At 42.2% G+C, this 143,439-nt stretch overlaps 8 protein-coding genes and 2 long non-coding RNA genes across 12 annotated transcripts; 2 read left to right on the forward strand and 8 right to left on the reverse strand.

Annotated features, from left to right (window-relative positions):
* Positions 1-2,753: 2,753 nt before the first annotated feature.
* On the reverse strand, positions 2,754-4,261 carry LOC115373947 (protein rapunzel-like). The gene is made up of 2 exons (XM_030072596.1): positions 3,763-4,261; positions 2,754-3,519 (listed from the first exon to the last, which is right to left on the reverse strand). The coding sequence occupies exons 1-2, from the start codon at positions 4,254-4,256 to the stop codon at positions 2,829-2,831; spliced, it is 1,185 nt and encodes a 394-aa protein (XP_029928456.1). The 5' UTR covers positions 4,257-4,261; the 3' UTR covers positions 2,754-2,828.
* Positions 4,262-5,590: 1,329 nt separating this feature from the next.
* On the forward strand, positions 5,591-17,017 carry LOC115373794 (uncharacterized). The gene is made up of 3 exons (XR_003929564.1): positions 5,591-5,859; positions 6,476-6,614; positions 16,976-17,017. It is a non-coding gene; the product is annotated as an uncharacterized LOC115373794 (long non-coding RNA).
* rpz2 (rapunzel 2) lies at positions 8,667-9,800 on the reverse strand. Its single transcript, XM_030072366.1, has 2 exons — positions 9,625-9,800; positions 8,667-9,465 (listed from the first exon to the last, which is right to left on the reverse strand). The coding sequence occupies exon 2, from the start codon at positions 9,427-9,429 to the stop codon at positions 8,803-8,805; it is 627 nt and encodes a 208-aa protein (XP_029928226.1). The 5' UTR covers positions 9,430-9,465; positions 9,625-9,800; the 3' UTR covers positions 8,667-8,802.
* Positions 12,511-18,369, reverse strand: LOC115373791 (protein rapunzel-like). Its single transcript, XM_030072365.1, has 3 exons — positions 18,305-18,369; positions 15,369-15,456; positions 12,511-14,195 (listed from the first exon to the last, which is right to left on the reverse strand). The coding sequence occupies exon 3, from the start codon at positions 14,138-14,140 to the stop codon at positions 13,457-13,459; it is 684 nt and encodes a 227-aa protein (XP_029928225.1). The 5' UTR covers positions 14,141-14,195; positions 15,369-15,456; positions 18,305-18,369; the 3' UTR covers positions 12,511-13,456.
* A 146-nt stretch (positions 18,370-18,515) lies between these two features.
* On the forward strand, positions 18,516-20,643 carry LOC115373793 (uncharacterized). Its single transcript, XR_003929563.1, has 3 exons — positions 18,516-18,963; positions 19,473-19,596; positions 20,585-20,643. It is a non-coding gene; the product is annotated as an uncharacterized LOC115373793 (long non-coding RNA).
* Positions 20,644-21,197: 554 nt separating this feature from the next.
* On the reverse strand, positions 21,198-24,188 carry LOC115373201 (uncharacterized). Its single transcript, XM_030071471.1, has 4 exons — positions 23,513-24,188; positions 23,065-23,364; positions 22,832-22,928; positions 21,198-22,089 (listed from the first exon to the last, which is right to left on the reverse strand). The coding sequence occupies exons 1-4, from the start codon at positions 23,895-23,897 to the stop codon at positions 21,660-21,662; spliced, it is 1,212 nt and encodes a 403-aa protein (XP_029927331.1). The 5' UTR covers positions 23,898-24,188; the 3' UTR covers positions 21,198-21,659.
* A 6,811-nt stretch (positions 24,189-30,999) lies between these two features.
* Positions 31,000-36,057, reverse strand: LOC115373950 (interleukin-21 receptor-like). Its single transcript, XM_030072598.1, has 9 exons — positions 35,952-36,057; positions 35,536-35,619; positions 34,873-34,999; positions 34,595-34,776; positions 34,168-34,316; positions 33,578-33,746; positions 33,081-33,177; positions 32,880-32,964; positions 31,000-31,944 (listed from the first exon to the last, which is right to left on the reverse strand). The coding sequence occupies exons 2-9, from the start codon at positions 35,603-35,605 to the stop codon at positions 31,405-31,407; spliced, it is 1,419 nt and encodes a 472-aa protein (XP_029928458.1). The 5' UTR covers positions 35,606-35,619; positions 35,952-36,057; the 3' UTR covers positions 31,000-31,404.
* Positions 36,058-36,545: 488 nt separating this feature from the next.
* Positions 36,546-50,919, reverse strand: il21r.1 (interleukin 21 receptor, tandem duplicate 1). Of its 2 annotated transcripts, XM_030072751.1 has the most exons (10): positions 50,823-50,919; positions 49,244-49,486; positions 48,746-48,864; positions 48,344-48,452; positions 47,260-47,447; positions 46,610-46,746; positions 46,296-46,473; positions 45,882-45,975; positions 43,632-43,725; positions 36,546-38,577 (listed from the first exon to the last, which is right to left on the reverse strand). In XM_030072751.1, exons 3-10 carry the CDS (start codon positions 48,804-48,806, stop codon positions 37,810-37,812), a joined length of 1,629 nt encoding a protein of 542 aa, XP_029928611.1. In that variant the 5' UTR covers positions 48,807-48,864; positions 49,244-49,486; positions 50,823-50,919; the 3' UTR covers positions 36,546-37,809. The 2 variants fall into 2 exon arrangements, with proteins under 2 accessions (XP_029928611.1, XP_029928612.1); XM_030072752.1 differs by lacking the exon at positions 49,244-49,486.
* A 108-nt stretch (positions 50,920-51,027) lies between these two features.
* On the reverse strand, positions 51,028-54,601 carry LOC115374041 (uncharacterized). 2 transcript variants are annotated; one of them, XM_030072754.1, is made up of 4 exons: positions 54,034-54,601; positions 53,165-53,431; positions 52,418-52,514; positions 51,028-51,793 (listed from the first exon to the last, which is right to left on the reverse strand). In XM_030072754.1, exons 1-4 carry the CDS (start codon positions 54,374-54,376, stop codon positions 51,586-51,588), a joined length of 915 nt encoding a protein of 304 aa, XP_029928614.1. In that variant the 5' UTR covers positions 54,377-54,601; the 3' UTR covers positions 51,028-51,585. The 2 variants fall into 2 exon arrangements, with proteins under 2 accessions (XP_029928614.1, XP_029928613.1); XM_030072753.1 differs by having other exon boundaries at positions 52,415-52,514.
* A 43,251-nt stretch (positions 54,602-97,852) lies between these two features.
* Positions 97,853-120,858, reverse strand: nr2f5 (nuclear receptor subfamily 2, group F, member 5). The gene is made up of 4 exons (XM_030072940.1): positions 119,627-120,858; positions 107,478-107,758; positions 105,322-105,568; positions 97,853-100,133 (listed from the first exon to the last, which is right to left on the reverse strand). The coding sequence occupies exons 1-4, from the start codon at positions 119,991-119,993 to the stop codon at positions 99,814-99,816; spliced, it is 1,215 nt and encodes a 404-aa protein (XP_029928800.1). The 5' UTR covers positions 119,994-120,858; the 3' UTR covers positions 97,853-99,813.
* Positions 120,859-143,439: the final 22,581 nt, after the last annotated feature.

Raw genomic sequence — 143,439 nt, forward strand, 5'->3', positions numbered from 1 at the left:
CTAATGAATCCACTGGCTTACAGTACAGGCTGCCACTGCTATCCATATCTACATGATAAAATTCATTATTGTTACAGATAAACCTGCAAAAATGTTTAACTCACTGGTGATAACGTAAAAATTAACATTCAAATACATCTGCTACATTTCAAAATTCAAAATTCAAAATTCAAATTTGCAGTGATCAAAGCTATGCATGACCAAGTTTAAGTCTGCATGACCTCAGATATAAAAGTAGCATAAAAGATGAATAAAACAAGAGGTGGCCGGCAGCGGGTGCCTCTGTCCTGTCACACCGGGGTGAGGTTTAGGTTTATATGGATTTTTAGCATTGTTGTTCCTGTTGAGTTGCAACATCTCAGTGGGACTGGCTCTGTGCTGTGTTTCAAGACAAGGGTTTCATTCTTTACTTATTGTCTGGCACACCCATGTCTACCTACATTTCTTGTGTTTTCAGCATGGGATTAGACTGCTAAGATATCAAAGGTGGTAAACATGTTAGTCACCTGTCTGGGATTTCTAATAATAAAAAGATGTTATGCTTGTGTAGCAGGTGCAGCGCTGTGTTATATTACATAATGTAGGTTTTACTGAGACAGTCACGTATCATGACAATTAATTTGTATTGTGCTTAAGCTCATGTCCTTATGTGGAGTGCAACACCTACTACAGGATGCAAATACTGTCCTGTGGCCTCATTTGTAATCATATGATATGATATATATATGATGATTGTAGTCATATGATTATATCTTTGTAAATAACAGATCAAAATTAGGTTTAGATTTGGTTATGTTAGAGAAAGCTGACCAAAAACAATAGACATGATTCAGTCAAAAAATTAATTATCTGGCTTTATAACATTCACCATTTGCACAGCATGCATGGCAACAACCTCACAACAGCTTCATCTTGCCAACACATCCCTCACATACAGCAGCTTTTTTCCCCGCTGCACACAGAGAAGTCTCCAGAGGATTCAACAAAGTCCATTTCCTCCTGCACTGTGTTTTGGAGATAATGCTTGATAGATTCTGACAGGCTTGATTTATGACGCAGAAGCCCGGCAGCTAAAGACTCTCCAGATAGAGCTATGAAATGATGGCCGTCTCCACTCGCGCTGCACCTGCACTGGGCATAATGACTGAGTCCATGCCGCTGAGCAAAGCACTTTGCAGCTCGTCTGCAGGATATTAGCTCTGCCAAAGGTTATTCATAGACTATCAAACTGGAGCTGTGGTCAGGAAATGCTGACTTATGTGCAAAATATCAATTAAATTAGTCAGGGTCCCTGTTGCTGAGAGTGCTCTGCCTTGTTTTAATGGGTACAGACACCAACAGAGCCTCCTAAATCTCATTTGTACCAGAAAATAGAGACAGATATTAGATTGCATTTGTTTACACATCTAATAACTGTGTGTGGTCGTAAAGCATAACAATTATGCTGAACATTAAGCATTTATTGTTTTTATTCAGACTTACAGGCATTAAGAGGCTTGATGTGCTGAAAATAAAAATCCATGCCATTTTTGTATAGATAAGTTTACTGATAATATGTCACTAGTACAGTAGCAATTCAATTTATATTTGGTTAATACAAGTTTTTTTTTTTTTTAGTTGCTGTGTTGGGTGTGTCTTTTCAGTGATAAATCTTCTGGTGTGCAAGAAACTGTACATTTCACTTTTCCAGCAGCGACAGTGTTTTGTTTGAGATGAGCAGAAGAACTGTTGGCATTAGCAGAGCCACTGAATAGGCAGGAAAGAGAGTGCCATCTATTGAAACTAAAACTGTAATAGAAGAGAAAAAATAGAAGTGAAAAGGTCCAGCACTGGCCACACTGCTTGACTCACAAGTGAAACAAAATTATAACTGTAACTATTACCAAAGATGCTGCTAAGATTAAGATACATATCTATCTATGTATAGATAGATAGATAGATAGACAGATATAGATATGTAGCTATATGTGTGTGTATAAAATGATGATGATGATAAGAAGAAGAAGAAGAAGAAGAAGAAGAAGAAATTTGTGGAATATCACTTTAAATCACTAAACACCAGTGCTGAAACAACTGATGCAACTCATTTGCACGGTTTTAGGCACATTAACAGTCGGCTCAAGCTGTTTTGGCGTTCTTGGGGTTTGAGTGTGTTTAGAACACAAGGCACATTGTACTGTTACCGGTGCCAAGTCCTCGCCTCTTGTTTTCACGGTTGAAAAAGTAGCCTCCATGCTCCCTGACAGTGTTATGTAGGCCAGCCGGCCACACAGACACAAAATGGGAGCATGGCTCAGTAGATGCAGCCTCAGCAAAACCATCTCTTTGGAGCTGTGCAGTCATTTCTCATGAGATCGTGGAATATTACTGGACCCAGTTGAAATGAAAAGCATTTTCATTTTGCTCAAGCTAAATTTGTTAGTACACTAATAAATAAGATGGTTAGTAATCTCACAAATTACAAACAGATAAATATGTAGTTCATAATGTCAATTAAATAATCCAACAGCTACTACATGTAAATTCAAATTTAGACCATATTTAGATGTCTATAATTCAAATGCCCCCCAAAGGGTTGGCAAAATCTTGAACACTGTCAAAAGTGCATTAGGCATTAACAAATGGCTTTGCCCAAAAAAGAGCTGAGATGAAATGCTTTTAAGATGCAGTATAATTTCAATTTAAATGTTTTTTGATAAACTTTTATATTGATATCCTCAGCTCAATCTTGCTAAATAAGAGGTCAGAACAAATCTGTCATCTTGAATACACCTTCCTACAGCATTACTTGTTCCCAAATAATCCTATATGTTGAGTTTATATCAGCTTTACTCTGAGTGCACGCACACTGCCACGTTCTTGTGTCTCTCCCAGTAGTGGCAATCTTCTGGAAAGCTCCACGCAGCTGCGCTCTCCTTGTGCCGACTGACAGCATGGACGACAAACCCGCAGAGCTGCTTCTCCAACACATCAACCACCGCCTGGGCGTTTCCCTTCTTCGCCTGGTTCTCCATCACCTGCTGAATGCAGTCGCGGGGCACCGGCTGGGGTTTGATGCTGTATGACACCACCAGGTTAATGTTGTTCACCTGGAGAACCTCAAACCAGTTCTGCCCGGCCACATGGTGGAAGTGTTCTCCAGCTCGCCAGTTCCGATAGGTGCTTCCTGAATGGTTAATCAGCCGCACTGACCAGCTGACCCAATCATACTTCCTTTTCAAGAATTCAAGAAGTTCCTGGGTGGTATCTTGGAGATTCTGGTTTTCCTTCTCTTGGAGGAGGCGCTGCGAGTCTAATTTTGCTTGTTCTGGGAAGGCTGCTATGCAGGACTCGATCATTGTCTTCATCCTGGACTCTACTTCTTCAATTTTGCTGCTCCAGTCTTGGATTTTCTCCTGTTCTTCTTCTGGCCCTTGGGTTAGGGCACAGTGGCCCAGCAGAGCGATCAAGCCCAGGCAGAAGAGCTCCTTCATCCGAACACAGAAGTCTTCCAGAAGGCGTCGATTCCTTGCCACATATCTACAAAACAAAGGAACCATTTTACATTACATTCAAATTTCAGACATTTATCTGGTGGCTCTTTCCAGAACAATTTGCTATTAGAAAAACTTTAAAATGAATCCAAAGTCCCTGATTGCCAGTATTAAAGCTCAACAATAAGAAATGTAAGTGTCAAGTCGCTGCACAAAAAACAGACATCCAACTGGTATGGACAAGGATTGTACAGAAATATAAAGTGGTGTTTAATATGGTAACTTTTACCTTTCCACCACTTCTAAAACAGACTCTCCAAAGCTGTTGGTCCCCATCAGAGCATCATACAGCACGTACAAGTTTTTTTCTCCTCCAGTTTTGGCAAAATGCTCCAGAAAAAGCCTTGTCTTCACCTCCCGGAACTGTTGTTTTGCTTCCAAGATGTCCATGTACTTCCGGAACTGGTTCCTTATGTTCTCTTCCACATCAAAATAGTGGGAATCCAGTCTGCCCTTTTTGATCTCACTGTCGATGTCCTCCAGTTGGGTGGAGAGCACATCGAGCCTGTTCCTCACAGTCAGGAACTGCTCCTTGACGTAGAAGACCTCTTTGCTCTGAACGTTATCTAAGGCCAGTCGTAGAACAGGGGCAGCAGCCTCACAGAGGGGGAAGAGCTCCCCCACAGCACTGGCCAACACCTCAGCCCCCCTCTCAAACATATCCATCACTGCCTCGATGGCCTCCTTCTTCTGGGCCACAACCCTCTCCAGTGGACTGGACATCTTCTGAAAAACACAGACAAATTCTGGGACAGTGAATAGATCAAGAACTTTTATTCTATTCAGAAATTCATTATGAGAAGCTGAAAAGCTGTGCCCAATGTGTTTCGTCCCATGACCCTCTTCAAGGAATCAAAGTGCTTCTGGGAGGTGAAGCCTGATGTCCTCTCACCGTGATGAATGCCACAGCGCTGAATCACAGATCACCCAACCCACTACCTTTAATATCATAAGCTTAGTTCCTTTCCAAGCTCTTATCTCTGTATAAAACACCATTTAAAATAATATTTACAGTGCTTGCCAGAATATAACCAGATTTGTTCATATGTAAAATTAAAATGAAAGCAATTTTCTTCTTTGTTTTTGTGACAATGAGATGTCAGACTTGCATGCATAAAATGTTAGACTTTGTGTGACATAAGACACATTTTATTACCCTGAATTGATATTGTAATTGTATCCTTGGGACAAAGGCTGTAACCTCTGTAATTGTGGTTCTGCCTAAAAGGAGAGGTAATGACGTCACATGGGGGTCTGGGATACCTGAATGAGAAAATTACACAAATGTCCTTGGGTCTGTTTGTGATTCATTTCAGAGCAGAGCAGACCAAGGCCAAACCATGTTTAAAAATCCCCTTTCATCACTGCCCGCTACGTGACATCAATTACCGTGTCCTTTCTGGTCAGACGTTTGCACATTTCTGTTTGGATGCTGCGTCATCCAACTTTGAAACAAATAAACAAACAATACACAGAGCATCACCATTTTTTAATGTATTTATGAAAAACCGTTTTATGCCTTTTTTTAGACTCAAATTTACTGGTCGAACAGGCAAAATTAATAACCTCATTCATATCACCTGCCTCGCTAAACTGATGAAGAAAATATTGTTATATGTCTGAAATGCACCATGCTTAACTGTCATGCGCACCCAAGAGAAATCCGCAGTGCAAGGCTATTTTACGCACAAGTGCCCTGGCAGCACCGGACACACCTCGCAGTATATTTACCGCTCACGACGGATGAGAAGACCAATATTCTTATTCCTGTGATAATAGCGTTTTTTTCTGTACCTGAAAAAAAATGGGTCGGCTTGTCCTTCACGCCAGATCAGCTCCAACAGCTGCAAACAAGTTTTTTTTCTTCCAAGTTTGAGAAAATTCCCACGGTTCTCATCCACTGAGCAGCTGAGGAGGGGTCCAAAAACAAGATCCACAGAGGAAGAGAAGATGCGCACTCAACATCTGCAATAATCCTGAGTATGTGCAAAGGAGAGAGAGAGAGAGAGAGAGAGAGAGAGAGAGAGAGAGAGAGAGAGAGAGAGAGAGAGAGAGAGAGAGCTCCGCAAGCGGTGAAGTATTTCGTTGGTTCCATGATCATCCCTGTCTTCGTGTATCATAAAAGGATGTTTCACTCTCTTTTCAACGAAAGGGACCACAATTTTTATGTTTTGCGGATGTTATTATTATTATTATTTTTTTTTTTAATTCGTTTTCGACAATATTTTGAGAGCGGCCTATTGCGCACTTTGCGCAAATATTCCCTCAACATGCCCCATCAAATGGACACGGAGTGCTTCTGACTGTGGAAGGATCCGAAATTGAAGTAAGATGTAGAGAAAACTGCTCTTGTGTTTTGTCTTTTTACTGCTGAAATATGACAACCTGATATGGGTAATGACCAAATATCGTCATTCCTCAGCCGCATCTCACGACAAAGAATTTCTGTGCAGCAGAAACATGCGCTATGTAGGCTACATACACAGAGAGCTGGTGCGCTGAAATATGCTTGCATTAGGAATTAGATCAAGATTTGGATTGCTGTAGCCTGTAGAATAAATTTGAAGGTTGCAGGGAGCAGATTTATCTGTCAGATGGTGTTTATTTAAAGTGTAGCCCATGGATTCATTTGCTCTCCAGTCAAATTTGTGATGAAGTAAAGTTGGGTTTAAACAATTCATAAACATGTAAATAAACACCTAAATGTGAGAGGTTTTCCATCAGAAGGGCTCACAAAGATTAAATTCAGTTTCACCCCCCTCCCTCGCCCCCCAGCCCTTTGCGCGCCTCCCTCCTTCACCAAAAACCATCACGCACATCATTTCTCCGAAACCACGAACGACATCTCGACATTGAGAATATCTGATTGATTTTCCTTTCATGACTAATCAAGACTTTTTGTTGGATTCTGATCTGATGAGATGATCCTTGTTTTTATTCAGGTGCGGGGAAAATAGCAACAACAAAATCAAGGTCGTCTCTCCAAAATGAGCTCATCACAGGCAGAGAAATGAGCACCATCACATGACGGGCTGCGTGCACGGACGTGGCTGATCATTGCGCATCAATCCACAGGGGCAGGTGAGGCACTTCAAACCACTGTGTGTGTGTGTGTGTGTGTGTGTGTGTGTGTGTGTGTGTGTGTGTGTGTGTGTGTGTGTGTGTGTCAGTAGGCCTGCATGTAAAAAGCAAACAACACATAGATTCCAGTTTTGGTCCAGCAACTCAGGACGGTAAGTGAAAACCTGTTTTACTAGATAATGATGCACGAGGGGCATACCAAAGGTGCTTAACTGAGGTAACATGCTCCAGGTCGACTCTGTTCACCTGCGGGGATTTTTCACGTTTGCGAAAAAATTACAGAGACTGCACGTTTTGCACGTTTTGGCACAGGAGAAGCTGTTGAATTAATGAGAACAGACTTCATCTTTGGCTCGTCAGCTAATTGGAAAAAAGCAGCTGTGATAAAGGATTGCTGTGGCCTCAGTGAAAAGTGGCGTGATGATGAAACAAGTGAAATCATCACGCCCCCTTGTGCACGTATTAGTGAACAGCACCTTCACTTGGAAATCTGGCCTGGTCGCTTGAGATATTTCTCACAGGTGGAGTTTGTCACATTAGTGTCTTGTCTTTCACTCAGTGTTACTGCTCCTTCCTGCTGCTTTCAACTCAAAGACTCTGTAACTGATTATATAAACTTATTTTTAAAATTTTAATGTAATATTTTTTTATTTAACTTCCTGTGTTACATACTGAGGCAATGTAGTGTGTGTGTGAATAGACAGTCTAACACAATCCAATACAACAGCTCTGCCATATATTCTACCTTTTAAGAACGTTTATATTGTTCAGTTTTTGTTGACATTGTGGAGAATGTTTAAGTTTAATAATATGTTTATTACTTAGGCTGTAGTCTGCAGAGGTCTTATACTGGAGTACTTTATATTGAGAAGTGTTTCTAAATTTTTGTCCATTTCTGTTTATGGGGGGAAAGAATATTGGAAACACCTCTCAATAAAATGCAGTCCAGAACATTTGTGTTGTGTTGTATTGTATTGTGTATATCTTGTATTTATCTATCTGTGTATATAGAGAGAGAGAAGAAGGAGAGAGACATAGATAGAAAAATAGATGTTTGTGTGTGTGTGAGTGAGTGAGTGAAAAAGAGAAAGAAACAGTTGTATTTGTCTATTTAATGGTAATCATGTTTTATTGAACAGCTGGTAAATGCATTAACTGTAGTCACATAAATAACAAGAGTGCAGTTTTGGAGCAGCGTCCTCTGTAAGTCATGCAAGTATTTAAAAGCAGCATAAGAATTTTTCAGGTGTATTTTATTACTATGAACAAAATAGTTTGATAATCAGTTTTACATTACAGTATAAGTATGTATAGGCTTAATCCAGTTTGACTACAAATCACTTTATATGCATTAATGGTTTACAGGCAAACTGTGTACTTCTGGGAATTCATGCACTGCAGTCCTCTTGAATTTTAGCATGTGTCGATATGTGCAAGGATATATTTGTCTCAGCCAAAAGATAGAGGTGAAGGCTTTATTGTCCTGGGTCTTGAGCATTATCCGCTTCTTTTTGATTAACTGGAAAGTTTGTGTCAGTCCTGGAATTTTTGAGACATTTGAGGAATTTGATCGGTGGCGAAGATAATTACATTCCCATCAGTTGTTGACTCTTTTTTGTGGTGATGTTGAGTTGATTTGCCACCTTCACTTGGCTTCCCAGTTGACAGTTGTCTTATCGCTGTGGTTGTCAGTGATGTGATGAAACGATAACAATACAGAGGAGCGTTGGCTAAATATTGCTGCAGCCATTAATTATCATGTAGTTCACTGCTTTTCTGCAACATTTGTTCTAACCTATGGGATAATCAACTTGCACATGGGGGGATCAGCAGAATCACACAAAACACAGAACACAGACAATAAAAGTACAGTTATACCGTCACAAGGCAGGATCGAAGAGGGGAAGATCACACATCCTAAAATGTCACTAATTCATTTAAATATCATTTGCTTCCCCAATAAAATGTATAATGACGCATCAAACTAATATAATGCCTTCATCAACATGTGTTTCTACATATCAGTGATACCCTGACACACACACACACACACACACATATACATATATATATATATATATATATATATATATATATATGGTGTGTTAGTCTTCAAACAGCCCTTTACCTTTTCATTCAAACAGTCTTACCTAAGGAGGTAAGACCCATATTTAGAAGCACCTCAGTGTCAGTTCTGGTCATACCTTGCCAGAATCTCTCTCATCCTCTGTTGTATTTCTTCTGCCCTTTCATTCCATCTCATCCTTAATTCATCTTCATCTTGCCCTGTGATGGCCACATGTGTCGTCAGCATCATGAGACCTGCGTGGAAGAGGTCAGCGAGGCCGTACAGTCTGGCTTCCATTGCTGCTCTGTTTTCCCTGTGTTGATTGTAGTACGCTTCCAGCAATGGGACTCCAAACACCTGTTCGCCAGTTATGCCCCTGTACAAAACATTAAGATTATCCCTCATGTCATCTGGATTGAAAGCCTCCAGGAACCGCCGCTGTTGGTCCTCAAACTGTTGCGGGTTCTCAGCATTCGTGATATTCTCCATTATTTCAGTGAGAGTAAGGTACTGTTGTCTGATGTATTCTTCAGACGGTCCATAGATCTCTCTCGCTTCATCTTGCATCATGCGGTCCAGGATCTCCCGAGAAATGGTGCTCTGTCGGTCACGGATGGCTATGAACTCTGGGTTATCCTCTCGGGTTTCCAGGCGTCTCCTTACCAACCTCACAACAGAAGTGATGATTGTGAGGATTGGATTGATGCTTTCAGCAAAAGAGAGAATGTTATCCATCAAACCGGCCATAGTTGATGCAGCAAGTCAATCTCACTGTCGTATTTACTGCAAAAAAAGGAAAATAGACATAGTTAGGCCTCATTTTTTCATTACCACAGTTATTTCTGCTTTATAAGCATCATGTTAACATACAACATTTTTAAAAAATCTCCAACTATTAATCGCAGATTTTGGCTTCAGATATTTTGTGCATAATTGCTTTACCTTGTATATATACAGCAGCAGAGCGTAGATGTCCTTGTGGTTCCAGTCGCTGCACTCAGCTGACTCCACCTTTAGCTCCTACCTTATACCGGCAGGACGTGGGTGTGACTCAGAATGAGCTCAATAATGATGTTGTTTTGGTCGTTGCAGAGTCTGGTTCTTTTATCTTTGCATGAGAGGTTAGTTGCTAAAGTCTTTCTCTTGTGTTGAGAAAGATGGTGATTGCGTCTGTGTGGAGGGTCATGGCAGAGAAAACAGGCTTTTCTGTTTCGCATATGGAAAACAATCGAGTGATCTCAGAGGAAGTAATTTGACACCCACTTTACCGGCCAGACTTGAACAACAAGTTGGACAGAGGAGATTGGCCGAGCAAGCGGTCACCAAGATGGAATGAACTTTAGTTGCTGATGCTTGTTTGCGTGTCTGTCCGTGTGTGTGTGTATAGTAGCATCAAATCTTTGCCCATCCCCTAATAAGAAACAAAATAACAAGGTCGGAGCCACCTGTTTACATGCAGAATGAGCAAGGAGTGTCGGGCTCGGTGCTTTCCCTCAGGCATCAACACTGCCTGAGGGAAAGCACCGCGCTCGACACTCCTTGCTTATTGTGCAGCTATATATATAGACAATCTATGCTCCCCCATTCTCATTATGGACTAGTTTGTTTTTTTGTTGTCTTTAAGCTTCAATACATACACTACTCACAAAAAGTTAGGGATATTCGGCTTTCGGGTGAAATTTCAGGATGAACCTAAAATGCATTATAACCTTTACAGGTGAACTTAATGTGACCTTCTGTAAACTTTTGAATGCACATGTCCAACTGTTCAATGTTTCAGTACTTTTTGCACAAGTTGCTGTTCTCTAACAAGGAGCTTAACGGCAAAATTCACATCAGGTGTTTGATGCTCCAGCTCATCGAGGTCGTATCATTAGGGAACGGTTGCTGGAGACTGGGTTACCTCAGATGGAGTGGCCTGCACTTTCTCAGACCTGAATCCCATAGAAAACCTATGGGATCAGCTGAGTCGCCGTGTAGAGGCTCGGAGCTCTGTACCCCAGAACCTCAATGTCCTGAGGGCCGCCCTTCAAGAAGAGTGGGATGCCATGCATCAGCAGACAATAAGTCGACTTGTGAACAGCATGAGACGTCGTTGTCAAGCTGTAATTGATGCTCAAGGGCACATGACAAGTTATTGACACTGACATTTTTTGTTGTGGTATATCCACCACTGTTGTTGGCTTTTGTTTCAAGAAATTGTTTGAGATGAGGAAATTACCAGTGTATGCTTCTACTTAAATGCCCTACTTTCATGATATAATATCACTGTAGCGTGAACTTTTTATATTTTCCATAAATTTCACCCAAAAGCCGAATATCCCTAACTTTTTGTGAGTAGTGTATTTTGATGTTGCATGTTTGGTGCTTTCTGATCTTTGTTTTGACAGCTTGTGCCACTTTGGAGGCCGTTTTCTTCCCACCATTTACTGATGTCCTAAACTGGCCACATGTATTGTTATGAGCGTTTTTCTTTATCTTCCTATTTTTCTTCATTTTCATTTGAGTGAATGAGAGTAAAATATAGTTCACTGAATATGACTGGCACTGAAGGTTTCCAGGGGACTGAAGGGGGAAGTGAAGAAAAGTAAACATCACTTTCTTTTATTGTAAATGATGGACAAAAATTTGTAGTATAATTCACTCAAGTGTTTATTTAAGTGTTTACCATTCGCTGCATAGTGTACAGACAGGCATCAAAGATCCATAACAAAACAAGGCAACATATTCACAAATATAACATTTCAGAAAGCCTGAAGACGCTCATATATTCCTCTTCCATCTCAACAGCATTATGAATACGATGTATGAATAGGAGCCTACATTTCCAGCGTAACAATATTAGAAATAGGGAGCAATGCCACAGAACCTAAAAAACATACTTTAAAAGTATCGACCTTAACAAAACACAGTGGTTAATTTTCTTTTAGTTATGATCAAGACAAAAAAAAAAAAATCCTTAGGCGAAAGTAAAACAAAACTCACGGTACAGGTTTAGGCACTGTTGGTCTAATGAGAAAATGCTTGAGAGGAGCAAGAGCAACCAAACTATACTATACTAATGCTGAGGCTTAACTTAAAAAAAAATAAAAATACAAATAAAGGAAACGGTAACATTTTGCTAAATTCCAAACCCCACAAATGACAATAAACCGAACAAACCCAATGATATATTTTATGCATACTAGAATGCCAGGTGCATCTCTAGCTTTGTTATTACACCATAGTATAAAATTAATAGAATATAAAGAATATAGTGACAGAATTGCACAAATGAATAGTAGCGAGGTTCCTCCAGTGACCGTATCACTTCTTACGGACAGAAATACCAGTTTCTTCACAACAGAGCAGGCCTAGTGTGGAGAAAGAGTTATGACTTTATTCGTAGTTTCTCTGTTGGTGATGGAAATGGAAGTACTTGTGTAAAACCATTTTTTTGATCCCTAAATGGCAAATGTTCAGCAAATAGCTATCCTGGCGTGTGCATACCTCCTGCAGTCTGGTAAAGTGTTTACAGTGCCAGATGTAGTGTTAAAATAAATCAAACTATTAGTGCTGTTATGTAACTGTCCTACTGTAGACTAAAAGGCAAACAGAATCAGTTAGGAATAAGTACAGCAGATGTCTAGGGACTTAGTGTAAAATAAGATGAAATTTAGTTTTGGGCAACACCAGTTACATAGATTGTGAGCTTGTGAACATACATGCAATGTATAAGGAGCATACAAAATATATGCTGATTTGCACGAAGCAGTAGTGTAATACTAATAATAGTGCTCCAGTTACATTCATATTTCCGAAAACTTTGGGACGTTTGCTCGTTGATTCTCTTTTGGTCACATTTAAGTTCAGGTGTTGTTGGAAAATGATCAAAACTCTGCCTGTGTTAACTCCAGCTTTTTTTTTTTTAAATTCAATATGACGCCCTCTAGTGGTTGTACATTCATATGACAGAGTAGACTAAGCTCATTTCCTATCCACCTTCTATTTGCATTTAGCTATGCCTTTAGTGTTCATGTTTAAGTCCGTCCACAGGAGAGCTGTCGTTTCCAATGTGTTGATTTCCTTGTAAAGGACTAAATGTCTTTCCCTACAACTGGGACAAATGGCAAATAGGCAACTATTTTCAAAAAGTGCATAATGTCATGGATATAAGTTGCAGCCTCAACATTTTTTGATCAGGCTCAGAAAACTGATATAGCCAATCATTTCTAAGTGTGTGTGTGTGTGTGTGTGTGTGTGTGTGTGTGTGATTGCACATTATTTTATCACACTGCTCACTCAAATTTACCTTTCAGGGAATACAAATTGTAATGATACGACTAACTAACTAGAAAAGGCCTTTATATCCTTTGAAACCATAATACATTTCTACCAGTGGCTTTATCATATATCTACACGCACTGACAATATTGGTAAGTGTGAGCCGATGGTGATGTCGATTAGGCAAATATTGACCACTAATTTTGGCATTTTGATATATCAGCCTGGCCTGAATATACGCCCCTCGGATTCACAGACCACTGTGTATGCAGATCGATCACAGAATTTTGGCTAAATCATGTTACGACTACTGTTGGATATTAAGCAGCGTCTTCCTCACTGACAGGTGGGTAGTTAGAGTCAAGCAGAGAGTGAATGAAGATGCATACACAGTGCTCACAGGGGGAGAACGTACGAGAGGATGAGGAAGAAATCTGAGATACAGAGGGAATGTGCAGTCCCAAACATGAGAGGGAAAAGCATGAAGAGGAGCTAATACTCCATCTTTTCTTCACTTGCACCTCCGCAGAGCCTCCTGCATCTTCTCCTGCACATTCTCCATCTTCTCCGCCCACTCTTCGCTCAGACCCTCCTCGTCGTCTCCGATGATGGCGGCGTAGCCCATGAGGGCGATGAGCCCGATGCAGAACAGGTAGGTGAGGCGTGTGCAGAGTCGCTCCATGGTGCGGCGGTCGCCCTGCGAGTGCTTCAGGTAGACCTCCAGGATAGGCTTGCTGAAAAGCTTCGGTTTGCCCACAACGCCATCGTAAAGCGTGTGCAGGTTCTGGTCGCCCAGGTCGTTGGCGTAGCTCTCCTCGAAGTCGTCCTTCTTGCGCTCGCGGTGCTCAGGCCGGGCCTCCACCATCTCCATGAACTTTCGGAACTGGTTGCGCAGGTTCTCCTCCACGCGGCAGTACTGGCCATCAAGTGTTTCCTTCTTGATCTGCAGAAGAGCGCTGCGATTCTGATGGGAAAGCTCGTCCAGGGCCTTGTTGACTGAGCCGAACTCACGCTTCAGGGTGCGGATGTCCTCATCGTCCACGTGGTGCAGCACCACCCGGATCAGGGAGCCGGCCACGCCAAAAATGGGGTTGACCACTGCCGCTGCCGAGGATATTGTGGCCACACACTCTAGTACCTTTACCAGGCCCTGCTTCAACTTGGCTTTGTCCTCAATGATCTCTTCTGACATCATGGCTTTCAGGAAATGAAGATGCTGAGGTCACAGGGTGTGATGTCAGTATGGACGGCTGTGTGTGTTTAAGAGACAGAGAGAGAGAGAGAGAGAGAGAGAGAGAGAGAGAGAGATGCATTCACAGAAATTATTAGATATGATCATGTTTTACAGAACAGTTGATAATATGCATGAACTGTAGTCCAGTATAATCCAGTATTAGCAGCACAGTATTCAAAGGAAGCATAAAGATGTCTCTGGCATATTGTATCAGAGTAAAGTGTATTCATGTATTTTATGATTTGTCAGATGTTTAATTTTCTAATTATTAAAGTAACAGAAAAAACAGCATAAAAAGTTCTTGTTGAGCGAGCAAGTTTTCAAATAATCGTAATTTCTTAAGCGAGCCTGTGCCAAAATCCAGCACAGAGCTGGAGAGGACTTTGATTTGTTCATTTTTCACTGTAGAGAGCTGAGATTCTTCTCTGACTCGGAGGAGGAAATATGCATGACCATAAATGATGAAAAATATTTGCAGGCTCTGACATAGTGCTACATGAGTGATTCACTAAAAACATGGCAAGCTACACTGGGGTTGTTTATTCAGGTTAGTGCCTGCAACATTAAGAGACCGTCTTGTTGTGTGTCAGCTGTATCTAACACTTTGAAGACATCTGTTTTGTAGTACTCCTCAGCAGATTTTGGTTTCTAATCTTCAGCTTTCCATGAAAAAAAAAAAAAAAAAAAAAAAAAGATTTGGTGTCTGCTTGTTCTTGGCGTTTTAGCAGATGTAAGCTCCAGTAAACGAACAAGTAAACAAACACTTTAATAACCCATTTGAATGGAAGTAGGAGGTGCTTTTGCTTGATTTTCAATTAAATTAATTTCACGATAAATGAATTCAGGATCGGACAACTGAGTCATTGTATGCAACTTAAAAAGCGATTTCTTTAAGCGAGAAAATTTCATTTTCTTAAGTATTGGGGCAGGTCCCCGGTGTCTCTCCTGATTCCTACATCCATCGTTCAGTAAAGCAGCATAAAGAGTGAGAGTAAAGCCCAGCCCACATAGTTTACTTCATTCAGCTGACACTCGTTTGCAGAGTGCCTTAAGCTCTTTTAATTTCCTTAAGTCAAGCATGTTTTTGACTGGTGTTTTAATAACCATAAATAATCAGCATTTTTGGGAATAAGCCAACATAATAAACCAATAATGGAGGTTGTAATGGAGGACGGTTGTAGCATCTTACATAAAATTTCTTGTCTTTACGCTCTCGCAGGGCCCTCGCCCTTTGTTGTTAGGCAGCCGGGAGCTCTGGTTCTGCTTCAGAATGATCACTGAAACACACAAAAAAAGAGATGGAAATTAGATACAGGAAGCTATAACAAAATGTATTTGGTGCAGCTGAATGCATTAAACTTTCACACTGAGCTGTAAGTGTATTTTACTGGGCTCACACCGACACTGAACGCTGCAATCACTTGAAACTACCCTCTGAGAAAATAAATCCAATATAGTGGATCAGTGTGCCTCTCTGTTCTTGCTAGGCTGCAGTTTCCAGCAATGAAAGGGTTAACAGCTGTCGCTCCGTGTGCCTGACAGACTCCCATTCAGCACTTGAGCCTTTCAGCACCAGGCGGCCTCCTATGTGTTTCTATGAAGGGAGCTGATAGCTCCCGAGCTGCGGCGATACTCGCACTAGCAGGCTGCATGAGAAAAGCACGCTGAGGCTGTGGAGCAGCCGAGAGCATGGAGACACGAGCAGCCACAGCGAGGCACAGACGACGCAGCAAAACAGGGAAATAAACGTAGATTGCACGAGGCTGTTTACTGAGCAAAACAAAGTACTAACCAGGAAGTGATGAGGTCTCAAGCCTCAGAGGAGAGAATTACAAGTTCCTTTTAAAACTGTGAGCTGAGTGACTGCTGGGACTGCAACAGCAAGCAGTGAGAGTCTCATGTTTACTAAACCAGGTGATTATACGGTGGTGTTTATCCCCAAAGCAGAGGCTCACTCCGGGGCAAGAGGTCTCTAAAGGCACAGAGCTAAATTTGGCTCCCAGACTGATATCTGGCAGTGCACAGGGACGAGAGAAAGAGTGTGAGAGTGTGTGTAGTGTCCCCTTGCCTCCCACGCCTCTCTGACTGTCAGAGGGATCGGCTGCACAACAAACACACACACACACACACACCACACACAGATTACAACATATTTAAACACACACTGGGAGCTCAGACAGGTCCGTGACCCACAAGGCTTTGCAAGTTTGAACAAGGCTTCCCAGGGGTGGAAGGACAACACTGCAGCGGTGTGTGTTTGTGTGTGAGTGTGTGTGTGGGCCGATGTTTTGTTAATACTTGCGTCCACCAGAGGGGGCGGTAACTACCTCTAACCTTAAAGACATCCTCACCCTCCCCCATCTGATTTCAGCACCACTGTTATGGACTGAGAGGCAGTGACTCTCAGAAAGAGGATTTAACTCTTTAGCTTCTGGTCAGTATTAGCTGGTGAGTTTAAAGTGCAGTTAATCAATAGTCATGAGCAAATTTGTTCACTAAACTGCGGTTGAAACCTCACGTAGGAGCAAAGCAAGTACCGTGAGCTCAAGAATCTTTCTTAAAAAGGACATTTTGGGAGACGGTTGAGAGGATTTTGTCCCTTTCAGTGTCACTAAATTGTGTAAACAATCTCCTCTGCTCAAGCATGCCCCCGTCTTTTGCCTTGTTCCTTTCCTTTTTTCAAACATGACGACCAATACAATTCTTTGTCTTGTACTTTGCTAATTACTAGTAAATTAGACATAATTTAAGGCTATATTTGATGTATTTCTATTGTTTGTGTTCATGCTTCCACAGATGATCCACTACAAAATGAATCCCCCCACGCCTCAGCGCAATACGGCAGGATTGTTCGATGACATGCAGGTAATTAAAGGGTTAATCGCACTTTCTTTTTTAGACAAAAAACACCTCTCTGAAACAACAAAACAACAAAAACAGAGTTTTTCTAAGTTAGTAAGAATCATCTAAGCCTTTTTTTATTCCAACCTGGAGATTTTGGTTCAAACCTGCAGCATCTGAGAGCAGTCCTCTAAGTCGTATCTGACAATTAACCCTTTGCGCAGGTTAAATTATTTTCTTGGGTTGAGATTCTACCTGCCAGACATTTAACCAGAGCTCTTCATCCCTCTTGTCCTGTTTTAAAACCTTTTGAACATAATAATAATTAATTAGGTGTACTTGTGTGTATTTAGCTGAAAAGGTTCAGTGTCAAGTGTCAACAGTTGAGGCCTATTATGGCTCCTGTGCTGATTTTTTTTTTTTTTTTTTTTTTTCTGGGGTTAACCAATCACAGTTGTGGGACAGCACGGCCTTAAGAGACCACAGCATGAACATATCTGAGTCCCCGGCCTAAGCCCTCACTCTGCTTATGCTATTATTAGTGCGCATATATACAGAAATTAGCTTTTTGCTAAGCTAAAGCTCTTCTTATGTATGGGAGGACACACATGAGCAGGTTTAGCATGTAAACACAGCAGCTCCAGGCGTCTAATCAGGAAGTGGATGGCTGCTGTCACCAGTTTTCCAGCAGTGAAGCAGCCATCTTGAATGTTTTCTCTCTATGATCCTAGCCATGCTAAGCTAATCAAAATCCACATGTTAAATTGCCCTCAAAGCTGTGCTAACATACAGAATTTAAATGTTCACGACCTATTTGAATGACTTCCTCACTGCTGCTCTTGTGCCATGACAGTTTCCTCTTGTTTCTTTGCAGAGCAGAGCCTGTCTGACAGTTGGGACACATTTCCCTATGAAGCACAACCCTGGGGCTGACAAAGTTCAAACAATGGCTAACTAATGAAGAACTAAATAGAACAATGCAGGCTCTTCCGGAGGTCTGCTGTGTTTGTGAGTACTAAATCAAGGCAACATCCCCTGTCCCAGCAGCCCAGAGCCACTCAGCTGCCTTCCTCTCAGCTATGGCTCCCCCTAGCCGTCCCTCCATATTTCCTTGTTAATGCACACCCTACTGCCCTGTCCCTCCCTGCTATGTCTCACTGTACAGACACCAAAATACACCTGAAAACCTCTCTTTTTCTGGCTAAATGTTGAATATACAGTCCCCCTCTGCCTCCTATCCATCTTTGGGCACCTTTGGCCACAGCAGAACACAGGATTCCTTACCTTTTGAGAGAGCCTCTCCCTATACCTCCCTCTTCTGAGTCCCAATCTCGACAGCCTCCTTCTTCTTCCCAGCAATCCCTGCAAAAAGGACACTTCCATTAATGTTGAATATGTAGGGGTGCTCAAATTGGACTAAGTCGTTTATAAAGACCCCAGAGGGCCCCTGAATCCCAGAAAGGGCCACATTGGACCAAGATATACACATGCTCCAATATGCCCTTTTTAAATGGCATTTCCAATGGCCTTAACAGTGTAAAGCCCCCTCCTCAGATCACTCTATACTCCCCCTTGGTTTGCAACTTATTTTGGTCCATCCAGTAGTCATACAGTTGAAACTAAGGAGCAATTGTCTGTCAGTGCCCAGCCGAGCTTTCAGAGCCTTTGCACTGGGTATTGTGCGTTTGCCAAGCCCTGGAGCATCTTTGGGTGGCCACAAATAACCCATTGGTGAGTTTTTTGACTCAAAGAGAGTCTTTTATTGTGGACTGGACCAAATACACTGGGAAGAACGTGTTTTCATAGAAATTGAATCCACGAAAGCAAAAGGAGAGCAATGATTCCAAATGGACCTATCCAAAAGTGCACAGGTGTATCCAAATTGACAGAGAGCTCTCCAAAGGCTTTTGGAGAAAAAGGAGAAGTTTCCACAGTTAAAAAAGGTAAATAAAATAATAATTATTTATAATTTTTTCCAGCTATGCACTTAGTTAAACAGTTTTGCTAAAGGAATATCAAATTTTTTGTCCATATGTATGCAAAGTGCACTGAGGAAATATCACCAAATATCACAGCCTGTTGTGCACAAACTAATGCCATACATGCCTCTGATTTAATTATATTATTTGGTTTAATATAGATGTAACTTTACTTACAGCACTCTAGAACAGTTCAAAAACAAAATCACAATCCATAGAGCCAATAACAAAAAGGTGTGAACTTGAAAGCTGCAGCTCCATCCGTCCAATAAACTACCGCATGTGCGCCACAGAAGCCCTGAGACTGCATTTCATTATTTAAAATTATAAATTCAGCTTGCAAAATATATCAGGGCATAAAAAAAAAACATCCAGGAAAGTGTAATTCGTTAAAATGGTGAGTGGAAAATGGTGAGTGTACGGTTGACGTTGTTTATCCCAAAGCAAACCCCCCTATGCAAATTGTGTTGCAGCTGCCGGCGGGACAATCCTGTTCCAAGTGAAGCCTGCAGTTATGTCGTCGTATGTTTCCACAGAAAACAGGGATAAACAGAGGGGGGTTCTTCTCCTGCGTGTCCAGACCTGAGCCTCCAGCAGGTATGACCCCAGATCCACATTCTGAAGCGCTAAAGCCTCAGGCAGCAGCCCCCACTGGAGCCCCTTCCCTTTGGTGCAATGTACCTAGTGGAAACTGGATAAAATGCTGACATAAAACACTGAAAACGACAGATATTACGCATACCTGGTCAGGAGCAATTGTCCACACCAACAATTAAACGTTTCTATTTGTAAAACACAGTTCTAGCAACCCATGTGTTGCCCACAGCAGATAAGCGCCACAGTCCACTAATAATAGCCAGGCGGAGCTGCAGCCTGACGCACGCCTGTCCTCGCACAGAGCATTTGCCGCAGCAGCTGTCAAGCAGATCACATTTCACACTGAATTCACAACGAGAGAAATAGCACAGCACACTTGTCCCTGATGATACCACAGTAACTACGCCGGCAGCCTTGCCTTGTGCACGGCTCGGTTGCGCTCAGGGCGGCGGTCAAAATGCGCAACGATGAGGCGGTGTGGCGACATCGGCTGTTGTTGCGCTGCTGGGGGGCAGGGGCGTCTTGTGGACGGCTTCACCTCCACAGCAATGGAAGCCCTCACTTGAGGAAAAACGTGTGGATTTTTCTCGGTATTAATGAGATAATCGTTTGAGAATTCTGAAATAATCGATAATTAATTTTTAAAAGGAATTGTAAGGTTTATCTCTTTGATTAAAGGTAGATTTCTTAAGGGAATGCATTACTCATCCGTGGTGAATATCCAGAAAATAAGCCTAAATAAGCTCCATCCAGCAGAGACAGGCTTCCTCAAGGTAAAGATGCGCTGCAGCAAGGCATCGAGGAAAACGTGTCATTTATTATTTATTATTTTTGTGGTTAGTTGTATTGTGTGGTAGGCAAAAACCTGATGATTACGCAATAAAGCCTCTCTTGATCTCTTAATTGCACATCACTTGACACAACACGTTACACAAGTATATTCATAATGGGTGATGATTTAGTTGTTGTTGTTGTTTTTTTTCCACAGCTCATCTGAATCCAGGAGTTGTAGTATTTGATTGTATGTGAGTTGCTGATACAATAAAATAAAATAAAATAAAGTATAAAAAATGCTTTCGTGTCTTTCATTATTTGCACAGGAATTCCACTACAGAAGGTCCTCTCTCAGTCAGCAAACGTTTTACTTTACGGTCATATTGATTAACAGTGCAGGAGCTCAAATGGCTAAGTACCTCCTGATAATATGAACTTTTCGTGGAATGACGGGAAAAAAAGTTTTAACTGAATGATTAAAGTGTACAAGGACAGGACAGAAAGGTTTAGAGAGACAAAATTCACTACAGGAATCTTTGCAACATTTACTTAAGGTGTAGGCCTGTTAAACATTTCTTAATATTTCCTTCTGAAAGATATTTAATTTAAAGGTACAAAGAAACAGGCATAGGCTTCATTCACTGGTGACTAGATGTATTTGTAATTTCGCAAAAAAGAAATAAAATAAACCACCAGCAACTGATAATATTAATTGTAATGTGTTGATTTATTTTGAGTGATGCCGTGTAATTACCTGGACTTGACCTCTAGGGGGCACCAGATTGATTAATCGGGTTCTCCAGTGAGTGATGCTGTACAATAACTTCATATTGCCTCAGATTATGTATTCGTTCAACCAAGCTTTATTTGTAACATTTGGTATATGCATGCAACGTGGTAAACAAAATAAGGTCCAAATGAACACAAGAACAGAACTAACAGTGATGAACTGGGAACAAAGTCATTCTCTAATGTGAACACACTGCTTGTGTGTCCCCAGAGACTCATTGGTCACCTCAGTGCATAATTGACCCATAAAATACACCAATGGCAGTTTTGCATCTCAAATGACTGTTTCATTGTGTCAAAAGCTAAAATCAAAGCATTGTGACCAAGTGGGGAGAGCTGAGTCAGATATCAATACCATCAGTACAAATCAGCAAAAAATATTACAAAATACAGAAGTTCACATAATCCATTCTTCATAATACAACACACAGAAATGAACCTGTTAATGTGTAAAATAGAAAACCCAGCAGGACCACAAACTCAAAATGCATTACTGTCCTTCAGCTACACAGTATTCCTCCAATCCCCCCGCTGTTGTCATGTGAGCCACCTCTGTTTGGCCCTGCGCTCTCCCCGGGCGGCGCGGTGCCGTGGAGGAGGTGGGTGAGTTGTACGGGGTCAGTTTGGAGGCGGGCCATTTTCCGGGCGTAGTACCTCCTGGATGCCGCCCGCCACGCCTCCCTCTGCAGGGTCTGTGTCTCCTGAGGTAATTCAGATATCAGCGTCTTCTTCCGTTTATCCACAAAAGACATCGGCAGGGAACAAGGAGAGTACGTGGTGTGAGGAAGGGGGCCAGAGTGCATGGGGTTGGCCTGCTGCCGGGCCACTTTTCGGGCGTAGTACCGTCTGGAAGCCGCCCTCCACGCTGCCCTCTTCTGTCTCTGGGCCTCTTCTGGCAGCTCGGACATCGGCACGCTCCTCTTACTGTTCCTGAGGAGGTCAACAAGTCAGAACGTGTCACACAGAGAAGCATGCTGGTCACCAAGCACCGGAAATTCTGATATTTGGGCTATGTGTTGATGTAGACACAAGCAAATCACAAAATCTGCTCTCAATTCAATTATCAAACTATTACAAAAACCTATAACCATCTACTTTGTATTTTTGTCTGTCATGAGGTCAGCCATGTCTGCTTTTATATGTTTTGGCTATATAAATATTAATTACAATACATCAAGTCATAATTAACATTACTGAAATTGTAACAGAGATTACAGTTGGTAAGAATTACTGTTACATTACAGTTTATTTTGTAATGGAAATGCTGTAATTAAGTGTGTGTGTGTGTGTGTGTCTCTCTAGGTTTAAGGTATAACTATGACTGTATAAGCATGCCCCTAATCAAAAACACAGCAAGCAGAATTGCATTATGGTCTATTGAAGATACTATTGAGTGGAAAAATTGGGATCTCTGTCTTTTCCAAAGTGATGAGTTGACAAAGAAGCCCATGCTCTTTGATTGTGAGGGACCGACACCACAGCCTGTTTTACGCTTGGTGTTTTGTTGACCTCTTATCCACAGGAAAAAGAAAAATACACTGCCAGACAACACAACAGGCTAAAAAAACACAACATACAATCTCCAACAGCTGTTATCTGACTGTAGTGAAGAGTTGTACAGTGGATTTTGGAAGTTATCTGCAGCCCGTGAGTGTCCAGCAGCATAACCCACCTGCGGCGCTCTCCCTCCTTGACTGCATTGTGTCTGTCTTGATCTGCATAAAGTTTCTCCCTGAACTTCTTTATTCTCTCTCTGTTTTCAAGTCTTCCTGGAGGAGTGAAAAAAGGATGAACTTGTGATGAACACGTGAGTGCAACAGAATAAGTTAACACTGACACATTACAAGCACATTGAACCACACAATGTAAAAGATGAAATGAAATGACTATTTAAAAACCCTTTACTTTTTGTGTTGGCACTGTCTTTGTCCTGGCACACGGTGCTCATGCTCTCCTGATGGTCCTCGAAATTCTGCTCGCTCATCTCCCACTTGATTAAGACTGTATCTATATCACAAGGCTCATCTTTTACTATGAGGCTGCTGGGCGATGTCGGCAGGTTTCTGGGTCCCTCTGATGCGCCTGACGCCTCTGAGGAGTGTGAAGTGCACGTCTGGTCAAGGCCCATCCTGCTGGGGGACGAAGGAGGAGCGGACTCCTGGCTTTGGGAGGAGACCTGTGAAGGAGGCCTTGCAAAGAGCCCAACTATGGAGCATGAAGACAAAAAAAAGTAAACGAAAGAGAGAACGAATGAGAATAATTCTGTTTCTGAAGGGTCACCTCACAGCTGAAAATGACACTTTTCAGTGAATGATGCTTTCTAATAAGTTGCCTTAATTTAAAGCTTACTTACATGAGATACTCATTTCACACTCTTGCTCTGCTGCCATCCCATTGTCGATGCAGCTTGGCTCGAAATTGCTTTGCCCTTCATTCTGAGATTCGCTGGAGCCTTGTGAGCTGACAAAGTTGTGCTCGTTTCCAAACAGTCCACAAGTGCATCCCTGTCGACGCAGAAGCTGCAGCTCCTGCTCGGTTTCCTTCGACCTGCACTCCAGCCGCTGGATCTCTTTGTCCCTGTCGGCCACCATCCTTTGGTATTCATGCGTCCTGGCACTGTTGACACTGTACAGCACGTTTATTATGGAGTCTATAGCCAGCCTGATGGCGTTTTCGATCACCAGCGCTTCTTCGTCGCGCAGGTGTGGATGCATGGTCCGGTTCTGCACTAAATTCATCTTTACAAAATACGCTATTTGACGTGAGGAAGCTGTGCGGAGAGCGTCAGCCTGCAAGGATGCGAGGATGCGTCGCTGGAGACGCTGCGCAACACGGAGCCGATGTCAGCCAGAGACGCACACTCGTAAAGCGCATGCAAATGAGTTCGCCTGAGTAAATTTACGCATAAACATAAGGCTTTTCGACAATGTAAACAACGAAAACATCAACGCACCGAGCAGGAGATTCTATATTATGGCTTATGGCAGGGATGCTGCTCGCTTCCTGTGTTTTTAACTTCTTCGTTTCTTCATCCTGCAGGTGGAAGTTGCTTTGGAGACGACAGCGTCACCCAGAGGTTAGAAGGACTGTGCGACTACAGATTAGAGATTTCAGCATGGGGAAACTGAGAAGCACCAGCAAAATTAATAGGGTCCAGGTGGGAGAAGAAGAAAAATATATTAATATAATTATGTGACAATATAAAAACAAAATAGAGAATAAGTAAGGCAATAGAGAGATAGGTAGTTAGATAGATGAATCAGAAAAAAAACACCATTTGTCTGAAACATAAAACAAGAAGGCCTATTGGGAAAATATGTGGATATTATAATTTACTCAGTTATTTAGGTTAAAAGAAATTACAGTGTTGTTTCTTAAAAGCTGCAGGCTATTTGCATTTAGGGGGAAAATTGACTGGATAATCATCAGCCAATATTTGAAAAACATCAGTGATTATGAAATATGCCATAAAATTTCATTGCGTGACTTCTAACTTCATTGTAAGTCAATGCTTAAAAGTACTTGATGTAAATAGTCAGTATCAAGGACATACATTTGTTCAGATAATTGTGTGTAAATATGCGTTGTAAAAATATGTGAAGCTCAGAGGCAGCCGGGCCTTTGCTGTGGCAGCTCCCAGGCTCTGGAACAAACTGCCTCTGAACATAAAACAAGCCCCTACCCTTCAGGTTAAAACACGCCTCAAGGCTCATTTTTACACTTTGGCTTTTCCAGTTACAGCTTGAGCATTTGATGTTTTAGGTGGCACTGGGTATGTTGTATATATGGTTTTGAATGATTTATGTTTATTGTCTATTGTAAGGCACTTTGGCACAACTCTGTTTGTATTTAAATGTGCTATATAAATAAATGTGGTATGGTATGGTATGGTATGGTATGGTATGGTATGGTATGGTATGGTATATATAAATACACTCACTTCATAGATGCAGATAGGGTACAATGGTGTATTAGGAACTTTGGATATGCACATGAGTAGTAAAACAAGCTGTCTTAACTGTAGTTAATGTCTTAACTTCTTGGGAAAATGTTGTATAAGTAGAACATCTTTTAATTTCAGCACAATCAGCCACATAGCAACGAAGCAATAAAACCGAAAAAAGCCCAAGAGCTGTTCATGAATCACACTTTAAAGCAGTATGCTCTTCTGTGATTCAAGTAGACATGCCCATCATATTTCCTAGCCTACCACTGTGCAACACTAAGTTCATATTTTTGTCTAATTTCACACTGTCTAATGCCTGGAAACAACCTGATTCACTGCACTACTAATCTGCTGTAGCACCAGGTGTTAGATATAAAACGACAAAAAGACTGGTGTGATGTGGCTCCATTAAGTAAAATAAAAATAAACTAATGTTAAGATTAATTTGTGCCTACTCCCTGATGTTTCTCTTGTAATAAGCTGGTAAAACTGATTCAGTGCATCAGTAGCAAAATGATCAAGTCTCAGTCAAAAGCAGGACTGATATAAAACGTGTCTATTGATTTCTGTTGAGATTGCCAAATTGCATCATATTACAACTGGGCATTCACAGCTGCACAAGCCCTGCACACATCGGACCGTTACATTTACTTGGTCATTTTTAACGTTTACTTTAACGGCTACTGTTATCTGTGGGTGGTATCAGCACTTAGTCACTTTACATGGTAATATTTTTTTTCCTGTCATGTATTCTCTCTTTATACTAATGTACAGTGTTAGATCTTGTATTTGCATATCTGCTGAAGTGACATCTCAATTTCCACCTGTAGGATGAGTAAAGCTTATCTAATCTCGAGCTGGGCATGGGGTGAAGCTGTGTGATGAGCAGAGGTACATGTGCAGCCCTGTTCTACACACATTATAACTGGCCAGAAGGGAAAGCCTGTCATAATCCTAACCTTAACCAGGCTAGCTCCATCTAACATGTAGCTCTACCTGTTTAATAGAGATCACAAATAATGGTTCAAATGAATGACACTCTGTGAACGTGGTGGCTGTGAACGTGGTGTCTCTTGGGGGATTTGTGAAGGCGTTCTTACAGCGGCACCTGATAAACAGATAAACTGGGGAAAATAGACAGTGGTTTCACCAACCACCTATGTGTGTGGGTGTGTTAAGCTGTATCTTGCCGGTGCAGTCATTTGAGATTGCACTAATTTTCCTTAATTTTTTCTCACAGAGGTACCCTACTCTGCATTCATTTCCATTTGAGTACTTCAGGGGAACTTTATTTCACACACTGGCTTTCTTAAGGTTTCATTGTCACTGCTGACAGCCTGACATTTTTTCCCAGACATTGGCTCTTTCATGTGTAATATTTTCAATCCTCTCACTTTTCTCTAACTTAGCCTACACTCAGTACTCGAGTTGAGGGGGGATGAGGGCGGATGGCATGCCCCCTGAAATAAAAATGGTCAAAATCATTCACCCTGTAAAACTGCCATCCTCCATTTCTATCCACAAGTCCTTGACTTGGTTGAAATTTGTCTTCTCCATTTGGCCCTAACTGCTTAGGAGCAATGGTAGCCACAACAGGGCAGCCTGGGGACTGACTGTAGGTGTAGCCACAAGTCTCCCCTGTGCATACATGTCCATTTTTGCTATACCTATGCAGCTTTGGGCAAAAAAACAATGCAGTTTTTATCATGCAGGAAAATGTGTTTTTTCACCTGTTGTTTTGATATATTTCTGCATAGGCTACTCGAGTGTTAGATAGTGTAGGGGATGCATAATATATCATTTAGACAGTACATCAGTAGGCTAATACACTCCTGATCAAAATCTTAAGACCAGTTGAGAAATTGCAAGAATTTACATTTTGCACTGTTGGAGCTTAAGAAGGTTCTAAGTAGAGCTTCAAAATGCAAAAAGAAGAAATGGGAGTGAGACAAAAAAAAAAAAAAAAAAAAAAAAAAAAAATGAGTAAGCAATTTATTGCAAACAACCATTAAACTGAAATAGGCTGTTCATCAGCTGATCAAAAGTTTAAGACCACAGCCTTTAAAAGCCCAAATCTTGGCAATCCACTGACGGAACTGGTGTCCATTTCTGTAAACTTCCCTTGCCATCCAATCCCAAATGTTCTCAATGGATTTAGATCAGGGGAACACGCAGGGTGGTTCAAAAGAGTGATGTCATTTCTCTGGAAGAAGTCCTCCGTCAGGCGGGCATTGTGAACTGCAGCGTTGTCCTGTTGAAAAACCCAGTCATTACCACACAGATGATGGCCTTCAGTCATGAGGGATGCCCCCTGCAACATCTCCACACAGCCAGCTGCCGTTTGACGCCTCTGCACAAACCTTGGTACATACCAGTCATGTTGTCATTTGCTGCTGTTAGTCACTTACAGTAAGACTGTAAGACGACAGCGTTGCTCTCTGGTTGGTTATAACATAATGCTGAAATAACCTCTGTTGCCTCTATTCTGTTGCAAAATTCATTCAAACATTCTTGAAATTGTGTGCACGGCTTCTGTTTCCTCTTTTGATCATGATTGCAGATGACAGGTCAAATTGTGCACTCCTGAATTTAGCTCCTGATTTTTTGCAGAACAACTCCTGGTGGTCCCATTAGGCTGCTGGTTCAAGTTGCCTACTCAAACTTCTGATGCTTAGAATTACAACAGGAACACCAAGCTTTGCCTACACTGTTTGAGAACAATCATTAATAAAAGATATACTCTAGAATCATACTCCATGGCATAAAGCGACCTAAATACTTCTGTTGCGGTTGATAACATTGTTGATGAATACTTGTGACTCACACAGACATTCATATTTAAACTTTTCAAAATGGATTTTCCAGCCCAAACTCTGCTTTGGAACAAAAACTGCTTCTGTTGGGTTTCAAGAGACCCCCCACCTCCACATCTTATAACTCAAACATGGATGATTGTGGGAAGTCGTCTTCAAATTCCCTCGCTGAAGGACAACAAAGAATCTATCTACGTGTCTACATACATATGTGTAGATAGGTTTTCTTTTTGTCACAGTAATAGAGGTGTTCATTCAATTCTATGTTTGGCATTGAGCTCATAGTTAGTGCTGCTGTTGGACTGCATTTTATTGAGAGCTGTTTCCACTATTCTGTCCCCCTCATTGTATATAAATAGGGAGAACAAAAAGTTAGAAACACCTTTCAATATAATGTAGTCCACTACAAGACCTCTGCAAACTACAACCTCAATAATAAATATTTTTAAATTAAATTTACATTTGTTGACATCTCCACGATGTCAACAAAAACGGAACATTATAAACTTTATTAAAAAGGTACAATTTATGGCTGAGCTGTTCATGCTCTGAACCGCATTAGATTGCACAGGTGGAATATACAGTGCATTCAGATTCAGATCTCCTTCACTTTTCAGTTTTCTTATGTTGCAGCCTGATGCTACAATTATTTAAATTCAGTTTTTCTCTCATTAATCTACACTCAGTACCCCATAATGACAAAGTGAAAATAAATTTTGTAAATTTATTAAAAAGAAAAAACTGAAATATCATATTGTCATAAGTATTCAGACCCTTTACTCAGTGCTTAGTTGAAGCACCTTGGCAGCAATTACCGCCTCAAGTCTTTTTGGGTATGATGCAACAAGCTTTGCACACCTGGATTAGGGGATTTTCTGCCATTCTTCTTTGCAAATCCTCTCAAGCTCGGTCAGGTTGGATGGGGCCCGTTGGTGGACAGTCATTTTCAGGTCTCTCCAGAGATGTTGGATAGGGTTCAAGTCAGGGCTCAGGCTGGGCCACTCCAGGACATTCACAGAGTTGTCCCTAAGCCACTCCTGTGTTGTCTTGGCTGTGTGCTTAGAGTCACTGTCATGGTGGAAGGTGAACCTTTGGCCCAGTCTGAGATCCTGAGCGCTGTGGAACAGGATATCTCTGTACTTTCCCTCCACCCTGACCAGTCTCCCAGTCCCTGCTGCTGAAAAACACCCCCACAACCTGATGCTGCCACCACCATGCTTATTGCTTCACTGTTGGGATGGTATTGGGCAGGTGATAAGCGGTGCCTGGTTTCCTCCAGATATCGTTTGGAATTGAGGCCAAACAGTTCAATCTTGGTTTCATCAGACCAGAGAATCTTGTTGCTCACAGTCTGAGAGTCCTTCAGCTACTTTTTTACAAACTCCAAGCAGGCTTTCGTTTCTTTTGCACTGAGAAGAAGCTTCCATCGAGCCACTCTGCCAAAAAGCCCAGCTCGGTGGCGGGCCACAGTGATGGTTGTCCCTCTGGAGCTTTGTCCCGTCTCCACACAGGATCTCTGGAGCTCAGTCAGAGTGACCCTCAGGTTCTTGGTAACCTTTCTTACTAAGACCCTTCTCCCACAATTGCTCATTTTGGCCAGGCAACCAGCTCTTGGAAGAGTCCTGGTTGTGCCAAACTTCTTCCATTTGAGAATTATGGAGGCCACTGTGCTCTTGAGATCCTTCAGTGCAGAAGAAATGTTTCTGTAGCCCTCCCAAGATCTGTGCCTTGCAATAATCCTGTCTCTGAGCTCTGCAGGCAGCTCCTTTGACCTCTTGGTTTGGTTTTTGCTCTGATATGCATTGTCAGCTGTGAGGCCCTCTATAGATAGCTGTGTGCCTTTCCAAATCACATCCAATCAATTTAATTTACCACAGGTGGACTCTAATCAAGGTGTAGAAACATCTCAGCAACCATCAAGAGAAATGAGAGCCACCTGAGCTAAATTTCAAGTGTTTTTGCAAAGAGTCTGAATACTTATGTCAATGTGATACTTCAGGTTTTCCTTTTTAATAAATTTGCAAAAAAATCTAAAATTCTGTTTTCAATTTGTCATTATGGGCTACTTAGTGTAGATTAATGAGAGGAAAAATGAATTTAAAAGATTGTAGCATCAGGCTGCAACATAACAAAAGTGAAAAAAGTGAAGGGGGTCTGAATATTTTCTGAATGCACTGTGATTTGATATGTTGTTGATCAAATTAATGAATGAAGAAAGTGCTATTTTGCCAAATGAAACACAACACAGAGATCACTGGAAATGTTTTTTTCTCTCCAATGTAAAAAAGAAACCGACCTAAAAACCACAGTACCAACTGAACTGTGGGTTTGCTGAAACGTGACACTCATAATCTTTACCTTTCTCTAGCTCTGTATCTTTATCTTTAGTCTAATAAGTCAGCTCAGTCATTTCTATTGTGAAAATGTGATTTTATTATCCATGTTAATTACAGACTGCCACATAATGGTTGCTCATAGATGTTAATAAACAAACAGAATTCTCAGTGCTCCTTTTATCAATAAATCTTTGCAACCGCAGGCATTTAAAAACAAAACAAAACAAAACATGGAAACAAGGCGAGCAGAAAAGCTAGGCTACACAAAAATGCATTTCATAGCACGCTGATCAAACACATGCACGTGATGAAGCCTCCGGCACTGACACCGAAACAAGCGCAGCGTTAACTCTCAAGCAGCAAACTGCGGTCCTGTCTTTCTCAACTTTGTCAGTTTTTCTCTGGTAAATCCATACCATTGCTTCAGGTTTCTGCCTTCATTTGGAGTGATGAGATAATGATATTTGACATGTCATTTGGGGTCATCCACAGTTCAAGTCAAAACCAACAGATTCCACCACTTGTTTCTTCTAAAACTTATCACCACTTTTTTCTTTATATATATATATATATATATATATATATCAAGTATTGCATATTCCAAAAATATGAATGAATTCTGGACATTTTGTATAAATACACTGCAATGATAATAAAATGTATATATATTCTTAATTTTTGATAAAAATAAAAATGTATGTAACATTTCTAATGTCTAAAAATATCTGTAATTTTGCTTGAGGGTTGAGTAATGGACTCCTACCTAGCTCGCAAACTAGATAGCTAGACAGATAGACAGATGTTGTGTTGTGCTGTGTTGTATTCTGTCAAGTCACATTATCTTTTGAAATACATTCAGTGAAATACATTCATCAGTCGTGGAAAAACATAAAGTTACAAGGAGCGTGAACAGTACAGCATACCTCATCTTAATTCTAGTTATAAGGACAGCACCAACTGGAATATATCCACAGCAAAGTTTGTGTGTGTGTGTGTGTGTGTGTGTGTGTGTGTGTGTGTGTGTGTGTATCACAGTGCGGATGTCTGATTTTGAACCTGTCCTATCCAGTGCCTCGCCTGCTTTCACCAGTGTTGTGAGTCTTAGGCGTTTCTCTTCCCATAAATCAGCTGACAGGATCATTTCTGATATTTAGCTCTCATCCTTCTGCAGGGACTCAGGTGCAACATTTACGCTGCTTGCCTGGCTTATCAAAATGGGAATGATGCCTGCTGCTGTTTTGTTGAGAACGCAGTAATCGGTACACAAGAACTGCGGGGGACTTGAGTGCAGAGGACTGTTTGGCTGGCTGCACTCTGGGCTTTGGCTCGGATCCTCACAGCCGCAGCCCGAGTCGGCACAGCTGATGTCCAAGACGTTTTCAGGCGGCACGCTGACAGCAACCGCCTTTCCAAAACCAAACTGCGGGCCGGAGAAGGGAAGCTGAGTGTAAGGGGTGTCCTCTAGACAATTTACATTTACATGAAGGGGGGTCCCATTCATCCCAGGTAAGCCAACATAAGAACTCTGACATTGAGTGAACATCATTTGGGTTAACAAGGAGTCCTGGAGGTCCTGGTCCTCTGCCTCGTCCTTTGTGATGGGTTTTGGCACAATGATCAAAGCATCTGCTTTGATCATCTCCTCTGTCTTGAGTTGTAATATAACACTGCCTTGAGGTGAAATCCATTCCTGTTAATACAATAATATCCACATATGCTTTGTTGAGTGACTGATTGATCAGTCAGTTGGTTGGTTCACTGATTGATTTAATTAATGTGTTACTTTAGGACCAAGAAATGCACGATAATATGTTAAAGTCCCCAAACCGACTGGCTGGCAGGCAGAACCCAGGCCAGCAGTACACATTAACAAGTGAGTGAAAACTACAAGTATGTCAAAACTAATTACTTGACTCACAGTAATTCATAAATGAGCAAATTTAATACGTTTCACCCATGCTGATCATTCCCACTGCTGACAGCTATGACAACTGTTTCTGTAATCAAGATGCTAGCTGTCAAACTTAATTATTTTCTCATGTATGTACACTACGTTGAATAATAAGGTTTCAGCCAGTACAGATGTTGAAAGATTTTATGAAGGCAAGGCATTAATTCTGTTCTACAAACAGGCGATGATCTGCCTTAATGACAATTTATGACTTTGATTTCTTGTGCTTTGTTTTATGTATTTTTGTGGCTTTGCTTTGAGGTCAAATAAAGCAATGCAAACTGACATGCAAACTGATGGCCACATTATTATGAGTCCCATAGCACTTCTTGGGAAGATACACCCACAAGCTCGGTAAACAATGTTAAAATTCATTGTAGTGGTTGCCCACTTGTGAAGGCACCCTAGGTAGGAGAGTGGGGAAACCCCTTGTCCAACCATAAGTGGGCTACCTTACCTGGAACTGCTGTGGCATTCATAATAACACAAACTGCAGTGAACTTGAATTGAACTGAGAGCGAAAAGATGTTTGAGGACTAGACTTTACTTTACTCATAGTTGCAGCCCTGACTTACCTATAATAATTCACCTTTTGGGTGTTACAGCATTGTAGTATAGTTGTGGAGTCAGCTATGTGGCAGTAAAGGCACGGGATGCAAAGGAAAACACCTCACCTGGAAATTGCCTTTATGTTCTTGAAACAGAGGCTGGAAGAAAGGGGCTGGGGACGGCGTGTGAGCCAGAGTTTTAATCCTCATTCTGTCGGACAAACCATGATTAGAAAATTACAGCTTACATTTTAAACTGTCATCCGGAGCGACTTCCAATGAGCACGGCAGCGGGATAAGGATGAAAATGAGATAAACCGGAGTTACCTTACAGCAGGGCTGTAGAACAAAAACAGCAGAACTCCAACAGCCACACACGCAAGGCCCACATACTTGATCAAGATGAGTAATATATTTTCTTGTTCTGGGTAAATGTCATACAGCGGTACAGAATTAGTGAGGCATACTACAGTTATGACACTAAGACCTTGTAGTGGTTAATGTCCTAAAGAGCAATTCTAATGTACAATGCGGGCAGTGTTAGAAAAGGGATATGGTTTATTTTAGGTGACTGCTCGTCTATCAGACTCAGAATCTCATCATATCATTAAATACAGTACTTGGGTTTTCTTGTCTCAACGGCCTAAGAGAATAAAATCACACACACACACACACACACACACACACACACACACACACACACACACATCACGTGACAGACCCATAGCACACAAATGACAAGACCTCAGACACAGTTAGAATCATAAAGCAGACAGATGGCACCCTATCACAGACATCAAGAAGAAAAAAAAAATGCTCTTTACCTTTATGGGTGTCTGCCTTCCAACATGTCAGTGGACTCCATTTGCTCCAAATTGCACCATAGCCACTTGCAGCAGGAAGAGATTTCACTTTTATGCAATAATCTTCATTACCACTATCGTGTCCAGATCTTCTAATTGAGGCAGAGTTGTTTTTAAAGTCAGTGAAAGCCTGAGAAAAAGTTGAAAAGATCCTCAAGATTATTAATGATCTTATGAGAAGAACCAAAGTAGGTCTCCTGGTGAGGATTTTCTAAGTTTTTGCGCGAGCCACCATCTGTCTCAGCAGGTCGGCCCACCAGTCGCAAATGCAACCCCAAAAACCTTTTCATCGTCTTTGACATTCAAATGAACTTCACACTTCACGCTTTTTGTACATAACACCTCAAAGACTTCAATGGCTTCTTCACCTCTTGAAACTCATTTCCAGTGGCATTTTCTCTCTCATGTAATACTTTGATGCAGCAGCTGTATTTTCTGTATGTAATGATTTGTCAAATGCCATTGGTTGTCTGTTATCCTTCTATTATTGTAAAGCACCTTGCAATTTATTATTAGTAGGAAAAATCAATATCAAAGTATTTGCAGCTCACCTTTTCGGTGCCATCAGGGTTTTGAAGTAAGAGCTCATACTGAAGACGGTTCTTAATGTACCTGTGGTTTTCATAGCCACTTTTCCAGGTTATAAAGAAAGCCTCTGGAGTCTTTTGGACCACAACATCATATGGGGGCATCAGCTGAACTGATCACAAATATGTATTTAAAAAAACAAGTGCAACAACAGTATATCTGACATGTAATATATTCAATTAGAACAAAAAAAACCCCATCAGTTTCTGTCCTATAAAAGATCTTTCTGTCAAATGACAATTAAGGTTACGTACTGCCCCTTAAAAATAAAATTAATAAAAACACACATATGTACATACATGCTTGCATGAAAATTCACTCACAACATTAAGGTACATACATTACATACACATACGATCACAATGAATCAATCAATTAATTTATACTTACTGTTCATTGCTGGCTTAAATGCCTTTGTTACAGTATGGCATAGAGACTCAAAACAAAGCTCTATGCTAAATTTATCCATATCTGAGAAGCACAGAGGGGGATTTTGTGTGTTATTTGCTGCAGCAACTGTACAGCTGTAACTATGATCCATCATCACAAGTGGACAAGTGAACGGTTTTTTTCTGTGGAGGAAAGTGGGAACATGAATTCTCCATGGGAGGTCATACAATACATTCATTGCATTCAATTTTACATTACTGTAATAAAAAAAAAGGTACCCAAAATTCCACCGGAATTTCAGCTTGTAGTCCGTCCTGTTTGGTCCAGCAGGATCTCCAGAGATGTTCAAAACACAGCTGATTGTAAGCCAATAGTCAGACACGCAGGAATAGCCATCAATTACATCTGGAAGCAGATGTGAAAAGTTTGTCTTTTTCATCACAGTCTAGTTTGGGATGCCTCTTTCCAGCATATCCTAATAAAAATGCATACTAACCCAGCACACACATTCTACATTGAAAAGTAAAGTAAAAACATGTATCATCGCACATTACACACACACATGCGCACACATCTGCTAGAAAGTGACAGCACTGTGGAAATAAGATATGATGCCGAACATTTCAGTGTATTACTCAAATGCGAAGAGTAATCAAGCAGCACAGTAATCAAAGGATGTAATTGTGTCTTGATATTTCCATATTCAAACATTTGCCTTGAGCTTTCTATGAATTTCTCCTGCACTTGATGTAAGAAACCAACAAATGAGCCCAAAGTGAGGGTGGCTTATTGAACCTGATTATCTGAAGTAGAGAAATTGATAACATAAATACACTGTTATGATCCTGGGCATGACATACGCTGTCTAACAAAAACATTTCACACAAATAGCATGAGGAAAATACAACATCATTTTGCTAGAAAGCCAAAGTGGGCAGTACCTCCGCTGTGGTTTGCTCCTGCTAAGAGGCTGGAGCACCAGAGCACAAAGAGCAGCAGCAGACACTTCATATTTATCCGGATCTCTGTGGACATTAATACAGCATTACTTCCTCTGGTCCATTTGTTCTGTTTTTGTCTTTTTTTTAAAAATTGTATATATGACACTTTCAGCGGCCTAACAGCTCTTTCTGTGACACAAGAAATATTAGAAATCAAAGAAATCCTCAGTTTGTAACAATGACAATCTGAAGGCACAGACCTAGACAGAACTGTGCGACTTAAATGTAGATAAGAGTTAATTTCTTAAAAAAAAAAAAAAGACAAGAAAATTAACAGCTGATATTGGTGCTATAAACTAGATAGTAGTTCACCTGAAGGCTGAGAAGAGAGGCTCAGTGGAAAAGTGGTGTATTACCTCGGGGGTTGTCCTGGTGCAGCTGACATCTCAGAAAGTGAATGAAATCTAGAACCAATGCTGAACTTATCACAGCGGTTTTAACAGAGGAAGTTAGAGCTTCATCACGTCATCATTTTTTTCTCTTCTTTTTTTGCATGTGCGCGTGCTGAGTGTAAGTGATCTTTTTTTTTTTTTTTTTAAGATCTTAACTTTCCATCAGTCATATGATACAGACATATTACTGTCCTTCTGTTGAGTAATAGGTCATGTTAACATAGTGTCTCTTCATATCAGTGCTGTGGCTCTCACTCAATATTAATTTAAAAAGATACAGTACTACATCAGGGAACTTAAGTATATATGGATTAAGTGATTTCACATCACTGAAGCTCTGCTTAAGCTACAACAGAATAATTCAAAGATTTTCATGATTAATGCTCATGAGTCAAGGCAGGGATTTTGGATTTTACTTTTTTATTATTTTTTATAAGACTGTACAAGATGAAGAGACAACAAAATTCACAAAATCAGAAGCATGCGCATGAGGCAGGCAACAACAAACAGAAGCCGACAAAAGAATGAACATTTTCTGTCGCTTTTCTGCCAAAGCTGTAAGGTTATTGTTTTTTTGTTTTTTTTTTCCTGTGCTGACAATGAAAATATCTTAGCCCTGTCCAGTGTCTCATATTTTGCTGTTGTTTTTGAGAGCCCATGTTGCATGACGACTGAAATCCAGGTGTACCTTTTGGTTTTCCCACTTTTCCTGAACGTGCCTCACCTACTTCTACCTCAGTGAGACTTTTCGTTCAAAGGCTTTCGTTGGAGAAATTGTTAAATGTTGATGGAAAAAAGTAAGTCTGGGGGGGAAAAGCACTTTTTCTTTGATTCCTGGTAAATGACAACAAATCCTGGCGTTTCAGAAAGCTGAACGACAATATTCTATCAAATTCCATTACAGCTGCATTGGAAATGTATTGATGTGACATTGTGTTGTTTACTTTACTTTTAAGAAAAACACAACACCAAAACAACAAAATGACATGCCTAGAGGTGCAAAGTATATCACAAATAACTGTTTTGTAATAAAGGTTAAAGAACAGTTTGACAAAGCTTTCTGGTTCATCTTTTTACTTCTCTGCAAAGGGCCAGGTGGAGGCTGGATGAAAAGAAAAAAAAATCTCCAGATCTACTGTTTTTATGCACAAAAGCACGAAACAATGTGGGTGGATATAACAGTTATGGACCACAATGCATGTGCAAGGACAGCAGAGATTATCAGACAACTGGATCTTGATAAACTGGCGTGCATACTGGCTGCACAAGCTAAAGATGCACGGAAGACAATCAGACAGTGAGGCGGTATAAACAAACAGAATAACATATTATAATATCAAACAATCCAATACATCAATACTTTATCTATAATTCATTCACCATATTTCTTTGAACTCCAACACATCATGGACCTAAATCCCTGTATCAGCAGAACTGTTTTCGCTAAGCGATTCATTGTTTAATTGAGTCATTTTTCTAAGATGACAATTCATTTAATGTGAATATTTTCATAAGTCTCTTTAGTCCTCTGTGGAAGTAAACTAAACGTCCTTGGGTTGTGGAGTGTTGGTCAAGACAAAAACAAGACATTTAAGGACGTCGCCTTGGGCTGCGGGACAATTAATCGATTAAACAAGAAAATAATCAACAGATGAATAATGAAAATATAATAAACATCGTAATAATAATAATAATGACAGTAATCTTTAGTTGCAGCTCTAAATCCAGCCTTAAGCTCGATGTTTTCATCACACGTCCCGGAGCAGTTCGTAGCCCAGTTGGGGCGGTAAATCTACGGCGCCTCTCCTCGGTGTGCTGACCATCATGTTTTGGGGAGAGTGTTTGCCGAGGTGCTAGGGTCTTCTTGTAGAGTGCTACATATCATCCACTGCTTGACATAGTTTGAGTTTGAGTTTCTCTCCTCGTGAAATAAATCAGAGTCTATGCGTTCTGCCGTGTTGCACTCCGTGGCCACGGGACTGCTGCAGTCTGGCTCTCCAAAACCGCTGTCAATGGTGTCCAAGTCCACGCAGGGGTAGCCGTCCTCTGACTGCCCGTTTGAGACGAACGAGTCAAGGGACACCCTCTCTGGTTCAATGATAATGGCACGCGGCTGAAAGTCTAGATTTAAAACCGGTAAGTCACTGGATCTTTGGTTTCTGTCTTGTGCCGAAACACCACCCTGTCCACACATCCTGGACGCCTGAGGTTCCCCTAAACCACAGCCGACACACTCGCTGTTGTCCCCGGCATATAAACTGAAGCTTTCTCCATCCTGGTAACTTTGGAGGGTGTTTATGGAGCTCTCCGATGCGTTTTCCACCTCAAACTCTTCCTCCCCGGACAGGGTCACGGTGCTGATGGAGATGTGTCCGGAGGAGTGGCCGGCGCGGCGCTCGCTGCTTTCGTCGTGGTAGTGCAGCAGGGAGGCGCTGTGGGGCTGGAAACTACGGCAGGAACAGCGGTCTGGCGTCACTTCGTCGTCCTCTGCGAAGCTCTGTTTATCCGTTTTCCAGGGAAGGATGTCGGGCTGCTTCATACTCACTGCATACAGGACGTCGTACTCGCTGAATCCAGGCCCCACCCAGTTCTGCAGGGCAAATGGAAGTCATTAGTTTGGAACATATGCCTCAATATAGGTAAACATTTATCTTTTGCATGTAAATGCTGAACATATATATTTCTCGATTTGCATATGATGGTTGAATCTATTTTAATTGCAAGCCCAGGCTTTTAAGTGCTGCAGAGCTAAGAGCAGAGATCATATAAGTTATTAATTTAGCCACCCTGCAGTAGCGATGTGAAACGTATAAAGATAAGAGATAAGTTCCTTAGATAACGGCCGCATTAATTCTTTTGATTACCTTCAAAGCGATAAGTGACCCGCTCCAGCTTATAATTAAGAGCTGTAATCCCCCCTATGTGCAGAAGTCTTAGACTGGCAAACTAAACTACTGACTAAACCACAAACCATTTCCCTACATAAACATGTTCACCTTGAAAGCCAGCTTATAACTCACTATAACATCTTGTTTTATATTATAACAGCTTTGTTTTGTTTTACATTCATGGTAGTTGGATGCCATTTCTCCATCCCTTTGTTTTGCTGCACCTTGTATCTTTTCAAGCATATGTATATTTTTTATTCTTTTAAGGACTCATTGAAAAAAAATAATTATAATTACCATTGTTATTATTACTAGTAGTAGTATTTTTACAGCAGATAAATAATGGGAAAAAGAGACAACCATTATGAAAATTAGTGTCCATTCCAATTCCAAACCAACTTTTTACCTCTAAAGTTTTTGGAAACTCAATAAGGTGAAGTGGCCATGCTCTGTAAGAATCATATATACTAAAACCTCGACCCCAGTTCAGCAATGAATGAATTCAACTAAGAAACATCAGTAGTATTTCAATAATAAAAAGATGAATTAAAAAAAAAAGGAAGAAACGTAAGTGGACATTTCCTGATCGTGAAACATCCTGTATGTTTTGTGTATATTCACTGTGATCGCCTGTTTAGGTGAATCCGATAAGTGGTAGTAGCACACAGTGACTGTGAAGTTACAGCACTGGGACGGGAATCATTTCCATTGGCCACAGAAATTTCACTGAAATCCAAACATCACAAAGTAAAAAAAAAAAAAAAAAAAAACTTTCTTTTGCATGCTTGTATGTGCTTGCAAAATAAAATCAAGATAATTATTCCACACTGTACTAAAGGGCAGAGCCTACTCAATATCTGATAATTTTTTTTCCCATAAGTGCATCATGCTGTGCTGAGTACAACAGCACAGTGTGGCATGTTTTTATGTGACATTTTACGCACCAGTGTGCTTTGTGAGCTGGAAACAATGTGGCATAAGTATACGCAATATTCAAATGAGCTAAGAAGGTTGATATTATCAAAGCCAGCACAGGCAGAGAGTGACACTACAGTATGGAAAAATTAATAGCAGAGTGTCTAATGCATATCCTTTTATCATAAATACGATTTCATGACTTCACAAGGGGAAAAAAATCACATTCTAAGCATTTAGACAAATGCTTTTACACAGATTAACTTAAAATGAATGTGACAGTAGTATGAGCTTAAATGCCTGGATCACCAGCAGGTAACTGGAAAGAGTGCAACGATGTAAGGCTGGGTGATAAATCAGTTTTATATTGATACTGTGATATGAGAATAAATGGGATTTTGGGTATCGCAATATGCAATATGTTACAATTTCACCAAGAAATTTGGTAGCATGAAGGTATCATGATGTTTGGTCTGTATATGGATGAACTCCATAATGGATTTCCAATAGAAGTAATATATTATAATGTTCCTAGATTGATCATGTGATTGAGAAGTGCTTAATAAAGAATTAACAGCTTTTTTTTTTGGTCTAAATTTACATTTTGAACCCACATCTTTTTTTTTTTTTTTTTTTTTTTTTTTTTTTTTCACACACCTGTGCGGAAACTTTCACACAGAGCTCCATCTCATTTCATCATCAACTCATATTTTCTTTTCTTTTCTCTTCTTTTTTTTTTTGTGCTCTGCAGCCAGCGAAGGCACAACATTTTGCACAGCTCTCAGAGGCTCCACAGGGCACGGTGATGCCCAGATAAGCAATTTTGTACACGCAACAGACACCACATCCTGAGATACAGTGTCAGATACATACTTCTTCCACAGAACTGAGTGATCTCCGTTCCTCTGAGAAAATGCTCGCAATGCTCCGCCACAGGAGAAAGATAGGGCTATTGCACAAATCAGCAGATAAATCAGGTGTCAGATTAGAACAACAGCGCATTTGTAAGCTGTTTGAATAAGGGTTCGTCTCCTTCAGGATATGATAAATACATGTAATGAATGTGAGTAAACAATGCAAAATCTATCTTTTTCTGTACAGTGGCGCTGGGTTTGAGCGACAAGGACTTTAATAGAGAAACACTGCAGAGGTGCTTCTTCACTTTTAACTACAGCGGCTCATTATTGAAGCTGATTGCGGATTATCTAACATGCATGAGTAGACTATTTCAAAAAGTGGGAACCGAACAAAAAGGAGCCTCCGACTTGCTGACTTCATACTGTATATCTAACTAACTAATATCGATCAATCAATAAACAATATCTTTTTAAAATGACAGTGATTTTAGGCGCCAGTGTAAGAATATGAAAATATGGGACAAACAGAAAATAGAGAACATTTAGAAAATCAGTGAACAGAGCTACACACCAGAGGTGTTGCTGCTTTGGTCTTTCTAAACCGCTTTCTTGCAGCCTGTGTTGTGTACCGTGCTAAAAAAGATCAATATCAGCCCTGTTTTCTGAGGGCTGCGCAGCTCATGTACATGCTACCTGTGGGATTTCCAGCAGGTGAGTTGTGGTATGGCACATGAAGGGCAAAGAGAAACTTTTGTTTGATGTTTTGCTTTATAATGTTGTTTCCAGTGCATGCTGGAATGATCCATTACTGTGAGCTACATTTAGCTCATCTACGATAAATGAAAAAAAAAAAAAAAAAAACACCAAATAAACTGTAATCAGTGACAACACATTCCTCTTTGAGAAGGAATGATTAGTTATAATTCAATAAAACGGCAAATGTAATGTGAATTACCTTGTGGAGTACATTAGGGCATTTATTACTAAGCACTAAGTACAGCAATAAATCATTTAGTTTTGTTTTGCTCATTTAGTTAGTGGCAAAATGTACAGCAGCTCTAGAAGTACTTTCAATTTCACTGTCTGTCTGTCCTCCTCTCTTTGTTTTCTCTTTATTCACTGAGTTAGCGCACTCTGCTGAGAGTTTTTCATAACTGCATATGGATCTCTTCATGTTCTGGTCAAAATTAATCCAGAGATGGACTCTGGTCCCACCCACTGGATGTACACGCAAATAACTCCATCAGTTCTCAAGCTACGCCTCATAACTCAAATTTGATATATTCGCAAGTTGCAACTGCACTTGGGGGATTTGATGGTTATGTATGGGCTGAGAAAATCCCACGTGCTGGATTTATGTAATAATTTAAAACCTTCAAACTGCATAAACTCAAAAATGCACGATGAAGCAATACACTCAGCTGTTTTGCTTCATTCCTGAAAAGCTAAGAGATTAAAAGTTGAGGTTTTTCACGACAGTAAAATTCACTAGCACACAGGATGTGATGCAATTTAACCCTTGCGTCATAATCCAGAGCAAGCATCCACACTGAAACCAAGTTTAGATGCTCAAGAATGATGTGCTAGACCACAAGTGCCAACTATAGACTAACGCGACCACCATAACGCCTCTTTGATGGTCAAGTTAGACCATCAAAGAGGCGTTAAGCAGGCAGCACGGGTCACTAACTAACACATCTACATGCTATAGGGTTGAATGGGTGAGTGCAGGTCTGTTGACTGGGTTATCGAGCAGGAAGCTCCTAATAACAGGTGTTTAGTTTAATTTTGGTCCATTTCGCTTATCTCTAGTCCCAGACATCACATAATCATCTGTAAACTTCCAACTGGTCTCAAGTGAACAGCTGACCTTCAAACACACAGCTATTTGAATGACTGTCTATACAGATAAATCGCAATCTGTGGCCAATAAACAGAGGCTGGTGATGTAAACAAACAAATAAATGAATACATAAAAGTACATCTGAGGTTGAGTTGAGTCTTCTGTCCAGTTTTTACTTGATTTAGTTCCCTGGCTTCCAACAGGTTGACAGATTTCCCAGATTAAACACAAGCGAAGTCGCATGTTGTTTTAACTTTGATTCTTCTTTTTACAGTAGCTGGATTTTAATGTAAGTTAATCTGTAGGTTGTTGCATTATTATATTATCAATTAAGCCTTCTGCTCCTGTGTGTACAGTGTGAGCTCATCTCAATTTACCGTTGTACATTACAATAAATTATTACTACCATTATTACTACTTCTAGAGAAGACAGTGAGAGAAATGACTCACTTCTGACTATCTTAAATCTATTTCCAGGCAGCCTAAGGCCACATTCTAGGTATCCTTTAGCGGTTACATGTGAATTTGGATCATTTTGAGGTATTCACTTCTGACATTTGTCACGGTGTGCCATGACCAAGGCTGATGCGGCTTTAACAAAATAACATATGATTTTTTTTTTTTTTTTAATGCATTCTGTACGCACAATAGATAAAAATCTTCAAAAAAAAAAAGTTTAACAGGAGAGAGAACACAAGGAAATAATCACGATGATAATCACAAAAACAATGAACTCTGTGATAAAGAACATAAAAAAGATTTTAAAAAAAGAATCTCATGAGAATAAACCACACCATGTTCCCCTAGGGTGAAAAACAAACTATATTTAGTCTACCTCAATGAAACATCAAATATCTGGTTTAAAATCGCCAAGGGTGTTTTCCACTGGGGGAGAATACGTCTGGTGGTGATGCACACGCCTGTCATACACAAATATCTACCCACAGCATGGCAGACAAATGAAAAAAAGAAAGAAAAGAAAACTCTTGAAGCCCCTGCACACTGAGTCATCTGTCTCAGAGGGGAAAGTCCCACCCAGGAGGACCCAGATGTGCTGAAGTCCCCTCTTTAGCAACACCTGCTGGGCACATCTGGAAGCTGCACGAGCTCCGATGAGCTGTGCTCTTTCATTTTCTCTTACCTTGAAGTTCCCTTCATAGTTGCGGTAGAGGGGCTCGAAAAATTTGTCTGGCCTGGGGATGAATGGCACGAGCTGGAATTTTTTCAGCCAAAACCTGAAACAAGTTTGAAAAATAAATTTAAAACCAAACAGGTGACGGTGTGTGAAAAATTAAACGTCTTTCATTTACATTTCACCAATTCTATGTCACTTTTCATTTCTTTAAATATTTTCTCTGTGGATGAGCTGTACAAGGGGGAAGTCAGTGACCACAGGCAGCATCCACCCAGCACATAACATGACAGGCAGTGTAATTAAACTTGAATGTCCTTTGCATCTCAACAGAATGATGAAACACCTGGCTTTATGGAGAAATAAGTGGATATCCTGTGCAGTAACAAGCAAAAGCTAATTTTACCACAACAACTCTAACCCTAACAAAATGCATTAATCACTAACTTCTATGATCTTCCGCAAACTATAAAAAAAAAAATAACTTTGAGTTTCATTGATGCACAGCTCTCATCACCTCTCAATTGTAAAAAAAACTCAAATAACTTCTCATTTCTTACAAAAGTCAACCCAGTGGAGTGTTTTTTTGGCAATACATTGAATCCTTTCCATTCAACAGCTGTTTGGTGGGTTGTGAATTTCTTTATATACATATTTAGCTCTGACTTGTATACCAGACACTGACAAAGCAGAGCAGGTCAAAACCTTCATCTTATTGCCGACACAGTTCGCAGTGACGACGGCTGATTCTGCAGTGCTAATTTGCAACATGATACCTGATAAACGCCGGATAACCGTAACGTCGTGTCTTAAATAAAATTTCCTGTAAGTGAGGACAGGGTGTGGAATTTTTTTTTTTTTTCAGTCGCTGATCTTCCTGTGCCTTCCTACGCACCTGACAAAATAGGTGTGCAAACGCCTTTCTATGAATTTTCTGATGCAAATTAGCATCTGCTACAAACACTATGATACTTGCGTTGGATAGCAGTTTTCAGTTTGTCCACGTAGATGGTATCGGCCCCTATCAACTAAACCATAAATAAATAAATCTCTAAGCCATAAATCTGTCATATATTGTATGTCTGCAAAAAAGATGCAGGGTGCAGCTATTCTATTGAGACGAACTGCAAAGAAGTAACGCGAGCTGGTGCATGAACCCGTCGTGCATCATGGCCTCCCGCTCTTACCAGGCCTTGTGGGATATTGTGAAATCCTTACAAGAAACACTGAATTACAGTCGTCAAATGACTTTCTTCTTGTTACTCAAGGTACCATAAGTGCTTGTGAGATTTTTTTTTCTTCCTTTGGAGTCTGGTAATCATATCACATCATCCTTTACCAACAGGAGAGCAAAGGTTACAGTCATTGCAGAATAAGAGCTTAGACAGGAGAAATTAAAAAAAAAAAAAAAAAAAAAAACAGCAAATTTGAGTTTTCCTGTGACTGTAAGACTTTTGCTAATAAGTGTTCTCAGTTGCTTGATACTGATGCTCTGCATGACTTCCTATGTCTGCTAGCCATAGGGCTGCATTGTGTCTGCACAAACAGCACAGCAGCGGTTTCTCTATATGTGGGAGGTGATGCCAGGAAAGTGTAAATTGAAGATGTGAGAGGCTTAGCTGCTCATTTACTGGAAGGAAAAGTGCAGTGTTGTAATTATTTAGTCTATTTAATATATTTTTGCCCTAGTTAGTTCTTTTCAATGTGTAGAGATGAGCACTGATTGATTCTTGATTTACTGTATTAACTCATGCAAGGTTCTCCAAAAGCTAGAAACAAGAGCTATTGTGGAGTATGTGGGATCTTGTGCTTTTGAAGCTGTAAACATCTTGAATTGGCTTTGGGATATATGTCAGAGTGGACATATTTATGTATTGGACTGCATTATGAATCAAAACAAGCTTAGAATATGTTGGGAATATAAAAGATCTTGTCCCGTGCAACTCAATAGATAGCATGCAGTACTAAAACCTCCAGTGTTAAGGCTGCCATGTGAGGTGTATCTGAGTGAAGCATAGTGTGATATGGTTAAATTCACAAATGCCAAACAGACCCTTTGCTAACAATGAAGTTGCAAGGGGACACAATGTTTGTATTTACTGATAAACTTTTGCTCAAAACATAATTCAATAGGGATAAAACAGACTTGTTCAGTTCAAAAGTGGAGGAATTAATAGGCCTACGTGAAGGACGTGCACAGGTTCTCTCTACGAACGTTTCCTGAAATACTAAGAGAGCTGCAGGGTTTACAATACTCACGACTTCTGCAAGTAACCCAGCACCAGGAGGCCAACGACGGGAACCACAGACAGGGAGAGGTACCACCACCAGCGGGTATCACCGCCTGTGAAATCTATGAACAAACAAATGAGCTGGATGAAATTTCATAAGGAGGAACAAACTCACTCTGACCACTGTCTGCTGACGCTTTCCACCGAATTAGGTTGCATGCTAAATTTCACTTTGTGACCAATAAATTCAAAATGTTTTTTTTTTTTTTTTTCCCATGAGGGGCCATACTGTTGAGAAACACAAGAAAATTCTGTAAATTTTAATAAAATCACCTCATGGACAAACAAAAACCACTACAGGGGCTGAACGGGGAATTGATTCAGTGGAACAAAAAGTTATTGTACATGTATAAGAAGATAGATGATTTCATGTGAAGTGTACCTGTTGGCCCTTTGGTCTGCCATTCTGCAGAAGGGCTCCATTCACTCCAGGGGCCCATAAAAATCGCCTCAGGAGACAGTATGGCCTGAACATCCACAGTGTAGTTGGTGTGTGGTTGCAGGACAGCGTGGTGTATCAACACATGGTTTTTGTTGACTAAAAGGGAGTGAACTGGATCCTGTCGGGGAGGAAAGGAAAACGAAATATCTTCACAAGCAGCTATGATGATGATGACGAAGATGATGATGATGATGATCGTGTAAAGTGAGGCAATCTCAATTTTCATTTTCATTTCTCTTTAATGCGACGATTACCTTTGATAAATCTTTGCTCTCTCTTATCCGCACCCTGTAATTCAGAGGCTCCTCGAGGTCGTTGTTCATATCCCAAGTGATGTTGAAGGTGCTGTCATCACTACTCACCTGCACACCGAACGGCTCCATGGGCTTCACTGTGAAAGCAAAGGCCCATGGATATGAGGGGATCAGAGTGAAACAGAAATGTGAACATAGAGAGAATACCTGATAGCTGGGTTGGACAAGACACTTTGTATAGCTGGATGACGTTCACATGCAAAGCATTTACTGCCATTTATATTGTCTGTATGTGGCATATTCATCCTATCTGGCACCAAAGCAAACCAACAAATTATAACAGGCATTTGCTAAGACTTTTCAGCCCACCTCTGTGCACAAAAAGAGGAAAGTGTGCATTAAAAGTGTATTTTTGCAAATGCTTATATGGGCAGACTTACAAGAGTTTGTTGTTGTTGTTGTTTTTAAATCAGTTCACACAGACATTTTGACACAGTAACACAATGCTGATTCCAATCAGCATTTCGGATATGAAGGTATAAACGGTTATCCCTGACCTTTGTCCATTTCTGTGTTATCCTATCCACTGTTCATCAGAAGTGATGAATAGTGAAAGGTAAAGTCAGCCAATTATTGTGTTGATGACTTACCCATTTCAGTCAGCACCCAGCTGGATGACTCACTCACGTCTGTTTTGACTGGACTGGCTTCTTGGTTAACTCCTGCTGAACAGTTAGTTCCAATGGTGTTGACCCAATCAAATTTCTCTGGATGCATTATGCACCAGGACTGGGAGGGTGTGATTTCACAGCTGCCATTGGCCGTTATCTCACGATCCCTACAAGAGACACACACACGGTGTTTTACAATCAGAGATGGTAATGATCACTTTGATCAGTCTGGTAACCAAGGTTACAACCACTGCAAGGTCCTGGTTAGAGCAGGGATAATGATTCATACACAGATGAAACTATTCTGCTGCAACATCAAAGGCTTCAAATCCACTCTGTTACTTTCACATCATTAAAGTTTCTTTGGAGCAACAACTGCACTGGAGTGAGCAACACGCCTACTCAGGAAAGCCTTGCCCTGTTTGTTCTTGTGTACTTGCTTCAGATCAGGTCATTACATGAAGCATTACTGTCAATAAAGCATTTCAATGTATTCTGGGATACTTTCATATTTGCAAGTTTCAGTATACGTCACATCAAGACTAGTACATGCATGCAGCGACCTGCGCAATGTTGTGCGCCTGAGAGATGTCGATAAACTCGGAAATGTTTTGGTCAATTTTCAGAAAGGCGACGCTCTCAGCAAAACGCAGTGAAGTGAATAAAGCGAATCAAAGAGACAAGATGTTCCTATGCGATTAAAGCAAGAATTCCAAGGGAACTCCATGGTTAGCGATTTAAAGCTGCCCAAAAAACTGTCCTGTGTCTCACAGTCTTAAACAATAATCATTTTTACACATAAAAACAAGTGATAAACTCAAACAACTAAAACAATCAGCAGCTTGTTTTTGGAACTATCAAAATATCACTGGCATCCTAGTACTGTTAAAGGCACTAGATACAGCAACAATAACACCATGTGGTAACCAACAGATTAAAAAGAAGACAGATAACACACTCCCGGGTTACTGTAAAAAAAAAGGATGTGCAAAGATAAAGCCACATACTGTACAAAACACAATACAGCATTTCCACAAAAAGTGACACTGAGAACAAGCTGTACCGGCACTTGGCTTCCAGCATCAAGGGGATGGCCGGCGCTGAGCCCGAGCAGGAGCAGTTCAGTGAAGTCTTCATGTCTGTGGTGCAGGTGACACTGCACAAAGACGCGACTGCAGCACAAAGGAAAATGTGGTTAGCTTTACAGATTGCACCGCTAATTTTAACCACCGTGCTGAGTGAACTTCCCTTGCCTTTGTTTAATATACTGAATCATTTATTTAAGCAGTTCAAGAGAACTCATTTTTCAAGGGAACCTTGGCCAAGAGACAAGCATGGAACAATGTGCAAAAGCCTATCGATGTGCAAAAGTACATTTGGTGTCAAAGTGCCATTAACAATCTGTACATGGAAATACATGAGAATCCGAAAACCGTGACAAGTCAAATGTATATAGGCGGCTTACCATCTTGAATGAAGAAAGCGAGGTCCCACAGCAGTAATAGGGACAAAAGTTTAACACCCATGGGGACGATTTACTCTGCTCATCCACAGGTTGGACAGAAAGCAACACAACACCTGAAACTAAATAAAGACACGGTATTTATAACTCAAACCTTTGATTCAACAAAAATACTTAACACCCATTACGATCTAGACTTGTGTGTGTGTGTGTGTGTGTGTGTGTGTGTGAGTGTATTTAGAATCATATATTGAGGCATTCTGAGGCAGGGTGTCTATATATCTCAGATCTAGACTTTAACAAGCTTAACAAGCTGACCTGTTGAGACAAATAATTAAACACCCAAAACCTATATCTCACTTAGTAGTTACCAATGATAATTAACAGCTTTCTAATTAAGGAATAAATTAACAATGATAAAAAAAAAAAAAAACATCTTAAGAAGAGCTTTCACTCCAGCACAGTTACAGTAAAATAATTTTAGAGAATCAGCAATCTTACCTTTTTATTCTCCGTTTGAAAAAAGGGTGCACTTATTACACAGCAGGCAAGCAGAGACTAAAGTGTTAAAAGCTCCTCTGAGTGTGTTTAGTGGAACAATGCTCAGGCGTCGACGCGCTCTCAGCGTCATCATCAGTGGTGTGACTAAGGATGTGGTTTCAAACCCTCTCAGCAGCGCCTGTGCGGTGCCTTCCCACCGTATCCACATCTCTGCTATGAATATGCAACACTTGTAGCATAAAGCTAGAAACAAATCAAATTAAAATTAAATTTAAAAAAAAAAAAAAAAAAGATATGAGCTAAAATGATGTAGCCACATTTAAAGTGACCCCTATTCTCACCGAAGAACAGCTCATAATTAAAACTAAAGGTGAAATCCTGTATGAGCTTTTGCATTTTGGAGAAACTAGATACGTATTCGTTTTTTAGAAATTGAGTGTGGTAAACTGTACACAAATGGTTTCTAAATTTTGTTTCAGTGTATAGCTTGTGCCTTTGTGTTCATGTGATACTTCAGTTACTCAACACATGACCCGATGTACATCCCGTTGCACCTTGAAGCGTGTTTTCTGAGTCGATTCTCAGTATCGAAACAGACTTTCAGGCAGCCTGGATGTTTTTACATACCTTTCAAGCGACCCTTAACTCCCACACGTCTGAGCAGCACCAGTTTCTCAGGGGTTTTCATTTGTCATGACAAGAGCTCGTCCTTGGCTAAATGACTGATAACCCTTTCACAGTTTAGTGTTGCTGTGGAGCCCCTCGGAGCTCTGGAGCCTCACTAGCTGGCTTTAAATGTCAATAACCCACTAATGTCAATAAAATGTCAACAGCCTAGTGGTAGCAAACGATGATCATGATCCACTGCTGCACAACATACTGTATGTTATTTAATACGCATTTTAAAATTATCTGCTTTATAACCATGGGTCAGATAGTTTACACTGGCTGTGGGCAGGCTTCTATGTAAATGTCACCACTGTTTGACAAAGTGAGTTTCCATTTGGTGATACTGAACCTCACTCAACCTTAAAATAATTCTCTTTTTTTGTAATCAGCCCCATATGCAAATCAAAATTGTTCCTACTGCACTTTAAGTCTTAAAGTAGACCTCTAGTTACTCAGTCAAGGCTGCTTTTTAAATTGTTTTATGTATTTTATACTTTGTTTTATGTAACTTATCCTCTAATAATATATCTTTTTTAATATAATTTGTATGTACTTTGTAGTTTCTTATAATCATATTTTGTATGTTGATGTTCCTTTTTGCTTTTATTTATGTCAAGCACACTGAATTGACCTTTGTAAGAATTGTGCACCATAAATAAACCTGCTCGCTCACACCAGCGGTTTGACAAGTTCACAGGTAAGGTGTAAAACAAAATTCTCAGCCTCTTTTTCTTTTTTTTTTGTTTACCTTCCTATCAAGGTACAACCTAAAAGTCTGATGTTTATCGGAAAGGCACTGTTTTCTTTGCTCAAGTAAATAAAGTTGGTCAACACAGGCTATGTATGTTCTTACTTATGATCCCCCAAAATCCGAGCTAATCTATCTACAATCAATAAAACTTTTGCATACCTGAATTTTTCAGTTGTCACCACTTTTCACGCGAGTGTTCAACGGCTCCACGAGCTTCACTGTGAAAGTAAAAGTCCAAGGGGGCAAAGGAATCAGAGTGAAACTGAAAGACAAACCAGGAGGGAATGCCAGATGTCTGAGGTGGGGTTGCGCAAAGACAGTTTTGATTTGTCACCACAAGTCTCACAAAGTTGGTCTTTTGGTGCATACAGACATATACCTGGATTTTTTTTTTTTTTTTTTTTTTAAAGACAGGTACGCAAGACTGAAAACCAAAGCCAACTGAGAAACAGAAGGTAGACCGTGTTTTCCTGAGGAGACGCTCTTCCTTATACAAACACTGGAGACACCGGAGGACCTTCTTCTTTTCACGTTAGTCATCCACAATTTAAACCACATTATCTCCACCTACACTTCTAATTAAAGACAGACTTCAACACGGCTCAGTGAGTAAGTGACCTTGGCATTGTTTGCGTCATGCATACCTTCGAAGTTACAAAGAGTCTTTTTGCGAAATATCATTTTATTGCCGGGAACACTAATTTGATATTTTAATGAGTAACACTGTACAAACTGTCCAGTGTGATGAATGTTACCTTGTGAAACCAAATCTTCAGGCATTAACAAAATAATGAAACAACTGAGAAGCCTTTTGCCGACAACTTGGCATCTGTGTATAAAATAAAGTAAAATACAATAAAACAAACTTTCCTGAGATCCAGGTATTAACTTCAGCTGTGTGACTGCTAGTGCGAGGTCTGCGTCAAGGAGGGCCTTTGTGTGTGTCTGTGCTGTGGGGGAGGAGCCAGGGCTTTGAGGGGTCCACCTGCGCTAGGTGGTCGAGTTCTGTAACATTTTTCTTGATCAGTTTGCGATCGCGAGCCCGTCTGGCAGCAGCTCTCCAGGCTGCCCTCTTCTGTCTCTTGGTCTCTTCGGACATCTCTGATATCAGCACCCTGTTCCTCATGTAGCTGGAAAACAGCAGGGATGAACAAATTATAAAATATATATGATAAAATCTGTTCCTTGATGCTATGAGTACCACTCAAACTGTAACAAAAGTGTTAAAAAAAAAAAAACAACTAAAACTACAGAAAAGCAATAACTAAAGATTTCTCATCTGTGAGGGTTTTTGGGGAGTTTTTTCTCGCCCACCAAGAGGGGTGAGTCAGGGGAATGTTGTCCTGTTTTGTTTGTTGTGCAACTGTGGGCCTGTGAAGCCCTTTCAGGCTGTAATCAAGGATTTGGGCCAGTAGACATCAAAAGACAGACTTCAAAGAAGAAGCCACCAGAAGAAGAAGGCACTGAGCAGAGCACAGACCTCCACCAGTCACAGCCCAGTGTGCAGGGCTGGGACATCTGGAACCTGAAGACAAATTATATAAAACCCTGTCCATAAAAAGAAGAGTAACTGTGCAAAATCTCACCGTGTTTTTGTCAGTCTAAGTCCCTAAGGCAGGCTAAACTCTGGTGCTTGAACAGTGCACGATAGAAAGCACATCGTGGACATAAAAATGTAATCTGACAAGGGGACTCTGATATCCTGAAGCAATGATAACTGTAAATACTTCACTAAACTGTAGTATAGCTGCTACCTGAGACGCTCCCTCTCCTTGTAAGCGCGCAGACCTTCAGGGGTAGCACGGCATTTTTCTCTGTAGCGTTTCTGTCTCTCAGCATTCGTCAGCTTTCCTAGGAGCGCAGAAAGGAATCTGAAGTCATAACCTTACCTCTAAATGTGTATTAATATTGTGATGGTGCACCGAGGAGGATTCATACATAAAAATGCATCAGCTGCATCAGTATAAATCACAAATTGCGACTGCAACAGAGAGGAGCATCCCGCAGCCTCGCCGTGCCACCACAGATTCACCTTATTTGCCCATATTCATTTCAGTGTGAGGGTAGGAGAAGGCAAACGATGATTCAAAACCCAAGAGCAAAACACAAACTGTCTCCTAAACACCTGTGAGTAAGCACCGTGTCTGTTTACAGAAAACTTAACCCGCCAATGTCAGTTCTTCTTCCTCTCCTTCCATTTTGACATCCTTTCGCACAAAGTGATCACAGCCAAACCAAGTTGGTCAGGTTTACTGATGAAATATTACAGGAATCCATCTCTCTCTAACATCTGATGTCGTCAATATGATAACTTTCCAATTGTAGCTTTAATTTCATCAAAAAAAGGGTATGTTTATCCCAGGCATAAATCATAATGGCATTAGACATTAGACACAAGGCATATGTGACTGTTTTGGAGATTAGCAGTTAAAATGAGTCTAGCATTAGACAATAATTACAAACAATGTGCAGTTGTGGTTTCAGTGCAAATAAAAACCCACTTTTCGTCACGGGGCTGTGTCCGTGTCCATTCGCCGGCCTGCTGCCCTCGTCGCCTGCAAGCCTCTGCTCACACATCTCCTGTTTGATGAAGACGGAGTCGATGGCAGGACGCTCCTTTTTGACCACAGGAACGGTGGCTTGACTAGCAGGTGACACCGAGTCTGCAGCTCTGTCTGACGAGTCGGAGATCGGCTGGGAGGACGAAGCTGCAGATCTGCCGTCTTCGCACTCTGCAGAGACTGACGAAGGCGATCTCGTCCCAAGACCTCGACAGAGAGAGAAGGTTACCAAACAGAGAGGTGTGAGTGTGTGTGTGTGTGTCTTTATTCAAGGGAGGATGGTGTTTGACCAGTACACCAGGCCAATAATGAAACTTCAGTAGACACCAGACATTGGCCAGTTGTTGTTTTCCACCTCTGATATGATGGAGGTGCAGATGTGATTTTGCCCAAAAAGCACACTGACATTACCCTCCATAAAATGTGCTATATTAATAAAATTGACCTGACCTGAGAGTTTAATTAAGTATGCATTAGTGTCTCATTGTGTAGCTGCTGTTTCAGGCACTTTCACCTTGAAAAGAAAAAAAAAATGATGAGGAGAAACACTTGATTCTTTCTCTGTGTTTCTAAGCGTTATTCTTACTTTTCATCATAACAGGTAACTTTAATTTGCAGTCTTAAGAGATATGAAACTGCAGGTTGTTAATCGGCCTTCACACACACACACACACACACACACACACACACACACACACACACACACACACACACACACACACACACACTTGGTTTTGACACCTTGTCATTGCAGTTAGGGGAATTATCACTGTCAAGCGTGTAACTATATCATCCAAGCATGTACTCACTGGGGAACTCCACTTTCACATCGTGTTCATTTTTCATTTCGCTCTCACTACAAGGTCTGCCGCAGCCTGAATCCTCCTCTCCTGACACCGAGGCGAAGCGGCCTCTCTGTGCAACAAATGCCTTCAAATCATTTTCTGTCTGCTGCAACTTCAACTCCAGCCGGCTGATCTCTTTGTCCCTCTCGGCCACCATCCTCTGGAAGTTCATTACTTTGGCATCGGCGGTTTTGAAAATCGCGTCAACCACGGCACTTATAGCGGCTTTGACCACATTTTCAATAACGAGGGCCTCCTCTTCTGTATACAGCTGTGAGTTTATATTTGTGTTGAAGGGACAATTCATTTTGCATTGGTGTTAGCCAGCTAGCACAGCACCGAGGGCAAAAAAAAAACACTCTAAAAAGTGGGAAATGCACTGAGGTGAGCGGCTTTGTCAGCTGTTTGATAGCCAAAGTGAATGAAGGCAGGCTTTCTATTTAAAAAGACAAGAAATGAGTCGTAAAAGTGACAGGAAGCCCAGCGGTCACCGACAGCATGGCCATGTTTACTACCACCGCTGAGCGACTTCTTCAGGTGTCCAGCGTCTGACGTCACAGACTTCTTCAGGCTTTGTCGAGACCGCAGCGCCATCGTGTGGCGGCTTGGATATTGTACATTAACTTCCAAAGTGTTGGCTTTACTTTGGATCGGAAATACATAAAATAAATCAAGGACAGTGACGTGGGCGCAAACTAGTGCATTACCACTTTCACTTCAAATTAATTCAGATCCAAAATGGCACCGTAATGCAATATATTGTACACCTGATAGGTAAACACTTCTGTAAATAACCAGTCTTGTGTCCCAGTAGGGGAAAACCGACTGTCATTAATTCCCCACCCCCTTACCACCTTATTTTATATATTGTATATGTAATATAATGTGCAATTGTGTGTTATGCATCCCCACTCTCTCCTTATTAGATAGTTTTGTGGCCCAGTGCAGGGAAACAGACCGTCTTCACTTCATCTCTCATGTGCACTACCTCTTCTCAAAAATCTCAGTCATGCAATATATACACTCCTGATCAAAATCTTAAGACCAGTTGAGAAATTGCAAGAATTTACATTTTGCACTGTTGGATCTTAAAAAGGTTCTAAGTAGAGCTTCAAAATGCAAAAAAAGAAGAAATGGGAGTGAGACCAAAAAAAAAATAAAAAAAAAATGAGTAAGCAATTTATTGCAAACAACCATTAAACTGAAATAGGCTGTTCATCAGCTGATCAAAAGTTTAAGACCTCTGCCTTTAAAAGCCCAAATCTTTGCAAAAATGTGGATTCAGTGTCATTTTCTGTCAGGTATCCACACTGTCATGACCTCCTGATGGCAAAGGCAAAAAACTTTCTTGGTAATCACCTCAAAAATTCGTTTCGGCATGCTTGATGCTAGTGTTTCCAGGAGGCTAGTGGGAATGTTGCTCCAAGTGGTGAAGATGGCTTCACGGAGGGCATCCACTGTCTGGAACTGGTGTCCATTTCTGTAAACTTCCCTTGCCATCCAATCCCAAATGTTCTCAATTGGATTTAGATCAGGGGAACACGCAGGGTGGTTCAAAAGAGTGGTGTTATTTCTCTGGATGAAGTCCTTTTTCAGGCGGGCATTGTGAACTGCAGCGTTGTCCTGTTGAAAAACCCAGTCATTACCACAGAGACGATGGCCTTCAGTCATGAGGGATGCCCCCTGCAACATCTCCACAAAGCTGTCTTGTCACGGAGAGGTTAACTCAGCTTCAATAACAGAATCAAAACAACGGCCGAGGTGCCCCTGAGCAAGGCACTTAACCCCCAGCTGTTCCAGTGGTGCTGGTGAGTGTTTTTGTCTTACAAATGTTTCTAGATGCATGAATGTGAAACAGGATGTTGCTGAAAAATATAGTAAATGCAACCCCTTAATGGAAAATCTCTCTGATATTCCTACAGTATTCCTTTAGGTATGTTTATTTTTTAATGTTTTACTGTGAGATTAATTAAGTATTTTTCTTTTTATAGTATTCTCTTGAAAGTGTCTGCTATGGCCTCAGATACACTGTGTGCACTGTGATACTGGGGGGCATTGTGGTGTTATAGTAAGGCCTGCTGGGAATAGATGTTTTGCTGCTGCTCGCCTTACAAAATATTTTGGTTAATGTTGGGATAGAAATACCTCCCAAGTTGGATACATAATAAAGCATCTTGTTTTTAAGGATGAGATGAAATTACCCGTTTTTTGGGTCATGGGTCACAAACATCTAGAAGACATCTGTTCCCTGCACACGTGATTTATTCACACCCAAAATGATAAATCATGAATCACATCTTCATATTACAGGACAACATTATAATCATGTTAATACATATTCTAAGTTATATTAATTCATTTATAAAAAGTCTGGAAAAGTCTCAAAGTGAATGATCTTAATCTTAATTTAAAGTGTCTTACCATACTGCAGTTAGAGGTCTTACGCCGTCACCATGCAGTAGCAGGTTTCTTTGTACTCTTTGTATAAAAGGGGGAAACATGCTTGTGATATTGTGTAATGGAGCTTTAAATGTTCTGCGTAAAGTGAGGCTTGGCTTGGCCAAAGAATCAAGGAGAAGTAGTTTGCTTGTGCCACTAGATGGCAGCATACAGCAGCTCTGGATGGTAATGGTTTTGCTTTGTGTTCAATGCACACACATAAACTGCTTCACATTCACTATATGGACAAAAGTATTGGGACACACTTAATCATTGAATTCAGGTGTTTCATTCAGTCTTGTTGCCACAGGTGTATAAAACCCAGCAGCTAGCCATGCAGTCTGCCTTTACAAACATTAGTGACAGAATGGCTCATTCTAAAGAGCTCACTGAGTTCCAGCATGGTGCTGTAATAGTAATGTAATAGGAAGCCACCGCTGCAACAAGTCAGCTGGTGAAGTTTCTTCCCTCCTAGATATTCCACCATCAGCTGTAAGTGGGATTTTTGCAAAGTGAAAGCGTTTAGGAACCACAGCAACTCAGCCACCAGGGGGCAGCACCACGTAAAGTTACAGAGCGGGGTCGCATAGTGCGTAAAAGTGGCCGGCGCTCTGCTGACTCAATAACTGCAGAGCTCCAAACCTCCTCTGGCATCAACGTCAGCACAAAAACTGAGCGCCGGGAGCTTCATGGCATGGGTTTCCATGGCTGAGCAGCTGCATGCAAACCTTACATCATCGAGCACAACGCCAAGCGGATGGAGCGGTGTAAAGCACGCCGCCGCTGGACATGCTCTGTGGAGCGACCAATCACGCTTCTCTATCTGGTGGTCTGATGGACGAGTCTGGGTTTGGTGAAGCCAGGAGAACGTTCCCTGCCTGACTGCATTGTGCCGACTGTAAAGTTTGCTGGAGGAGGGATAACGCTATGGGCTGGTTTTTCTGCGCTCGGCCTCGGCCCCTCAGTTCCAGTGAAGGGAAATCTTAATGTTTCAGCTCACCAAGACATTTTGGACAATTCTCTGCTTCAAACTTTGTGGGAACAGTTTGGGGGAAGGCCCTTTTCTGTCCCAGCATGACTGAGCTCCAGTACACAAAGCAGCTCCATAAAGGCATGGCTGGCTGAGTTTGGTGTAGAAGAACTTGACCGGCCCGCACAGAACCCTGACCTCAACCCCATCCAACACCTTTGGGATGAACTAGAACAGAGATTGTGAGCCGGGCCCTCTCGTCCAACATCAGTGTCTGACCTCACAAATACTCTTCTGGATGAATGGGCAAAAATTCCCACAGACACACTCCAAAATCTGGTAGAAAACCTTCCCAGAAGAGTGGAAGCTGTTCTAGCTGCAAATGGGGACTGAGTCCATATTAATGCCTCTGGATTTAGAATGGGAGGTCAGAGAAGCTCCTGTAGGTGTAATATGCAGGTGTCCCAATACTTTTGTCCATATAGTGTATGTATTTGGAGACTGTGGTGTGTCTTGATATTTAGAGTGGTATATCTCCTGTCTGTTGTGTGTCCTGCGCTGTCTTTCTGTGATTTACATCTGTCTTTTTGTCCCTGTGCCGGTGAGCCAGTAAGTACTTGTGTCATTATGTGAACTGTCACCGACTATGTTCAGCAAGTCATGTCACCGAGACAAATTCCTGTACCTTTGTTGTATTTGGCAAATTAAGTGATCGGATGTGATGCCAGGCCAAAAAAAAAAAAAAAAAAAAAAAAAGCTTACCTAACCAACAGCAGGCTCAATAATAGGAAAAGTTCTCTACAGAGTGCCCCTACTACTTTAGTTAATTAGTAAAAGGAAACTGGCAAGTGTTAAAGAAAAAAAAATCCCCCTTTTAACAGTTATTGGCAGGGTACCATGCATTTTTGTTCCCCTTTTTATTGTTTGGCGGTACATACTTAGGGTGGGGGAAAGTCTGAAATTTGAACTGGTAATGTCCAAACTCCTGTTTTCTCAGTTTCAAATTGCTTAGGATTGGTAACATTTGTCTGTGTTGTTTTCCCCAATGAATTCCCTGACTAATGCTTTAATCACAACAGCCTTTGTATTTGCCAAATATCTATTATATGTTGTGTTATCTTTGTCTTCTTTGTTGTATTATTAATGATCAGTCATGTGTGACCACTAAGGGGAGCCACCGGACGAGCTGTGTTATGCTTTTGGGATTTGTCTGTATTAAACGCTCCACAATTTGTGCTATGATGCTTCATTTACAATACGCCTTAAATGCAAATAAAATGAGTAGACACACCAGTAAATATGAGAGAACAGCAATAAACACAAGTGAGATCAGCATGCTGAATTTTCACAGCTTTGTAAATGCAATGCTGTCATGACAAACGTTGTAATACTTCAGCAGAGGTTGTGTCAGTAACCCACGCTCGGTGGCATGTAATGTACTGGAAGCCTACTTGTTACCAGGGGAGAGAAAAAAATGAAAAAAAAAAAAAAAAAAAAATACAAGTCCTGAACAGTGCAAACATAGTCACAACATGAACATTTATGACCTTTTTCAACCCCTCGTCATGTTTTGGAGGGTGTTTCTGGGGACAGGCAGTGAGTGGTGGGCTGTAGGCCATGGGGGGTGTATGTGTTGAGTGTGTGTGTGTGTAGGTGGTGGTGGGTGTATGTGTGTGTGTGTGGGTGGGGTGGGGGTGGTTGCTCTTTTAAGCAGAGGTGGCTGAAATAGCTCTCCTCAGGTCGAGAGGGGTTTTTATCGCTCTTGAGGGCTGCTCTTGTTGAGTTGTTCTGTGAAGTGACCCGAACACTGAAGCAAAGTGGTGGAGGTGTCTTTACCGTGGGGGTGGCGAGGCCAGTGGCGCGCTTGTATGTTCAGAAGTGGTGGTGGTGGGGGTGAAGAAGTTGGTGTTGTCCTGGTGTGTGTGTGCGTGTGTGTGTGTGTGGAATGGGGGGAGGTGGAGGTTAGATATGCACTCTTGCAGCTGTGCGTGTGCTTGTCCATGTCTGAGTGAATAAGGGGAGGAAGGGGCAGGCGGGGGCATTGGCAGAAAAGGTTCAGAAGTGTTGGAGCATAAAATCTCTCTCTCTCTTTCTCTCTCTCTCTCTCTCTTATTCTCTCTCTCTCTCATTCTCTCTCTCTCTCATTCTCTCTCTACTGCCTCTTTTCTCTATCTCCCCCCTCTGTCGCTGGGCCAGACGCAAAGCAACAGCAATTTGTGCGATTTCACAGCTCAATGGGTCCCTAAAACTCTGACAGCCTTTAGTGGAAGGAGGGGGGCAGAGAGAGAGATGGAAGGAAAAGAGAAGAGATGGAAGTATGGAATGGCAGATGTGACGAATGTAAAGGTGACAGTGGAAATTACAGATGGAGAGATTGGAGGGTGAGGAATGGAGATGGGGAGCTGATAGCTGATAAGATGGAAGAGATGATTGAAAGGAAAGACAATGTCTGAAAACATACAGGCGTTCGTCCACGTCTTGGTCCTTCATTCTTCTTCATTCTTCAGTCTTCATCTGATGCTAAGGCCTATTGTATATACACTGTTTATATGGTCACTCTCAAGGAAACGAATGTAATCAAAATCTTTCATGGACCACTTTAAACATCAACAGGTCTCTGGCATGGCGCGCAGTGGAGTGTAGTAGACACAAATAGTAAAATCCCATTTTTATAGTAGAAACAAACAAGGTGGCTGATTGGAGCAGAGTTTAAACAGAGATGCATCATGCACACATTATATTTAACCAAGAAAAATACCATGATGACAGTACTGCATGGTAACATCCTTCTTTCATCTTTGTAGCTGAAATTTCTTGCAAATCAATTGTTGCATCACAGTTTGTTCCTTTATTGAGGAGCTGTAAATGCGAGTGGAAGGAGAGACTTTGTGTTTTGAAAGTCAGAAATCTCGGTTCCCGATGAGATTATTATTGAATCATTGGTATTAACCCTTGCAGATACTTATATTCATTCATTGTTATTTGATGACACAGGGCAGTAAAAATCTTACTTAATGCATCTTTGAAAAGACGTGTCATGTTCAACACATTAATCTGTCTAGCTTGGAAAGACTTGTCAAGTTTATAAAAGAGTGTGCACACAGTAGGCCTGTTGTTGGAGCGTCTCCATCCCATAACACCTTCTTCTTGCACCAACACCGATGAATCCCATCTTGTTTGAGAAGTGAGGAGCCTGAGCCCATCAAAGACGACACTAGGATTTTCCTAAAAAAACAATTTATAGACTCATGTAAAAATAATCCCTTTCAGTGTGTGTGTTGGCGTGTGTATTTGCAGAGACCCTGCCCTCTGCCTGGATTTTCTTGTTTTGCTGTGTTTGAAACGTTTCTAGGTGTCAGCCTTTAGTCAGTGGGTGTATAGCTCCCAGCCAATCACAGCGCACAGGGCCATTTGATAACACAGCATCCTGGAAGCTACGAAAATGGCGCACACAGCACCAAGAAAAAAGGAAATATAGTAAGGCCAAACACCAAAGCAGACGCAGCTCCTTCTACAAGGATGAGGATGAAGGGCGACGTGGTGTTGACGTGGTTTGAATTTTTTTGTTTGTGTTGTTTTTGAGTGTTCATTTCATTTCATCGTCATCCTAGGAAACGAAAACTCACTGCCGGTGGTTACCTTAGCCGGGGAGGCGGGGCCAACTTTGAATGTTGTGTTGACGAACTGCAGCCAACAAATCCGACTCATTCTGCCTTTAACAAAACACCTTAATCTTATATTTGGATTATTCTCAGAAGCTCACTGGGGGTCTTTGCTGATTGAATATAAGCCTGAATTGAGCCCTTATAGTGATTTAATCCATTCATCTGCCTATGCCTCTTTAGTGAAGTTCTGTTTGGGTGGTCATTATCCTATTGCTGATATCCTGGGTAAAGGGTCACAACCTCAGAGGGCAACTACGGACTTCAAAGGACATCTTGCTAGTCTCGATATGAAGTGTTGGTTTCCAAATGCATCAATTAGCAGTTAAGGTAGCGATTGTCGTATCCTGATCTGCTGCTATTGAAAAAGGCTGTAGCCGAAACGTCTGCCTGCATATCATGCACATCATGTGGAAAAATAAGTAAGAGATGAATGTAATTTTCCTGAGTGCGGGTCATATTGAACTTTATCATATCCTGATTTGGCCTTTGCAATCTCATGCACACTGTCTTTGCCGGCGCCGCTTGACCTTGGTTGGCTATTTGAAAACACATCACAACCAAAGGGCAGCAGAGGATTGAGACCGCCGGACTCATTTCCATCCGGAGGTCAATCAGAAACCGGACCACGCATTGTGTCAAGGGATAGTCGACACCAGGCAGGAGCCCCTTCAGGACCAGAGGGCAGACCGAAAGATGGAGAGAGGGAGAGAGATGCACTGTAGGAGGAGATGAAGAGATACCAGAGATACTGCTCAAAGAGGGGGGGAGCGCTCTTGTGATAAGAGATGTCACCTGAGTGCTTTGTTTTGGCGGGGGGTCAAGAGAGAGTTCGAGGAGTGGGAGTGTTTGGAGTGTGTGGGGGTTGTCAGGACATCTGCGCAGGCTTTGAAGAGGTCAGCCACGGGACAGGAACGCTTCTTAATCCCCCCAGCTGGGCCTGGAAGAGAGGATTTGGACCTCCACTCGTTCTCGGCCCCCACATCTCCCACCCACAACAGTAGCTAATTGAGCCCCGGTGCTCTGATCGCAGCGCTTCCATGTAAAGCCCTGCGTGCTTTCACAGGGCTTTGGAGTCTGACCAGGAAATCCCTTTTACTGTCTACCTGCTATCACTGATGTGGCTGGCATGAGATTATCCAGATCTTCTGACACATGTACACATATGTGTGCCTGATGTTTTTATGAATGGATGGATAGATAGATAGATAGATAGATAGATAGATAGATAGATAGATAGATAGATAGATAGATAGACAGTCCTTATTATATGTTTCATCCTATACAAAGTAATGTGTTAGGAGACTGAAAAAAAAAACTTTGAAGCACTAAGTGATAATTTATTTGGTAACTTGTTTGAATGGAAATGGGAGATTAAATGAAAAAATACCAACTCTAATATGTTTTAACCAGCTATAACATTTCAGGCGTCATTTTGTTGTTTGGAGGTCCCATCTGTAACTGTCTACATGCAGATGATGTTAGTGTAATGTTAAGATATTTGTAGCTACAAAAGAACCTGATGGCAGAAAAGGAGATGTAAAATTGATTAATTAACTTTCTGAAATATCAAAAAATTTTAATTGAAAAAAAAAAACAAAAAACTGTGTATTCTTTGCTAGAGCAGTGTGCTAAAGTGAACTGTGTGATGTTTCAGCACAAAGAGAAAGTAAGAAAGAAAGTAAGAAAGTAAGAGATGTGCTTTTTAAACTATTTAAAATACCACATCAGGTTTTGGTGTCAGTTCCACAGAATCCAAGAGCAAGGACTGCTTTTGAGACTCATAATTTTGCACCAACTTTCAACAGTTTTACAGGGAATAAATCCATGGTGGAGGAAGCAGAGATGCCAGTGGCCTCAGTAGACCAGAATGATACGCAGTCACACCTCATGTTGGGAACTGCTTGCAAACCGAAGCGTAGGTGCAGTCCAGCGCCCAGGTCTGATTGTTGTTGACAGCGCTTGTGAGGTGGCAGGAATCTGGGCCTGATTCAATAAATCATCCATGATGGCAGTTGCCCACTTGGAAACCACAGTGTATTGCTGTAACATCCACGTTAGGTTTTCATGAGTACTCACTCAAAATGGCACATATTAAGGGAAAAAGGAGTCTCTAACACCCTTTTAGACTTTTAGAAATCATAATCCATAAAGCTTGCAGATACTGCATTAGTCAGACAGAATACGTAAATAGTAATTTATTTGTTTAGGGGAATGAAGACATACATTCTTGAAAATATAAAGAGAAGTTTTAATTTTAGGCAACACGCATATAGACATATAGATAGGTAGATAAACCAAACCAAAACCAAAATCATGACCCAAAAACTATAATACAAACTGAAGCGTGGGTTTATTGAACCATTACACCCCTAATATATACAGATTGTTTTTATTATTATTAGTTTCTTATTATTATTGTTATGATTTTTATTATTGTCATATTGTGTTGTATGGTATATAGAAAAGAACAAACACCAAAATTTCAGCTACATGTTTTTTTCTTGGACAGTAGTGATATATCCTTCTGACAAGGTGGAGAGAGGCTGCTGGCCTTGAGCTCGCGCTGTGTGGCCCCAGCCAGCGTCTTTCTCTCCGATCAGGGCCCCTCCCCTCATATGACATTACCATACAGGCTGAGGGGGGTCAAGTGAAGGTTCTTGCCCTGACCAGCCAGCTGGAAAACTCACAGGTTCAGAGGTCATGGATAAGCTGTCCTATTGGCTGAATTGGTCAGACAAATCAAATTAGCATCCATTCCCTTGGTGATCCCCTCTTAACCCACCACCCATAAAGAATTAGATGAGGTGGCTGCACATTTCATTTAATTTAGCCACGTTTTGCTTGACCGGTGTGTATTCATGGGATTCATTTAATAACGACTCATTAGAAATCCTATAAAATGTTGTAGGTAATACACTAATAAGGTATTTAATAGGTTTTAGTTTACTCCACAGGATTCTGTACACTCCCACCTGTACAGCATGTGGGGTCAAGCTGAGATTTTACTGTACCGTGTTCATCACTGACTTATGAATCCCCGAAAACTGACAATAAAAATGTCACAAAGACATTTTCCTGTACATTTCTACACATGGTGATACTGATGTGGCTTTATTGTCTTTGCAATATACTGAATTTATGGACTCATGATCATAAATGATGTGGTGCAAGAAGATAAAACATAGTTATAGCCACTCATGAACTTTTCTTGAGATGCAGTCACTTCTTGTTTAGTCATGACTCTTAAACTGCTGCACTTTTCTTCTTGATTTTTTTTTTTTTTTTTTTTTTTTTTTTTTTTAATGATCCGTTCTCCTGTCAGAATAGCAGCACCTTCCTTTTTCATGCTTGGTGGTTGGAGGGTGTCCTGTCACTGAAAGGTCACAAATATGAAAATAAAGTGTCCATCCATGCTGAAGTGTACTTGAGCAAGACACTGACCCCTACCTGCACCAGGTGCACCTCATCAGCTGTATTCATGTCTCCACAGGGTAAATCTCTAATTACAATGATGATTAAAGTATTTAAATAGATTAGGACCAAAACCAGCCACAAGACTGCATCACATGTTACACTGATGTTGGCACATCTCATCTGGACCCACTATCTGTGTAATTTCATTTTTATCCCCTTCCACAAGTTTGACCTTCTGCACGCCGCCAGCATTTGGTAAGCAGTGATTTATCTCCCAAATAAATTTGTTGGCTCCATTGAAATGTATTTAAGGTAGGGGGTCACTCACTAGGTCAAATATGGCAGCTCATAAATTGACGGTAAGCATGACTAAAAACGGAGGGGACAAGATAAGGATTTGGGGAAGAGGGTCTGGAATGGAAAAATGGGTGAGATCAGTGGTGGGTTTTGAAATGGGAAAAAAAATTAAACTAGCAGATAGCGCACTTGCGAGATGCATAAAAGTAAGACACATAAGGAGCCATCATGGGAGACCTTACCTTGAGTGAGATTCAGCGTTAAGATGGTATATCAGTCATTTTGACAGTTTGAGGTTAGAGGGCTCATCTAAGAAGTGAAGGGCAGTGTCCCTCCCAGCGATGTGAGATCATGAGGCTTTAGTTACAGCTCACCTGCCTGGAAAATCCACTTACCTACCTCTCATTTTGAACTTATAAGCACCGTCTTGTTTGGGCTGGTGTGTGCTGTGTGTCATGATATTGAGTGACAGTGAGCAGAATGGCTGGTGACTCAAAACCTCCTAACAGACTAAATATAAGTTTGCAAAGCAGTATTATGGGAGATTATTGAATTAATTGTAGAAATTCTAGAAAATGGCTGTAAACTTACTGCTGTTTTTTTTTTTTTTTTTTTTTTTTTTTTTAGCTTAAAAGGTCACAGTTTTCACACTCCATTTGACACAGTTTTGACCTTCCATTTCCTCTGTGCATCCCCTGTACAGACCAGTGGATTTCCAAAATTATGCAAGGAAACTCTCACATATTTACCCCCTTAAGTGAACCGTTTGCTGGCCTTTTCTGAGACTTCAAAACTCCACTGACCTTTCCAGTGATAACTCGCAAGACCCATGTGCCAAAAACACATTACTCCTTGTTTACCAAAAACACTTGGCTAACCAATTTTAGAGACAAGGAGGATTTTTCCAGTCTTTCTCTTAATTTATTTGGAGAGACTAAAAAGGTTTGATTATTTGCAGGCTGGGCAGCCTGTACAGTGTAGCCCATGATGCTAACTGCAGATTATCTTTTGTTGTAGCCCTTTTTAATTACTTTTTGCTTTGTGTAAATTGTTTGACTTTCTGATAAGAGCATTTGGAGTCAATACTTTATGATAATGGGATCATGTATTTTGTAAATCAACATGTTACAAGGAGGGATTCACCATGTCAGGGCTTATTTTGCAGTAATGACCAGCTTGTTATACTTTATCATTAATGTTTACATACCAAAGTCATATTTTAGTTCCCACTGACCTGGGAATGCACTTTTGCTATCATGCATGCATTTTCAGTACTAACAAGTTGACACTTGGTTTTCGGGACGTGTAACTCATGTTCCATGTTAGTTCATCCTCTACTGAGCAATTTCATAAAGGACAGGACTGCTACTTTTAAAATGAGGAAGTTCAGTGAGATCAATACATTATTTGGTGATTCTCTTAGCTTGCATTTCATTCATTTTCAATTTTGCATGCCTTGCAGACAACAATTACATCCACACCTCTCCCTCCCCTCCTAACACCAATGAGCTGCCTTGCCAAGGTAAGCATAATAACTGCATAAGATATGAGCATGCATGTGAACACGGCTGGGAAAAAGATGTTAGGCACTTCATGTACCTCTAGGTACCTCTATGCTCGGTATGTAAAAGTCATTACTCATCAGACATTTATGTTTCACTTCATTTTAGTAAAGCTTGTGACATGTATTTAAATAAACACATATGTGAAATCCTAATAAATCAGTTATTTCAAAAGAACACATTTGTCAAAAACTGGAATTCGGAGCAATAAAGGACATAAACACATGTAAAAACAAAAGTTAAGAAAGTATCTTCATTCTTATTTTACTGTGACTTTGCAACAGTGAAGCCATTTAAAACCTTGGATGTGACCAAAGCTGACACTCTTACTGTACATGGAGCTCGCTGGTGAGAGCTCAGCCTCGGCCTGCCTGCAATCGGCCTTTTGTTTGGCGTAATTTGCCACCTGCAGTTGGACCACAAATGAGGTGGTTAATACCGGTGCCAGGAGTCGTTTGGTCGGATTCACACAGCTCAAGCTAGACCACATCGCCGTGGGAGGAGATCAGAGAGAGTGCAAGTGGCCAGTACTCGGAGCAGATGTTGGGAGCTGGCCATTAACGACGCCTAATCAGTAATTAGGGCGGGGTTGCTAATGAGGCCCCGCTAACAAGAGCCCCAGTGAAGGGTACAGTCAGGCAAAAGGGAGGGTAGATTGAAAAACAAATGTAGTCATGCAAAAAGAATTCATGGCTGAAGATGTACATTAATGCACACACTCATTTTTGGCATATGCTAATAAAAAAAGCTGTACAGGCCGAAGGTGTAATAAATGGAAGGAAATGCAAGGAAAGAAAACAAAGCTAATGCGCTCCATTGTTGTCTTTGGGTTGAGTCATGGTGGCTTTGACCAGTGGGGATCTGAACTGTACACAACCTCGGGGTCAATCTCAGTGTTTGTTTGTGTTGGAATATGACTAACTTTGCTCTGATGATGCATTTGCCCTGTGGACCTTGAGCAATGAGGAAATCAAAAGCGGGAGAGCGAGAGAGAGAGGGAGAGAGAGAGAAAGAAAGAGAGGACCAGATGGGAGACTGAGATGGATTGGCCGGTCTAACAGGCAGATGTTTATGGGCCATTATTTACAAGCTCTTTAATCTGGGCTATTTCCTCGCCCTTGGCAATGGATAGGTCTGTGGGTCATGCTGCCTGAACCCCCCTACCACTGGTCATCCATCTCCTGCTCTAAGAGAGAGGGAATGAGAGAAGTGGGGAGAAGAGGAGGGAGGAGGAGAGCAGTTGGTGACAAATGAAAAGATGGGTGTTTTTTTTGTTCATGCAGTGTTCAGGCGTTTCTTTGGCCTGGGAACATTCGAAAAACACGTTAAACTGTGGTTCATGGCTTGATGAACCACAGCAAATGCTAAATGAATGAAGGTCAAGGGGTATTTGAGACAAACCATGTAACTGTTGATCAGGTTGTCTTAAACTAAAGCTGCTGCTGGCTCCTGGGGGGGCCCCAAGCGTTTAAAAAAAAAAAAAAAAAAAAAAAGTCATGACAGAAGAAAGCACTTAAACTTTGCAAAAACAGTAGATATTACGCTATAGACCTACGCACCTGTAGAACTTCTCCAGAAATTAATTGTGTGATTAAAAAAAATGTGTCAGTTGTGGTTGTAATCCTTGTCATGGAGCCTTCTCTCTACCTCATTATAACTTTGTCCCTGTAAAGGGCAAAATAGAGGATTTTTTTTTCCCAATTTCTGTACTCAAAGGGGATTAACACATTGCCTGCTGATCCAGTCTGGGCTGGGACCAACAGTAGAACCAGAACCAAGCAAGGTAGAAGGAATTTCTCCACCCTATCGGTAACTATACGCATACTGTAAATCCCAAATGAACGCCAGTTTCTCCCATACTCTGAAACAGGGTTTAATAACACATCTAAGAAGGGTAGGGCAGAAAAAATAAAATAGTGCAAATACAAACGGCACTCCCCTAGAAAACCTAAACCAGTGGTTGGCGCCATGAATTTTGCACAGCAACTGCACAGACTTCAGTCAGATAAAGGATAAACCAGCCAGAAAGATCAGACCTGCACAGCAAGCAACCAAGGATATGTCAGATAACAGAAAGTGAACAAGTACAGTTTTACAGCCAGTGGTGATGGGTGCTTATACAACCACACACAGCCACACAGTCATATAATGTTGACACTATCAGACTACACATCAAACCCCACACATGTGTACACCATACTGTGCCGTGAATCTGGCATTGCTCACATGAGTACGATAACCAACGAGGCTGCTAACAGCACAAGGTCTGAAACAGTCCAGCTAGTCAGTGTGACAAATAATTGAACTTATCTATGATGCCCTAATCCCGCAGCTGCCACAGTCCTGTAAAAATGTAATGAAATCCAAATGGTAGCTTGCTAAGTTATGTCCAGATGAATCGGTAAAGATGTCAATAATCTAGCCTGGCGGTCATGACAATGTCATGCCGTTTGCTAAAACTGATTCCAGGGACGCTCAGATCTTGCTGTTTTTACACTTTTAGAGTTACGAAAAACAGCAAGAGAAACATAGAAATAACAGGCTACTAGTTTTAAAAACTCCAGGGAGCTAAATCCCAGTGGAGGCCCCTCTTAGGAAATACTGGGGGAGGCGTGTGTGGATTCAACAACACAGAAACAGTGCCCCCGCCGGTGCTGTTTGTTGGCTAAGACGAGAACCCCTCGGTCGTGGTGGCGCCTATTGTTGTGCTTCATCGTAAATTAATAATAACATTAAAAATAATTCATCGTTGTTATTATTATGATGCTCATTAGGCTGTTTTGGTGCCCCCTCCAGCACTTGGTGCCCTATTCACAGTGCATGATGCGTGTGCATGTGGCATTGGCGCTGTGTTAAACCAACTTGTATCAATGATATCATAGGACTGTTGCAGCTGCCTTTATGACATCTGTTAATCCATAACAATGGTAAAATCTTGCTGATGCTTATGTAACACAGAACATTTTCACTTTTACAAGACTGAAAGAACATCAGTCCTATGCCAAAAAGGAACTATCCTGTAAGAAAGTTGAGATATTTGACAGTACAAGATAGAAAATGGAAGGAGGAAATAAATGAGGGAAGCGAGAGATGATAGGCTATAAAGGCAGGAAGGATAGTGATAAGAAAAGAATGGGGAAGCAATGAAAGACAGAGAAAGTGGTATAGTGTGCATGATGAAAAGAAGAAGGATATGCATAGGAGAGAAAGTGAGTGCCAGGGAGATACGAGGTACCACTTCACGAAAAAGCTTGTCACAGCTATTTCCCATTCATCTTTCCTCCACTGTCCAGATCTTTTCCCTTGCTGTGCATACATTTCAATTAGCGCAGGCTGAGCGATGCTATGATTCTTGGGCCACCAGTGTTTCTCTCCTCCATCTCCTGCAGCCAGACTTGTGCCTAATTTTCCCATCTGCTAGATGAATATTAGCCCAATCGCTGTCTATATCGATTTGTGCTAAGGTTAAAAGCTTCTAAGACCTTGGCTTGGATACTGGTTGCCTGGCAACAGCTCCGTTCGACCCCCTAAACCTCACCCCGCTCGGCCCTGCGTGGACAGCTTCATGTGGGATGTGGGTGAGTGAGGTTGAGGCTGGAGGTGATGGGGGAGGGTGGGTCTGGCCCAGCCAGATAGCAGAAGCCTGGGTCTTGATTTCTAGCCCCATCAGTGATTAAAAGCACCCCCTTGTGCCTGACACGGTGACCTTAACCCCCGGACCTCCCTGCACTGGGGTCACTTAACCTTGAACCCAATTACAAGATAAGGTTACTTAAGTGTGACCTGCACGGCGATCCTCACTCAGTTAATAGGACAGGCTCTGGGAGAAAAAGGCCAGCACAGCTGATACACCTCTAGGTTAATTCTCCGGGTTGACAAAGGTCGCAGGCAGCGGCCGTAAAGAACGGGATGGCACTTCGATTTCTCATGCAAAGTGAGACTCAGCAATACGATATCGTAGCGAGAGCCAAAGAGCAGAGGCAGCAAAGCCTGTGGTCTGATAAGATGGCTTCATCACCACTGCCAGGTGCCACTGCTGAGCCCGTAGATTAGTGTGTGCAAAAAAAGCTGCCCATCCATAGAGTTGTGTATCTTTACCTCACTTCCATATAGGTATGCTATTTGAATATCTCCAAATGGGTATGGTGTTTGAAAAGTTCACTTCCAAGAAGCTGTATATCCATTTTGAATTAAAATAAAACATTTACCTAAAGTGGATCTCAATATCGGTAAAATATCAAGGATCCACATTATAGTGTGGACATTTTGACATTTCCAAATCACCCATTTTCCTTTTAAAAACATCACCATTTCTATTAAATTTGTGCAATCAATCATGAAACAGTATGTGCTACAGTTCTCAAAAGGTGGATGTCTTATTTTGAAACATGAAGAGTACTATTTGGCAAGTTTCCCAATAAACTATCCATCATTTGAAACAAGCGGTATGGTGTCTAATGAAATCGTTAAAAAAAGAAAACAACTGCACCAGAGACTTAATGATGATTTTTTTCCCCCTCCAAATGGATAGGCTATAGTATATTGTGTTTTGAAATATAATTCTTTGTGTTAGCTCAACTCTGATTATCGCGTAATGTTGTTATCATCTGGTCAGACAGCGCAACATATTGAAATTCAAGGCGTCTCAGCTTAACAAAGCCAATAAAGTATGACTGGTTTGTTTTGCCCTGTGTCACGTCCTGGCTGTATCATGTGGTAAACTCTTAGCCTGCCTCTCACCCCTCCAATCTGGCATTATCCCTCTTGGATCAAGGCCAATGGGCTGGCTTAACAAGCTGGGCTACATCTGAGCAGACAGGGGCGTGAGGGGTGAACACAGCAAGCAAACATGAGCGGTATATCATGGCAAAGCCTGCTGTGATATTGGCTGATATTGGTTTGATGAAGCTGGAACAAGGGTTCGGTTTAGTACCCAGCAGTTGCTTGTTCTTCCTTGGGGGAGTTTGTTCAGCCACATCACAGGACTCGTTGAAGAAATTCACCTGACGGCAACACTATTGAAGTCTTAGATAATGTTAGTTTTGTCCAAGTGCATGATCCAGATAATACCGAAAACATCAGGAAGTCAACAGATCTCTAAATTACAGGCTAGAGGATTCATTCTGTTAAAGTGGTGATCAGTTTTAGTAACTTACTAAGATTCATCCTAATTTTTCCCTAAAGTATAATCTTTTTTTTTTTTTTTTTGCCAATTTTTTTCTCTGAGAGTCTCGTTCATTTCCTAATAGTTGATTTTTGGAATAACATCCCCATAAATCACATTCACCGTTCTTTGTTTAGTTTGTCGCAGCATTTAGCCCCACCTTGTCAGGTCAGGCAGGAAACAGCTGGTTAGAAATAATAACAGTGCTTATAATGTACATAAAGCAATTAGCTGCGCATATGCCAGACATGCAGCGGGACTCTGTCTATCTGAGACCATATTGTCCGATAAGACTCTTAGGCTAAGTCAATATTTGTTTAATGGATATGAAAAAAAAAATGCCTGGGAATATTGGAATTTGATTTTTTCAGGATGAATTCAGTCATTATTTAGTCATTACGTCTTATGTATTGTCATGATTATGACTATTAAAAAAAGAGTAACTGAATAGAAACACCGACAACGTGCCACTCTCATCGCTCTCGATGCATGAAATGTTTCCATGATGCGTTTGAATGTGGCTTGTTCCATTGTGTGGTTTTATCGGTGTCAGCCAACTCAGGTCAGGCACCCTGTGTAGCACTGCCCACAAATCAGACACTCAAACCAAGCCCAACACTCTCGGCACCACCAAAACGCTTTGTTTGAGGTCAGCTGCTAAAATAGGTCATCGTTTTCCTGTAATGAGAGACAAAGGGGTTTCTGATTAAATTTTGCAGACATAACGGATTTATCAGGCTCACGGCACACGCTAGTCAAGCAGAAAAGGACTGCACGTCCTCATCAAAATTCCAATCATAAAACCAAAACAAAAGCTTTCAGGTTCATTTATATGATGTGTATAAATGAGTTGAAGCAAAAAAAATAAAGTTATGGATTACACAGAGAGTCAAATGAATCGACAAGTATAAACCTTTGATTTTTTTTCAATGGCAGCCGCTCCTCTGCTTTTTGTACTTAAAGGCTCAGCTGTGGGAAAACAGATTGAGACGTACAGAAATACACGTCAGCCCCTTACCAAACTAGTTCTGCCTTCTCAGCTGAGACGGAGCGTACAATATGGCAGCCGGATGCAACAGTAAAAATAACACAGTCTCTCATTTTTAATACACTTGGTTTGTAACGCTTGATTGCCTCACAACCTCGGTCAAACAGAAGGTGGAGGATGAGCTGGAAAAAAAAAAAAAACACGGAGATGGGAAGAAATTTAGCAAAATAGAGAGCTGGATGTAGTGAGAGAGGCAGTGTGTGTGTGAGAGAGAGAGGCAGTGTGTGTGTGTGTGTGTGTGTGTGTGGTGGGGGGTATTAGAAGAGAATAGTGGGAGGGGGAGGGAGCGAGAAAGAGAGAGACTGCCCTAGCCGTGGCCCGCTGACCGGCAGTTGAACCTCTCTCTGAACTGAAGATGAACCTTAAACTTGAGGATCTTCGGTCACAGATCTCCCTGGGAGCTACAAACCAGGGCAACTAGCCCACAGACTAACATTCACACACACACACACACACACACACACACACACATAACACACACTTCTCATTGAAACACATGCTTTCACAGCCCCTTGCAATCTTCATACACATTAACAACAACAAAAAAAAGATGATAATTCCATCCATCCACCGCAGCGTACACAAATCCACTCAAAACAATTCCTGTTGGTGTGATATTTCCACACACGCAGAAGCACATGCACATCAACGCACGTGCTTATAGTGCACACGCACGTACACACGCGCACACACACACAAAATAACGAATGCTATTCTCTAAACATGTATATTAACCTTGCCTGCCCTTTTAGCCGGCACATGCCCTCTAATCCGCAGGGGTCTGCATGTAGGAAGGCAATGTGCGAAGCTTAAATGCGCGCCGTACACACACTAACACACACGCACGCTCGCTATTGTGTGCGTACAGCATGTAACACTCCACCAGACATGTCAGAGGTTGTGCTAGCTCTTTAGCCACCCCCACTGTGGCACACCCAGGAGGGCACAGCAGAGTGCACTTCGGGGTCAGGGACAGGTCACCAGCGAGCATGCCGATCCCGGTTCTGTCTGGTGCTCAGCTGAGAGACAGAGAGAGACAGACAGATTGAGCGAGAGATAGAGTGGAGGGAGGCGGGTGAAGATGGCCAAAGCTAAGCGGGCGCTAATTCTGGTGGTTGAATTTGTGTGATGTTTCTCGTCATGTCGCTGTGATTTGGGAGAGGACGGGGTCTCAGGGGTGCAAGGAGAGGAGAAAGAGGGCAAATTTCTTCTGTTGAGGTTGCATCACCCTCTCACCCCACCCAACCTTGTCGGGTCTGTAATCGGACCGGTTTATGATGTCAATATGTCGGGCAAAGCCACAACACCGGGGTTAAACACAGCAGATCCCCACTGTCCTCCTAATTCCTGAGTTAGACCTCTCTCTTTTTACCCTCTCATTCTTACAAATTATGGCAAGCTGTCAGACCAAATTGCCATCTGATCGGATGCAATGGGAATGATGTCCTTTACAAAAACAAAAAAGGGAAAAAAAAATATGCTTTGGACCAATGAAGACGATGCAGGATGACGCAGTTTTTAATCGGATTAAAACTGGCGATGCAGTTAATCACTGACAATTTGGAATGTCAAGAGAGTGTGGGCAAAATATTTTGGCTCAATCCACTTTTGCACAAAATAGTCATCAAATCAAATCAAACGTAAGACATGACTTTACATCTGCGCCCAGGAGCAGTGACATACACTACACTGTACATACTGTGCGGCAGAAGTGCACTGAAAAATTAATCAACTGTAAACATCAATTTTTTATATCCCCAAATTTCCCACTAAATGTACTAAAATGGAATACCTGTAAGTAAACTGAGTGGGATGTGCTCCTTTCCCTTTGTTTGACAAATCACACTGACTCAAGCAGAAACGTTTCACAGCTATAGAAACACATAAACACGGTGCATTCAGTGGTTCCTCCTATAGGACCCCACCCCCAACCCCCAACCCCCTTCATCTGCCTCCTCCGTTTTGATATGTGGACGAACGTGAGTGTTACATTTAGCCGGCTTATAAAATAAAGAGTTTCCTCTGATGACTTATTCATATCCCATAGGAACAATGTGAAGAGGAAAGGCTCCGGGAGTGGAAGACTTTGCTTCTACAAATAGGCCTTAAAAGGAAATGGGAAGTCAGTTGTTGGTGTTAATTTCTTTTTCTTTTTTTTTCTTTTTTTTATCCTGTTGACTGATTTTCTGATGGTGTGAACACACCGTTTCTGTAGCATAAGTGTGCTTGCATTCCCTGTACATCCAGCGCAAAAGGTTTATTGGTGGAGTGGTCCAACAATTTTCCAGAAGTCGAGGTCTTATTGAGGAATGGAGACTGAATTAAATGCATGCAACACTCAGAGCACAACAGATTGCATTTGTAAAGCAAACCCAGTGCAATAACAGACCCATTTATTGCATTCAGTGTGTTTACAACGTGAGCATGCATGTTCACTGTCAGCACATGCCTGCCTCGCATTTGTACAGTTGCTCACATTCACTGCAGGGAGCCGCTCGGCCACAGTCTCCATTAGAAGAGCTGGGGGTCGAGTGCACCTCAAAACAAGACATTTCTCATGGTGGAGCTGGGCTGGAGGCACAGAGAAAACCCCATTGTTTAACTCAATGCGCAAAGCAAAAGTTTAATGTTTTTAATGTTCTGTTTTTATGGCAAACTTGAATACAAAACACAACATTTAAATGACAATGACTAGTAGTTTTCCATATGTCATTCTAGACACTGGCATGTCAATGTTCAGGGAGGGTCAGCAAGCAGGATACTTAACTCTCTTGCCTAGATTGGTAAAAGCTGGTTAGCATGAATTTGAAAGATTTGTTAGACTAACTATCTAACCTAAATAACTTTGAGTTAGGACTATAGCAAGAGTGCTAAGATTCATAATCTTAGGTACAAACTCTCTTGGGTTATCCTGTGTCTTTCTTTCTGGGCTTCATTCCAACGTTGCTTGGCCAAGAAAAACTGTGGTTCTTTGGCACCACCCACTGAGGTTTATTTCAACCAATGAGATTAGCTCTTCCTGCAGAGCAGCTCTGCTTCTAAGAAATGTTTGTGTAACTGCATCTCCAATCTGCGGAGGGGAAAGAACATTGCTGTTTACCCTAAGGTGGAATTTGTGACTGGACAAAATTGGGTTAAAATTGCTACATGTAACATTTGAACATGCATAAACTATTACCTCATTCATTCTGAGGGCATCACCATTAACAACATGTTTTACCATCCGATGCATTGGTGTTTGAAAACCTGAGCCACTGTGCCAGATTTCATGGAAAATCTTCTTTATTACTTTATGGCACAAAACAGGCCCGGTTTTACTTTGTAGGAAATACACAACTCGATTGTAGTTCTGTTTGAATAGTTTCAACTTACCTTGTCAGGTAAACTCACAAGATTTATAGGAAATGTGGCCTTCATTTTGAAAAACACACAATCTTGCACGTATCTTCAAATCTTCCTCAAAACTAGAATCGAGGGAAGCCAGGCAAGTGACCAGGAGACAAAATTCAAAGCTGATCAGTTTGCAGTAAAGTTGTGAACACACTGGCGCAGCCCGTTCTCATTCCCAGCTCATCCAATACCAAAGCTTCACCTCGCCCTTTGGACTCTGATACTGAGACACCAGGGAGAGCAGAGGGGAAATCATGCAATTCGATGTGGAAGAAAGTGTGGAAAAGGAAGCGTAGAAGACGAAGGCCGTTCTCGAGCAAGTCCCGACTTTGATTCCGGTTTCTAGAGGTGAGGGGAAGCAAAACGGTGAAGCGAGACCATTTTGGTTCCTAAACCTAACTTTATCTCAACCTTAACCAAGTCGTTTTGATGCCTAAACCAAAGCATGTGACACTGACACGATAAAAGCAAGAAAGCTCATTGCATCAAAGGATATGTGACAAAGCATCAGTATTAGACGACCTGGAATAAAAACAGGTTGATTGATGGTACACATGGAGATTATATTTCTATACTGGTACATTTTCATGATAATTTGAACGGCAGTGAAATTCAGCTCATGGACGTAAGAGTATAGGTACGTCAGTGTTATTTTTAGTGTTGAGATCAGTGCCGATGAGCAAACTAAATGGTTCTGATACCAGTGCTTTAATCAGGTGTGCTTTGACTCAATAAAATGATGTCCAGTGGGAGGAAAAATGTGTGCAGAGTGGGGATTCTTTGATGTCAATGAAGCAAAGTGCCAGCTGTGCCAAAGCGAGGTATCTGGCAGCGCGGAGAGTGCATGAGAGGTGAGGCAGCTTCCTCAAATCAGATAAAGACCAAATAGTTTCATAACTAAATGATTCTGCCTTCAGACTAATAGTGTAAACTTAATCAGTCACTTTACAGAAAAAAAAAAAAAACAACAACTAATAATGTCAGTCTGGAAATTAAAATTGAATTGGGAGTTTTGACCAAAAGGAGAAACTTTTCATTATATTTACTTAGGTAATATACATTCATCAGTATATGTCTTTTTTTTTTTTTTTTTTTTTTAGTTTGGATTATTTTCTATTTTATTTTGATTACCTTTTTCTTTTATTTCACTGAGGATTGTTGCACAATTTGCATTATATATTTTAAAAATAATTAAATGCATGTTTTTTTAATTATTTTGTGACAGATAAATACAACAAATGTTTTTTTTTTGTTTCTTTTTTTTTAACTGCGGTGAAAGTGAATGAGACTTTCAGATCCGGTTTGTCAGTCGATCCTGTTGGCCAGGTTGGTTGATCAGGGCAAATATTCTTAAAATGGGTCACATAATGTAAGTAGGAATTACGTATGATAAAGCTTTTACACATTTTAACATGTTGCTGAATTGCTGAAAAACATTTTGCTATGAACCAGAGAGCAGATGTTGTGTTGTCTTTGCTTCACAAAGCCAAAAAATTCTGGAAAAATAAGAGTATTGCTCATTATTATTATTATTTTAACTGTAATTATTGCAGCTTCAAATCCCATAAGAGCCCAAGGAAGTATTCATATAGTCGCTCTTCATAGTCAAGAGTTCAGTCCTCGCATCGGTTGTAAAAAGTTATGGTGCACTTTGACTAAAATATATTTTTTCCCTTGGGAGCTTTACAGATTCAAGCTGTGGTGCTCTGCTCTGTAGCTCTGGGGTAAAAACAAAAATGTTCAAATAGCTGACTGTAGCGCTGAAGCTCGAGGAAACCATGTGTAAAACAATGTGCAAATTCAGGTCTAGCTCTTTGAAGCTCTTCAGGCCGAATGGGGAGAATTGGAGAATTTAGCAACACTGTTGAAATTATTATTTAGTATGGACAGTTAACTGATTTCTCAAATGCTGTGTATAAAAATGCCTACAATAAAGCTGGTTTCCATAATCACGGTAACTGATTAAGAAAAACTGGTATAATAGGCAGCTAGAATTCTCCGAGGGAAATCCGATTATTGTGCAATACACGCCCAAATTTCTGAACGGATTTGTAGGTGTGCACATGTGCAAGGGGAGCAAATGGATAAGAAAACTGACGTGAACAAATTCACATTGTACAACGCCCAGGAGAGTAAAAAATCACCGTTCTACAGTCACCAAACAATGTTTAAGAACTGTACTGAACTGTGTTACGTCTTCTGAAAATATATAGAAATGAAAAATAAATCTGCTGCCCCAGTCAGAACGGCCAGCTGGAAGTTTCTCTCCGTCGGCTGGGAGTCAGCTAAAGCACCGCTGTGACAGTCCAAATATTAGTGTCTGTGTACGGGGATTTTGACCAATCAGAGTTAGGTAACCCATGTTAACACATTATCCGATTTCCTTCCATAACCTGGTTACTCACAATAATCTGATTTCTTTTGTGCATCTAGACGTCCTGAGTGTTCGTCATCGACTAGAACGTGCCAAGGTGTTATAGTTCTGCTCCTCTGCTCACCTCATGCAGTATTTTTCCACTCACCCCACCTCTGCTCCACTCTGACTGCCAGCCACACCCATCTCATCAAGGCAACTCCGCTCACCTGCTCCACCCAGCCTGCCACCTCGTCAGCCCAACTCCACTCACCTGCTTTCAATCACTGACTGGCTCAGTATAAAGACCCCTGCTCTCCACACACTCACTGCCAGATTGTTCTTCGCTCTTTCGATGCAAGACTCTCCAGCACTTTATCCCGGACTGATTATCTGTTGCCGACCTTGCCTGCCTTTGACCAGCCTACCCTGCCTGAACCCTGGAAATTGCCTCAGCCTTCCGTCCCTGACCACGAGTTCTGCCTGCACCCTCCTGGTCTCTGTCTGCCTGTCCCGGTGGCTGTTTGGCAAGTTTCTGCCTCATTACAGCAGTGTGAGTTTTCTGTTTGACTTGCCTGTTAGCTGGACTGTGACTTTGATTGTGTTGCCACACTCATCTTGGAGTGTGCATCGTGTGGACCTTTTACCAGCTGGTTTTGTGATCCCTCACCTGGCTCTGGACCCACTGCCGCATCAGAGACATTTGTGTGCTGAACTGTTTACATTGCCTCTGCATTTGCATTTATCTGTTGGAACTACAACTCTCATTAAAAGTAACTTGCAACGATACCTGTGGTCTGCTGTGCTGCTATTGGGTCCTAACCACACCCGTAACAGTACAATCTGGCCAGAAATGGACCCAGCAGGCTCAGATTCACAACAGACTCGCCTTGAGAGGGTTGAGAATGTCCTGCAGCATCACCAGGCTCAGTTGGATTCAGCTACTGCAGAGGCTAGATATTCAGCTGCCACACTACAGCACGGGCTAGCTTCGTTAGCTACTCAGGTCCAGCAGCTAGCTACTATCCTGACTCAGCTCAATGTTCCTGCTCCGCCTGCTGCTTCAGCGCCACCTGCTGCTCCAGTGCCTGCCCCCTCTCCACCAGCACATGCACCTGAACCCCGGGTAGGGACCCCTGAGCGCTACGCTGGAGAGCCTGAGGGCTGCAATCCTTTCCTGACAAACTGTTCCATATTGTTTGCTCTGCAGCCACAGACTTTTTTCTCTGAGGAGGCCAAGGTGGCCTTCACCATCAACCATTTGACTGGGAGAGCTCGTCTCTGGGGAACCGCTGAGTGGGAGAAACAGACTCCAGCCTGTGCGTCTTTCCAGGCCTTCGCTGCAGAGCTGCGGAAGGTGTTCGGCGCAGGAGTTTTCGGAGGTGATGCTGGCCAGAGTTTGATTACTTTGTGTCAGGGAAGTCAGACAGTGGCAGACTACTCCATTGACTTTCGCACCAGAGCCCGCCAGAGTGACTGGAATTCCTCAGCTCTCTGTGATGCTTTCCTTCATGGGCTAGCGGATTATGTGAAGGATGAACTAGTCTCCTATGATCTTCCTTCCACGCTGGATGAACTGATTAAACTGGCTACCAAAGTGGATCTCCGCATCCAGGCACGGAGACGGGAGAGACGCCAGGGAACGCAAGGTCGCCTTCAATTGGTCCAGCCACAGGGGGTTTCCACTGCCACCAGTTCATCTGCTTCCACCGGGGGGCCTGAGCCAATGCAACTGGGACGAACCAGACTTACACCAGAGGAGCGAGAGCGCCGTCGCCTGGGCAACCTGTGTCTGTATTGTGGCCAAGCTGGCCATTTTGTTTCCCGGTGTCCAGCAAAAGACAGGGCTCATCAGTAGACGGGGAGGTATTGGTGAGCCGAACCCCCATGAGATCCTCCTCAAGCCAAAGACCCCTATGCCATGCCAGACTCTTGCTGCCAGAAGGGACTCATACCCTTGCCACCTTCATTGACTCTGGGGCAGACGTCAGTCTGATTGATGAGGAGCTCGCGCGACAGTTGGGGTTAGGCCAGATTCCTCTTCCTAGCCCAGTTCCAGCCAGTGCCCTCGACGGTCATGTCCTGGGGACAGTCACTCATCAGACAACTCCTGTTCATATGCTCCTATCTGGCAACCATCATGAGACTATTCAGTTTCACATCCTGACATCGCCACAGCTTCCCCTGATCCTGGGGTATCCCTGGCTTCGCCGTCACAACCCTCACATTGACTGGACGAATGGGGCCATCTTGGGGTGGAGTCCATCCTGTCACCAGGTCTGTTTAAAGCAAGCCACCATCCCTCAACGCTCCACTCTAACCAACATCATCTCAGACATATCCGGGGTGCCTCCTGAATACCACGACTTCAAGGAGGTGTTCAGCAAAGCCAAGGCCACTTCTCTGCCTCCTCATCGACCATATGACTGTGCCATCGACCTCCAGCCTGGTACGTCCCCCCCCAAGGGACGCCTGTACTCCCTGTCTGCTCCTGAAAGAGAGGCCATGGACAGATACATCAATGAGTCCCTGGCCTCTGGCATCATCCGCCCCTCATCTTCTCCGGCTGGTGCGGGGTTTTTCTTTGTTGAGAAGAAAGATACTACTCTGAGACCTTGCATTGACTACAGGGGGCTAAATGACATCACCATCAAGAATCACTACCCTCTTCCACTCATATCCTCTGCCTTTGAGTTACTTCAGGGGGCAACCATCTTTACTAAGCTTGACCTGCGCAATGCTTATCATCTGGTTCGGATCAGGGAAGGCGACGAGTGGAAGACTGCTTTCAATACACCCACAGGACACTATGAATACTTAGTGATGCCATTTGGACTTACTAATGCCCCTGCTGTGTTCCAGGCCCTGGTGAATGACGTGCTCCGAGACATGTTGAATCGTTTTGTGTTTGTCTATTTGGACGACATCCTGATCTTCTCCAAGAGCCGGGAGGAGCATGTTCACCATGTCCAGACTGTCCTGCAACGCCTTCTTGAGAACTCATTGTTTGTTAAAGCAGAGAAATGTGAGTTCCACGCCCCCTCTGTCTCCTTCCTGGGATACATCGTGGCTCATGGCAGTATGCAGATGGACCCGGCAAAAGTGTCAGCTGTCACATCCTGGCGAGTACCTGATTCCTGCAAGCAGCTGCAGCGTTTCCTGGGGTTCGCCAACTTCTACCGCAGATTCATTCGGAACTACAGCACCATTGCCGCCCCACTTACTGCACTCACATCCTCCAAGGTGCCTTTCCGATGGACCTCTGCTGCAGAAAAAGCCTTCCAGACACTCAAGTCTCGGTTCACCTCGGCTCCCATCCTCCAAGTACCAGATCCTGATCGACAGTTCATTGTGGAGGTGGATGCATCCGATGTGGGGGTTGGAGCCGTCCTGTCTCAACGTGCGGCCTCTGACCAGAAGATGCATCCCTGTGCCTTTTACTCTCGCCGATTGTCTCCTGCAGAAAGAAACTATGACATTGGTAATCGAGAGTTACTGGCAGTCAAGTTGGCCTTGGAGGAGTGGCGCCATTGGCTCGAGGGATCCAAGGTGCCCTTTCTGGTGTGGACAGACCACAAGAATCTTGAGTACATCCGAACTGCCAAAAGACTGAACTCAAGACAAGCCCGGTGGTCCCTCTTTTTTACGAGGTTCAACTTTACTCTCTCCTATCGACCAGGATCCCGTAATGTCAAGCCCGACGCGCTGTCCCGCCAGTTCATGGAGAAAGAGGATCCACTCCCTGAGCCGGAGCCCATCCTCCCAGCCCCTCACCTGGTCGCCACCCTCACCTGGGATATTGAGGAGAGAGTGCGGTCCGCTATGGAGGGTCAGCCTGGTCCCAGTACATGTCCTCCTGATAGACTGTTTGTTCCTGCAGCTCTGAGATCCGACGTCCTTCAATGGGCCCACGCCTCAAGACTTACTTGCCACCCAGGCATTCAGAGAACCAAGGATGTTCTCCAGCGGCGTTTTTGGTGGGCCACACTGGAGGAGGACACCCGGGACTTTGTTAAAGCCTGCCCAGTCTGCAATCAGCACAAACCTTCTCGCCACGCTCCTGCTGGCCTCCTGCAGCCTCTCCCGGTGCCTCATCGTCCTTGGTCCCATATCTCATTGGACTTTGTTACTGGCCTCCCTCCATCCAGCAGAAATACCGTCATCCTGACTGTGGTGGACCGTTTTAGCAAGATGGCTCACTTTGTGCCCCTCCTCAAGATCCCTTCAGCCAAAGAAACGGCTGAATTGGTGCTACAACACATCTTTCGCCTCCATGGTCTCCCCGTTGATGTGGTTTCTGACCGAGGACCTCAGTTTACATCTGTGTTCTGGAGAGAGTTCTGTAAACTCATCGGGGCCACAGTCAGCCTGTCATCTGGTTTCCACCCCCAATCCAACGGTCAGACAGAGCGTATGAACCAGGAGATGGAAACAACTCTCCGCTGCATGGTTTCGCAGAACCCCTCATCCTGGTCCAAGCAGCTCCTGTGGGTGGAATATGCCCATAACACCCTTACCTGCTCTGCCACAGGCCTCTCCCCATTTCAGTGTGCATATGGGTATCAACCACCACTCTTCCCAGCCCTTGAAGGGGAGATTGCTTCACCATCTGTTCAGGCCTTCATCCGCCGCTGCCGTCGAACCTGGGCCCAAGCAAGAACTTCCCTCCTTCGTTCTGCTAACCGGTCTTCTACCTCTGCCAATCGCCATCGAACCCAGGCACCAACATACCAAGTTGGCCAAAAGGTGTGGCTCTCCACTCGGGATCTCCCGCTCAAGGTGGAATCCAAGAAGTTGGCCCCCAGGTTCATTGGTCCATTTATCATTGAAAAGATCATCAACCCGGCGGCGGTGAGGTTGAAGCTTCCAAGCTCCATGCGCATCCATCCGACTTTCCATGTCTCCCGGATAAAACCAGTTCATGAAAGTCCCCTGATGCCTGCAGTTCCACCTCCTCCACCTCCTCGCCTCATCGATGGAGGTCCTGCCTATTCAGTGCAACGTCTGATTCGCTCTCGTCGCCGGGGCAGGGGACTTCAGTACCTGGTTGATTGGGAGGGTTATGGTCCTGAAGATAGGTCCTGGGTTCCAGCTCGCCATATCCTCTGTCCCAAACTCATCGCAGACTTCCACAAACAACATCCTGACCAGCCAAGTATGACTGGAGCATCCTCCCAGGACATCCACCCTGGGACCTCATCTGCTCTTCTGCCTGATTCGTCCTCGGATGACGAGGGTTCCCTCCTCCAGACCCCCTCCACCCACCCGGCTGAGGAGGCTGATGGGACCCTGTCTGATGAATACTAACCCGCCTCCTGGCCCCCTCCGCCCGCCCAGCTCTGGCAGTTTGGATTTGGGACGTCAGGAGCCGTCCCTTGAGGGGGGGGTTCTGTTATAGTTCTGCTCCTCTGCTCACCTCATGCAGTATTTTTCCACTCACCCCACCTCTGCTCCACTCTGACTGCCAGCCACACCCATCTCATCAAGGCAACTCCGCTCACCTGCTCCACCCAGCCTGCCACCTCGTCAGCCCAACTCCACTCACCTGCTTTCAATCACTGACTGGCTCAGTATAAAGACCCCTGCTCTCCACACACTCACTGCCAGATTGTTCTTCGCTCTTTCGATGCAAGACTCTCCAGCACTTTATCCCGGACTGATTATCTGTTGCCGACCTTGCCTGCCTTTGACCAGCCTACCCTGCCTGAACCCTGGAAATTGCCTCAGCCTTCCGTCCCTGACCACGAGTTCTGCCTGCACCCTCCTGGTCTCTGTCTGCCTGTCCCGGTGGCTGTTTGGCAAGTTTCTGCCTCATTACAGCAGTGTGAGTTTTCTGTTTGACTTGCCTGTTAGCTGGACTGTGACTTTGATTGTGTTGCCACACTCATCTTGGAGTGTGCATCGTGTGGACCTTTTACCAGCTGGTTTTGTGATCCCTCACCTGGCTCTGGACCCACTGCCGCATCAGAGACATTTGTGTGCTGAACTGTTTACATTGCCTCTGCATTTGCATTTATCTGTTGGAACTACAACTCTCATTAAAAGTAACTTGCAACGATACCTGTGGTCTGCTGTGCTGCTATTGGGTCCTAACCACACCCGTAACACAAGGAGCTCGTTTTAATATAACTAATAAAAACAAAACACTAGGTGGCCACATGGATCCATCACAAAACAGTTAAAATCCATCCTTTGGTTTGGTTTGTTAGCTCCAATAACAACTAACCTGGTAAACCCACAATCAGCCCGGTGTTATGCCAGACTTCCTTTTCTTTTATCTCAATTTTTGTAATCTAATGATGAGGCGCACATTATAACATCAGAAGGAAATCCCTGTCTCTAATTGGCTAAACAGATGATGGCAAATCTGTCTATCCAGAAAAAAAAACATCAACATGGCTGAACTTTCTCGCAAACAAAATGGACAAAATATGACAGAGATGAATGTGTCAACCCTCCTGTGCAGTTTATTAATGAACCTCACTTGTTGAAAATAAAATTAAACAAAACAAAAAAAAAATACAGATACAGAATGACACAATGGATCAGTGTGACCGTCCCCTGACAGTGATAAGAAATAGGTTTGTTATCATCATAGCTATTTTTGAAACCAATTATTGAGGTTATTACATGGTCTGCTTCTCTAACATGCCCTTTGACAAAGAGTCGTTTGATCTAGGCCGTGATAATGACAAATCCATGTTACTCTAAATGATGAACACAAGGATATGGATTTACAGATAGACTGTATTTCAGACACATGCTAGTGGTTATTAAGGCAGCCATGTGGGATGAAAAGAGGATTTTACATTGATCCCTTGTTATTTCGTAACTCCGCATTAATTCCATGGTCCTCTAAGGTCACAGGGTGTGTCAACCCCAGATCACGGGGACACTGTCTCTGTGAGTGTGTGTGTTTGTGTGTCACATGGACCGCATGCCGCTGTCCAGGCTGGAGGGCATCACACAGAGTTCTAGTGGAACAAGTTTTTTGACTTGTGCTATCACACACGTTGGATGTGAAAAGGTCACAGAGCTGTCCGTAGAGGAATGGCTCGGAGACCCTGTGTTGTTTACAGACCGGATCTCGACTCAGTTCCAGTTTAAAGTCAGATTCCACTGAGTGATGTGAAGCTTTTTGCTCAGCCGCGCAAACCGCAAAGGGAATTGTTCTCCATGCTGTCTTATCCTTGAGGCTGAGAACCCCATCCTTGTAAATCATCCCTGAAAGCTGACCGCTTGTTTTGTAATAACGCTGAAGCACCACAGCAATGCTTTTTAGTTCAGGTCGCAGCCGCAGATTCATTCCAACAATTCATTTCAAGTCTTTGGATGACACTGATTCCCCTTTTTCTAATGTAGAAGAGGCACTTTGTTGTACAAGGAGACAAAAGGGATGGGGAAAAAATGTCTTTAAGCTTTAAAAATTTCACACTAGAGATAGCGGTCTGGAGAACTGGTGAAATAGTGGTACCTTGGTCTGACATTTGTCATCAGTATAAATTTGAACTGGCAGTTTTCTCAGCACAGCATTTTTCAAACTTCAACACTAAAAAAAAGCAAACTACCAAAGACTGAACTCTCGGATACCTATGCTGTGACATGAACACATCATAAAATACAAACTAACCAGCTAATTGTTGATAGATACTGGAACATTTTTATCAGCTCTTAACACAGCGCTGGAATTTTTAATAACATGTTGTTTTTGACTCGCAGATCCAGGCATGACTTTCGTTCACAGCTCTAAGTAAATTGGCCCAGACGTAGGTCAAACCCATGTCAATGTCCAGCGTTAGACCCAGGTCCAGTAGCGTAAAGAGGATTAGTTTGTGTCTGGGAAATGATGTCGTTATCTCTCAATGAAGGATTTTGGACAGATTGTGCTGCACCTCTAGTGCGCAAGAGCAAAACGTCACTGGGTTTAAAGCCTTAAAACTTCCCCAAAAAACTCTTTCATTCAAGAAAAACAGACAAATAAGGGAAAAAAAACTTAGAAGGAGTCAGAGTCCCTGAGGTGATGACAGGTGGTGGCGTCCAAGGGCCACGTCGCTGGCGGCAGCTGCCATAGAGGCTCCGCTCTGGACGCCCAGACCGGGTTAGACTGACAGGTGGTCAGCTGCAGGGGCTGCTGTCAGCGTCACCTATCATGACCTAGGATGAGGTTTCACCTGGTGGGTCAATCACGGGTCACTTTTTCTAAATCCAATAAGCTTCACTGTCAATTTACACTTTTCATTTGCCTGTAGAGCTTGTTTTCAGATGGTTTGTTTGCACTCTTATTATTTATGCACATCTGCAATTACTAAAATGGGTGATTTTTGTAAGAATAGTACATTTGAATTAAATTTTGCAATGCAACTGGCAACCCCAATGAATTAGCATCTGTTTCTGCAGGGTCATTTTAAGTATCACCTTTACTTTTTTATGCATCTGTTTCACTGCTGGGATGTTTTTCACAACTTTACTGACATTATTTCACTTTGATTTTATTTCTTTCAAGTTTGTTTTCATGAAGCAGCAGTACAACTCCAAGTTATCTTGCTGAAGCCATTCACGCAAACGCTAGCTGCATACAATAACATATCCTATCTCTTAAAGTAACCGTGCATATCTTTTGTAGGCTCTCAATAAATGGACTATATAGACTAAAGAGAAAAAAATAACATTGAAATAATGTATAATAATGAAATTAAATGAATTAAACTACAATTTTACTCATTTGTTTCTTTGTGTCATTTGAGTTTTATTGAGTTTTTTTTAATCATGGCTATTTAAATTCCAGCTTGCAACACAAACATACACACACACAGCGTACCACAAACACTTTATGTAAAGTAGTTTGGAACAGTAATACATACACACATTGGCTATACTGTACACACACACACAAACACACACACACACACACACACACACACACAAACACACACATGCAGCTGCATCGCCCAGCACCAATTACCACGGCTGTGACCTCACACGTCCGGGTCAGTGATTCGCACTAAATAGACAAAAAGAAAACTTGTCCCGGAATCTCGGCTCCCAATTACTCTACACCGAGCCCCCCGGGCGGACAGTGTTGCAGGTGAGAAGTTGGATGGGGCCCCTGTCAGAGTTGGCAGAGGCACAATGGAGCCCTGTGGCATCGTCTGGAACGGCTGCAAGTCCGTTTAGACGAGTGGAAAGACGGGATTTTTTTTTTTTACGAGATAATTTTCAAAGGGAGCTTTTCTGTGTTGGTGGATTTGTCTTCATTAGCTAGTCTTTGGAAAAATATTTTATATTATGAATTACAGCAAAGGCCTGCTTTGAGAGGGCTAGATTTATTGCCCTGCCCTGGTGGCTCTGTTTCAGTTTTGCCTTGACAAAACAGACTTCTCTCACTGCATCAAGGTGCCAGGCAAGGCCAGGGCCTACGTTTTTCTGACGGAGTTACATTGGACTGAAGCCCAGTGAAAAAGGCAAGTGATAACAGAGCATACAGCAAACAGACTACTATAAGGCCTATCTACTCATGCACTAGCATCTGAGCCTAGGCAACACAGTTGTTATCTTGGTGAAAAGTAGCTAAATGTTATTTTGTGACAGTTTGTGTAGATTCAATTAACTGCGGGACTATCCTAGGCTGGAGAGAGGAAATATTATTAGCTCTGACAAACGGAGTTAGAGTTGTTTGTTTGATAGCAGGATATCTCAAAAAGTTATGAATGGATTTGCATGACACTTTGTGGAAAGGTTAATCATTATGGAATCAGATTTGTGCCAAAAAGATCAAACAAAAGTTCCTCAGTGTCAAGCAAAAACACAAATTTGAGAAAAAAAAACACTGAAGCAAAAAAAGTCATTTCAAAAGTAAAACATATAACTTGCAAACAAATTATTTGTGTAATCAGGCAAATGATTGGCTTTCTCAGTTTTGATCCTTTATTTTACAGCTCCCCCTAAACGGATCCACCTAACATGACAAAACTTTGTGGAAAGCTTGGTAATGGAGCAAGGAAGAGCTGATGAACTTTTCATGCCGATTGGTCCAGCCACAGAAATACTCCCTAAATCAACACACGCATAACTGTCTAAGGTTTGAATGCGTTTAATGAAAAAGCAGTACCTTCAATTAAAAGAATGACATGTAATTTCTTAAGTTTAATGTGACATGGAAACACAATATCTTGATAACTGCATAGTGCTGTCCACATTTTAAATCTCATCTGTTTTCAGTTTTCAGGGCCTGGCTTGCTGTTTTTGTGTTTTTGAGGTTTTATTATGAATCCCAATAAAGTTCTGGGCAATGACTGCAACAAATTTTATGATTTTCTGGTACTTGTGATTTTGTGACGCTTTGTCAATAACATGTATGTTTGGGGAAAATGCTCTTGTGGTGCCCTTGACCAAGGCACTGGCCGTAGAACAAGAGTTGGTCCCCGGACGTCGCACTCTGGCTTCCCACAGCTCCCAATGCTTAGAACGGTTCAAATTCCCTAAAAAGTGTAACTTACTTCTTTTGCCCACCACTGTGCTGGGATTCATAGTAATGGGGGAGCTAGCGAGCTGGCTTTTAAAACATTTAGCTCCCTAGTCATCTACCATGCCAATGCCTGACATGCTGAATTATTTAAAAGTACATACTGAAATACTTCATCAAAAGTGTTCCCACATTTGATAGATGCTGTGATGAGTTCTAGCCTGTTTCACTGTGAACATGATTCAGGTTTCATTGCATTTACATCTACAGATACAGACTGAACAAACAAACCACCAAAGCCGCCAAATCTGGTTCCCTGCTCCTTCTGTTATTAACTAGAAAACTTTGTGAGGCACAACCCGAAGGTGCCAACAAGACAGCTGATCACAGCATTTACAAACACATGGAGAAAGACAGGGAGAGGAGAAGGGAGAGAAAATGCAGCTTGGGAGTGCGCAACAACAGTGCCTTTTGGAGGCAGTATAGTAGCACGCATTGCAGAGTACAGCTAAGGTCAACAACAGACCCCTGCATTGATTCCACATATGTGGTAAGGTCAAAAACTATCATGAGACCTTTGGCCCCGGGCAAAACTTGTCCCTTGTTTACAGTTCAATGACCACTCATCGCTGCAGCAATTACAGTGCCCCGTTTGCACCCTCACTGTTCAATGCACTGTACATGTGATCTAATATGACTTTAATGTGTCCCACAGCTTTCTGCCTTAACTGAGCAGTGGAGGATTATTACATTTTGGTTAAAACACACTGATGTAGGTATTTAAAGGAATAGGAGATTAAATATGGAATTTTCCTCTAAAATTAGTTTTATGGTCATTGTTGGGTGTTAAAACCACCATGAAACTGTAATCATTTTTTTTTTCTTAGTAAATTCTACACATTTAATAAAATATAAATCATATACTAAGACAAGCTTGAGGATGTGTCACATTGATCACAATGGGTTTACTTTGTCCATTTTGCAGTTCACACATGCATATCCTATAAAAATAGACTTCAGTCTTATTTTTCAGATTGTTCATGTGAGGCTCTCACATCTACTCTTACAGTACATACACCCAGTGTAGCAGCTCCAGTTGACAACAATTGGCATTTTTCAGCTGTGTAGATAATTTCACACATATAACGAACTCAGCATGTGCCATGTTTCCCTTTAAGCTAATTAACCCTACAGTGATGTGAGCTAGAAAAACATGTGGTGAGATATTGCTAAAGGAATATAAAAATAATTCACCATTGGAACGGTAGTCTTTTCATAAAACTAGACTGTCTATGCAGTGGACACAAATATGTTTGAAACTGGTGCTAAATGACCAGAAAAAAGGGCCTGTAGAGTTCCCTTTGGCTCAAAAGGTAGAAAACCTACACCAACCAGAATGCACTGCACAGACTGTGCTGACGGGTAAAAAAAAAAAAACAGGGCAGTGTGTGTGTTAAGGTAGTCTTGAGCGGGCCTGCACTGCACGTTTTCACAAGGTAACATTGCCATGTTAGTGACAAAACAATGTCAGTATTGCATTTACTCTATATTCAGACTTTCGCTCCGCTGATGAAAAATGCAACAGTACAAGCTGTGATTCGCTAGAGCTGGCAAAAGTCCACCAGATGACCAGTGGACTTTTGTCAGCAAATGAACAAGGAGCTCTGGGTGCAGGCAACATGGAGGGAAGGTAAACATTCATTTGTTTTCATTCATTTTGTTGATTTGCATATATTGGCAACATTATAATGATAAAAAACTGTTTGATTTGGCAAAGTATTCTTTTAACAAATGTGAGATCTACACCAGCTATAGAAAAATGTTGTGTGTGTCCCCTTCACGTCCATTCAAGACCCTGCAGGGCAAGAAAAAAAAGATTCTTCCGGTATTGAATTAATTTCAACTCTCGCCTCTTCGGGTTCAATCCAACTGAACTTTGGCCCACAAATTCATGTGATTCACTGATGCTTAACCAGTGAGAGATTATATAAGATCGACTCCTCCTACACACACAATGTAAAATCTGGTAGGAAGCTTTGATTGTCTCAGTGTAGCACCCACAACCTGCTCCTCTTGGTTGCACTTGCTTTCCCTCTTCTCTAAACAAAAAGGAAAGCCAGACCCTTTTTTTTTTTTTTTTTTTTTGATGCAACATGACTTGCATGCTGAGAAAATACACTACTGGCTATACATGCTACTGAGAAAATGTTAATCCCTAACCAAGAAACGGAAGGTAGCCTCTTCCAAATGAAGCATGCAAGAAACTTCACCCAGCAAAACCCAGTGTGATCGCCCCATTACCCTCCAAGAGTAACAAATGTGTTTCTGGTGAAAATTTATCACCTAAAACTCCATTTTATTACAGTCATCGAGTTTTAGGACCTCTCAAATCTTGGTGGATGATGAAAATAATGCAGAGGAAATAAGAAAACACACATTTTTAACTGGGTTTACCATCCCTTTAATAAGCCTTGCATTCACAGGTTGTAAATAAAACCAGTTAAGTTTGACCGTATGGAAACTATCACATTGTAGAACATACAATCCAAGGAAGGAAGGAGGAGAATACTCAGACTCCATCCAAGGATAAAGCTCTTCAACCTCCAGTACAGAGCCTTTATACTGTTGGAAGTGTTATCAGTAAGTTGGCAACCAATTATAATGGCACCCTTCTGCACACAACATTCAATTGATAGACCCCCAGGCCATGTGAAAATGACTTAGTGGGTCAAATGCAGCCTGTGGATATTGCAGAGAACGAGTGAGAGAGATGCACTAATGCACACAAATACACACACTCACACTCACACACACCCACACCCACACACACACACACACACACACACACACGCATACACGGAGGAGCAGAGCATACACAAAGTGGAAACAGACGGAGCTAAAAATACACCTTCTGAAATATTTAACTTACTGACCCAGAAAACAACCCCAGCGTAATCATATCTCTTCACAAGCAGAGGACACCGCGACAGCAGACCCATGATATCATTACGGCTGATGGTAACTGTTAATAAAATGCAGCCAATTCGTGCATATATGCGCCCACTCCCCTCCCCCAAGGTTGATACACCACAGTCACATGCAAATGAAGCATGTGTGTCTTCGTTGTTTGTTTAGCCAATTATGTAAGGCTGATAACATAGTGGAGAGAGTTATTAATTAAATCAGGTCATTTGGTATGTAAAGCATAATATGTTCTCGGAAAAAATTGTGCTGAAACAATTGCTGTGTAGATTCAACGCCCTGGATTCGTTATGTGGCAACATTTATAATAAATATACAGTCACATTTTTATATGCCACAACAGATAGAGCAATTAAACAATGTTTTTTTTTTTTTTTTTTTTTTTTGGTTTATCTTGGCTGAACAACTGGGTCAGACACTTACTTCAAGAGTGCAAGGGTTGAAGTTTTGAAATCCCAGCCCCATTATGTGAATACCCCTTTACCCTCAAAACAGACAAAAATCATTACACTAAAGTCATTAAGTGATTCTTCATGCTACCCTCTTGGCTAGGTCTCTCTTGAAAAACAGATTTTTAATCTTAGTGGGGCAGCCTTGGGATAAGAAAAAAAAGTTAATTAGGGGAATAAAATCAAATGAAACAAAGTGAAAGAGTCGAAGTTGTTCGGTGACTCCAGACATGACCTTCTTTGGTTGGTCAGAATGACGGTGAGGACACGATGATTGGCGTGGCCCTCTGTACTGCTTGCAGCTAAACGGCCATGTCCATATTCAGCAGTGATATTGGCCTCTAACCCCCAGTCCTGATGCCATTACCATTTTAGAGTCACACCCAGCACCCAGGCTGGTGCACAACACTATCAATATTAATGTTCTGTGACAGAGGCGGCTTTGGAAGAACTTTCTCCCACATCAATATTGATGGTGTTGCCATACATTGGAGTCGGGGGCCCTCTTTAAGGATTTATAACAGGAACGCTGGTGGGGGGTGGTGTCTCTTCGCGATGGGGGCCAATGCCGTTTTTGGTCGGCACCTCAATGATGCACATTTTCCTGCCGTTCAGAGCAATTTCCGTGAGAGAGGGGTGACTCCAGCCCACCCTTGATGAGATCTGAGTGGAAAGGGGCTGTGCTGAGACAGATCCAATTCCCCTGCAATGCTTTGCCGGAGATGATAGCCATGGAAAAATGAACGTTCCATTTCAGGGGATCTGGGAATGTTAAATGGGGGTCTGTTGATTCTGGAAATGGGGGTATTGCTTTTGGGACATCTTCACAAACAGTCCACTGTTTGGCCACACACATACAGACAGATCCAATTCATTACAATATTAGCTTTGGAGATGCATTGCTCTACATATCAAGTGTCAAGAGGGCTTGCTTGGTGAGGAGTTTCAGGCCCGGCTGGTATGTCATACATTCTGAAATAAATCACAGAGAGAGGAAAAAACAAAGACGAAATTGATGAAGCTCAAAATGAACTCTGACTTTATCAGATTGTAAGCTGCTTTCATAAACAACATTCAAAGCCAGAAGATTTTTGACTTCATATCACAGTACAAAACAACGTATTATGATAGATTAAAGATACTGAGGTTTTGTCGCGGTATTTTGAAATGCATTTACACAGCAACAAATGATTCCAGGAAGTTATTTGTAAATGACTATCTCCTCTCAGCTGGTTAAATAAATAATATGAGGATGGCCATTCATTGGGCACCATTTTAGTTTTTTGCTGTGATCAAAAAGACGGTGAGAACTAAGGTGCGATATGCAAATTGACAATAGTTGATCAGAGTGATGGTGCTTTAGACCTGTGCTTATTTTGTGGAAGAAGCACAAAATTTATTAGTGAGATGGCCAATAATGAGAATTACGTTTTTTTACATGTTTTTGTACACTTGTAAGCTTCCCAAATTACTTTTATGGGATAAATAGGATATAGAAATAGGAATAAAACATACATCCCTGAACAATCCCTGACATTGGACTGCACTGAGCCCTCTCCTATTACACTACCCGCCTCCCGCCACATTCACCATAAAGGATGTGCATGTTTTTTCAATTGAGCAGCCTCAATAGTCAGTCCGTTTAACATTTAGATGGAGCTGAGCAACAACAGTCCTGACACATCTCATCAAGTTATTGATCCCTGGAAGAACAGATCCTGTCAATGTCAAAACCACACCTTCTCTCAACCCCGGGACAACGCAGAATGAACATGTTGCCTGACAAAAAGGCACGCTGCTCCGACAAGACATGGGTGGCCAATACAGCTGTCCTGCCACCTCCCTCTCCGCACCCTCCCCTTCACTTTAGACCCCGCTAGGTTTTGATGGCGAGCCAGTAAGTGGGACCTCTTAGGGGAGACAAAGAGTGACCTCAATTCAATCTGACATACCACCTATCGATCTCAACTACGCAGGGCTGCTGTATCCCCCAGAGATGGACGGCAGGCTTGCCCTTGTATTCCTAACATTCAACAAGCTTCGTAACAAGAAAAAAAAATGGCTGTTTATTAAGCAAAATCCCCGCCATTGTCCCACCTCTCCTGCTCAAGACTAATTTATACACTCCACATCACCGCAAACTGCTTTCCTAGGCCTTCCTCCTCCCACGTAGGGCATTGTTCATCTTTGGAGGGGCCCGTTTGCTAAATTGAAAGTGTGTCATAACAAATAGAGGAGGTGTCTGGGTTAAATGCATGTGACTGGCGCCCATGTCATCTCTGTCAGAGGAGCATCCCTTGTATTTTTAACAGGGGAATTGTGACATGGACCCAGGACAATTACTGTCAGAGCACAGGGGGTGATGTATTTGTGGCGTTATTGTGTTTGTCATCTCGACCTCTGGCTGGGACCTGATTGGTATGGCCGCCCACCTTCAGACTGTGCCGATCACGTTGCGCTGGTGCTGCGGTCATGTATGTGCAAATGTGCGCACTTTAATTTCGCAGGGTTGGAATAGAGACGTTACTTCCAAAATGAACAATACAATTTTAAAAATGACACCCGCGCTTGCAAAATGATTAATAGCACACATCTGTTATGGTGTTCTTTGGAGGACATTTGGTAACTTTACTCCTTAATACTGAATATCTTTTTCAGAGATAGTGAATACTGAATTTGTTTCTCTCTCTTTTTTAAAAAATTGAAATAAAACATTTTTAAAGTTGACTTCTAATACTGTTTCAGAGATGATTCCATTATGCCTAGAAATCTGCACTACATGCCATCCCCTTGCATATTAGCCTGTATCATAGGCCTAATAATCAGATATTTGTGTAATGCACAGTATTTCACCAGCAAAGTAATTCATCTTAATTGCTGTGCATAGTTTTGTTGGTTCTCAAATTTTATGATAGAGTCCTGCTTTTGATTCATATCTTAAAAGAGCGTATTTTGCTTTTATGGTTTATGCTGAGGCCAGTGTTTGCCATAAATGGCAGGTGTGCAAAATTGAAGTGCAAAAGTAATTCAGCTCCTGCCATTCAAAGAAGCTGTGTCAGTTTGATTTACCTGTACACATAAACATGTGCGTACGCACACACACACACACACACACACACACACACACACACACACACACACACACTCTGGGCCACATGTGTTTTTTATATTCATATGGTGAGGGGAGGAGAAAAAAATGTGCGCCTCCAAAATGGAGGTTGAGGGGTCATGGTGTTTGGCCAGGAGTGACAGCTCTGAAATGAAGGCATAAGTCAATCGGCTACTCTCCATACACACACTCACATGCAATGCACACACATACACACACACACACACACGCAAGGGGGGTGGCAGAACAAGGCTGCGGAGGGGTGGGGATTGGGGGAATGGGGGAGGTAGAAGGGGAAGAGGTTGGGTGTAAAGGGCACAAGGTTACCATGTGGGAGGAGTGTGTGTCTGTATGTGTGTGTGGTGACGGTGGAGAATGGGGGTAAGAACAGCACATGTGATGGTCTTTGGATCTGAAGGCGACATACGCTTTATCTGACTCTCTCTCTCTCTTGAAATCAATGTAGGTATAACACTATGAACTGTCTAAGAGCCACTATTGCTAAATAAACTTGAACATACAGGCAGGAATAGGCCACCCCACACCACCCACCCACACACACACACACACACACACACACACACACGGGTGAAATTAAATTGACTTGCTGGGCCTGCATACCCGCCTATACTCCTATTCCCCTGTCCCTGCGTCCTAACTGCATAGCCAGCGAGCGCAGCCGATGCCGTCTACACCTCAAACATCAAGACCGTGTGTCATCAGATCGTACATGAGAGGGTTAAACGGTGTGCAGGGCAGAGGGCCACAAGCAGCTTGGTGCATAAAAGATAGACACCGGGCGACCGACGGATAGCTGCCCGTTGATGCTCACCAAAGCATCAACGGGCAGCTATCCGTCTTTTCCGTTGACGCTCGAAACGCTTGCATTTAGGACGAGGTGTAAACCTAACCCAACCGTAACCCTAACCTTAACCGGCGTAACCAACAAAGGCAACGATTATTAGCCAATCAGAGGCAGAGTAGGGCGGGTATGCAGGCACATAAGTCAATTTTGCCCCTGCTCCTCACACATACACATGCATACACACACACACACACACACACAAAAACATATTGACACACCTTGAACCCAAAGGTCATAGACCATGTGTGCTCTTTCTCTGCCTCTCTTCAAACACACAAACACACACACACACACACACACACACACACACATAATGCTAGAAGTCAGAGTGTTTGTTTACATTCTATTACACACCATCTAACAGCAGGCCTGAATCAACATTTGGGCTGCACCCTATGAGCGAGGGAAGCCCCCTCTTGGTTTAAAATCACTAACCGATCAACAGTATTGATCGACCACCATGCCTTTCTCCCTCACTGTATCGTAGAACTCTGCAAGAGCAAGGAGTAACTCTGGGTTATTTGCCCTCAATAAACTGAGATGCAAGAAGTATCAATAGTGTAAATTTGAACATTTACTGTGGATAGACTGAGATAGATACGATAAACAACACTGGATTAAGTTTAAATTTAAGGGATAATTAATTCAGATTTATTGACACAAGGTGATATGAGCTCCTCGTCACTGGTGTCTTAGATCCTGCAGCGAGTCCCTAACCATTACATTGTGTGATATAAATATATAAGTATACAAAGCTACTGTACCCCAGAAACAAATATCCTGTATGCATAAGCTGATTTGGCCACTAACGTTGATTCTGCTTCTGATTCTGATTCTGAACAGGATCTCAAAGGTGAGCAGTAAAATAAACATTTTCAGCTACATAGCAAAAGGCCCAAAAATGCTACATCCCATCCTCAAAAGAACATAGTTTTTTTTGTTTTGTTTTGTTTTTGTTTTTGTTTTTACATGTATAAGTCCTTAACCAGCAATACGTTTTGGAACTATTTTGTCTATTGCAGAGCACAGAACTACACACTGGAGCCTGTTGAACTATCAAAATACTTATAGGCTCCGGCGATATGCCACCTTGTGTCAATAAATCCCAACTACCCATTTAAATCAATGACACCCCTCAGGCAATCAGAATTAAATAAGAGATCGTATTAAGTATTTTTATGTAAACTTTGCATTTAACTGCACACAGGACTATAGATAAATGTATATGTTGTGCTGCTTTGAACTCTGAGAGGAATGAAGCAAGAATGGATTGTATTGCTTAGTATTTTTTTTTTTTTTTAAACATGGAGCATGGAAATAAAATTATTACATAAAAACCCAAAGCTTGCGTCTTTTGTAATATCTGATACTACTGTAGGATAAATTGTAAAAGCTGTAAAAAATAAGGGAGTTACATCTTTCAGCTTGTCCTATAATGTGGTTAAGCCTTAACAGCTGCAGCACATTAGTGTCACTACCCAAAATATAGCATCCCTGTCATATGTTTCTGCTTTTTTTTAATGAAATTAAAGCATATATTATGCACTACACATAAAATATGTAGTCCTCGTTCTAAACCTTAACACTCTGTATGATATGAGACAGAACACATACTGTGAACAACAGAATTTTATTTCAATTAATGGATTCATATTTCCAAACAAAAATAGAGGGGGGAAAAAAAACAAACTCTTATAGAAATTTTCTGTGAAGTCATTTATCAACAGACAGCTTTCTAAGGTCCCAGATGGCTTTTCAAATACCAATACTTGATGTTCATACCACAGTGCCATGTTGGAAATGGGAGACAGGTTGTCAAAACAATCTTACTTCCTGCAAACAAAACAAAACAAAACAAAACAAAAAAAACACGTAATATAATACTAAACTAAGTCACAGTCAAAAGTCCAACCAGGATAATATTGTAACATTAACTGAGGTTTTCGGAGGTTAGTGATACATTTCTCTACGGTACGGTCAGCTTGAATGACACGTGAGTTGAGGGGGCATTCCCTACATGACAACGCCATCAGAAAGAGGAAAGGAACCTGCACAGCGCCAAAGACATAAAAATGCTGATGATGTAAGTAGTAACACTGCCTTCTTGCCCATTATTTATTATCTTGGCTCTTGATGCATTAAAATTCTCTTTTTTGCATCGTAAGCCTTTTTGTGAACATATCAAGCTCCTTTCCTCTCCTGAAATGACATTAGGAGGACATAATACCTGTTATAACAGGTAACGAGAGATTATGGCACAGTCATAAGATAAATGCTCAGTGACAAAATCTTTATTCTAAGGCAAGTACAGCTAAATTTACAAAATGCTCCCCCCGGTCCAAAATCTCCAATATCCCGTCCACAGCTTCTACCCATTGTCATAAGTGAGGGACTGACAATCATGACTGAAACCAATGAAGGGAGGACGTTGTGTTATTGTCAAAGACAAAATTATGTGGAAATAATAACGAGCCACTTGAGTAAGTAAAAAGGTAGATAGAATGGCGGAAGGGTAGCAGGAACCTACCAGTGCTGTGATTTTGCAGGAGTGAATAAGTGTCGGTTCTGACTAGTTTTACAATGCAAGTGCCTAAGCTTGTACTTATTTTAATTTGTTTTACAAACTCCCTCTCCCCTGAGACCTAGATATAAGTAAAAAGTCAAATTATAGACAAACCAAAAGTTAATTTTTCATCACCAACACTACCACAAAAATACTCTAAACAATATGCATGTTTCAGCTTTGGCACAGGCTGTTGATAATTATAAATTTTGCCCATTGGTGAGATGGGTTTGTCTTTTTGTCTGATATTGGCATGTCTGTCTGTCTCCCCACCCTTGAACCTGAGCTTTTCCCATTGAACCCTAATATGCTATAGATGCCTATGAATCAATGATATACATATGGACACAATCATGAGTTTTCTCTCCATATAAACAGTGCTAATACACACACAATAAACATGTCATCTGTAAAAGTCCAAGACATTTTGGCATTTGTCTTTTTTAATGGCTTCTGGTTCTGTTCAAAACAAAAGTTGGTAAATAAACAGTGGGCCTTGTTCTGTTGGTTGTACAGTGCTATGGGCAAAGCCCTTGCTCAGTGTTCGCCATACTGGGGTGCTACGACACAACCACTATAAATGCAGGTATAGCACCAACAATGAAGCAAATGTTTTGTCATCCGCTGCCCCTGTTTGGGATTTGAGACTGGCATCTTCAGTGAGTCCAACAGACCTGCTGGTGAACTGTGCAATAACCTGTTCCACCAACCAGTCCATCTCACACCACATCTTACACATAGACTGCACCACCATCTGAAGGACCGCAATGGGCCACCAAGTGTCTGTATTGGCCACAATCCCTTTGAGAGGAGGTGAATGATTGGCTGGCTTGTCTAACTGGGACGTTGAAGTATCGTTGGTTTGGGTTTTGAGCGGAATGGTGAGGGAGCTGCGTCCTCTGGGAAAGTTGAGAAGTTGAAGACAGAGGATGAGGGGAAGGAAAGATGGATGGGTGAGTAGTCAGATGGACGTTCAGCCTGAATTTCTGCAGCTTCTCCTTGTTCTCTTATCTCAGGGCCCGTTCTCGTTGTAGTGGAGGGAGATGGGTCGGTCGCGCTGCACGGTGGGCATGTAGGGCCAGTTGTAGCTGGAGCCCGACAGCAGCATGTCGCGAAGCAGCGTCTCGATGGGCGTTTTGCCGACCAGGCGCACGAAAAACAGCTGCTCGATGACAGGCGAGGAGACGATGCGCAGTGAGGGCAGGCGTAAGAGGAGGCGTCCGAAGCGGTTTGGCTGGCTTGGGTACTGGTTCCTTACGTACTCCTCCAGGGCGCACTGGGACTTCTCCTGGATGCTCTCCACATGGGCCACGTCTGACAATCCCATGGCATCTGGAGGGAGAGAGGAGAAAGCAGGGGTTAATTTGCAGTTCAAATGGAAGTAGGTGAGATACGTTGTCTGAGTACTAAATCCAATAAATATTATACTGGCTCCATGAATGAATGTCATATTTACGGTCTCCCACTGATGTCACTAAGTAAAGCCACTAGAAAGTAAAATGTAGGTGATGGAGAATCAGGTTAAAGAAGGATTTTGAAGTGTGGACAACTGATGTATGGTGCAATTCAACATTAGAGATGATGTCGTAATATTTTGTATTCAGGATAAGTGACAAGGATTTGGCAGCAACTTAATTTATGTCCAAACTAAGCCAGGTAAATTTGGAAAAGTCATTTTAGTGTTCTATCCACACCACAGATTTCACACTGAAATGCCTCAAAAATGCTTAAAGTCCCTTAATAAGCAGACATATTGACAATCCCAGACAGGTACTCTCAAACCACACACCTTTGAGATTGTTTTCGAAAAGCTGTTTTGGGATGAAAAAAAAATTCTGGCCGCAAGAAGGTCAGTATTGACCCATGTCCTCGAGAGGGAAGGGAGAGAAAGCAAAGTTGGCTTCGTGGATTACATCAGTTTAGGTGACCGAACAGTATGAATGAGGAAAGTGAGAGAAATAGGTAAGATGAAATGAGCTTTGGGTTTTACTGAAGACAACAAAGACAAACAACAAATTCCCATGGAATCCTGCTAAAATAATTGAGGTGATGAGGCTCTTAATACAGTGATGTCTAGTACACTGCAGTCTCTGTTCACGACAGAGCAGAGCGTTCCCTTTCCCCTCAACCGGAGGTCATGTTCTGCCTTTCACCTCCTCACACCTCCCCTCCCACCAGCCCCCGCCTGGGCGTGAGTCTCGCACAACCGGGAGAGTGTGTTACGCTGTGTGCGATACTTTTCACACCCTCTGTGTGCAGGGATTGCATGGGGGATTTAGCGAAGGAGGTCAGAGATATGTGAACTCAAAACAAAGGCACATTTTACTGTACTCTGCCGCGTACTGTACATTCAGTGCGAGTGTCTCTGCTCCCTGGTCATGTCCTCTGAATGAACCCTCATTTGGAAGACGGGCTTCACTCGATGAGGACAATTTCTTCCCAAGTGTGCTCCTTTAGTCGAGTGTGCTAAAGCACTGGCCCGTAGGTTTTAACCTGTCACCTTGCATCGCAGGTCCCCTTTGTCATCTAACACTTTGATCTGTCCCCTGTGTAAACCCTGCCCTGCTGAGCCTCAGTTCTACGCCACAAAAGACTTAATTTACCTCGTATTTTAATCGACTGTGTTAAACCCCCACACCCTCCACCCCTAGCGGCCACTATTCTCATGATCCTGGATGAATAATAACTCCCAGTTCGGCTGTATTTTCCTCCACAAGAATGGCAGCCGGACCATTTTTTTTTTTGTCAGCCGCCATTTTGGGTCCTGCGTGACAAAGCGGTCACTGCCTGGCTGGGATTAGCAGAGCTGTCCGTGCGACTGAACCCCCCTCGCGTGCCAAAGCGACAGCTCTGTGGGTGCCCCTCGGCACCAAGCGCCATGTTCTTTTGTGTGATCCTTGGGCACACACGGGGTCAGCGGGGGTGAGGGATCAGGATGGCAGGACTGAGATGCCCGTTCTCTGATGTGGGTTGATGGGACTGGGTTTCACAGGGGAGAGGAGGCGGGGGTCTCAGAGGGCGGAGGTGAGAGACGATTGCTGTTTGTCTGAACTTGTTAGGTCATCCAGCCAGGTCTGCAGGAGTCAAGTTTATTAAGAGGTCTGTCTAGTATGTTTGCGTCTGCCTGCCTGCCTGAATTTATCTAGATATGAGTCTATGACTTTCTTTCGGAACAATATGTGCAGATGTGTGACTCAATTTATTGCACTGGGGAAGCTATCTTTTTTACATGACTTGTCTATTTTTTGCAATATGTGTACAAGTGCGCCCGACTGCCTGCACACAGGGAAGTCACATGGGATGCTCAGGGCTACAGGGGTTATGTAGGTCATGGCCGGGACTGTGGCGAATCCTCCTTCTCACTGAAACCCACCATACATAATTCAACCCCTGTGGTGGGGGCAGGGGTCCTGGGGCCTGGGCTGGGTTTGGGGCTGGGTTTGGGGAGCAGAGGAGGAGGAGGAAGGGGAAGAGGGGTGGATGACTGGTTTCAATAATAGATGGCAGCGTGAAGGAGAGGAGGCCGATGAAAGAAATGAGACAGGAGAGGTGGATCCACAACCACCCACATGGAAGAGAGCTTGATGTTGAAACTAGGTACATGCAGAGTGAATCTGACAAGCCGTGCAAGGGAGAGGACTGGGGTAAGTGCAATAAAAACAAGGGCGAGAGACACCTCCTTGCTGGCTTCCTCGCCATCCGTTTCCCCTTGGGTCACAAGGCATGATCTCTCAGTGAAGTATCTCAGATCTGACAGTATTTTGGCTAGCGCTGGAGCCCAATGACTATTGAGATAAACCTCAATGGGATCCCTGTGTAAGCAGTATCAAAACAATGCCACTATGCCATTGACCTCAAGATACAAAGAATTTAAATTACAATTTGGAACATGATGCAACGCTGTCAGGGTTTGGGCTTCAGTTGCCAGAGCTTTGGATATAAACATCCATCAAATGACATTTCTGTGGTGTTATTAAATTAAATGGTGGTATTATTATATTAAATATTACATTAAAACAGCTAATGACAGTGAACACACACACTGGTTTAACTGTCAACAGAAATGATCTTTTTCTACAGACATACAGAATGACGGACGATTTAAATTCTTGGGTGAGAGTCCTTGTGCCCAGAACTCTCGCCCAAACCCCCCAAATGTGAAGTGTAAATTAACAAAATAATTAATTTGCCTGCCTCTTTTCTCTACTCAAAGTTTGTGAACAAATGACTTGATAATAATCAGTCACCGGGCATCAAAAATTCAGTGTAACATTGAATCAACTCAGCGAAGAAGTGTCCACAGGGGAATATAGAGTTGCATGATGTTAGGATGGCAAAATAACTAAACACATACAGTTATACTGACAACAAAAGGCTGGGCCGAGTCACACACAAGGAAAACTGTGTGAGTGAGTGAGACACAGGCAGCTATGTGCTGGCTCAATAACAGCCGATTATGAGTGAGCGGTCAGGTTGCGCTCAAATTTATGGAGGGTAAGGACCATGACTGACTAGCGGGAGAGCTGTAGCGCTAGCAGTTACATATGGAGGTAATGAGATGATATCTAGCATGAGGGGTCACATCTCGGTCAGGCTCACTAAGCAGCCTACAGCTGAAGTCGGCCTCCTGCGCCAGTCTCGTGCATCAGAAGTAAAAAAAAAAAAAAAAAAAAAAAAACTGTTACCTGGAGCTGAGGCCGTCTGAGTAACTTCCTATTCCAGGCAGAAATGATCAGCCGTCAAATTAGAGAATGATGGATATTAATGTGGTGCTACGTATATCTATCAACATAAGGAGATGATACCTGACAAAACGCTCTGTTGTGAAAAGATAACACATGATTCAAATGAGAGGAGCGCTGTAAGAGGCGACTATTATTCTTGGCAAGCTGCACGAATTGTTTAAGACTGCCAACTCGCTGACAGGCTGATGTTCATTAGTCAAAAAAAAAATTCCCCACATTGTTTTGCTAACTCCAAATGCTGTATTTGCTTAAAAAAAAAAAACAATACATATACTGCAATTACAATTCCCATGTGGAGTTCCCCTTGTAAAGCTATATGTAGCAATACAATCAGCTGCAAGCCAAATGTTGCAGTGATTTCTTTATGGGAAAGTGAGTGGATTAGATGGTTACAACGTGACAACTGAACAAATTTATTAGAGTGCACAGACTTTACTGCTGACTGACGTGGGCATTGTGACAGAAACCCCAAAAATGTATGCATGACATTAAACAACCAGTGAAGGCTAAGGTTGACAAAGAATGGGCAAACTTTGTCATGGTTGATGTAAATGTGGACAGAGCATTATCATCGTCTACTGGTTAGAAATAAACGCCTCGTCTTTATAAAATAAATTATGAATGTAATCAGAGGACTCGTATAATAACACATAAGAACTGAAAAAAAAACAACAAATGAAAAACCTGAAAAAATACTTCCTTGCTAAAAAATTTGCAAAAATCATTATTGTGCATATTTACCTATACCATGGAAAGAGGTGTATGTATCATTATATTAATAGCACAGGATAATCTAGTCGTTGGATTAAGTTGTTCATATGATATCCTGCAATTAGACGTGTATGTTGCCACGGATAAACCAGTGAACAGAATATTTCTGATCCACTGAAAGAACAATTCACCCACCGCCTTGTGACTTGCATAAGAAAGAAACATGATGTTTTGTTGGCATCAAAACTGACCAAAATAATTGCACAGAGGTCGAAAACCAAGGGACGCTGAGGTGCAGTGATGTCTCTACGCCATAGTAATCCATTTAATATCAAAGAAAGCCAACACATCTTAATGCTGTTTCTCATAATTGGAGGACAGACTTGCCCAGGTTATTCTTAACTAAGTTATGACGTTCAAATGCGTCACTCCAAAACCAGGTGACTTGAGTAACTCGGTTACAGGGAGATGTCTCTGTGCATGTAAACATAGCCATTGTCTGGAGACAGAGGTCACTTTTACACTTCAGGGATAACACGCATGTGGTCTGCAGGAGTACAGCAGCCAAATGGTAACCAGGCTGACAGAGCAAAGTTCAGATGCCTTTGGTCTGTTGGAGTGAAAATACCAAATGGCTGAATTGCATTTAAAACCACAGGTTGTGTATCAGACTCCTAGTTACTGTACTGTGCAATAACAATAAATATTTTGTTAAAAAAAGATAAGAAAAACTTTAACAGGTTGTATTTTTTTTTTTTTTTTCAAAATCTTATTACTTTTACTTCCTGGAAAATTATTTTTTGTGGTTACTTCAGGGCCTCCCAGTGGGTGGACACTACAGTTTCATCCAGTGACATAGAATCTTGTGACAGCTAAAACTGAGCCCAAATTATGTTTTGATCTGCTGAACACTTCAGAGCAGTTCCTGCCTCCTGTTATGACTTGCCCCAACATCCTGCTTCACCAAATTATTTAACCGAGATGCCAGAGAAATGCCATTCCCTTGTGACTTTAATAACCTGTTGTGTTCGGTCAAGATGTGCATGTGCTTCATTCCAGCTCACCAGATGTGAAGAGCACGATGGACTTGAGGCAGGAGTACTCTGCCGTGTCGACCTGCAGGGCCTTCAGCTTCTCCACCTGCTCCTGGAAGACTCGGATGTGGTCCATGAAGGCCACCACGCGCTCCGCCGACATGGGCGAGGCGTGCAGGCCGGCCGCTGCCAGCAGAGGGGCGACGTGGAGCGGCATGGAGCACTGGGCGGCGTTCAGGACAAACAGCTCACTCCATGACATGCGCAGCAGCGCCACCTAGGACACAGGAGGAATGGTATGCTTGTTATTTTTAAGGAAATTATTGCATCTGTCAATCTGTTTGCTTAGATGTTGACCCAAGGAATATTTAATTAGATTTTGTTGGTAATCTGGATCTGGTTTTGGATTATTCTTGTTTTGAAACTATCAAACTAATAGAGAGAGAATAGAAGAGAATTCCAAAAAGTGTGTTGAAAGGGCAAGAAATCATTTTAATTTTAAATTTCAGTGATGGAAATGTCTTTGGGTATAAGCAAGCAGCAAGTGGGAGAACTGCTCGGTCCTGGTCGTTTGTGTTTCCCAAGTGCCTTAAAGTCACAGCAGGCCTTTGATGCCCTTCACACTCGGTATTAACATCAGTCATGAGTGATCTAACTGAAGAGCGCAAAAATGCATAAGCTCTAGGTGCAAATGGGCACGAGAAGCATTTACCTTCCGCTCATTCACCTCCAGAGATGGTCAGTATTTGAACACATTAACAACCAAGTGTAAATGTAGTATCAAAGTGACGGGAGTGTCTGCGCCTCAGCTTGATGAGCCTGCTGATCCGGTGCCTCTCACCAACAGGACTGTAGATAGGTGAAGATTTGCACTTTGATTTGTACCAATAAGCTTTTCTAAGCCTATATTCAAATACGGCCCAGATATCATCTGTTCACCTGTAAGTGTATGTTTCTACACCACATGTAGCTTCCACTTGAGCTTGGATTCAGCCCAGAAGCACATCCAAACCAAACAGTGTTTAATGTCAGCTTTATTTTAAGGGACACAAATACTACTATAAAAGGGAAATGATGTGCCTGACAATTTACGTTTTGGCAAGAGAATGAGAAATTTGACTTCGGTGTGAATACTGGAGATGCATTTTAATGCCAGGTCTAAATATAATCTCACTACATCAAATGTAGACACTCTTAGCATACAAGACACATGCTAATGCCAGGTGTAAGGGAGGCCTTTTGATATCACTCTGAAATTTATGTTCATGAAATGTGCACAAGCAAGACAGGGTTTGGAAATTACAGAACAAGGGATATGACACTGTGGCACTTACTAAGGAGATAAGTCATACCGCACTTGTTGACATGACATTAATGATATATTAATGATACGGTACAGCTATAGCATGACATATATGTGATGACTATGACTGCCAAAGATGTTAAGTGAATATTTATAGGTCAGGCGATTACTCCGTGCCAAGACATAACAGCTGGTATAAATCTATACGGGCAGGACTGACGTCGGGTCTATTCATATTGAATGTCATGAGGACCTCTCTTGGCCTAGAGTGAATAATAATAACACAGCGTTATTCTTTCTAACACGCCACAGTGTGGAGACCAAATCAATTTTAAAAAAAAATAATAATAATAATAATAATTGAGATTTTCATCCATATTCTAAGTGTAAATGGCAGGTAAATGGGATATGTCATTAAATTCAAATGGTTTATAGCTTTCTTTTGATTTTCATGCAGTGACATAGAGCAAGGAGAGCGAGAAATTAAATTTTTAGTAATGTCATTATGCTTCGTCTGCCCCTACAGCAGCCATGCATGTTTGCATACAAAATAGCTCCAATAAGAGATAGCTAATCTGTGTATTATCATTGTACGTGAAATCAGGAAAAAGACGAAAATAGAATATGTCATTTTATTTTTTTATAGAAGTCTAATCCATGACCAAAAAATGTTCTATGACCAAAAAAAAGTTGTGTAGCTCTTATGTACAAGCATATTAAATATTTTAGGTGGAAATTTTATTATAACACCCTGCACTCTCCTATTCCAGTTCGTCTTCCTAGTATAAATACGTTGCAGGTATGCTCAAAAAAAAAAAAAAAAAAAAAAAAAAAAAAAGTTAGGTTGGTTGGATGATTGAGGGCATCCATGTCACCAGCTCACCTGATCCATGAGCTGCAGATCGGGGAAGAAGGGGATGTTCTTGGCCCACTCGACGGCGCTGAACAGCAGCCTGGCCGCCAGCTCACAGATGTTCTCAATGCCCATCAGGTTATTTCCCTGCATGCACTGGGCCCCGTAGCGGGACGTGGGGTAGGGTTCGGCACGCAGCAACAGAGAAATGAAGCCGGACAGGTAGGGCTGGCTGTTGTACGGGTCGCTGCCGTTGGTCAGATACTGTCCCGGGCTGCTCTGGGAGTTTGACATACGTCCTCGCTGGACAGCTGATTGGACAAGGAAAAGACAGACAAGGGTTAGAATAAGCATATTACTTTACTATTTTAGCTTTCAATGTATGATCATGTAACATTTTTCAGTCTGTTTGATTTATTTTACTCATCGGTTCCTTTTCTTTCATTTATTTATCTTTGTTTGTTTGTTTGCTTCTTTCTTTCTTTCTTTCTTTGCATAAGCATTTGTATCAGTCCAAGCCGCCACTTGTAAGCCAGAGCAAATGTCTGAAGCTTCTCTGTCATCAGTTTGTCATTACAGAGCGCAGTGCTAATCGTCTTGATTTAGTAGCCCTGCTATTACACCGTGTGATAACCCAGAACCTGGTCTACATCCAAAAGACCTCTGCACTGTCTCAGATGAAAGCCTGAGGACTTATCATGTCCTGCAGGAGGAGAAAAGGAAGAGAGAGAGAGGAGAGCAGGGTGGAGGAAGTGGGGCACACCGAATGACTGGGGTGGCGGTGCAGTAGAGTTGGGAGTAGGGGGTAAAAACCATAAAAACATGGGGAATTTCTCCAACTCCAAATATGTTAGCACTTGTCTTCTCAATGGAGCGATGTGGCTGTGGAAAGCCCAGGCCAAGGCTACTCTCCTCTGCTGACGTGCATCAATGAGTAATGACGAGCAGCAGCCGGTAAAGATAAAACACTCTTTCACACCTACATATATATATATGCACACATATAGATGCACACACATGCATGCATACACACAGTAACATCCCCCCCCACCTCTGCTGCCAAATGGCTCAGCCTGAGGCGAAAAGGGCATGCAGAGGTCAAGCTCTCATGCACAAACACATACAGACACACACTCACACACACACACACATGGCCAACCCCCTCATGCCGAGCAATGATGATGCGGTGAGCAGTCAAAGGCCCATTTGGAAAACACCTGTTCAGTCATCCCCACTGTCTGACTAATAACTCCATCTACTGTTACACAGAGAGGGTGGGGGCGGGCAATGAAGGCAGAGAAGCAGTATGGGAGAAAAAAAATGAGGTAAAAGGGTGAAATGGCGAGATAAGGTGGAGAAGGAGAGAGTGAGAGGTGATAAGTTGAGAAAAGGGAGATTGAGGGCAGAGGGGGGAGTGGGAGGGGCAGAGTGGGGAAGAAAGAAAAGGTGTGGTCTTCAATATGCTGGGATATAGCATGAGATAAGACTTGAGATAGAGAGTGGGGGTTTACATGAAGAGACAGGTGGAGGCGGGATGTGGGGAGAGGGGCGCAAGAAAGAGGGAGGGAGAAGGAGGGGGAAAACACCAGGGTTTGGAAAATGCTTTTCAACTCGGCATCACCTGTCACCTCAGACGCAGCAGCTGTGTCAATCGAAGGCACCGCGGCGCGTCCAGAGAACGAGAGGTCAAATCACTCTGCAGCATCATAAAAATGCCATTAATTCCAACTCGTCCGCTGCATGAGAAAAAATCCCCGGAACAAAGGGTTTTGACCTCAAACTACCAGTTTTCCTTGTGAACTCATGTCAACCCTCGTTCCCGGAAAAGAATGTGGTCTCCTTTGGCAAACAACCGAGTCTCGCTAGGCCGAGCTATGAAGAGGTGTTGCCTGTCGAGGAGACAATGTTGCACAACGTGACATTCCTTGTCACTTACATTCAAACAGCACAGCTCTCCTCTCGTCTCGTCTTGTAAAGAGCAGCCGTCAGATTACGGCTCTCAAAGCAGAATGACAGAAATTCAGAAAAAAAAAAAAATATAGAGAGAGACCACTTTGGTGTGCAGGGGTAAAGGTAGCTCAGTGCTTAGAGCAAGGCAGTACAGCTGCCAGGGTTAAGGGTTCAATTCCTACACTGTCAAAAAAATCTCTATCTTAACAAGTCATTTAGTCTCATATTCACAGTTAAACCATTATTTGATCACTATTTTTCAAGAATTTGTCAGTAGTCATGTTGTTTCCAGAATTTCCTCGAATCAAGTGTCATTTTCTTGATACTAGTGAGCTGATCTGCCTTATTCTGCTTTATTTCAACAAATTTACACTTGTTCCTAGAGCAAGTATTTATCTCATATCTCATCATCTTGCAGATTTTGTCACTTGTCTTCAGAGAAACAAGATTTTATTGCTGAATATAAAGCTAACTGACTTGCAGAGTTTTTTTTTTTTTTTTTTTTTTTTTTTGCGATGTACAATGACAATATATCCAAGGTGCTCTAAGGCACTTTAGTTAAAAACATCCACCGAGCTGCATGTTATGAGGGAACACTCAAAGCAAATTACACAGAACTGTTGCTGCCAATTTTTGATGTTATCAGGACGCAGGGTTCCCACCGTGTGCACTGATGTCAAATTCTATGACTTTTCCCTGACTGCCCATAACTATGTCGGAGCACTTCCCTGACCTTAAACTGTCATTCCTTCCTACTTTATTAATGTTCTTCAGCCCAGAAAAGTTTGACAGGGACGAACAGCCTGGCTTCCACTACAGTCGGGCTTGCTGTGGAGAAATGGCGACTGAAAAAGCATCATCTGATACAATAGAAGTTGTAAAATACAGGCTGGTAAAGTCTTGTGGCATAACATATTTGTAAAACTGCCTGATGTTCCCTGATGTCCCCAGACAATCTGTCAGATTCATTTAAAATTCCATGATATTCCAGAAATTCCTCAGCTCTGGTAATGCCTCTGATATTTTTTTTTTCATTCAAAAGCTATTAATCTGGTCTCTTATTGATTTGTGGTTAATCCTGCAGACGGCAAATCTACTCGATCCACTTGACTTTTCAAAAGCCTTATTGTGGGGGTTGCTCGTGGCTGAGTGGCCGAGCACTTGAGCACGTCTGACCGAAGACACATTGCTCTCTATTTCCTGGCCTACAGCTGGCCGAAGGGACTCAGAGAGGGAGGAAGGGAGAGCGAGATAGCGAAAGTATACAGAGAGAGAGAGAGAGAGATAAAGTAAACTGAGCAAGGGGGAGAAAGAAGGGCAGAATCAGGGACTGAGAAAAAAGCAAGAGGGACAGAAAACAAGACAGAGAGAGAAAGAGAGAGACATAAAGAGACCAAACAAGTTCGGACGCCTCGGGATAAGACAAGATGAGAGACAGGGTCAGAGAGAGAAACAGAGACGGAGAGTGAAGGGGGATGGGAGTATAAAGTCCGATTTGCATGTCTGCCAGAACTGTTTCCTGCTTTTTAATTGGCCCACCACGGCTTATCTTACTGTAATTGGCTGATCTTCTCTCATCACACAACAGAGGAGAAGAAAAAACAAAAAAAAAAAACTGGGAAGTGTTTCTTTGTCTCTGCACGAGTGCAAAGACAAAGACAAATTCCTGCACATTTAGTGGACTTGGCAAATAAAAAGATTTTGATTCTTAGAGCTCGGAAAGAACCTAAAGAAAAGAAAAGAAAAAAAAAAGAGTGACACATCCTGAACTCTGAGGGCAGAGACAGCATCCCACCACAGCCATGGCACAAAAGGAGGGCATGGAGAGAAAGAGGGAGAAGAGGAGGAAAGCACATGCAAACAGAGGTACCATGGGACATTTCAGCTGCGACTTTCAAAATGCCACTTCAGCAAATGGCAGCTGGCAGAGTGCACGGTTCGCTGCTCGGCTGTCCTGGATTAGCCTCTGGGTCAGACTGTTAGTGGAATTACACAGGGTTGCAGCAGCTAAATACAATTAAGGCCTATCAACATTTGGACTAAAAGGTCATGGTGCCGGGGCAAGGCAGACGCATTATGGATTTGGCTCAGTCTAATTGTTGAGTGTAATAAGTAGCTTTTCCATTTCTCATGCTTCCATTTGCTCGCAAAAAATAAACACTTTACCTCAGATGAACTGTGCCTCTGTCTCCACGTCATACAGTCCCATAGCCCCACAGCCCTGGCTGAATGCGCTGTTCTTTTGTGAGTGCTTGTACATGCGCGTGCACGCGTGTGAGACAGCTCAAATGCATGCGTGTACGTAAGTGCAGGTATTCCACATATTGTAGCACTTGTCTTTTATGGGACATATTTATCCTTACAGAAGCATGAGAGAATCTATTTTGAGCATCAGCAGAGTCAAACCACTTAGCCTGCTGCTGCCATGATGGTGCATCCACTGAGCTACATATGTATGTGTAGTCCAGTGTGTGTGTGTATGTGTGTGTGTGTGTGTGGGGATGCACATGGGTGTGATCCAGCTCAGAGGGCAGTGCATGATGTGACACCTAAGTACTATGCCTGTGGCTCTGGCAGCAACTCTTTTAGCTTGGCCCTGCACTCCGACCCACAGGTCACTGCTCTGTGGCAGAGACCAAAAACAAGGATTGTCAAACAGGAGCAGAGGGAGCAGCTAATGTGTGAGCCAGAGTCACAGTCAGAGATTTAGAAAAAAAAAAAAAAAAAAGAGAGAGAGAGCGAGAGAAAGACAGAGAAAGAGACAGAAAAGAGAGTGAAGATACTAAGAGGAGGAAAATTAGAGAAACACAAGAATCACGGCTGGGTTCATTTCACTTCTTGTTCAGTCAGCAGCTGGAAATCTTTTCCCATTAAACTGGTAATCATCAAGATCCTCTTATTATTTTTTAGTTATTTTTTTTCCACTTTCTTTTCCATGTTTGATGCCAAGCACTAATTCCTGTGATGTTTTTACACTGCACTTCCCAGAAATCACTTGTCGATCAAACCATGTGTCCAGTACTGCAGCATCTTTTCCCACAGATTTTCTGTTGCTGATGTTTGATGTTTCTGCAAGTGGCTTTTCTTCGTATGTTCAGCCACGCTGGCTATCGCTGCCCATTTCTTCTACTATCTATACCAAATGAACTGAAAAATAAAATCCCCTGTGTACCAGAGGATGTTTCCACTTAAAATTCAGCAGATACCGAGTGTTTGGGACTGATAGGAATCTGATTTTTTGTTTTTTTTAACTTTACACTGCTCTCATATCCAGTCAGCAGAGAAATTACTGAAAATGAACATCTGATCATTTAAAGCACACTAACTCCTACTCCAGTATGTGTGTGTGTGTAAGAATAGAGGTATGCAGGGAACGTGAAAGACACAACAGAACAAGAGCGCAGAAAACTGGAGGCAGTGCTGGAGCAGGAGGGAAAACACAGATAGTGACACAGACAGAGAGAGACAGGGAGGGGAGAGGAGGTGGAGGCGGCTCTGCGTGAGCATGTTCACCAGCATTAGCTCTGATGCAGTTGCCTCAGTTTCTCTCAGACTTTGATGAGGCAGTTCCTGAATGAATTAGTAAAGCAAATTCACCCAGTGCTCTGTGGCTCCGACTCAGCCCACTTCTTTACACTGAGCCCCCATCTCATCCCTGTTTTATTTACCACACAGCAGACAGCGCTGGAACTAGGCTATAGTGTCTATAGTATTCATGATCTGATCTTCAGTGTCATTAAGATACAAATAGATTTATTTCTTTATGTAGCCAAAATCATAATACATAAAAGTAATCATTGGGACTAGGATTAAACTGACATAAGCTTTTGAAAGGAGATGCCAAATTTGTACTGACAACTGATAGTTTGCACTGATATTCGATATCTCTAAATTTGACCATTTTCATGCCTCCAAAACTTTGCACATATTGAGGTGGAAAAGCCTCTGAAACAGCATTTTGACCACCATGGTGCACATACTCTCTCCACTGAAACCCAGACTTATGAAATTCCCAGTAGGTGAGTTGGCAACTGATCTGTCCAGGGTGACTCAAAGGCTGGGGAAACACCTTCATGCCTTTAAACAGGAAAAAAAAAATCACTTTTGCTTGTTTCACTGACTTTTAAAAGTCAAGGATGAATCTTCATCACATCAGAAGTGGATGACATAACTGGCCACCATCTGTTTATTTAATACCTAATCCAATATGAACACAATGTAGGGACAAACTGCTCATCAGTATAACCCAAACAGGGACAAACACTTGTATCCACTGAGTTTGGATAAGATCATCAGTTAAATGCATAAAATGTAAATGCACAGGTATTTCCTATAAGCTTGTTGCAGAGAAAACAAGAAAGGCGAGCTGATCCTTTGAGGGCTAAATGTTCCTGACAATGACTGACAAACTGTGGCTGTTTGTTATTACAGGTGACCCGGGTGACACGAAAACAGGTTGAGCTACTTAGGTCACAAGCAAAACAGTCCAGAGTCAGTGTCTGTTAGAGTGACTGACGGAGCGCAGTTGACTGAAACAGCCATACAAGGCACTCGTCTTCATCCAAATCATCTCTGTTAAGTGAGGTTGATTGCTGCTGTCAAGTTAAACTGACAGCTTTTTGTATATTCTGTGGTATAGAGGAGTATAAAAACTCTTTAAGTACTATATATGTGTGCTACTACAGAAAAAAAATCTCCATTTTAACAAGTCATTTAGGCTAGTCATTTAAACCCCACTTGTTTGCAATACTAAACAACTTGAATTTTCTTCAATCAAACTGCTTTGGAAACAAGTGCAATTAACTCATCCCAGATTTTTAATTTTTTTTAATTTTATATATTTTCAGAAAAAACATTTTTTAAGACTGAAAATGAGACTGACTTGTGACCTGTGACTTGTTTTGCATGCGCTTGGAGATTTTCGCTGTGATATTGCGACATGATACTGTGACCTTGACATGTCCAAAAGCACTGAAAAGCAGCGGAGTCCATTCAGCCAAATGACTCCCTTAAATATTAAAGCTAGCCTCGGGCGCAACGTCACAGGCTCAGGCACCACTGTATCGCTTTAATGGAGGCTGGGAGGTGCTGAACTATATGGCGATGGGCTTTGTCAATAGTTGCCATGATGACTGGGGATAAATATTTGAATATGTCAATAGCAATGATATTGTAACAGGTTACGGTTTTGACAACCATCCGGGGCTAAACCACAGTGTTTTCATGTTACACCACCTGCTGTTACAAGCCCAGAGTGGAGGGTGGATTCGTCAATACACACTGTCTGTTAGTCTTTAGCTCTCCAGTGGGCTATTTACTCAATGGAGAGGCCCAAGCCACTTCAGACTTTTGGACTTTGACTTGAACCTGTCTACCATTAATGTTTTAGCTTCCACTGACCTATATTTGCCTGTGCTGTTAGGTTTTTAGCAGCGTGATCTGAGGGTCAGGGGAGGCAGCAGCAGTGTGGCTCTTACAGCTAAGACTGTTTCCAAATCATGATCATCACCTGCAGTGTTTGGCTTTGTGTGAACATGTGTGCATGCATGTGTGTGTGCATATGAGTGTGTGTGTGTGTGTGTGCATATCTGCTTGAGCCCATGTGTGTGGTTCAAGATAAACACAACAGACAAGATGACATTACAGCTGTGTTCGCCTGTGTTACCAGCTGGTGAGGTGTGGTTGTTTGCGGTGCTAACACAGCAAAACAACCACACTTTGCTTTTTGTTCTCTGTAAAAGTCAGTGGAAAGTCTCAGTAGGATGTTTCAAAATTAAAACTACAACATTCACTATGAGGCTCATTCTCTTTGCCACTCTACTGACTTTGCAGACTAACAAAGGCAGAAATGCCACAGTGGCTTGTACAGCTGCACGGGGAGAGCATAGAGCTAACACTGCCAAGGCTGAGAGACTGATTCCTACTGGTGCCAGAAATGTTTGCTTCATGGTCCTGAAAAATGCCTTGGATTAAAGTGTCCTGTAAATGACTAAATGTTATAAAGTGAAATTTTTGATGATTTTTCACATTTAGGCTGTAATGATATGAAGTCCACAGTCCTCTGTAGAGAAATTCTGCATGTTGTGAGTACAAAACTCTTCCAAAGCCCACTGAATAAATTTAAAAATGCTCTGTGGTCTAAATGAAAATAAGGCTGATTTCCTTCACCCCTGATAAGTTGACATTTTGAAGATACTTTTGATGATATGTTTTTTGGAGCGACTACAGAAAGAAGTCAAATGTCCTTTGAAAAAAAAACGAGATGCTCTTCCAAATCTGAATCTGCCCCATTCATGAAACTTTTAAGACTCCGTCTCAGGCAGCTAAATATTAATTTCGTCTAAACAGAAAAGCCACTAAGTCATGCAGAGGTGAAGCGAGGGCAACCATAGACATAATAGACCCACTTGGGATATCAGGCACAAGATCCAAACTCCTTTTCCCAACTTTAACTTTCTGAAAGGTTGTACAGCCAAGTGAAGAGCTAAAGTGTCATCCACAATCTTCCTGTAGGTTTACACTTTATCTGTGACCAAAACAAATCAGCATTTAATTATAACACCTCACACACTTCCCCTCTGGACCTTGCACATAGACTTAGTCAAAAAAGTGAAGTAGGTTATGACCTATTTGCGATAGATGAACTAAATTTCCAACTTCAAAAACGGTCTCTAAATGATTAATACCACATGTCAAATTGTTTTGACCCAAATGACTGCAGTTTATGTATGAGACACACAGATCAACTGCTTTATTTGGATATAATTCAACTTATAATTTGTTGGGGGGTGGGGGGGTTATGTTGGAAATGTGGAAGATTTGCAAGACTTTACGTCAGCCATAACTCAGAATAAACATAATGTCCCCCCAACTGCGCTGTCAGGTGACCCTGTTGCATAATGTAGAGGAAACATGACTTATGCATGACCTCGGAGGAGGATGATATGAGGCAGGGCTGTGTGCATTATCAGCCTTACCACTTTTCAGCTGGCACCCTTAAACTCCTGAATTCCTGCAACAATGCTTAATTTATATGTCAAAACTGAATGACGCCAAGGTTATAAAATGTTCATTATGACTGCACTTACAGAATTACTTTATAAACTTTTCAAATGGGTTTACAGCACTTGACAGATAAAAATTTATTTTTTTAAAAAAAGTATTTTAAGCCTCTTAAAAGTTATTAAAGCCATTTTCAGTACTGCAGGGCTATTTTGTAATGAAAATGTGTGCCTCCAATCTTAATATTTTATTTCATTTTTAGCTAAATAAAGTCCAAAAGAGCACATGTTGATAAGCAAGAGTGTAGCAGAGGGTAAATCCACATAAACTCACTTTACTCAATTATTTGTCCAGAGTTTACCATCTTTCCATCCTGACACCAGCATGTATAAGGTTTTTTTTAATAATTAAAATCATATTTAGTAGATGAAGATGTGGGTTCCTTTAAGAATAAAAGCAAAAATAAAGGCTCTCTCTTGGAATCTAGTTAATATTTGTTGAGAACCGTTGTGACTTGGCTCATGATGTTTCACCACATCACCACTATCTTATATTATCTTTCAAGGCAGTATATTCATATTTTTAGCACTTTTAACTAAATTAATTGTCCTAAGCACTTCTGTCAAAACTGCTGGAAAACGCATGCGCCTTAACCAAATTTATATTGGTGTCTAAATAGATAAATTATCGCTTAGATGAACACAAGTCAGCCAACTGTAAGGAGATTTCAGACAGTGTTTATTCCCTCTGACCTCAAATGCACCGACATATGTGAACTCGGCCAATGTGCCCAAGAAGAAGTTGACCTATTTAGGCGTTTTTGCGCACATTTTACATAAGCCCTCCACACTACAAAAAATATCAGTTTGTGGGCGTTAGAGATATGCATAAATAATAATAATTATTATTATTATTTTGAGTAGTAATCTCCGTGCTTGTTTTAAGGGTGTGAGCAGTGTGCCTTGTTTCAACATTAAGTCTTACAAGACAATTCTCAAAGCGAAGTGCCGTCTTTAAAAAATAAAGGGAATAATTTCTGCTCACTGGGGAGACTTTTCACTTAAGGAAATCGAGATTACTCGGCCTGTTGGATCATGGATAATGTTACATCATCATTTGAAATGCGAAGCTAATTCCTTTAAACACAAGCCATAAAGGCCTGTTCATTAATTGGCATGTCTCCTGTGCAATAAAAGAAGTTCTTGTTTATGGAAAAAGATGACATAGCAGAAACATCCAAGTTAACCACACATTTAGTCCTGAACTGAATTATAGCCTAGTTTTTTTTTTTTTTTTTTTTTTTTTTTTTCTTGGAAATAATTCCACATAATGAAATGAAACAAGTAATATAAATAACGCAGATAATACCTATAGGCTACTTTATACAAATATTCCTGAAGAAGTTCATAAACAAACGAGAGTGAGCGAAAATAAATAAACTAACTCCCTCCAGAGGTTGGTTATTTATTTATTTATTTATTTATTTATTCAAGAGTGTAAAAATGCCTCTCAATATCAGACTAAGTTTTTTACGATGGATATTTTTGTTCAGTAAACACACTGCGGTGCGTCAGGCGATATCCGCGGGTTCATTCAGAGGAAAAGGAGCATGACCGAGTCAATGTGGCCTGCGGGTGTTTTACATGAGGTAAGACTGTGTATACCACACACACACACACACACACACACACACACACACACACACACTGATAATTCACTAGCGGGAGCCCTGAGGAATCGTCTCAGGCTTTTCGGACGGGTATTTCCACTATCTCTGCATTTATATTTTGGCCAAGGCGAAGAACAAAGAGCGACATGGTGACCTGCTGGTTAGATTCTGTCTGATCTTCGGCATGCCCTGCCGAGGACTCCTTGAGCAAAACCCTGAATCCCGCCACCAACATCTTTATAACATCTTTACTAAGGTTTGGTCTTCAGAGCCCAGACTGACTTTGTATTTGCATTACAGAAAACCTTTATAACTTACACTCACAGCTTGTTTGTGAAGAGGAAGTGTGTTTCTTTGCAACCAACAGGCTGCTGCTCGAATAGCATTTTCATATATTCACCTAAGCAGATTAGGACTCGTTTGTTTGCAGGCACTGTATTATTTTCAAACCATATAGACTAATATATGACTAATAATAAAAGGCCTACATTAGTCTTAAGTCTTGCACCCTCACGGATCACAATACACACACAAAAAAACATGAGGATGCCCGAGTGCAACCACAACACAGCAGACTTGAGAGGAGCTTTTGGTTTATGTTATAAATAAAATTAACCACCACCGCTGCCCTCGGTCATTTGGACGCGGCGAGGTTGCTGGCTCATAATAAGGCAAACACTGTGCTTGACCAACACGTTTCCACTGCTGCTTTGTCACTAATTGACTCGTTGTTAATCTGACACACAGCAAATGCAGCGGGATCCTCCTGCAGCGGCTATTGGTGTCGGGAGGCAAACGCCATAATTAATAGAGGAACAAAAGGAAAGCTTTTCTACCGAGCAGCAAAATAACTGCGCACCGAGATGAGTGAGGTAGACTTGGTTATAGGCAATGTGAAATAAGCATTGTGATACGGCAGGTGGTGTCTGATTATTTACCTCTGACAGGCTGCGGTGGCTATAGTATAAACATACAGAAGCCCATAACCTTCAGCTCAACTGCAAGCACGCCAAAATGACATGACGCACAACTTTACGCACAGAACAAGTTGACAGTATATGAACACACTGCAAAAATGTCTATTTTAACTCATTTAGCCTCATACTCGAGTCTTATTTCTTACAACAAAGGAAAACCTGCTACTGGGATGAGATAATCCTGTTTGTTTCTAATTCAGTTGAGATTGTATCTAGATTTTTTCTTTAATGTGGTATCGGTTGGCTATTAGAGCATAGGCTACCTAATCTGCCTTAATCTGACTCATTTCAAGATACTGACTCTTAATATCTAGAAAATTCATAACAATGCGAAACTGTGCTGGAAAGAAATGTTATTATTTCACCAAATTGACATTTTTTCTCTTATTTCTTACGATATTGAGACTCGATTGTTATTTTTTTTTTACTGTGTAACAATATAAACTTTACGCACAACTTTACGCACAGAAATACGTCTTGTAAATAAATGCCTCGCGTGCCACAGGTTCAGTTTGACGCAGATCGAGAGTTGACTAAAAACCATTAAAACCCACATCCACAGAGCACAGTGCCGACCTTACCTTCTCTTCTCATGCCGACTTTGAGGCACTTCTTCAGCCGGCAGTACTGGCACTGGTTCCGGTGGTGCTGGTCGATGGGACAGTCTCGGTTCCCCCGGCAGGTGTAACTGAGGTTCCGCCTCACCGAGCGCTTAAAGAAGCTTTTGCATCCCTCGCAGGTGAACTGACCGTAATGCTTTCCACTGGACTTGTCCCCACACACCATGCAGTCCACGTTGGGGATCTTGTCCCCGGAAAGTGCGTCGTTCCCCGGGGTGGAACCGTTGGGCGTCCCCGGTGTCCCGCCGGGCTCCTGTCCGCAAATCTGGAGCTGGGACCCCGGATCTGCAGAAATGTTCTCTTGCCACTGGTTTACTACCATTGCCATGCTATCCCCAAACACTTTGGTCTTTGTTTAAACCACAGAGAGAGTCAGACTGAGAGATAGAGATCCGTCCTTACGTCTTGCAAGAAAAAAACGAGGCAGGGCGAAAAGGCGCTTCCCACTTCCTCCCTTCAGAGATCAAACTGGGATTAATCTGTGTATGTAAACCGCTGGCTTACACTTTTTCTGTGTTGTTGAATTACTACTTCTGTAAACATCTACCAAAGTTGGTCGAAACAGCGAGGTATCAACATGGTCGTTGCATAAAAATGTAGCCTACAACTCCCGGTGCCCCTCGCTGTCCAGCAATCCATAAACACGTTTTTCTTCAAAGAGTAGCCTCGCGGAAAAGTCAGTCGGATAAATCAGCGTATTAACTGCTGAAAAGAAAATGTTAATTATAATTTGCTGCCTCAAAAATGTGACAGAGGTTAAATAACCTTGCCTAGTCCAGACAATAATGTCTTGCCTCTCAGACGGTCGCTCCAAGGTCTATCTCACTCTCACAACTGGACTGGAATGCCAGAGAACTGCCTCGGTTTAAGGGAAGTACCTCTTGAATGACAGGCTTGGTTTAACACTGACCACATTTCACGTTGTGAGGCGAGGATTTTGCTTGAATCATATGCCCCTTGAAACGGTATTATGCGCAGTCCCGAAGTAGTCCTCTTGTTCTTGCGCGCCGCGGTGAGGTTTGGCCAGACACGTCCGTGTGCGCTCTGATCTTTAACCAAAACAAGATCCAATGCAGTCTAACTATCCTTTCTGCTGCTTTGGCAGAGTATCTATATCAGAAACCTAAAGCTGAAATAGCGAGTTTGCAGGCAGAAGGCTTTTGCCACTTGAGTGTGCGTCACCCTTCGGCCGTCTGTCCCATCTCCGTGAGTCAAAGCCACAATTTGGTGAAAGTGTCACTAACAGGCTGCCTCGTATACGGGAGCCCCCCTAGCGGCGCTCCATATAAGGTCATAAGTGCCAAATAAGGACACATCCCCTCCCCTCGGCATGAGAGGTGAGCGATGAAGAGTCGGGCGTGATTGGCCAGAGGAGTTTGTGAAAAAAAGAAAAAAGAAAGAAAAGTAAGCAGCTTTCTAATTGGATCCCGGTCGATTAGGCTGCTTTTGATTGACAGGAGCGGTTGTCGGGATACAAGTGCTGCAAAGTACATCAGTGTCCCACCATTTGAGAGAATGAATTAAAAGAATGACACAGCATCTTATGCAGCTTGGCGTAGGTTTAATCATAGTTCAAAAAACTTCATGAGCAGCCTAAATACATTTTTGGAAATATACACCGAAGTGAAAATCCTGTACATATTATTGACGAAGCCTGTTCCCTCAGGCATGTTGAGGGAGGTAAACCCACCTGAACGCTGTTAACCCACATCAATATTAGACTTATAACTTTTATCAAGATACAAATTCCTTCATAGGGTTAATTGGATTTAATATCCAAAATTAATGTGTTTTTTTTTTGTTTTTTTTTTTTTTCTGAAAATATAATCTGCTTTTGTTCATACTGGTGGCTATTATGCAATATGATGAAGGGTGACTGGAGGACAAAGCTAACCCTCTTAATTATTTACCATATCACTTCTCTTAATCTCTGCAGGGGAAATTGTACCGTGTACTTATGTCTTCTTATAGCCTGGCATTACCAAAATGCCATTTCACACCAGCGGCTGACTTTTGAACATTTTGTACAGTGCATTAACCCCCCCTTTGAATGAAAGCCTCTTATCCGATTAATAAAAATAAATATTAAAAGGAGCACGCCGCATGCAGCCTACCGAAAGCGCTCCCCTCAGCTTCAACAACAAAAAGGTGACAAACTTTTCACCAGACTTTACGGACCCCTTAAATCGTTCACCAGTTGAGAAAGTGTTGATTTTGTCGGTTTGTTGTGTATAGTGTTTGCCAGCTGGATCTCAGCGCACAAAAGGCCATTGCGGTAATTAACAGTGACAGTGTTGTTCTCTAATGGGGTTTTTCACGCCGAGAACAGCGGGGACCTGATTATTTTCCCAGATAAGGTCTTGATTTGTCATGTGAAGGTAATTCCAATAACACCAGTGTCCCCCAGTCCTTGTCTTGACCGTAAGGTTTGAAAATTGACTAAATTATCTAGACTCTAAAGCTCTCTCTCATAATCAACAGCCTTAAAAAAAAAAAAAAAAAAAAAAAGTCAGTCCTGCTGCAGCTGTCCAGTGAAATTTTTATTTATTTTAGTGGATAAAGAGAAAGCCATATTTACCATCAAACATTATTGGACTGATTTATTTCTAAAATATTCAGTGGGTAAAAAGAAATGCCATCTCTATCTATCTATCTATCTATCTATCTATCTATCTATCTATCTATCTATTCGCCTGTTTGTGTTTGTGTCAAGTAGACGCAGGCATAATATATGTCTTTACATGAGCAATTATTGTCATTTATTTAATTTTATGTTGTTATTTTTATTTTAATGCTTGCGAGTCAAAAAACCTCCACGACGCTTGTGACGTATTCGCTCATTTTGGCATAAAATTAACCCTAAAGGTGGTGACTGATGAATGATGACCGTTCGTTCGCATTTGAAATGACGGGTTAATTTAAAATCGGTCATTTTTCTAACCGTCCCTCCCCAACTCTGGTCTCTGCTCTCGATTTTCAGACCCCAGAGGCGCCACGACTCCTGCAATCAACAAGTCATATCTGCATTCACATTAGCCCTGTAAATCCTACCATATAAGCACAAGCGGAGCGAGGAAGCATTGCATGGATATAAATTATATGGGTTAGATCATCATCTCTCCGTTGGCCGTGAAGAAAGATAACAGCATCACCGACCCACTGATTTCCCAGTAGGAAAGAAAGCGCTAAGGACAAAACCCCAGTGGACTTGTGGCTGCAGCGCAATGTGCCGGAGGCCATAAAGTTGGCCCAGCGCTTGGCTTAATTGCTGTCACATGTAACCTTACCTGTCTTCCAATTAGCCCTATGACTCGCTATTAAGACATTCCATGAGCTATAGGCCAGTGACCAAGGGCACTTTAGGGTTTGGGGCCTGTTAATTAGAATGTAATTCTATACAGCGGAGGCTTATGAGTGAATTTGGTGGTGAATTTGATCAAATTTCATAAAGAAACGCTCATTAAATGAGGATCAGCTTCAGGTTAGTAATGTAGGCTTATGTGATGTTCACATTAATCCCTCAATAAAGTGAGTAGGCTATCCACACTAAAAACGTATATCATAAGAGGCCTGGCTCTGTTTAGTCACTAGACGTGGACATTAAGTCTTTCCCAAAGCCGAAAAATCAGACAAAACTCCAGAGGTGTCATCGAGCAGGCTAATCCCCTCTGGAGCTGCACCGATGACAGTGAACAGGAACCTGACTTCACCAGGATTACAGTGTGTGTATCTTTTCATGTGGCTGTGGCTGTTCTGGGTTCATTTTAATATGCCTATTTATTATTCAGTGAAGTAACATCACTGCTAATCATGTACATGTAAATGTAAATGTATTCCTGAAAATGACCTTTGAGTATCTAAGAAAACAGTGCCTGTTTCTCAGTTGTTTCAAAATGTGGAAATCTTCTGTTCAAGTTAGTTTTAGTTTATTAGAATTGCCAGCTTTTTCAGAGATTGGCATCATTATAAGTTGAATTGATTTATGTGTACAAGACACTGCATAGTGAGAAACACACGAGATGCATCTTTTCAGAGCCGTTTGAACTGAAATACCACAACCTGACAGTAGACCAGCAGCTATTACTGGAGTTACTGCAGTTTTATGACTCCGCAAACAAGATGTGCACCATTAAAAAGAAATGACACCTAATCATAAAGGTTGCTAGAATTAAAACAATTCGCAAATGTGTTCCTATTCAAATAATGCCACCTTTTACTCATGCATTATTTATGATGTTGATGATATAATCATCAAAAATATTTACAGATAAATTTCACTGAATAGTATTGTTCAGTACGGTTACTGCCAAATTATAACTTTCAAGCTGATCATAGGTAGATGCAAGAGGGCATACAAATGAAAGATCAAAGCCTCTTCATGCTAACCTGGGTGAAATTAAAATACTTTTTTTATTTTTTAACCTACATCATGCTATATTTGCATGCATCAGGCCCTGCTGGGTGTGGATGATCATGTAGGACACCAGGATGTTTGGACAATCACAGGAAAGTCAAATTAATATTTTATCGTTTAGTGACAGTTTACCTGACACAATCTGAACTGACACAATCTGAACGAACTGTCCTGTTTGCGTAAACCCCACCCGTCTGGTACCCAAAGAAGCTTAAAACAAACGCTCAGAATTGTTTGCAGCTATACAATTTGACCCAGGTCGGATGCTCCGTGATGGATGGCTGGACCAACTGGTGCAGGAGGCTCTGACACACGGGGGTGTCAGGGTGGGGGCAAGGGGTGGTAAACATGACCGCACCGGATGGCCTAGGAAATGCAGAGGCCACTGCTTTACTGGTTAATTTATGGACGGCCTGACAACACCAGCGCCCACAGTGCAATGCTCTGGTTCTGCTGATGCTAAATATGATCCTATTGAGGAAAGGAGCCATCGAGCGTCCAGGTATGCAACCTGAGTGTGCTACCAAAATAGAAATTCAAAGCTGAGTTTGACATGTTTGTTTGGAGGCCTTGCATGTTTAACAAGGTGCACCGATAGATGCTATCTGCATGTTCTTGTGCACAGGTTAATCGCTGTGAAGAAGGCTTGCTGATGGACAGACAAGGAGGAAGTATTTTGTATTTCACTGAAAAAGAGAGGGAAATGTGCATTATCCGGGATGAGATACTATTTTTGTCATCATTTATTTACCCAGGGTAGTACATATGCTCTTTTTAAGCAACACCCTGCTACCCATTCACACAGTTGCACACATTCACACCTGAGGGCTTCCCAGTACTCCCATAGTTTTCACTGGTGGCCACTGAGCAGCTCCACTACTTTGTACTACTCTTGCTTTTAACACCCCACCACCACCACCACCACCCCCCACCCACCCACCCAAATGGATATAGCGCATTTTTTATTTAAACTCTTCTCATGCGTGAGGTGCAGAGAGATCCCACAGTTCTCCTGAATGGGTGGCTGTGCTTACACTGGTGTCAAAGTGAATGTGCAAGGGTGTTTACTCTCCACAGAGACGCAGAGCTGCTAGTTTTGAAAGTCAGCGCTGTTTCCTTTGGCCGATTGGGGTTGATTAAGAGGTTAACTGTGGAGAGGCATGGCGTCTTTAAGGGAGATTTATCTGTTCCTGCTCTGACCCTTCAGGGGTAGCTTCCCTCACCCCAGTGTCCCCAGGATTTATTTAGTTATTTGTTTATCTGTTGGAAGGGGTCACTCTCGTTCTCTGCTACATTTTAGCCCTGTTTGTGCATCTCAAACTCATTTCTCATCTTGTTTCTTGTGGGATTATTGCACATGGTGCCATTTGCTGACTAAGCAGAGAGGACACGAGCGAAGGCCCCACCGAGTCTCGTGACCTTTAACATTTGGCGGCGATATGCTCCCAAAAATGGTTATTTTCATTTAACACTTATTTTGCTATCTGTTCAACTTTGGCCCCCATTTGGAGGAATTATGGTGTTTTCCCAATTGCTTCCTGACAGTTTTAATTCAGCTCCACTTTAATTTATAGTTTTTTATTTCCTATTTTTGCCTTAGTCCATTAAAGTGCTTACGTGTGCCTCACCATGCACTGAACCAGAGCTTTACATCCTGACACAGTTAATCACTTCAAATCAGTTCTTACAGGAAAATGTATAATACTTCTGGATTTTTTTTTTTTTGTCAGCATGCATTGCTAAACATGGAGCACAGCAGTTTTTCATTGTTACTCTTACTATTTAGATACTTAACACTGAAGGGAAGAGGCACAACACTGATAGTAATCATTACAGCCATTAAAATATTGATATAGTTGATAGATGCTAATGTTTAAACCAGTCTATCAGTGTTTAGCATCACCAGTTTGCCCACCTTGTCACATTTGAAGGATATCATTCCAAAATATTTCATGTTAATTTTGGAAACGGTTTACTGTTTAAAAAAAAAAAAAAAAAAACAGACTAAACACATTTTCAGTAATAGCCTATCTACCAGTTACTTGCTTTTCACACAAGCTAACCTTTTTTTCTAGTATTATGCATCATTTATTATTATTATTATTATTATTATTATTATTATTAAAGAGAATTTCTTTGGAATTAAACTCGACATTTGAATGGTAAATGTCAGACAGTTCATCGAAAATCAAATCCCCCCATGATTGCTTTTATGTGCTATCTCTCAAAATGTCACACACTTATATATACTCTCACACCTCTTGTATAAGGGGGTTTGTCGCAGTTAAGAGTCAGTGGGCCTTTTGCTGGGAGGAAGGGGGGCTATACAGGGAATGCTATGTGGCTTGCATGACCTGACATGTCTCTGAAGCTGGAGGGGGTCTCGACCTTTGACCCCTGGCTCCAAAACTAGGAAGATGAAAAAAGGGGATGGGGTGGGAGGGTTTGCCTCTAAACAAGGGCTTCTGTTTCGACCACTCCAGGAATGTCAGTTCCATAAAAAGATGCCTATGGAGAGAGAGAGCGAGAGAGTGAGAGAGAGAAAGAGAGAGAGAGAGAGAGAGAGAAAGAAAGGTGAAAGTGGAGGATCCTACACTTTGCCCTTAGTTCTTTACTTCTTATCTGCTACACCCAGATATTGTCACAGTTTTGTTGTCCTTTACAACATGGGTCAGTTGTCCATATTTCTGAGTAAATGATTATCTAAATATGGTGGAAAACAGGCGCAACACCAAACAAGGCTTCAAATGCATCTTCAAATACAGCATCATGCCATTCGTCATTTCATTTCCTACACCCAGCATACTGACATACTAATTTAATGCACAAGGCTGTGTAAACGGGCCATGTCAGCATCCCTGTGGTCAAAGAGCAGTGATTATAAATTGTCCGGCGTTGAGACTGTGACCAATGCACTTAACCAAGCAGGGTAAGGCCTACTGGCGGCAATCCACCCTTCCTCCTCCTCCTCCACCTTCATAATGCAATGTTTACAACCATTTTTACTCCAAACTGCGGTCATGCGATCGGGCAATAAATTAACCCCGGGGCCTCGGCCAGAGGCTGAGCCCTTGTGACTTTCTAGCCGGCGTGCACTAGGCCAGCTACAGCGGAACAGCTTTTGCGCTGCATTGTGGGGGCTGAGTCAGGAGATAACCTTGTGTTTCACACTGTTTTCCAGGTCACAGAAGGAGTCTGGAAGAAAGCCCAACACCACCCAGAGAAAGCCTGTAATCCATTCCCCCGCAGAGAGCTGCTGTGACATGGCGACTGCTGTGTACGTTAGAAAGGCCCAGTGTCTTAGCCAAATGTCATCTTTTGTGTGCGCCTGGGCTGAGATAAGGAGACCAGTAAATAATGCGTAAAGATTAGAGATACTCGTGGCAGTTTTGATTCATATCCTAGTGGTTCCTGAATAGATTGAATGATCATGCAGCCAAAGGAAGGAGGTCTGTGTGGCGTTGCACTCCAGTAAATCTCCATCTTACCAAGTCATCTAGTCTCATATTCAGTCTTACATTTTTTCTCAAAACAAACAGAAGAAACCTGCCTGTGAGATGAGAAAATTCCAATTGTTTCCAAGGCAGATCAGCCCACTGGTATCAAGAAAGTTACACTTCATTCAAGAAAATTCTGAAATAAAGTTGATTACCACTGAAAATAAGTGTGGTTATCTCATCCCACTGGCAGAATTTTTTCACTTGTAATAAGAAAAATAAGATTTTAAGACCCAATATAGGACTAAATGACTTGACTGATTTGGGGTATCACTGCAAAAACTCAAACTTCAAATCTTACCAAGATTATTTGTCTTATTTCAAGTAAAAAATGTCTTATTCCAGTAAAAATATCTCATTACACTTAAAATAAGATGTGATCACCTCAGAAGTAACTTGTTTTTAGACAATTGTCTCTTGTTTCAAGTGAAAATTTGCTTGAAACAAGTGAAAATTTGCTTGTTTCATTGGAAAAATTTGTTTCTTGTTTCTAGATAATTTTCACTTGTTTCAAGTGAATTTTCACTTTTTCCACTGGCAAATTTTGCCAATGAAACAAGCAAATTTTCACGAAAATTGTCTAAAAACAATTTACTTCTGAGGTGATCATGTCTTATTTTAAGTGTAATGAGATATTTTGAGTAGAAATAAGACATTTTTGACTTGAAATAAGACAAATAATCTTGGTAAGATTTTGCGTTTTTGCAGTGATATACTTTTGCATTGTGTTTGCACATGGGTGGGCGATGATGTACACCCACTGTGTGTCTGGAACCAATACCAGGTCTTGATCACTTGACACATCGGGGTGCGCTCTTATGTGTTGCAATGAAAAAGTGACCCACATTTCTGCTTTGAAGCCCAGGTGAGACTGACAAAGAGTCACAAAGCATCTTGGTGATTTTGATGAAAGGTCAGCAGAGTTGACTTGTCCCTACAGGTTCTATTTGTGGATTGTGAATCCCTATCGACCGTGCCAGGAACCAATCAGAGGCTCATACAGGGGTTCCAGACTGGCCCTGGACCCATCCTAATCTCTGATTGGATCAGCTGTAATCCTCCAGTGTGACGCGCCTCTGATGGAATTTCCACAGTCCTTCCATCCGACAGTAATTACCATGACCCAAGAGATCTTGAATACCCAAAATAAGCAATGCATGTGAGGACATTCCCTGCGCTGACACTCAGCTTTGCTTTTGCCGTCTGGTTGCCCTCAGGCACCACTCAACACGCGGTATACACTCCCCATCATCATGAGCTAAGCCGTTGAATCTGAAAATGCTAAAATGACCCCCGCGCACCACCTGGCAGTGTCATTTCACTTAACTTCTCTCTACTTACACATTAGTTCGCTGGCCGAGGTCTATACCCAGACCCTGTCGTCTAACTGCTAAACGTGTGTAAGGGTGGAAAAAGGCCAAATTCCCCTCCCTGCAGTTAAAATCTCAGACGGTGGTCTTTAACGCATTCTCCCACTCCCTCTCCCTCCCTCCCACACTCCCAATAAAAACCTCTGACCAACAGTTGACCTTTTACATGGCCCCCTTCTCGCTGCTCCCCCTTACTTCTCCCGCTCTCCTCTCTCCTCTCCCTTCGCTCCTTCTCTCTCCTCTCCCTTCGCTCCTTCCTCCCCTTCACCGCAGCGGCCCACGGCGGGCCAATGGGAACCAGCAGCTGCAGCAAGAGATGGGTGGAGTTATAGGTTGGGGGAGGAGAGGGGGTCAGGGTCATGGGGGGTCACGGCACTGGTAAAGTCATCGCAGGGGCTCCGATGCTGGGGCATAGCTTCCCCCTTCAAAGGCGGCACGGTGACGTCCATGCACCCCCTGCACCCCCTCTCCTCTTCCACCTCCCCTCCCTTGCAGCCCCCTTTGGCCCTTCTGTTCCTTGGCTCTCAGGGGTCAAGACAGCCGAGGGTTAATAAAGTGATACCAGGTGTTGGCCAGAGAGGAACGTTTTTTCCCCCCTTCTTTTCTCTCTTAACTCCCACCAGCAGCAAACTGTGGGCCTCCCATTTCACACTACTGAATCCTACTGGGACATCGATCCTGAGAATGAGCCCATTGGTGGAAGGGGTGGCCGCGCACGTCAAAGCAAAAACAACCCTCAGGTAGCGAGCAGGACATGCTCTGTCTTCAGGGCATGTCCAGTTTCTTGAATGTGTGTGTGTGTGTGTGTGTGAGGCGTGTGTGCATTTATGTGTGCTCAAAGTTGCCACCCCAAGCAGAGGGGAGTGAGATGGCGGGGGGCGGGTACTGTTGAGCTGAATGGCATTGGTTCTCAGTGGGGCCTCCAGGACAATACGGGGTTAACCGACCCAACAAAGTGGCCGATTATGTCTTAGTGGAGGAAGCTTGGAAGCAAAGAGATCCCAATCCCAAATCCTACCGCTGTCATTCTCCTGGATCAGTGGACACCCAAGCACACACACACACAAACATGCGGGGTGGGAGGTAGGTGGGGGTGGAGGTGCTGAGGGGGCTGTGGTTGGCTTCAGCGATGGTGGTTTCTTGAGTCCTGACCGCTAGAAAAGAGGAGGCCGAATAGCTGCGAAGATCAAACCCAGTGAAAGGGAGTCATTCTGGCGAGAGTAAATGGCCTCTGACAACGAGCAAAGAACAAACAGAGGGAGGCTGTCAGCGTACAAGTGCCAGCACAGCGGTGATGCTGAAATTAATGAGAGAGCGTTCAGGCTTGTGTGTGTGCGTGAGTGCATGTGTGAGTGTGTATGAGTGTGAATAAGTGCACATGAGAATTTGAGAATAAGTGCTAGTTGCGTGTACACATGCATGAGCCAAAACTTTTGCAAACGCACCGCCATCACAGTCCACCCACTCCCCCTCTTTCGCTATGACCCGCTAAATGAAGGGGGTCCTAATTAACGCTAATTAACATCAACGACAAGTTGAGGCCATTAGTCCAGCTAATCCTCCGTTTACATTTTCCCCTCTCACTGGAACCCTGCTGGCCAATTCTCACCCAGTCACAGAAAGGATGCATTGTTAACGGGCTCGGCATCAAAGATGCGAGCCCCCCTCAAAACGAGTTGCTCCATTAAGCCATGTGAGCCGGTCCTGATCTGAACACTCCTCTCAAACAGCCTTGGGAGTGGAAAAAGGGGGAAGCGGGGAGGTCAAGTCCCACGTTTAGATTGCCCCGTCCGATCCATCAATGACTCGTTTGCAGTCTTTCATGATCTCTGACCATGTAAAAAAAAAAAAAAAACACTAAAGTGAAGCGTGAAAGAGGGTAGTAAAGGATCTGATACTGTAAAAGGACCTCGGTGTACAGGCGCTGCTGGGGTGCCGGCTAGCTGTAAGTAGGGGGGAAGGGAAGGGAGGGAGTACGTGTGTGTGTGTGTGTGTGTGTGTGTGTGTGGTTGTTTGTAAGTGTGTGTGTGTATGAGTGTGTGTGTGTTCAAGCTTTTGAACATGAGCACAAGTGTTGGTGTGAACATGTGTGTTCAATAGTAGTTACTGTGAAACAAAGTCTTTCCCAGTTTTAGAAGGGTTAGAGGTTGTAGTTGTGGATGTCCTGACTATACACGTATTACAAACAGACACACACACACACGCACACACACACACACACACACACAAGCACTGGCCAGTTTGAGAGTATTCACTCTCTTTTCACTTATTCACTTTTTATATCTTTTGTTACTCTGCAAAGCTCTTTTTACACCTCAAAAACGCCCAGGTTAACAATTCAACCATTCTCATATTCATTATTAAATATCTTACTTTTCTTTAAATAATAATAAAAAAAAAAAAATCTACCAATGGGGTGACATGATCCCTCTTCTTGAACAATGTGTCATTTTTTTAATCCTAGTGGCTTGATCTGCCTTATTCTGCCTTGTTTCAACTTTTTGACAACTTAACAGCTCTTTTGTGCAAAGAAAAAACGAAAAAATAAAATTGACTTGACTTTGACCACCGTATTTGAACTGAGTGATGTCACTGTTCTCTCGGCCTGGGTTACTTCCCTGGAAAAAGGGCAGGGAGCAGAAACAGGACTACTTGTTCGGGATGCTGCTGTCAACACATAGTTTAGCATGACACTTCCTCTGCCCACCACAAAAAACACTGAAACCACACAGAGCCCCAAAGGCACAAATCTGCAATTTGCTTACTGTGACGCAGAGAGGACTGCAAGCCGGTAGGAAGAGGAGATTCAGGAAACGTTCTTTTGTCAGATAAATAGCTGATGAGGAGCTTTTATTGTGAGTTCCATAATGTATGCCGTTTGCTGGATGTGTTTCCAAATGCCCTTGAAATACTTTGTCAGAGCCATCCAGCAATGCATGGTTGTTAAAATAAATATATGTGTGTCAAAAATAAAAATAGGAAGTGCATTCAGATTAAAAAGAAAATAAAGCATCGAGACTCCATTATTTTTTTTTCCTGTGAAAACTCCAAGAAACTCCAAACCTTCGGTGCTGTACTTCATATTATATTGTGCACATAAGAAAATATCTTCAAAGGCATTGCCCAAGGCCAAGACGACAGTGCCTTTTGTATCTAACTGTCCCGTCAGTGAAACACTTTACAAAGAAACTCCCCACGGAGATGACACCACTTTACCTTTAAACTCCCTCTTCAGTTTTCCATGTAACATTATCATCCACAAAGAAACTTTTGCGTCACACCAACATAAATCACTCACTCTTTTTAAGTTTCATAAAAGCGCTCTCGTTAACCCCCTCAACGTTTCCTATGTGCCAGACCACAGCAGTTTTTTTTTTTTTTTTCCCTTCTTGCACCCTTCGCTTCTTCACGCCTAGGAAAGTAAATACAATAAATTCCAGCACATAGCCGGAGCTGGGGTGTTGTGTTATTTTTCGGCGCTGCGGGCAAGCACAATAGAAACACAGCTGTGGTGATCTGTCCGGGCTCCCCGGGAGCCACCGGAGGCTGGGAGCACATGTTCGTTAATGATCAATTACAAAGGCCACAATGGGAACTGCTAGTCGCTGAGGTCTGTACTGCTTTGCATCTCAACATGTTTGAATGACTGCACCTTCTGCTAAATGTTTAAACCCAGAATACATCTTCTGGGATTGATTGGGGTTGAGTCGACAGTTTAAACTCTGCAAGGCGTTAAAAGTTTTGTTGGTTATAAAGAAGTAGCGGTGGTTTCATTAACACACGTCTAAGCTGTCAGAGTTCTTCTCCAAGGACTGATTTTGATTTATTAGTCACTTAAACAGCAACTTTGCATGGTTTGTTGCACATTTACAAATTGGAATATCACAAATTGTTGGACCTTCCATGCATCCAGTTTAAGAATTTAGCCTTTTTTTTGTTGTTGTTACAACAATTAGAGGGACATAATCTACAGCACACATGAGTAAGGACGGTCTAACCTCTGAATAGAACCCTATATTAGTCATCCCTGCCCGGATAAGGAGGCTTAAGCTTTGATCCCTGGCCCTCTTTACACTAACTTTGCCTCCAGAGACTTTTGGGCACAAAAGACAATGCGGCTTAAATACAGTATTAACTGAGCAAATGAGGAGATTCATTCCAATAGGAATTAACTACCATTTGAATGAAATGATGCACTTAGGGAATTATTGAAGATACAGTATTACAGCATAGCAAGGCAGGTTTTGAAGGACTGATAAGTGTTTGGTCATCTTAACATCCTGACAATTAGTTCAGCCTTCTTAAAATCACGCTCTTCTTCACACAAGCGAATCTGCCAGTTGGATGAGATCCTTGTTTCCAAAGCAACTTGTTTTTCAGAATTTAGCTCATGAGTCACTGAATCATGAATCATGAAGAGTCATTTTCTTGATCCTCGTGGGCTGATCTGCCCTATTCTGCCTTGTTTCAACCTGTTTATACATGTTTCCAGGCAAAAAAAAAAAAAAAAAAAAAAAAAATCCTGAAACAATTGAAACTGCATTGGAAACAAGTGGAATTATCACATCCCACCGGCAATTTTTTAAAAAAAATTTTAATAAAGCATTTTGGGAATAGTCTCATGTTGTGGACACTGTGATATTGAGGTCAGGGAGTTTAGGTGTTGTCTTATGATGGGTGAGTCTCTCCCAAAGGACTCGCACAAAGCTGTAAACATCAAGAGAAAGTTTCAAATGCTCTGAGCACTGAAGCTGCAAGGAGATGTTTAAAAAAAAAAAAGTGAGGGGGGGGGCGGGGGTTAGGGGCTGCCCGAACAAGCTCTCGCATAAACACATGTATGTGCACACGCTTTCACACACGCACACATGCATGTGTACACGCTCACAGCACTTCCATATGCTCACGCTCATGCATGCACTCACACACACACAGGCACCTATCCCTCCAGGGCGATCCATGACCCTCCCCCACCCTTGAAACCCGATCTGTCGGCATGCAGCGCGGAATTCTCCAATCGCCCTGACTTTTGACCTCTGCCCTTTTTGGCAGTGCACAGAGGAGAAGATGAAGTGCCCAAGCCTCTCTTTTCCCCAACACAAGAAATCCCCTGTTCTAGCAAGCCTCCCACACATAAACGGGCGCGCACACACACACACACACACACACACACACACTAATTCCCATTTGGGACGCCTTAAGGCTAAACACTCTCTTTGGTTCCTGTGAGGCACATGATCATAATGACTCTTGATATGTAGGTAGCAGCATGTAAGGTTAGTGGATATGTAGGTACATGGATTTATGTGCGTCTATGTGTGAAAGTGTGTGTGTGTGTGTGTGTGTGTGTGTGCGAGTGTGAGAAAGAGAGAGAGGGAGAGAGACTTTGACTTTTAAAATCCCTACATTGCATCATTGGCATAGCAAAGACACAACAAAGCTGTTAAGGCTTTGGGGCTTTAAGTGGAGAGGGCAAAGCAATGTAAAAATAGTTGTTATCATCAACACCATCATCATCGTTGTCATCATCATCTACAGAAAGAGAGAGCGAGAGAGAGGGAGAGAGAGAGAGAGAGAGAGAGACGGTTTGCAGTTTCTGTCGCCCCTGACATTGTGTTTACATGGTGTCGGTGTATGTGTGCACTGTGTGCGTTTACATACATGTGTCAACAGTGTGTATGCATGCTGAGTAGAATCTCACCTAAACTTGTATCCAAATCATGTTTCCAAACGGGTGAAATATAACGCCATGTAAATATCTTCTCATGATCTTGTGCGACGTGTCGACAGTGAAGGTCATTTAGTCTGTACATTTACTGAATATTTTTTTCATACTGTATTTATTCAACTTTTTTTTTTTTCGCAAGGATAGTACCAAAATCTCTTTTCAACGGGGGCCTGACCAAAATGAATTGCAGTGAATGAAATTTCAGACAAAAAGTGCAAGCCACAGAGTCCATACAAACATGCAAATTGCACAAATACAACATACAATACACATAATGGGTCACATCTTTCAACAATGCCTTAAAAACTCAAGGGGAAACCAGTTGATCAAGCTTAAAACCTCTCGCACTTTGTTCCAAGCATTGGGAGCAACTTTTCTAAAGCCGTTTCCCAAATTCTGGACAAGCACGAGGAACAGAAAACAATAATGCATGTGCCATGCATGCACATTTTATTATTTGAATTAGCGCTGGTCCACAATTTCAGTGTGACCCTGCATTGTGAACTTTTTTATCACCACAAAAGACTTTTTCCAAACGGTTTAGATAACAAAATACATAAATATACAGGTGCACCGTTTAATTTTAAAAAGGCAGGCCTTTATATCATTTTTTCTTTTTCTTTTTCTTTGTTTTTCTTTTGGAGGAGGCGGCATGATGACATTGGTGCCTAAATAATCAAAAAAGACATTTCATTATGCCTTATAAAAAGTTACTTTTTTGAGAAATAAGCTTGAATGCCTCCAGGAAAAAAATCCATGGTTATCCTTGTACGCCAGCAACCATTTTGGAAGAGCAGATGTCATTTTTGGGGACGGGTATCTCATTTTTGGAAACAGTCTCCAAAAGCATATGTGCATCTCTGTGTGTCATGCACATGTACTGTATGTTGTTTGTGTGAATTGCTATACGTGTGACCCAGCAGCCCAAAGTGCGTCTTTAAAACCCCCCGGAGCACCACCTCTCCCCTCCGCCATCTGACCGCTGCCATTTGTGCATTGTGTGTGTCCGGCATGACTGCTCTCGTCATTTTCCCCTTTGATTGGCCTTCACACAATGTAATCAGTGTTGCAGCTGTCTGAAAAGGCCTCTTGTGCAGTATCTGAGCAATGCCGATCACCCTGATGCGTCCACAACTTTGCTTTTAGTTCCATTCAGGGGCTGTGACAAACGGCAAACTGTCTGGTGAACATGTGTCAAGCCACTTGATTTACTGCTTTGTTTGACTGCACTGGCCCTTTTCTGAATGTCGCCTTCGTCTTGTATGCCCTCACTGTATTGGTAAGAATTGCCATGGCCGTAAGCTTGAAATTTTAATGTACAGACAGGCTGAAAGAATCGGACCACAGTATGCGCGAGTCACGTGATGTACTTCCAATACACAAAAGCTGACATTCATTTTTCATTTGTTTTTTTGAATATTAATAAAATGGATCAATGAATGGATCTAACTCATAGTCTTCAGTATGCTCTAAAAAATATTGTAAAATAACACTAAGAATATGAAAAGACTACACGGTTTGAATTTTTGGAAGTGGGAAAAAGATCCAAGTGTGAAAAATCTGAGGAAGCGCCATGTGGTTTGAGTTATTTTGTTAGCGAGTGAGGGCCTTCGACTAGGTATAACTCGGTGTGGTGGATCCCTAAACTGTAGCCAATCCATTAAGACAAAGCCCTCTTGATCCCTTTCTTTAAACCCTCCACCGTGGCTGATTAAATGTAGCCGATTTTCACGCCCATGCTATGGAGGCCGCAGGCCTGAATGGCTCCTCACAGCGCTCTGTCACTTCTCAAGCCTGAGGAGGAAAGAGCAAATAACCTGCGGGCTGGTTAGAGCCGAGCACTGTGAACATTTTTACGTCTTCTCGTCGATGCATCAAAGAAATATTTCCGTTCCTGCGTCGAAACACGATTGGAGGATTCAGCTGTATTGCAAAATAAGAGTGGTTACAGCTTTCAGTTGCCAAAAATGTACGCCGTACTCTGAAATCACATCTTATTGGCATATTTAGACACATACATAACAGTCCCCTCGCTGCCTTGACCCGTAAAACCTTCCCAGTCTTTGTTTCCTAAGCTTTTTCAAAGGAAAATAACATGATTACAGGCAAATCCAGTGAATTCCTTCCCCCAAATCAGCCCAAACAAAGCATTACTTATGCATCACTTGACTTCCAATACATGACCCTTTGGACAACAAACCCCCCTCCCCTCTCCCTCTCTCTCTCTCTCCCTCTCCCTCTCTCCCTCCTCCCTTCTCCAACAGGGTGTTAAGACCTGTCCCTACTCTCCCCAGGGAATGCTGGGAAAGGAAGGCCTCCACATCTGTCCCCAGCCTCAGGCAGAATGGCAGAGGGAGAGGAGAGAGAGAGAGAAACATTCCTTCATCCACATGGATCTGTGCTTCAGCCCCTCACAGGGAAAGAAAGAAAGAAAGAAAGAAAGAAAGAAAGAAAGAAAGAAAGAAAGAAAGAAAGAAAGAAAGAAGATAATAAAAGGGAAACAAAATGAGAACCAGTGAAAAAGTGGGAACGTGTGCTCTTGACATCAGAGAGAGAGAGAGAGAGAGAGAGAGAGAGAGAGAGGAGAGTGAAACGAGACAGATTGAAAATGAAAGAGCCAGTGAAAGAGAAAGCGAGAGAGTTGGTGAGTGAGAGATAGAGGCTGTCTCCTTATGAAGCCATCCATCACTCCCTCAATAGCCCGATGGGCAGAGGGACAGAGCCAGGCACCCGGGGCCCTCCGCCTCCTTCAACGGGACGGGGCGGACAGCAGGAGGAGGGGAGGAAGGAGGAGACGAGGACGGCTGTGATGTGCTGCGGAGCTGTGATCTGTATCTCCCTCCCTCCTGTGAAGTCAGCAGGGAAAGTGATTAGGCCAACCTCTCTCCTCCTCCTCCTCCTCCTCCTCTTCCTCCTCCTCCTTCCTTCCATTTTCCCGTGCCCGTCCCATTTAATGCAGGTTGTAACTGTTTTGGGTCTCACAATGAGGCTTGCAGCTAATTTCGCCTCTCCAAATGGGCCAGCAGTGCAAGCTCTACTGGTCAATACACTCCTTCAACCACAATACACACTCAAGAGCCCTCTCTCTCACTTTCTCTGTCATGTCTCATTCAAACTAAATGTCCAAAATGTTGCTTTTTTTTTTTTTTTTTTTTTAAATATAGCTTCTTTTGTGCAGCTAGAACTTAGACTGTTTTGTCAAGTCTTATAAATCCAGGGTTTTAATTTGAGTGTTTAAATAATACTTGTTCTTGAAAAGTTGCATTTATGTTGGAAAGAAGGATACTTTGTCTTGTTTTTCACTCTGTAATTCAAAATACAAACTACAGACTTTTTTTTTTTGCTTTTGTCAAATAAAGTTAAAAAGTTCAGTCCATCAATTTAAGACTAAAACATTATTTGAGGAATCTCTCTCCCAACTGATCAAAATATGCACAAAATGAAAACCAAAGAGGAGAGCAAACTATTTTCACACACTTTTTTTGTTTGTTTGTTTGTTTGTCCTCTACATTTTGTGTTTTTTCCCCTCTTGCCTTATCTCCAAAAGGTGAGAACAGTGTTTGCACTGAGAGAAGAGTGAGATGTAAACACACTTTCACACTGGGGTGTGACAAGTGTGAGATGCTGTTGACCCTTGCTTGTCCCCTCTCGTTCTCCCTATTAGGGTCCCTTAACGTTAAGGTCACAACCTAGCAGTTTTATTGGCCCTCTAAAGTCATCAGTGCTTTGGGATTGGATGAAAGCCTAATAATGGAGTCAGTAATTGGTCCAATCAGTTTATTAGGTGCTCTGGTTGTGGTAACAGGCCTGGCATATGAGTATACATCATTAGGACGGAAATGGCTTTTTTTGGTCAAGGTAGAATTACGAGGACTAACGGTTAGTTGGTGGAAAAAAACATGTTTAAAGAAATAGATGAGTAGATGAGCGGTCACAAATGTGTGATATTATAATATTATATCAAGTAAACAAGTCAAACCGAAGAAGGCTCCAGAAGTTAAAGGTATGAGGTCGATCAGTGCTTTTTTCCCAACTTAAATCCAAATTTTTGCACAGATATTTAAGTGTTGAATGAGTTTCGTGACTCTTTGTCCAGTCAAAGCAGTCAAAAATCTTTTGCATAATTTCAAATAGAGGCTAAAAAAAAAACGAAAGTTAATCCCTGAAACAACTGCTTTTTGTGGGTAGGCTATTATTTCCTTTGTCCAGCCGCAGCCATGTGTGTGTATAACTCACTATCGCTATTCCAAAACTATGTAGGGATTTAGTCACACATAAAATGGCCAACTTAAGTTGTCATCTAAATATATGTGTTGTGTTCGCAGTCAGGTGCCTGGAGACCTGACAGGCAGTCACAGGCTTCGTCCTCGACCTCCACTAAAGAGCAAAGCTTTGGTCTTTAGCCTTTTCTCTCAGGCTCCCCATTATCTGTGTGACCTGTCCCCTTAAAACACTAAGACAAGTGAAAGGTCCTGACTCTGCACTGAGCCCTGCCTTAGATGTCAACCGATGCTATTCAACCTGCACACTCACACACACACACACACACACACACACACTGTGAGGAAAGGAAGCCAAGCCACCGTGTGCACACAAACTCATACACACACACACACACACACACCTACAAATGCACATGAGCATGCAGGCCAATACTCTTTATGCAAATGCAAATACACAGCATGAATGCAAACGTAGACCCATGCACATGCATATTCACGCAATCCACAAAACGATGCATGCTTGTGCAAAATGGCAATTGTTTCTCTCATTTCCTTTTGCGTGCGCACACACACACACACACACACACACACACACACAAACACAACTCGATTAATCCATTGAGGTTTCAGAAAACCATAGGAACCTGGTTCTGGATGAGTTGTCAACAAAGGAGAGGGAAACAAGTGTATAAATGCCCCACCCCCTCCTTTCCAAAGTGCCACCCCTACACACACACACACACACACACACACTGTCCCTCGCCCCCTCCTCACCCACGGACTCCTTTCTCCCACTGACCACTGCTCAGAATCGCCCCCTCACCCCTGTGACCCCCCCACCGGCCCTTTCACTCTGCGACAATGGCTGCCGGGGGCTGTGTTATTTGAGGCACTAAAGAGCCGTCCCACCCGCCCGCCTCCAGGACAAAGGCCCCCCCGCTGAGATCTTTCTTCCTCTCACCTCCCTAATGACAGGTTTCATCCTCTCTGCCCTGACCTCCAGGAGGGGCTGCGGCTCCCGGGCCGGCCCACCGCCTTTCTACCCACTGACCCGCTGTGCCAACAGGCCCGCCTCCCGCTCACTAATACACATATACACACACTTTCACTCACATGGACAGTATTCATCAAGCGAATTAAGATTGCTTGTATTATACTTGATTCCCGTGTGTGTGTGTGTGTGTGTGTGTGTGTGTGTGTTTTCCCCTCTACTGACACTACTCAAGCATAAGACATTTGTGTCAAGTGGTGCCATGCCTGGTTCGTGCTTTTCGTGTGGCTCGCCCTGCATGAACTCTGCAGCATGAATGTAGAAATGCAGTCCACACACCTTCACATTTCTACATTTTGGCCCTCTAGTGATGAATGTGTCCTTGAGAAATTTGGAAAATTTGGCTCCAAAATGAGAAAACCCCTCACAGAAATCGGCGTTTCCAGTTTTTCTTCATTCAGTCAATCCTGACAGCACACGTGTTGCGTAACTGTGGCATTTCAGATCTGTGGCGATGTCTGTGTTTCAGATTTCAGACGGTGCATGACCTCACACACAACACAAAACACAAAATAAAAAATACAGCGTTCATAAATATGCATTGTCCCTGTTAAATAAACCAATAAAATAAAAATAAAACTAATGCACCCAGATACTTTTGCTGCAGAAACAGTATTTTGATTGCACACTCTCTGTTGCATGAGCCAGCTGTTGGAGTGGCTGCAGAGGTGATGTATTAATCTCACTCTCCCAAGTGGCAGCAGGTGTAAAGTCTTCATTTTCTGTCACTCTTGAAAACAGGCTCACACATGTACATGTACGATTGTCTTCAGTGACCTGAGCACCTCACTCAGCCCCCCCACCTCACATGCAGCTTATTGCTGCTGACAGATGAAAACCACCCATCTCCCTCATATTTTGGAAAAGAAACACTGAGGTTTTGTTCAAAATACCCAAGAGTCATGAAACTAATTCATTGCATAAATGACCCTGTTAACTTTTAAATCAAAACTGCAATTACTTTTTATTTTCTGTGACAGCTGCATTGTTGTGTTTGACAGCACTTTAAAGGAAACCTCGAAGTCATCACTTACAAGCTGTCACTCACAGGCCACCGTAGGTTACTGGTCATTCATTATCGAGGCCTGAAGCGGTGCAACACCTTCCCTCACAGGGGAAATCAACCTCTCTGCTCTTATGTAATGTCTCTCTTAGTGATGAACTATTGCTGTCATGGAGGCCAGCAATTATTGGCGAGTTTAGCAATTAAGAGTTTGGAAGCTGAATTAGCTTGGGTGTGAGTAAGAGGAATTAACTTTGGTAGTTAATTAGTGACTGAAGTGACTAAGAATGAGGAAGTCAGCTTTTTCTGTTTATCTTTGGTGAAAAGTTATCTAGAGTGAATCATTTTATTAAAGTGTAACACATCTGTTTAGATAGATAGATTTACTTTATTGATCCCAAACTGGGAAATTATTAAATTATTTCCAACAGTTTTGGGGAATGCTTTTTTTTTTAATAGTAATTTATTACATCACAATCTTACTGTCATTAAACAGCTTTTTACATCGTAGCATTAGGCTACATTTTAAGAAAAGTAATGTGCTAGAGTAAGTTAGTTAAGTTATTAATAAGAATAAATGCCTTGTGTATATTGACTATCTATGTCTTAAAACTTTGTTAAAGCTGTCTTTGTCTCTGCCAGTAGTGTTTGCTGGCTGAACTAGTGCAAAATGGTGAGTCTAAAAAGAAGCCTTTGCTCTTTGAATCCCTGAGCTCTTTGAGGCCCTGATCACGTTTGGTATTAAAATCTGTCTTTAGCTATCTGAGACCGATGTGGCATTCTCATGCACCTCAGATGCATCACCGGTGATCACTTATGACTGGATTTGTGATCGATCTCAGACCCTTCAGAATAAAACTACTTTCTTTTCTTGCTCCAACTTCCTCCAGTCCCTCTCTCCTTTCTCTCTCCCCACCTCACCTCTCCTCACCATGCTGTCACTATCGTCCCGATATTCTCCACAGCTGCACATGTGGAGGCCTCCATCTCACTGCAAAAACAAACTGCATTCAGAGTTTTGTTTCACTACCAGCAGTTTGTCGTATCAGATGCTCCCCGCTTCCACAAAGTGACTAAGCAGTCTTCTCATGTCTGGGATGGATCAGGACACATTAGCGTTCACACTACAAATGCAGTGTGGTCCGATGCGTCTCTGCTCACCTCCTGGTTTGAGTGATAAGATCACAACGTGTCTACAAGAGGCACTGAACTCCATTCACAGCCGTTCTCAGAACCGTCCACCTGGGATAAAATCACCTGCGATGCATTTTAAAACCAAGTGTGGACAGGATCTGAGGGCAAATTGACGCCAAAACCAAACAATTACGGGCGATATTACAGATACTCTAGTCAAAAAAGTTTTTTGCTGTTAAACTCCATTGTGGCTTGAGAAATATGTCATTGTTGTTTTTTGACAACACTAGGGCATTTCAAGGTAGATTTAAAAAAAAAAAAAAAAAAAAAAACTCAACAAAAATCCTTTGCTTGTGCTTCAGTGCCACATGTCATGAGTAAAAGTCCATGGTGGTCCTGGTTTGGCTTTGACCTGGACCCTTTGCTGTGTGTCATCCCCTTTCTCTCCCCTGTCTTTGCTGTTTTTCTCAAATAAAGCAGAGATGCCAAAAAAAAAAAAAAAAAAAAAAAAACTTCGCCTGATAATATTTTTTAAATGCCAAAGATGAGTGGTCACTCAGTTTATGCCAAGAAGTGAATTATTGATGCCAGAACATTTCCCTTAAATTGAATGAACCTGACAGTTACTAAAGGTCCTTTGAGAGAAAGAAAAAAGGAAGGCGACTAAATAACAGTGCAGGGCAGCCAGTGGCAGCGGGAGAGTCGGTGCTGCTGGGTGCTGAGGTGGAGAGTGGGTGAGAAAACCAGCCACTGTGCAGCAGTGACATGAGGGCGACAGGGTGTGACAGGATGAGCAGTCAGACTGCAGGGTGCATAACTGGCAATCCCTCACCATCACACACACACACACACACACACACACACAAATACACCCACCCAGAGTCACATACACATACTAAACTTGCACACACATGCACAAACACAGACACATACAGAGAGATCGTGCAACATAATATGCTCATGTGCAAGCATGCGCACAGTCATTCAGTGACACGGGCATGGACAAACAGACGCAGAGACACACATACATTGACCTGACAGTGCAAATACTATCCTTGCATGCACATGTGCACACACACACACAAACACCCATAAAGTAAATAGCACACTCGCATGAACATGTACAGGCACAAAGACACACATGCACAAACTGGAACCTTGGATTTCTGCCATCATGTTAGAGGACCAGGGCTTGTGACATCTACCTGGAGCCCCTGTGCGACACTGATGTGTTCATGTGTCAGGGGCTCCAGCCACATCAACAATGTCCTTACAAACATCTCATATGTGCACATATTGCCGACAAGATGAAGCAACATGGACACTGCTTTACAGTGCGCCTGCTGAAAAGGCCTTG

This window comes from Myripristis murdjan, chromosome 16 (genome assembly GCF_902150065.1).
Source record: "Myripristis murdjan chromosome 16, fMyrMur1.1, whole genome shotgun sequence".
Lineage (NCBI taxonomy): Eukaryota > Metazoa > Chordata > Actinopteri > Holocentriformes > Holocentridae > Myripristis > Myripristis murdjan.

Excerpts from the sequence above, each read along its gene's own strand:
- LOC115373201 (XM_030071471.1), bottom strand. The coding sequence starts at position 23,897 with ATGAATTTAGTGCAGAACCGGACCATGCATCCACACCTGCGCGACGAA. Across the intron at positions 23,365-23,512 it reads GTGTGAAATGAGTATCTCAT|TTGGGCTCTTTGCAAGGCCT; the intron begins GTAAGTAAGCTT and ends CATGCTCCATAG. Across the intron at positions 22,929-23,064 it reads AGACAGTGCCAACACAAAAA|GAAGACTTGAAAACAGAGAG; the intron begins GTAAAGGGTTTT and ends TCACTCCTCCAG.
- nr2f5 (XM_030072940.1), bottom strand. The coding sequence starts at position 119,993 with ATGGCAATGGTAGTAAACCAGTGGCAAGAGAACATTTCTGCAGATCCG. Across the intron at positions 107,759-119,626 it reads AGTCGGCATGAGAAGAGAAG|CTGTCCAGCGAGGACGTATG; the intron begins GTAAGGTCGGCA and ends TTGTCCAATCAG. Across the intron at positions 105,569-107,477 it reads ATCTGCAGCTCATGGATCAG|GTGGCGCTGCTGCGCATGTC; the intron begins GTGAGCTGGTGA and ends CCTGTGTCCTAG.
- il21r.1 (XM_030072752.1), bottom strand. The coding sequence starts at position 48,806 with ATGGGTGTTAAACTTTTGTCCCTATTACTGCTGTGGGACCTCGCTTTC. Across the intron at positions 48,453-48,745 it reads CGCTTTCTTCATTCAAGATG|TCGCGTCTTTGTGCAGTGTC; the intron begins GTAAGCCGCCTA and ends TTTGTGCTGCAG. Across the intron at positions 43,726-45,881 it reads CTGGGTTACTTGCAGAAGTC|GTTTTGGCTGAAAAAATTCC; the intron begins GTGAGTATTGTA and ends AACTTGTTTCAG.
- LOC115374041 (XM_030072753.1), bottom strand. The coding sequence starts at position 54,376 with ATGAATTGTCCCTTCAACACAAATATAAACTCACAGCTGTATACAGAA. Across the intron at positions 53,432-54,033 it reads TGTGAAAGTGGAGTTCCCCA|GTCTTGGGACGAGATCGCCT; the intron begins GTGAGTACATGC and ends CTCTCTGTCGAG. Across the intron at positions 52,515-53,164 it reads ACACAGCCCCGTGACGAAAA|GAAAGCTGACGAATGCTGAG; the intron begins GTGGGTTTTTAT and ends CTGCGCTCCTAG.
- rpz2 (XM_030072366.1), bottom strand. The coding sequence starts at position 9,429 with ATGGCCGGTTTGATGGATAACATTCTCTCTTTTGCTGAAAGCATCAAT.
- LOC115373950 (XM_030072598.1), bottom strand. The coding sequence starts at position 35,605 with ATGAAGTGTCTGCTGCTGCTCTTTGTGCTCTGGTGCTCCAGCCTCTTA. Across the intron at positions 35,000-35,535 it reads AGGAGCAAACCACAGCGGAG|ATGTAATTGATGGCTATTCC; the intron begins GTACTGCCCACT and ends ATCTGCTTCCAG. Across the intron at positions 34,777-34,872 it reads AAATTCCGGTGGAATTTTGG|AAAAAAACCGTTCACTTGTC; the intron begins GTACCTTTTTTT and ends TTTCCTCCACAG.
- LOC115373947 (XM_030072596.1), bottom strand. The coding sequence starts at position 4,256 with ATGTCCAGTCCACTGGAGAGGGTTGTGGCCCAGAAGAAGGAGGCCATC. Across the intron at positions 3,520-3,762 it reads GTTTTAGAAGTGGTGGAAAG|ATATGTGGCAAGGAATCGAC; the intron begins GTAAAAGTTACC and ends TTTGTTTTGTAG.
- LOC115373791 (XM_030072365.1), bottom strand. The coding sequence starts at position 14,140 with ATGATGTCAGAAGAGATCATTGAGGACAAAGCCAAGTTGAAGCAGGGC.